General features: G+C 46.0%; 1 protein-coding gene and 1 long non-coding RNA gene across 2 annotated transcripts; one reads left to right on the top strand and one right to left on the bottom strand.

Moving 5' to 3' along the window:
- Nucleotides 1–63,457: 63,457 nt before the first annotated feature.
- LOC135903508 (sulfotransferase ssu-1-like) lies at nucleotides 63,458–128,769 on the top strand. The gene is made up of 3 exons (XM_065433821.1): nucleotides 63,458–63,551; nucleotides 116,398–116,750; nucleotides 128,110–128,769. Exons 2-3 carry the CDS (start codon nucleotides 116,425–116,427, stop codon nucleotides 128,726–128,728), a joined length of 945 nt encoding a protein of 314 aa, XP_065289893.1. The 5' UTR covers nucleotides 63,458–63,551; nucleotides 116,398–116,424; the 3' UTR covers nucleotides 128,729–128,769.
- On the bottom strand, nucleotides 96,139–108,958 carry LOC135903506 (uncharacterized). Its single transcript, XR_011507230.1, has 4 exons — nucleotides 108,599–108,958; nucleotides 106,949–107,035; nucleotides 100,600–100,813; nucleotides 96,139–96,335 (listed from the first exon to the last, which is right to left on the bottom strand). It is a non-coding gene; the product is annotated as an uncharacterized lncRNA (long non-coding RNA).
- Nucleotides 128,770–144,179: the final 15,410 nt, after the last annotated feature.

The raw sequence follows: 144,179 nt of genomic DNA, 5'->3' as shown, positions 1-144,179 counted from the left end.
CTCCGGCCGGAAGCAAGCGTGTCGGTCAAAGTTCATTGCCAAGCACAAGCCCACTTTTTCATGCTTCTACGAGCGAGAAAACGACTGTCTCTTGTCCACTTTGAAGCTGTGAACGGAATCGTCACGACCCACTGTAGCACAAAATAAACAAAACGTTGGTTAGTTGTAGTGACAGTCAATGGAAAGCCTCACGCACTAGAAATAGATGCGATTATGTCGAGCGGTCTCGCCAATTCAAGGTGAGGGCACATAATCTCGTAAACACGACAGCTAGCGCTGTAGGAAGCGTGTATACGAGCGGTGATCATGAATTTGTGCTCAGTAGGCGTCAAAGAAGCCCGTAGGCCATCCACCATTGCAAGCAGACGGAGGTGCACGGACGGCGCGCTGATGGGCTCGTGTTCGCCAAATAAAGCGGGAGACACACGGTCCGATTCGGCGTCCGATCCGGCGTCCGACGCGCCTGAACGGCAGCCGGAATCGAGGTGTTTTGCCGTGCCGAAGCGCCGGATCGGACGTCCGGCGTGCGACAAACCGGGCAAATTTTCATCGTCCGATGTGTCCGACAACCGCACACTCCGCACCGTCGTTTGGCCGCAGCTGATGTGACGTTCTCTGACGTTCCCTCCACGGAGGCGGCGCTGGCAGGCCGGTTTCTCGCCGTCTTTTTTTTCCCTTGCCTGCTGCAGTTTGTTGCCGACACGAAATAGTTACCAGTTCAATAAAGTTATCTCGAACATGTGCTTATGATGCAAAACAGCGCCTAGTACACTAGCACTAAGCTACCGTCGAAATCGGGAGCCGCGACGCGAGGGCCTTTCCGCGGACAAACAGCACACACCGATCTCTATGCACCGACCGTCCGAGCGAGGCTGCTCGCTTCGCTTGCACGTTTGCCCTTCGCAACGACTGCGTCGAGTATTTGATTATGGGCTACCTAAGTGCACAGCGTTAATTGTTTTGGCAAAAATAAGCCCTCTTCATCGAACTCGGGCTGAAACAAGCGCCGTCGGCCGCAGCGTCCGCCTAGCTATGCCTGCCGGCCGTATCGCTGGCTGTTACCGAAGCCGTCAGTGGACAACGCGCCGTCGTGAAGTGTTCTGTCACTTGCAGGGACCTAATGTTATTGACAGTGTTCACGTAAAGCGAAGCAGTGTTGTGCAGAGTTTTTATATTGCGTTTCTCGACGTGAATCTAAACTCAAGCTGGGGAGGGGGGAGGGGGGCTGGATCTGGGCGGAGCTTACGCGCCGCTCGACCGTTCGGATACACGCACGTTGGATCGGACGCCGAATCGTACCGTGTGTCGCCTGCTTAAAGCTCGCTCATGGTTCGGCGTTAGTCCCTGTACATTCTTTATAAATAAGGAAGCCTACCTAGGCACTGTAAACCCAACAATTGGGGCCTAAATGCCTGCCCTCCTCCCAGCTACAGTTTCGTTTGAGCGACAAAGTCTGATTTCGAAGGCCGTGCTTTCGCAAACTGCATGCGACTGAAGCGGTTGCGAATCTTGAAGGCGACATCCGCTTCGTTTTTTTTAATACATATACAGTACATTCTCTGAAACTTCGTATAAAAAGTGCATATTTATACAAAGTTAACACTTTTGGACTCACGAAATTTGTTAAAGTGTCCCTACCGATTGTTGTTAGGAAAACACACGTAATTTTTTCATTTACGACACATTTTTCTAAAAACCGCATAGTGGCGCCACTGCAGTATTCGTTTGGTCGACGTACCACGTTGGTTCTAGTGAATGCAGTAAGGCGGTACTTGAGTTATATTTTAGTAGTGCCTAGACAAAATGTGCTCCTTGTCGTGTGCAGTAACCATCGCAAACCCTCCGGACTCGTGTAACGCCGTTAGTTCGCCGTGTGTTTCGTGCGATCTATCAGTGTCGACAGTGTCTTACTACAGCGCCCGTCCGAGCTGCCTTTGTTCTGCCGAGTTGCCTGCCCGCGCTCTCGTGAAAAGTCTGGTACTGGAGCTTCGAATCGTAGTGTATGGAAGGCTGTTGAAGGTTGTGCTTTTGTGGAGCTGGAGTTCATCGGAAGTTCTACAGTGCTTGCGCCAGAAAGACGTCGGTGCCTCGGTACCTTTGAGACGAAGGAGCGTTGGCCAAGTCTTTTTGAAAGGTAAGCAAGTTTGGCCCTTGCGCGCATTCTTGAACTTATGATTTACGTAATGAACGTTGTGTAACTAGCTAGAGCAAAGCGCTTTCTGATCGTAGGTTGGCCGTCTTGCTGTGCACATTTAGCAAGCAATTTCACGAACTTCCTCTGATGTTACAGCGTACTTGCATTCTGCTGTAAAATATATGCTACCCGCCTTGATTGCTATGCCTGAATGGGCACAAAATTATGAAAACACTGAAAGTTGCTGTTCGTTCGGTAGTTTTCTGGCAAGAAGTTATTCGTTATATATGCATTTCCGCAAGTACAGTACATATTTAATGTATCCGTCGATGTATCATGGGCTTCGCGCGTTGGCACACGATTCCTATGTTTGACGCTTAAGCGGATAGAAGCTTGTATGAAGATTTTTGTATGTATACAGTTTGGTTTGGAGGACCACGTCGCGAGAACCTGTGTATTGTTGATGTTCTTGAGTGTCTTCGCGTATTTGTCTTCTATGTTGTAAACCCGACATAGGCCGATATTACAGTAACGAAGTTTATTTTTAATCCAGACATTTCAGACACCGGCCTTTAAGAAAGACATAGACCAACAAATTCTTACGAACGGGATGCCAGCTCTTGCAATCGTAGGTTATACGGTAGTGCGTAATAAAGTAAGGACTGCGATTTTGTAGCGATACTTACCCCTCGATTCTATACCACTCTTGTCACCCACCGCATACGGCCGGCTGTTCCAGTACGTAGCACGGGCCGGGGCGGCGGTCAGACCACTAACGAATAACGAAAAGGAATAGCATCGCTACAAAATCGCGATCTAGCTTTCAGAATGCTTTTCATGTGCTCAATATTTTTGTTTAATCCAATGCGCCACGTTTTACTGCATATATGAGTTTTGTTTTTGATTGTCCTGGTAGCCTGTTGTTGCCGATTTCGTTCCTTCCTGAAATTTCACTTGTTACAAAATATCAGTGTAACCTCCTTAGATATAACAAAGAGACATTTGTGCAACCAGGCGCAAATTCATGCAGCTGGCTGTATGAGGCTCTCTTTGCAATTCCACATGACACTGGTAAATCACAAATTCCCAGGTTCACAGCACAATAAATTAAACATTTCTTACTTTTGAAGGCTATGCGGATTCTGGAGGCATCCCTGCATCGAGCAGGAACCTGCTGCACTGCTGGAAGCTGGACAGCATGACAATAAAGCACGTGAGCTGTGCGCTTTCTCAAAGGTGCGTACAAAACTGGTGCTGCCTTTCGAGTTGTAGGATACATTTGTGTTATATGCAATCATTTTACTGTATTGCCATTTTCAGGATTTCTAGTGGCTGATCACGAATTTTATGTTTTGGTGGAGTGCCCTCAGTTTAATGAATTTACCTAAAGTAGCCTCCTCTGAGATAAATATAATTGGGTGCTTGAGTAATTATGCCTTATATACTCCATATAGACTATATTAATCTAGCCAAAATGCCTTTTTAAGAACCATGAATTGAGGTTTCGTGCCTTGAATAATGTGCTCTAGAGTGTCTAGAAAATGCGTTGTACCACCTAAAGACATGGTTTACTGAAAAGTGCCTTAAGCAATGCTTTCGCACAAAAGTTGCATCATCAAGAGTTTCAGAGAAGCCTGTGTGGTCGGTATGAAACATGACAAAGACAGACATAGACCAACCAAATACAACATTAAAAGCAATACATTTTGGCTTCCATATGGAAGCCTTGTTCACAATAAGGCTAAAAAAAAGTGGAAGTGCATACTTAATTAAGTAAGTTTTAGCATAAGATGGGCGTGGGCTCCTTGGTTTCAGATAAACGTGTGTCCTGTTGATTGCATCTCCAGGGAATCCGGGTACAGGCATGGCTTCCAATTTCTTTCCTGGCCGATTATGCTAGACACTATCCAGTCACTATTGTGTTTAGTCATTGCTGCATGCTCTGCCAAAGCATTTGATGCCACTCTTTTCTCATCCACATCGTTCTGATGTTGGCGTAGCCATTGCTTAAAGTTGCCCATTGCTCTAATGTAGATAGTATTCATATACACATGTTATGTTTCAAAGGTCAGAATTCATGTCAGTAAAATTTTTGATACGGTTTGTTACTGAGATGGCTACCTCGTTGGTTTAACATGGCTTGTCACTGGGATTGCTCTCTTGTTTGTTTAGCTTCTTGTCGGGCTCTTATGGATTTGATTTTGTGCACAATGAGATGTTACACACACACCTTGCATATATATGAAAAAAAGGTTTACAACAGAGATAACATATATGCATGGGCATATATATGTGTCAATAAAATACTCGAGCCTGATTTCTGCCTACAGAAAAAGAAGTTATTTCTCCTCGAGGGCATGACTGCTTGCAATAATGAACATCCAAGAAAAGGTTTTCTCTAATCCGTATTTTTGATATCTAAATGCTTATGTGGCATGTACAAACTGCTTGCATCAATTTCTCATTGGGATGAGTGGTCTAAATTTTAAATTTGAGTAATAATTGCAATAAATAACTCATTTCACCTGTCTTCTAATGACTAAAATTCTATGCTTCTACCTTGCCAACCCTTTTATGAAATTAGTTTGATGAGGCCCAATATACAGGGCTTTCTAAATTGAAGGTATCAGTACCTATTGAAGACTGTGCTAACTAAGAAAATGCTGCTTGTGTATGTGGTTTATTCATTTCTCAGACAGAAGTTTTACACCCAAGTGCAGTCAGCAAATCGAAAACAATTGCGTCTTGTTCAATAGTTCTCGAGCACTTGTGCGTCACTATAGTCGGATACAAATTTAGAAAAAAGGGGAGGCCCCGCCCAGGTGAATGAAGCGCGACGTCCGATTGCCTCCGCGAATAAAATAGTCCCGCTCAAAAAATCGTGCTTAGGAAACGCGAAATTCCCAGTATAAATAAAGACTTTGATGACTGGTTTAGTGGAGCTCTCATGTGCTACAGCACATGCCAGATCGCAACAGAAAAATAACCCCGTGCCTTCCACAACGCTGCCCGTCGTCTGCTCTTTAGCTTCATTGCAAGTGGCAAAAGTAGAAAGAGCAACTCTGCATGGCATTTGTGCTTGTTTACATGTACACGGCACATTTACTGCTCTTGTTCCGAGCTTCAAATGAAGCAGTTGCTACTGAACAAGTACTTATATAAAACAATGTATTTATCGCAATCATTACAAGCCCAAGATGCTCAGTGTCAGCGAAAGCACCGTGTTAAAGCTGAGGAGGGAGGTCAAAGCTTCGCATATTTTGGTGGCAAACTATCGACGCCCTCACGAAAACGCCCACAAAATGTGGAGAAAAGAAGAAGCAGCACGAAGTAGGACACGTGTGCGCTGAGGTCGTGTGCACGATTTCTTTCACCACAACGAGATACGCACCAGCACCAGCAGCATGCTCAATGATTCTGTACCAACTGATAACTTGAAGGATATCCTGTGCCACTATGGTTAGGCCAACGTGGCTCTCTGTTAATCACAAGTGTATTATGCAAAACCTAATGGCCCAGAAATTGGTAATTCAGGAGGGAGTTGAATTAGCAATTTTTTTTTCTTTGTCGTGGACTTCTCACATTACACTTTGTCACAACGCATTCACTTTAAAGTAACTGTGGAGAATAAGGTGGTTTGGTATTCAGACATGCCTTCTGTGTGTAAACAGTGTTAGATGAGCAATACAAAGATACACCATAGATGCTGACTGGCAACATGAAGGGGTTTGATGGCAGCTACAAATATACATCCTTGTAGTCGTACCTATAGCACCATGTTCAATTTGTCACACAAGCATATGACATCCATCACAACTGCATGCCTAGAAACGGACAAGGGCAACACGCTCAATTCCCTTTTAGTCCACCTAAGCACTACAATTTTTAGGCAACGAAATTGAAATCTGGCTTGTACCCATAAGTACTGCAATACAGTTGTGCAACATGTTTCTCTTGTGTGGAAAACGGGCTGCATATGTTTTCTTTGAGCACAAGGGGGAGTGGTATCAGTTAGAGCCCCTCCATCCACGCGCCACTGCCGCTTTCTTAAGTAGCGGCAACCTTTGTTGTGCGCCGCCTTTTCCTCTCACACCAAATCCGGTTCCAGCATTTCCGGTTTAAAAGTTTCCGGTTCCTGGAGTTGTGCTGTGGGAATTTCCGCTTTGACTGCCGATGGTGAGACGCCCACGCGTGCTTAGCAGAGCTGTGGGAGTCACCATGAGAAGAATGCAAAGGCGACAAGCTGTTGTATTCCGCTGAAGTAGTAATTCGTGGTCGCTGTTTTCTAAATGCACGAAAAACGGCAGTGGTCTCCAAGCGCCCAGGCACTACATTCCACTGTACGTTGTCTCTCGTGGCACAACCCGTCGCAGGTTGACGCGAAACAGCGAACACGATCAGATCGCTGATTGCAATGGGCGGTGGTACTTGGATGGAATCGCATTCACACTTTAAACCGCAGCTGGTGCAATTAAAGCCTCTCCATCGACGCGAAAGTAAACAACGTTAAGAAAAACATAGCGTTACTTCCACTCGGAACAGGAAGGTGCAGCCACGGAAATTCCGCTTGACACCGGAAGCTAAGGGGGTGAGTGGCAGAGGAGCGTGGAGGAAGAGGGTAGGTTGGCGGTACTTAACCTGGTCGGCGGAAACGTGTATGGAGGGGCTTTAGTATCAGTTAATGGCTGTTTTCACATATATGTTTTGTCGTGTGTATTAGCAATCACCATTTTCCTTATCTGAGTGAGGTCATTTTTTAGAAAGTTTGAAAGTTTATAGAACATGTTGCTCATGGTTGTTGCAGTTTTCTTCCTAACTATCCATTCATTGCACTGTGCACCCATGTCTTGGGCAACTAGCTGTTTGAAGGTCAGTATGCTATCGATGGGTCTAATGGTAATCTCTAGTGCCGTCTCATTTGCTTGTTGCAATACTGAAGAGTTTTGTATATTGTGTCACTTGTTTATTTTCACTGTACTTTATTTTCACTACATCTTGAATGTGTTGTGATAGTTTTTCTTTTGCAATGAAAGATATGGTGGACAGTTGCCAACACTAATGTGATAGTATGAATGCTTGCTGTATTTATCACGATGGTTTCATTTCGCTGGGGCACTAATGGTCATTAGCAGCAGATGCTAGCTGCCCTTAAGTGCAATGTTTTTATGTTGCATAGTATTGTTCATGATCCATTGAATGCACTGCACGCGCATGTTGTGGACAACTGCCTGTTTGAAGAAATTGTCTGCATATTCAGTGGGTCTAATGTGAACATCTCTACTACTGACTTAGCTTCACTACATCTTGAATGTGTTGTGATAGTTTTTATTTTGCCGTGACAGATGTGGTGGGCAGCTGCCGGCACTAATGTGATAGTACGAATGCTTGCTGTATTTACCACATGGTTGTTTCATTTCGTCTGAGGCACTAGTGGCCGTTAGCAGCAGATGTCATGTGGCCTTATGTGCAATATTTTTATGTTGCATAGTTTTGTCCATAATCATCCATTGAATGCACTGCAGACCCATGTTCTGGACAACTGCCTGTTTGAAGGAATGATCTGCATATTCAGTGTGTCTAATGTCAACATCTCTAGTACTGCCTCTGTATTTGTGAGTTAGATTTTGTATTGTGTGTCATTTTGTTTTCACTGTGCTTTAGTTTCACTAAATCGTGAATGCGTTGATAGTTTTCCTTTTGCAGTGAGATATATGGTGGGCAGTGGCCAGCACTAATATGATAGTACGAATGCTTGCTGTATTTACCACATGGTTGTTTCATTTTGTCTAGCGTAGTAATGGTCATTAGCAGCAGATGCCATTTGGCCTTAAGTGCAATATTTTTATGTTGCATAGTGATGTTCATACTAATCCATTGAATGCACTGCACACCCATGTTCGGGACAACTGCCTGTTTGAAGGAATGACCTGCATATTCAGTGAGTTTTATGTGAACGTCTCTAGTACTGACTGTATATTTATCAGTTAGATTTTATATTGTATGTTGCTTGTTTTCACTGTACTTTAGTGGGATTGCACATTGAATGTGTTGTGATGTATTTTATTTTGCTATGAGAGATCTAATGGGCAGTTACCAGCCCCCAGTCTGTGTGTTAGTACAAATATTTATTATGCTTATCACAGTATCTTATAAGGCTATAGTTTTGTGATGATTAACTCATGCCTGACTTTTTTATGAGAAACATGTCAGAACTAATAAACAATCCCTCATGCTTGGGATCCATGAAATCGTCTTTGTAATCTTTCAATTGTCTTCGAAATATTTCCACATCACGCCCAAGAAACTCCAGAACGGGCTTGAAAAATTACTCTCGGAAAGAACCGAGAAAACCTGATGAACGAGGTAAAAAAATACTCCGAGATCAGCTCCAACAAACCACAGAATTGGCTTGAAAAATTACTCTCAGGTAGAGCTACGAAACCTTGATAACGAGGTAAGAAAATACCCCGACATCAGTACCAACAAACTCGAGAATAGGCCTAAAAATAACTCCCAGGAATAGCCTAGAAAACTGGATGAATGAGGTAAAAAAATACTCCCACAACAGAACCAAGAAACTCGCAAATGGGCTTGAAAAATAACTCTCAGGAATAGCCTCTAGAACTTCGTGATGGCAGTAAAAATATAGTCCCACTATCGTCCCTAAAAACCTTCCCACAGATTAAAAAATTACTCTCATTTCTACATACAAAAACCTTGGTCAGCATGGTAGTAAATTTTTACCTCGACTGGTACGTAGTAAAAAAAAACCCAGAAACGGGAATGCGATACAGGACGAGCGGTTTACTCCCGTTTCGCGTTATTTTTGTTTAGTGTGTAGTGGCTAGAAGAGCTCAACCCTGACTGCGGTTTAAAGGGACTGGCCATATACGACACGAATGTCGTGTTCCCCGGTGCGCACTGTGCAGACGTTTTGGCCAGGCTGAGGAAGGGCGCGTGAAGATTTATGTGAAGGTTACAGGCTGATCTGCGTAGGACAACGCAGACCTACAAATGGATGAATCGGAAGCTGAAGCTGTTGCCACCAGCAAGACCAGAAAACTCGAACAAGAGTGAACGCCCTTCTTGCCATATTGCCCAACGTAAACAAAGAGAAAGAGGATAACGCTGAGCAAGTTGTACAACCTGCGCTGCTTCCTGCGACGAAAACCAGTGCCTGCAACATTAAAAAAAACATGAAGAGCCAGTCGACGCTTCTGGAGAAATCCGAAGATGTCGACATGAATGATTCGAAGATCGGTGCAGGGAAGAGAACACGCGAGAAAACAGCACCAGCGAACGCGGCCTCAAACGAGCCACCCCCTAAAGCGGCCCAAGGGCGCCGCACAAGCTTCAAGCCAAAGCCCAGCGCGCTGCACGTACTGCACCGCCATATTGTGGGGGCCTCGTAGTCCCCTGGTTCAGTGAAGCCCGGGTCAGCCTCCTTGTTCAGACGCTACACACGCTAAAAGTGGGCGAGGACAAGCTAAGGGGCTGGAACCCCAGTACCATTTTCTGAGGCACTCATGGTGTGGTTGCCCGTGGCCAATGAAGATAGAAAAGCTTCCAGTAAAATTTTCAGCCTCTCACAGAACAAGGCGAGTGCCATGTGACCTGTTTGATCACTGTCATAAATGGCCGTGAAACTTGACGCGCCGCTTAACATAGGCACGTTAAACGCGTGGGGCCTTTCTGCAAGGCGTCGACATTACTAAGTAAGCCGTCTTTTCCTGGAAAATGACCTCGATATCGTAGCAATTAAAGATACCAAAGTCGAAAGCCAAAAACAAACAGATCGCATGGTACAAGCTTCTACTCGACGCTACTATGTATGTGTGTGTCACACAGTAGGCTCGTCGGGAGGGTGTGCCTTGTTACTACGCAGCATCCTGGGAATCGTAGTAGAGACCACGACTGTGTGTTAAACTGGGCGGTTAGTTGTTTGTGGTTTTTTCTTTTCTCTGTGTTTAAATCTGGCGTTCCTCAGGCATCCGTACTTGACCCAATCTTATTCTTAATTTACATTAATGACTTCAGTAACAACCTGACCTCAACAGTTCGATTGTTTGCAGATGACTGCGTTCTTTACAGACAAATTATCACCTCTGAAGACACTAATATTTTACAGGCCGACCTAAACAAAATTTCACTTTGGTGCGAGCAATGGCAAATGGAAATTAATGTTTCTAAAACAAAAACAATGACATTTACCAGAGCCAGTAAAGTTCACTTAAGTTCATATTTTATGAACAGCATATGCATAGACAATGTGTCTACATTAAAATATTTGGGAGTCCATTTAACTTCTATCCTTACATGGAATGATCAAATTGATGAAATAATTTCGAAAGCAAATAAAACATTTGGATTCATTAGGCGAAATTTGTATTTAGCAAATCAGTCAACTAAATTATTAGCTTACACAGCTCTAGTTCGCTCAAAGATTGAATACGCTTCCATAATATGGAATCCAAATCAGACTTACCTAATAAACAAGCTGGAATCTTTACAAAATAAAGCAGCACGCTTCATCACTAAAACATACTCTAGAACATCCAGCATCACGGCTATCAAAGAGTCCCTCCAATTACCGTCTCTAGAAACACGAGGACTGTTAGCACTACTTTCCCACTTCCACAGATTGTATCATACCCCGCCATCCTTTACAGCACCCCATATCAAACCCCCACAAAAGATTTTCGCCCGCCTCGACCATCCCTTTAAAGTGCGTCCCGTGTTTGCGCGTACGAGTCTCCTGCGACTATCACCGCTCTTTCTAGCTATTCATCACTGGAATAAGCTGCCAAAAGAAATTGCTTCTATACGTGATCATGACTAATTTGTAAGTAATTTGAAGCGCAGTTTTACGCATGTTGGGTAAAAGCAGAATTTTATGCCTTTGACGCATTGTAAGTGTATCTACATGCTTTGTACGGAGTGTTGTTGTTGGTTTTTTTTTCAACAATGTATGCAATTCTCTCCTTTTTTTCTTTTTATATTTTCTTGTTGTATTCGGTGATCTTTACCACGTTGTTCTATATTGCCTCCCCCCTCCCCTAATTGTGTTTGAAATATCCTGTTGTTAACCCCCCCCTCCCCCCTATGTAATGCCCATGAGGGCCTTTAGGGTATCTGAATAAAAAAAAGTGGCGGGCAATAGATCTGTATGCGTCTAACAGAGAAACCGAGCGCTGACATTTTTTTTGAAAGCCTTGGATCATTTTTAAATTCTGAACGAATGATTCTAATGCTTGGCGATTTTAACGGTGTGTGCTGCCGCAGATAGAATAACGAAGGAAACAGTATACGATAATAGTGCGATGAAAATAAGCGGGATAGTTTAGGATCACTGCCTAGAAGATAATGGCCATATTGCAGCTGGACGAAAAAGGCCTCAGTTCACTCACTTCCAACGCACGAGCCATGCACGCTAGCACATATTATACGTATCTGCAAATATAATGCCACTGTGCCAAGATTACAACGTAAAACATGTTTCATTCAGTGATGACAGTTTGGCTGTGGTTTCTTTAGGAGCAAATCACAAAAGGTCTTCAATCAGTTGGACACTTTGGAAGTTTAATCATAAGCTTTTGGACAATGATAACTTTGGGAGCAAAGCAAACGAAAGCATAGAAACACTGCTGTGTAAAACGGATAGCTTCATGGCTGAATGGGAACTGTTCAAACAAGAGATAAGATCATTGCAATCGAGAGGGCATGCGCACTACGCCGCAGCGAAATAAACAATGAAAATGTCCTGCGTAGTCAATTAGACTACTTGATGAACGCTGAAAGCACACAACCAGAGGCAATAATGAAATTAAAGAGGTAAAAAACAAACTGGAAGGAATAGATGTCGTAACATATAGGGGAGCCATTGTTTGGGGCTCGTAGCCAAAGACTGTGGTTGTGAGAAACGCCGTCACAGCGCTCACTACTGGATGAGAAAAGCTATGCCGTCAAAAATGAAAGAAAAGAAATACAATACGAGAGCGTTATTACAAAAGACAAACGGATAATTGAACTTGCTTTTGTCGAATACTTAAAAAATATGTTAGGTCATAAAATTGATATTGCAACCGGCTTTAAAATTGAGTACCTTCCCTTAATGCCAAGGTTAGGCGATGGCGTGAAGACGCGCCTTGAAGCAGATATTACCATACAGGAACTTGAAGACGAAATTGATTAGTTATCCGTAGGAAAATGTCGAGGCCCCGGTGGCTTAAGTAGTTGTTTCTACAAAGCTTTTATAGTGGATCTGGCAAAAGCCCTGCATCATGTAATAACTATAATGAAATTATATAAATATAAAAAATATAATGAAATCGCAGTGCTCCTATCTTTCAACTGTTCTCACCTTGTATTAATACCCAAGACAGATGACCCAGTCAAACTCCTATTGCTCTTGTCCTATCGACCTATAAGCTTAAGCAATGTAGATTACAAAATATATATGAAACTACTGGCAAAAAGATTACAAACCATGATCACAGTTTTGGTAGGACCCCACCAAACATGTGGGATCAGGGGACACTCGAGATTTACTAACATTCGTGCTACCAGAAGTGCACTTGAATATTGCGATGACTTCTCAGAACGGGTAGCAATGTTACAGCTTGATCTCGAAAAAGCTTTCGATCGCGTATCACATCAAATTGTTTTTAGTTTTAGTCTTTTGTAGTGTATTAATGTTGGGTTTGTGATTCCAACTGGTAGGAAAATGTGTTACACTCGCAGTTCAGCTAGTATAATTGTAAACAAAAGAGTCAATGAAAGTTTCAAAGTTCAGTGTAGTATTAGGCGAGGGTGTCCATTATCATCATTATTGCTTGCAATTTTTTCTTGAACCTTCCTGCTTAAAGATTCCTAATACTGACACAATGCGCATTTTCAAGTTGCTTGCAAGTGAAGTGAAAATACTGTGTTCTGCTGACGACATTGCAGTCTTCTGTGGCGATAAGGAAAGCGTTAAGGAGACTGTTAAAGAAGCAGAACTTTTTTGCTCGCTCACGGGCAGCATGATAAATTGCAACAAATGTTTAGGCTTCTGGTAAAGGCCTTGGGAAAACACCTCAGATTATTTCGCTAACATAAGATTGACTGTGACACCTGTTAAATGTCTCGGAGTGCCCCTAGAACATTATCGCGACACCATGCAGTACTGCAACTAGAAAAGCAAACGTGTTAGGGAACAAACCGATAAATGTGGAGGGCGAGATTTCTCCATTTTCGCGCGTGCTACAGTTTTCAACGTGTTTTTAGTCGCGAAAGTGTGGTATCTTCTTCAAGTGCTTTGTATGTCTCGTCTTTGCAGTGTTTGTGCGGCATTCAGCATGGGAAAGATGCAGCAAAACCAATTTATTTCGATCAGTCCGTAGCGGGGGAGTAAGATTATGTCATTTACTTCTCAAACAGTTTCTGTCAAGATTTATTTTTTGCGCGACCAAAATAACGGATTTCTGTGAACAATTTTACATTTTGGAATGAATAATGTAATTCCTGAATTAATTGTATCAAATGTCACAAAAAACGGAGTGTGCGCGCCCTTCTTCGTGAGGTCATGTATTTTATAATGCTAAAAGTAAGATTCTCAAAGGAGTACCTAAGTAATTTGCCTAAAAAGCCTTCAGATAAGAATGTGATTGATATTATGTTTCCTGTGCCCACATATCGTGCCATGTATTGCGTAGGCTCGGAAGGAGACGTATTGAAACGTGTTAAAAGAATGGCAGTCCGCTCCACAATTAAGACGTTCTTCTTTCAGTTCTGTACCAATACCTTGCTAGTTAAACCATGGTTGCAAGAGAGAGGACTGTTCGTACCGTGATCAGGTAATTGCCTCATTTGTTCAAAGCCCGAGGCAATCGAACACACTTTCTTAGACTGCAGGAATGCAATATTCTACTGGGATGTCTTGCAGAGAACGCTGAAAAAAGAGCTCCCTATATCATCCTACGGTATCCGCTTTCTCCCAGTTGAAAAAGAAAACGACGTGCCATATGACATCATCATGACGCTGAACCTACACAGCATATGGAAAACATGAATGGCCGTACAAAATGCTGATGTGGACGCCGAACCAGTAAGACAATATTTTATTGAAAGTCTTTCTCACATAAGAGACGTTATAAATCTCAGGCTGAACCACCAGACTTGTTACCTCTACTGGATACACTGGCGACCTAAACTGTTTCTTACACGTGTATTTAGAGAACTATATGTAATGCCTATATAACACTTCGTTTTTTTCTCTCCTTGGTATGGTGAATGTACTGTATCTGCGATAATCCTGCAATAAAGAAAAAAAAGCTGGCTGTGGCAGGTGGACTAGGGGCTCTGAGCACGCAGGTCCGCTGCGGCTCTGCATGTACCGCGGCGGTCACATTAGCGACATGCATAGATCAACACTGTTTCCGCCGTGCAACAGCCAGCCATCCCAGAAGTACGTCGATGGCATGTGACCGCGCGCCCTACGCGTACTGATGCGAAAACGTCAGTGCAGGTCAAACATCTGGATCACGGCCTGAATCCCCACACCCGCTTTTTTTTCCCTTTGCATTTTTTTCTGTTCAAGTTTCTTATTTTTATTCTTTTGCTTGTTTGCCATAGAATGCGTGCTCCCTCTATGCCTGGTGCCATCTTAGAGCCGCCAGATGTTTTGAATACCGTGAACACGCCCGGGATTACTAAAAAAAAAGCAACACACAGGGCTATTCTTACAAAAAAAGAGTATACTTATTAGTGACAGCCTAAAAGACTTCATACGCTGTGCGCTGACAGCTAGACAGTGCAATGTTTTGCAATGTTTAAACCGTACCGTTTACGCGCCGGCTGATACTGCTTGCGGCAACCAAGATGTACGGACGTGTGGATCATGGGCTCCGAAGAAGCGGCTTTTGCGGCCACTGGCCGCGGTAACAGGCTTATCGACGATAACGAGAAAGTGAGCTATCAGTTTGTTTTGCCATCACTGCCCAAGGGATCTGTCGGGAAAAACAGTGCTTTTTGGATGGCGACGTGCGAGCGAGGCCTTATAGGGTCGAAGACTTCTGAGATGCGCTCATCCCTACAGGATTGCTGCAGGACGTCATGACCCTTGCAGCCTACCGGATCAATCATGTGTGGGCCGTCACCTTCTCGAGTTACGAGGCAACAAAAATGATGCTGGCGCTGAAAGAGCTCAACCTGAAGGGGCGCCGCTGCGTAAACGTCGACCCGCAAGACCACCAGGCACGCCTCCGCCGTCATTGGCTGCTGTATTGGGCGGCCGACGAAAATATAAAGGCAGCACTGGCGGCTTTTGGAAAGGTTGTTCAAGTGACGAGAGAACGATGGCAGGTGAGAGGCGTAGACGACATGGACTCAACATCTCGGACCATTCTGTTGAAGTTGAAGAGCGGGATGAAAGCTAATTACATCCCGCACCAAATCCGAGTTTCCGGTGTATTGGCCCTTGTCGTAGTGCTTGGACGGCCGATGCAGTGCCCATGATGCAAGGGTGTCGGACGCGTTCGTCGAGAGTGCAAGGTGCCGCGTTGCGGTTGATGTCGAAGCTTTGACGCTCCGACTATCACTGCGTGCGCACGTATGCTGTAGCTGTGGGGCCACCAGCGAACGAGGTCGTCGCGCATATGACGATGAATTCTGCTGAAACCGAGGACGCTACCAAGGAAGCTGGTGACAAGGAGAGGGCCAACAATGGGGAGTGCACATCGGAGCCAACGAAAGACACGAAATCTATATTTGTTACCCCTGAAAAGAAAGACGGGGCCTCAATGGGTCCCGCAGAAGAACGTGACAAAGACAAGACTGCCTTGTAGTTGATGAAGCCGCTAGCGAGGCAGAAGTTGGGGATCCGCCCCCAAGCATCGACCCTATGGATACGAGCGGCAACGTTACATTCAAGAGGCCGCTACATGCTACCGACGAGAAAACAACTACTAAGAACCACACTGACGGGCTGCCTGCAAAGACAACTATGACGAGAAGGACCAGCTTCAAGCCCTGTCCAAACATTCCTCGGGATAGGAAGCCCGGCGACAAGCCATAGCCCTCTCCGGACCACACCAGACCACCGGGTGGTGTCGGAGTTGTCGGGCGGCCTCACCGCTGTCATCCATTGTAGGAGTTGTAGGTCGTAGGGAGGAACTTGGGAGTAACAAGGCCTACAGTGTTTATTTACATATGTTTACATTAGAGCAAGAGATACATTTGACAGTCTAGCGTGGCTCCCAATTTGAGCACGAAAGACGAAACATGCAGCACATAGAACCATGCACATCGCTTGTCAAGCACGAGCACACAGCTCACGAGCACGATCACAGAACGCATTCTAGCAGCCGAAAACCAGCTGCTTATATACAATCCATCCTCCCTAGTTCCCTAGCTGACGGAAAAAAAAAACGTTCGACCAGGCATCGTAGCCGAGATGCCTTTGAGTGGGAGGGCTTACACACGCACAGGTTTCACTGCCCCCACCAAGGCCAGACGGACTTCGCAGAAGGGCGCGTGAGAAGGTGCCGCCAAGTACCTTCCCTCGGGAACTCCCCCGCTCACGGCAGACCAGGTCGGCAGTGGCGAGTTCAGCAACAATAGTTGATTCGCCGATCACGTTTAGTCATAGCGGTGCCGAGGGGGTGTTCACGCGGCACCTCGAGGTCCCTACGAAACGAGTCACCACAGTGCGTGTTGAAGGCTTCCATGGTGTCCTCGGGGAAGCTCGCCACGCTTGTAGCTGCCGCTGGCTGTGGAAACGTTGCATGTCGGCATCTCTGCAGGCCATTCCCAACAGCTCCTCCATGGACCGGAAAATCTCGACTGGCCAGTGCTGACAACCGCTGGGCAGGGAGAGAATGGCTGGCGAGCTAGAATATGCCTTTGCTCTCTGCAACCCCTGCACACTTGGAATGCCTTCAACCATCTCACAACAACCGGCACAGAAGAATTGATCCCGGCAACACGATACCGCTCAGCGTGCAAACGCCCGGAATCAGCTATTAAGCCACCAGGCTTCCTATCGAAATTTCCATGCAAGCCGCTCAACTGGGAACCCACAATTTTGACCCAAAAAATTTTGTACCGCCAAAGCGAGCGTTCACGTTCCCCCTGAGCTTAACCAGATCTGACTGTGGCTATCGCAGTGGCTACTTATCGCACGTACCCGTGCCACTGCAAGTGGTTAACTAATACGCACACACAAACCATAAGACAACGATAACCTTGACCTTCAGGTTACTCACACACACACACACACACAAAGAAAGCCTATCTACTCATTAATTAACACCTCGCGAAACTAAAGTTTTGTCTAAAACGCATCTTTCAAATTTCGGAACTCTTCAAACAAAGCATAAACCTCATACCTTAAATATTGAAAAAATTCTAGCTTCGAATTGCGAAAATTTTCAAAATTCTCAAAAATAAAACAAAACAACACCTTTCACTTCTAGGAAGCTCCCTTGGCCTCCCGTTTCAAACATTTACATCTGACCCATACTTTTGAGCCGTACTCGAGGTGGTTGCGGTTCGAAAGCTATTCTGACTACCCAGGAACAACAGAAGGACTGACACACTATCAGCTCCTTCAAGACATTATAGTATCCTGCCAATTTGCATCCTAAAATTAAAATTATGGAGTTTTACGTGCCAAAACCACTTTCTGATTATGAGGCACGCCGTAGTGGAGGAGTACAGAAATTTTGACCGCCTGGGGTTCTTTAACGTGCACCTAAATCTATAGGTACACGGGTGTTTTCGCATTTCGCCTCCATCGAAATGCGGCCGCCGTGGCCGGGATTCGATCCCGCGACCTCGTGCCCAGCAGCCTAACACCATAGCCACTGAGCAACCACGGCGGGTAATTTGCATCCTGGCGCCACGCTTTCATCACGAACTCGAGTGACCGCGTTGCAACTGCTTACCACCTGGTGTCGTCCTGCCACCTTTCCCTCTTCGCACTACATGCTGTATATCGAAAAGAATGGCGGAACGACGAGGAACCTAAAGCAGGAGACACGGTACGATTCGGCGTCCGATCCGACGTGCGGCGCCGCATGCTCCGGCATGTGGCATACGATGATTCGGGACACGGTGCGTGCATCCGAAAGATTGAGCGGCGCGTAAGCACCGCCCAGACCCAGCCCTCCAGCTTGACTTCAGAGCCACGTCGAGAAACGCAATATAAACAACTCTGCACAACACTGCGTCGCTTTACGCGAACACTGCCAATAACGTTATGCCCCTGCGAGTGACAGAACACTTCACGACGGCGCGTCGTCCACTGACGACTCCGCTAACAGCCAGCGATAGGGCCAGCTAGGCAGACGCCGCGGCCGACGGCGCTTACGATCCAACCCGAGCTCGTCGAAAAGCGCTTATGTTTGCCAAAACAATTAACACTGTACACATAGGTCGCCCGTAATTAAATACAATTGGTTTACTCGACGCAGTCGTTGCGAAGAGCAAACATGCAAGCGAAGCGAGCAGCCTCGCTCAGACGGTCGGTATGTGCTGTCTGCCCGCGAAATGCCCTCGCGTCACGGCTCCCGATCTCGCCGGTAGCTTAGTCCTTGTGTACTAAACGTTGCTTTGAATAACAGGCACACGTTCGAGATAATTTTACTGAACTTGCAACTATTTCGTGTCGGAAACAAACTGCAGCAGGCAAGGAAAAAAAACGCAGCGAGAAACCAGCCAGCCAGCGCCGCCTCCGTGGAGGAAACGTCACATGCCAGCCGCGCTGTCATAGGCTGCAGCCAGACGACGGTGCGGTTGTCGGACGCGTCGGACGATGAAAATCTGCCCGGTTTGTCGCACGCCGGACGTCCGATCCGGCGCTTCGGCACGGCAAAACACCTCGATTCCGGCTGCCGTTCCGGCGCGTCGGACGCAGGATAGGACACCGAATCGGACCGTGTGTCTGCCGCTTAACTGCCTCGTGCCCTTCATCCGCATCCGCGCAGAACATATTTCTCGGTCACTTTTTGACCACTGGCTCGAACGTGCTTGATGCGCAAACATTGTCAATGACGACGCACCTTTCGTTTCATTGCACTCTGCCTTTTTGCGACTGTCACCGTCTTTGGCTGCGCTACCTTATTTGCCGCTTTCCTATCCTTACGGCGCTTCTTTCTGCGGCGCTTTCTATTTGAATTCCTTTTCATGCCGCCGTCTCGCGCCTCGTGCTGGCCGGTATACATCTTATCGGCTCGGATCGCTCTCCTATCTGCATAGTCTGAGTAATTTGCGTTTAAATCAACTCTCACTTTGCGTCGACTGGCGGACAGCTCAACCGACTCTGGAACAATGCAGCCGTCTTTACTGGACCTATGCAACTCGCACTTCGGCAAACTGCCCTCTACTGCATTGCCCAGCTCACGCTGTAGATCGGCACACAGCTCGTCGGTGTCCACCGCTGTCTCACGCCCACAGCCCGAATGATTCCTAATTAAATCATCCGTCTCTTGCCTACTTAGACTGGCGAAGAGCTGCTCCGATTCCTGAACAATTCAGTTCTCTTCCCTTGAGCTACAGAGCTCGCACTCCTGCGAACTACCCTCAACTGCATCGTCCAGCTGGCACTTTGCTTCAGCTCGCAGACCTAACTCGACATGGGTGCTCGCGTCTGTCGGGTCAGCAGTACTCTGTGTTTCATTAAGGACCTCGCTAACATTACAAGCGACGCACACGCACGGTAACTGTGCCAGTTCATTCGCAGATGGCCAAGATGTGTCTACAGTGCTTCGTTGGCACAGCACCTCGTCGCTCTCACTACGGCCTTTGACGGCCTCTGTTGCCACTAAGGCCTCGTTAGCAGCTAGCACTTTCAGTTCACCTATGAACATGCTGCTAATCTCACCGGGACCACTACTTCTCTCGGCTTTCGACCGAAATCTGCTATCGACTTCCTCACACTTTCGCTGCGTCCAGCCTACAGATTTCTCAAGCCGCTGTGTTGAATTTGTTTGATTTCCTGCTCCAAATCTTGAATCTCATTGTTCAATGCAGCAGCGTACTGCCTCGTTACTTCTCTTAGGCCTTCCTCCTGTGAAATCCCTTTCAGTTTCTGCCAAGCTTCTGTCTGTTATTGCTTCATTTCTTCCTGTTCTTGCCCAGTTGCTTCCAAATCCCGTTTTTTGCTTACAATTCGTTTACCCATTTGTTCGATAAATTTCAGATCATTGTCACTGTGGAGAATGGTTTTACGAATGTCTGATTCCGTCAGGTCCTCCTCTATGTTTATCTCGACCTCTTCACACAACCACATCAGGTCTGCTCTCGTCAAACACAACAGGACCATGGTCGCTACTTAAAGCTTTGGCTCTGCTGTCACACAATACTTCCTGCGATACCTACGCAAATCAGAATACAAGCAAAAGATTCCAGCGAATCAATTCTACACACACAGAGAAATGGAAGCCTGGTAAATCTTACAGCCAAAACGAAACGCTTACCCGCTGAAGCAGCACCATATCACGAGTCCTTCTCCGCCGTATCCAGTCAGTTGCAAGAGGTGCTCAATCCCAAGTCGCCTGCAACTTGATCGGGATACCGGTCCGTCATGATGGCCCAAAGTCCGTGAGCTGCCGTTGCTGTCTACGAGTGTAGGCCGATCTCACCGCTGCCGTTCAGTTGTCGGAGTTGTAGTCGGGTTGTAGGGAGGAACTTGGGAGGAACTTCAGAGGAACTAGGCATACAGGGCTTATTTACCTATATTTACATTGGAAAAAGGTATACATTCGACAATCTAGCCTGACTCCCAAATGGCACACGCAAGATGAAGCATATAGCATGTGAGCATCAAGCTCCAAACACACTGCTTCACGAGCACGAGCACACAGCTCGTCGAGCACGATCACAGAGCACACTCTAGCAGCCGACAAAAAGCTTCTTATAAACAACCCATCCTTCCTAGATCCCTAGGTGAGAGAAAAACGTTCGACCAGTCATCATAGCCGAGCCGCCTTTGTGCGGGAGGGCTTACACACACACGCAAAGGTTTCACTGCCTCCACCAAGGCCAGACGGGCTTCGCAGAACTCGGGGGTTACGTCTTGAAAGGCGCGAGGGAAGATGCCGCCAAATACCTTCCCTCGCGAACTCCCCCGTTCACGGCAGACCAAGTCGGTCGTGGCGAGTTCAATAACAATAGTTGATCCGCCGATCGCATTTAGTCATATCGGCGCCGAGGGGGTGTTGACGCGGCACCTCGAGGTTCCTACGAAACGAGTCACCGAAGTGGGTGTTGAGGGCTTCCATGGTCTTTTCGGGGAAGCTCGCCATGCTTGCAGATGCAGCTGGCTGAGAAAACATTGCATATCGGCATCTCTGCAGGCCGTTCGTAACCACGGTGCCGCAGGCATCTAGCCGATGGCTAGACGTTGGGGTAAGCACCGGGCCCCCGGGCCTTTCTCACTTTCCCGTATTAGCAAGGCAACCACCCCTACGCTTAGCTTAGGCTCGCTAAACGTGAGTGGTCTGGCCGCCAAGCGTAAACAAAGCCAAGTTTATCGAATGATGGTCGACTAAGACCTCGATGTTCTGGCCGTGCAGGAGTCAAAGGTGGAAGGGAAGGAGGAGACCTGGGGCGTGGTGTTAAGGGTTACGTATTTGTATTACACGGTAGTGAGCGATGCTAAAGGAGTATCGGAGGGCATTATTTTATAACTGCCCTGGCTATCTATTGAAATTTACTATTCGTGCCCTTCAGGCAGATTTGTGTATGCTGCCTTTACTGTTGATGATTCGTGGCGTGTTGTGTGCGTATATGCACCCAACGTTTGTGAAGAGCGCAGAATCTTTCTTGAATTATTAAAGACGCACATTTGTCTGAATAGAAAAAATGATTATTCTGGGGGCTTTTAAATGTGTACTAACAGATCGAGATAGAACAGGCCGGAGAACAGATGGCAAAAGCTGTCATGTCCTTACTGAATTATTAACCGAGTGCGACTTAGACGACGTGGCAGACGGCCTGGTTGGAACACGCGAGGTTCAGTATACGCACTTCCAGGGCAATAGTCACATTCGTCTGGACAGAATGTACGTGTGACTAGACGTAATACGCCTAAGGCACAGCTACGGTGTCGTGCCTCTTTCCTTGACCACTCACAGTTTGGTCAAAACATCTGTTGGACACAAAGGAAAATGCAACACATTCACGTGGGAAATATGCAAAATGAATTCCATATTGTTCAAGGATGTGGTTTTTCTAAGCAATGTACAGGATCACTTGAACAAAGTATAAAATAACAACATCGCGCAAGTTACCGAAACGTGGTAAAATTTTAAACAACGAATTAATGTAACTTCATTCGATTGCTCCTGTAAAATAATGTACGAAGACAGAGCTATAGGAAAAGAACTAAGGACGGTGTTGGAAAAAAATACCGACCTTAGAGTGCAGCCAACTGGATGCATGCAAAGATGATTTGCGTAGCAGAAAAGCTAAATTGGAACTATGCGATGAAAAGCAATATCGGGCAGTGATTATACGCGCAATTGCCGTGGCACTGACAGCAGATGAGGCGCCATCTGAACGCGCGTTTGGTCTTGAGAAGAGACATGCACGGGGTAATCACATATATGTACTTGGCGTAGAAAATCACAATATAACCGACTGTGAGGATATCGCACAAGCGTTTCTGCAGCATGTTCAATAACTTTTTGGATCGTGTACTGTTGACGTGGATGCCTTTAGGGCGACGTTTTTGGGATGCATGACGCAACTCAGCGATCAAACGAAGAAATGACTAGACGTACCGATATCAGCACATGAACTTGATAAGGGAATTGATAATTTATAAACAGGAAAATCGCCAGGTCCGGATGGCATTTGTGCCGATTTTTAAAAGCAGTTTAAATTGGACTTGTCGGCTCTGCTCGCTGGCATCTTTAACGAAGCGTATGAAGTAAACGTATTGCCACATTCTATTGGGGAAGCGCACACTCTCCTCATCCCCAAGACAGATGAGCCTGCGCAACTAAAACGTGTAATGTCGTACAGACCAATATCACTTACCAACAATGATTATAAAATATTCATGAAGATAATTGCTAGCAGGTTACAATCAGTAATGAAAGTGTAGCAGGTAGGCACCAAAAATGGGGTGTCAAGGGACGTACCGTTAACACAAACATAAACATAGTGAGATCAATTCTGGAATGTTTTGATGCCTTAAGGTCGCGAACTGCTATTGTCCACCTTCATTTGGGCAAAGCTTTTGACTGTGTTACTCATGTTATTTTGCCATCCTAAAGCGTATAAATGTCGGGTCCATAATTACTGACGAGGGAGACTTCAATTGTGTAAGCATGACTGAAGACAACGTCAAGAACTTACCGATACATGATAAAAGCGCATTTCAACTTTGCGCAATCGTTCAGGAATACCACCTAATTTATTTAGGTGACGTACTGCGAGAAACGCGAGTTAATGCATTTCCAAGGAACAAGCCAGGCCCGACTTGACCGAGTCTATCTGACAGCAAGCCTTTTATCTTTTTGCACAAAATATGCCGTTAAGCATGTATGCTTTAGCGACCATAGCTTAGTAACTTTTATAATAGGCACAATGCTTTAAAAGAGCGTCTTTAATCGGGACCTTTGGAAATTCAATGATAGCCTTCTGCAAGACAAAACCTTCATCGAAGTAATAACGGCAAAAATTAACTAAATGCAGAAAAACGACTTAATCAGCCCTGTCGAGTTGTGGGAGCAGTTTTAGTCTGAAGTTGCGATGAGCGCAATTAAAGAGCTAGTGTCGTGCGCTACATGGCACGACAGAAAGAGACCGAGTTGCAGCGTACTCAAGACTATCTCTTAAATGCGGAAAGCACTGTTCCTCGCCTGCTTGCAAACAAAGTTAAAAAAGTCAAAGGCAACGCGAGAATATAGATACGGAAACATATCTAGGTGCGATGACAAGATCGCGTGCTGAGCAGCTCTGGATGGTCGAAACACCTACCTAGCGAGCGTTAAGCGATGAAAGAAGCCACGCTACTGGAAATGCAATAACAGAGCTGCGCTATCAAGGTGTGCTTTCCACAGACCAAACTATTACTGAGCAAGCGCTTGGGCAACGTTTCAGAAACTTGCTAGGCTGCAAGGCGAATGTGCAAGAGGGCTTTGAGGCAAATTTTCTGAAATCATTGCCACAATTAGAACATGAAGTAAAAACACAGCTTGAAGGACCAATAAGTGTTAGTGAATTGCAAAATGCGATAGATGGCTTGCCTACAGGGAAAGCTCCGGGGCCCGACGTGCTGGGTGAAGCTTTTTATAAATTCTTTAACCATTAAGTGGCAGAAATGCTCCTCAGAGTAATAGAAGACGCTTAGGAATCCAAAAAGATGCTTCCGTCATTTAAAAGAAGCCATGTCGTACTACTACGAAAGACCAAAGTCCCTGTGAAATTGCTGTCAGTCGAAGCTAACGACCGAAAAGTCTAACTAACACTGATTATAAGGTTTTTATGAAAGTTATAGTTAAACGACTTCAGTCCGCAATTACAAACTTGGCTGGTGATTATCATACTTGTGGAATCAAAGGGAGAACCATACTCACGAATATTCATGTCACCAGAAGTATATTGGAACTATGTCACCTAATGCGCAGACGGGTAGCCATGATTTAACTCGACTTCGAAAAAGATTTTGATAAGGTCTCTTGCAGCATTCTTTTCTCCGTCTTAGAACACATCAACATAGGTGTCATCATTTACGATGGAGTAAAAATGACCTACACTCGCGGTTCTTCCAAACCAATTATTATTAAATTTTTACCGAAAGCATTACAGCATACTTCGGTGTAAAACAGGATGCCCTGCCAGTTCAATGCTATTTGCAATTTACCTCGAACCGCTTTGTTTTATTCTAATGATGAATAAAAAGATACGCGGCTTCCGGCTCTTATCACATGAAATAAACATGTTCTCCTATAGTGACGATGTCGCAGTATTTTGCACTGATAAAGAAAACATTCAGGAAGTTATGCATACCGCAAGAACTTCCTCCAGCCTTACAGGAAGTGCGATAAGCTGGCAAAAGTGCTTAGGATTTTGGCATGGTGAATGGCAATCTACGCAAGAAAATTTCGACATTATAAATTTCAGCGAGACACCTGCTACTTACATCGGCGCACCACTTGAACATTATGGCGACATCGCCCAACAGTGAACAGCAGAAATTGAGCGGACAAACGAGCAAACAAGATACTGGGGAGGACGGAATTTCTCAATGTTTGCGCTTGCAACTATGTGTAACTCACTTCTGGTGGCGACAGTGTTCTATATGTTACAAGTATTGTGTATGTCTAGGAGGTGTGTCCGAAAATAGCACATGATCTTCGCAATGTTTGCTTGGGGATCGGGATGCGAAGACACAAGCAGGTTAAACTTATTTCATTCCTTGAATAACGGAGGTCTTGGTTTGTGTAATTTGTTCTTAAGATAAGTATTCTCAAGGTTTATTTTCCTTCGCGACCAAAGGAATGCATTTCCACAGACTGTTGTACACGTCCAACTACACAATGGCTTATCGGAGTTCATTGTTACATCATGTGGAACAGCACAAGTAGTGGTGAAAGGATATATGCGCGAAGTGGTAAGCTCTTTTCGTTTGCTCAAAGCACATTTCTCGCTCGAATATTTGTCTGTTGTCGTCCGGAAGAAATTGTATAAAGACCTCGTGGAAATTTTGTGTCCTGTGCCTATATACCGCTCGACGTAGGCTCTAGGGCCTGAACATAGGACCTCTAGGGCCTCTAGGGCATGGTCTTCAAGCGCATAAAGAGAATGCCTATGAGGCCTTCTACTAAATTTTTCTTCTTTCTTGTGTACAGCGGCATGCTTTCCGTAAAACCATGGCTAAGACAGAAGAGTTAGTTTGTACCATGTAGTATCGATTGCAGTATATGCCATAAACCGGCAACAATAAATCATATATTTCTAGTCTGTGGGGTCTCAGTGTCCTTGTGGGACATCCTACAAAGAACTATACAAAATAATTCCCTCTGACGTCATTCGGTATTCGCTTTCTGCCTTTTGAAAAGGCGGGAGACGTGCCGCGCGGCACAATACTGTTGCTCTACATGCACAGTGTCTGAAAGACAGGAATGGATTTAAGGCATGAAGCTCTTCGACCTCGTCCTGCTCAGGAACATTTCGTGGAAAACATCCTGCACCTACGCGGCACACGTAAAGCCAAAGGGGAGCCATCAGAGCGGCTACCCATATTAGACAGATTGGCAACATTTCGGTTCCTCTAAACGAGCTACATTACCCAAAATGCAGCCGGTGTTTTTACCAATGTACAACTATCTTTTTCCGTGTTTAACTCTAACGAGTGGATTGTTCTACTAAGAGGAAACGTGTTACATATTTTTGTACGTGCGTTGTTTGAAAAACAGACAATAAAGAAAAAGAAACCGGGTCTGGCAGAAGGACAAGGGCCTCTGAGCACGCAACTCAGCTGCGGTTCTGCGTGGACTGCGGCGAGGACATTAGCGACATGCATATAAGATCAAGCTACAAGGATTAGAGGCTATGTTAGAGAGGAGCGGACTGAGCTTCAAACTTTCGTCTGTCAAGCAGGGTTAATAGATTGAACAGTCATTACCAGGACTGATGTACGGGGATGGCGTAGTACTAATGGCTGACAACAAAAAAGATTTGCAGGGATTGATGGAAAGCTGCAGTAAAGAAGGAGACAGGTTAGATTTAAAGTTGAGTGATGAAAAATCGGCAATCATGATCTTTAATCGAAATAAAGGTGGCAAGCGTAGGATACAGGAGCTAGGTTACGCTGGAAGTAGTGGATAAGTACAAATATCGTGGCGGTGTAGATAAACAATGGAGCTGCGTACCTAACGGAACACGAAAGATAGGACTTAACGTAACAGGAATGCAGCTGTGATGAAAAATAGGGCACTGTGGAATTACAATAGGTACGAATTCGTCGTGAGGGATTTGGAAAGGGGTGATGTTTCCTAATATGGCTTTTGGCGATGCGGTCCTGTGCATGGGATCAGAGGTTTGAGAAACGTTGGAAATTACGCAACGCGGGGTAGTTAGGCTTGCTTTAGGAGCACATAGAAATACACCAACTAGAGTGTACAGGGTGTCAGCATGGTCCCCATTTGAGAGCAGAGAAGCTAGCAGAAAAATAGGAGCGATTCAGAGAAGTGGGGGAAAAGCAGCAGGGTTGGAAAGTTTTCTGCTACTTGTACGTGGAGGAAGGCTGACATGAAATGAAGGAAGTGAACCAGAAAATTGTCAAGCAAACATCTGGACAGCAACAGGAGGCCAAACTAGTAATCACCGTTTAAGGACAAGATTTAACAAACAGAGAGGGGTCTGTGGGAAATAGGTATGCAGATGAAATCAGCACAGGCAACATTCAAAACTTTCGCGCAGGAAATTGCCAATGAAAATATCTACAATAATTCTAGGGGAAGATCTTTGTTATTTGAAGTCAGAACGGGAGTATTGAGGACTAAGATGTGCTGAAACAATTATCAAGGGATAGACACGTTATGCGCCGCGTGTTAAGAGGATGAAATGGTTGAAGACCTGATACTTTTTCGTAAAGGGCTTCGCCCTACAGTTCAAAGCAACGGGGCGGATTTTTTAACAGCATTGGGGTTTAGGGGCAGTGCAGAAAAGTGGCAATAACCAAGCTGAGGTTATCTGTTTCATTGCTAAAGTAAAGACAGCAGGGAAATGTAACCGTCCATTAAGTACAATTGCGCACATACTACTTCTCTGCAGGTACACATATTACTAAATTCACGGCTAGGTGGTGTGAGCCGCCGCCCGATTTCAAAGGTTCAGCCATCTATTCATGGTGAAATCATGTGGTGAGATGCGGAATGACGCGATGACGCCTCTAGCAGACCGCGGCTGGCGCCAGCCGAGCCAGCATATAGCTATGCGAGTGTTGCTTACGTAAGTTATTAAACAGTTGTCAATTAACACTTGCGTCTCGTCAGTCTCGTTACATGCTCGGCAGACGACCACGACATGGTGGCAGCAGCGGGATGCCTAACAACGCCGTGAGAAACACACCGTTGAGATGGAAGCCTGAAAACGCCCGCAGCACAGGGGCGCAATGCCCCGAAGAAATTTCGCTACACATGGCTTCGCCTTCAGTGCTTACAACATTGCTCCGCACAAATCCCTCGTTGGCGTAACTTTCTCCTTGCATGGGCGCGGTACGTCGAATAGACTTTCTCGCACCTGCGGTGCTCGTGCTATATCAGTCATGCCAGATTATACCTTTCTCGGGCCTTGCGGCGCTCTGCCTTCAAAATAACTTCACTGATTTTCCCAGGGGAGCAGTAGGGGCAGTAGCACAGACCGGCCCTTCTCTCTTGTAATAGTATCTTCGCTTGTGCCAGGCTTTTCGTATGCTGCTATCTTTGATTTTTTCAAAATATTTCAACTCAAAGTGAACTTAGTTTGAAATTAAAGCGCCGCAAGGCGAAAGAAAGGTATAATCCGGCAAGCATCACGAGCACCGCAGGTGCGAGAAAGTCTATCCGACGTACCGCGCTCGTGCCAGGAGAAGCTTACCAGCGACGAATTTACCACTGCGCTCAACCCGTTCGTAGTTGAATAGCCGAAAAAACGACTTTCGGTGATCCGAGGAGTGGAAATGGTGGCTCACGAGATGTGAGCGCTATCGCAGGACTAAAGAAGCAAGCTGACTAGACTCAGACAAACGCCCTCGTCTATGCCATGGGTCGTGAAGCCGAACACGTCCTAGCTCTTCGACGCCGAGTATCTCGGTTACTACATAGCTAGTACCCGAGCGTTCGTGAAACATCTTGCGCCTCGGTAGAACGTCACACACGAGCGTGCGAAGTTCAAAAGCCGGAAGCACGAAGCGCATGAAGCGCACGAAGCAGTCGAAACATTTGTCACCGAACTATTTAGATGAGCCGAAAACTGTGAGTACGGTGATCAGAGGAATTGACTGATACGTGATAGGCTCGTGGTCGGTCTCATAGATACGCAATTAAGCGTGAAGTTGCAAACTAACGCCGAGAAGCCGCCGTCACCCCTGCTCGCAACTCCAAGAGCAAAGTAAAGTCAAATCAGCAGGCTCAGAAAAACCAGCACGAGCAGACTGCACCCATGTGCAAGGGGTGTGGCTCAACGGCGCACCCACCAACACACTTGTTGTGCCAAGCGAACGGCAAAACATGCAGTGCTTGTGACAAAAAGGGACGTACACTTCGCTGCCGCGTGCTTACCGTCTCCCCGGCTCGCAACTTCAAGGGCAAAGGAAAGTCAAATCAGTAGGCTCAGAAAAACCAGCACGAGCAGACCGCGCCCCCGTGCAAGGGGTGTGGCTCAACGACGCACCCACCAACACAATTTTGTGCCAAACGAACGGCAAAACATGCAGTGCTTGTGACCAAAAGGGACGTACACTTCGCTGCCGTCTGCTTACCGTCTCCCCTGCTTGCAACTCCAAGAGCAAAGGACAGTCAAATCAGTAGGCTCAGAAAAACCAGCACGAGCAGACTGCACCCACGTGCAATGGGTGTGGCTCAACGACGCACCCACCAACACACTTTTTGTCCTAAGCGAACGGCAAAATATGCAGTGCTTGTGACAAAAAGGGACTGTACACTTCGCTGCCGTGTGCTTATCTGCTTACAAAAAGCGTAACAATGGTGCAACAGTCAACGGCTTGCCCACGAAATTCAAGTTGGACACTGGCGCGGATGGAACCACTATACCAACAAGCCTCTGCGATGAAGAAGTTATGGGCAACTTGAAGCAAGCAAAGAAACAGCTGCTTGGACTTGGCAGGACCGAAATAGTAATAATATGACTGTTCAGTGCGAGCCTGTGCTGGAGTGGCCAGTTGTGTCAAGAATAAATTTATGTGATCGACAAACAGAATAGCGCACTTCTTGGACGTCTCGCAATCAAGTACTTTAGATGTCTTACCAAGCATTCTGTAGGTAACACAATCAACCTGCTAAGTCAGCGACCAAGCCAACATTATATACCACTTTCTATACCTGATACCAATACAACATTCTGTACCTGATTTCATGCCTGGGCCTTGTCAAGGCAAAATACAAAATAACGCTTCTCCTATGCGCTATTACGTACCTGAGGTGAGTACCTCTGCCTATGTTGCCCCATCGCAAACGTGAGTTCGAGAGACTAGAGTGCCTGGGTGTCATCATAAATGTTGAAGAGGCCACAAAGTGGTGGGCAGCTATGGCAGTTGCGAAAGAAATGAGCCGAGCCTGAAATCTGCATTGATTTTGAGGAGTTGAAGAACATTCTGTGTGAACGAGTCCTAATCCCACCATCGAAGAATACTTGGCCAAATTCTTTGGAGCTGCATATCTAGCAAGCTCGAGCTTCAATGCCATAAAAACATTAATAAGGACACTGGTACTCACCAACTACTACCCATGCAGTCATCTCACTGTGTCTGTAGATGCATCACCGTACAGTCTTGGGGCAGTCCTGTTACAAGAAACAGCAGGTGTGAGGCATTGGCATCCAGTTTCCTAAGCCTCAAGATCCCTCTCTGACATGGAAACACAATATGCACAAATAGCCTTAGACCTGAAAATGGAAAAATTACAGCAAGCAATGCATCCTCATGGCAACTGGACAGCCAGATCTAATGTACCGTTTATTCTGCTGTTTTACTTGTAATCTGTAGCGAAAGTGAGAATGGTGCCTGCAAGGAAAAACAAAAACAAAAATATTGCCTTCATCAAAAGAAGAAAAACAACCTAACATAAATACAGGCAGTAATGCGATAGTAAGAGGTAATACGTTCTAATTTTTTATCCAGAGCACGATGACACTAAGCATTGGCACCTAGCGTTGTAACACAGCATCTGCGCTATCATTCCATTACACCATGACAGACATTGGAATCACTAATCAAACACCAAAATTAATTTTTCACCTGCTAATTGCCTGCTTAACGTTCCTAAACATCCGGTCTGTAGTGATGACACATGTGGGGAAAATGATTAGCTAAATTATAGTCTCAAAATTAACATGCAATAACATGCTCAGGGACACAACCCAGAGACACAACTAGACGCTCCGAAGCAGGCTATCCCTGCTTAACAGAGATATAGAAGCACACGCACAAGAAATCTGTAACCAACGATGGGAAGCAACATAAACCAATATGGATAATCCGGATTATCCAGAATGTGGACTTTGCTCAGACACCTTTTGAATCCTGAGGAAACTAAAGCTGCGTACAGAGAAATCATAGATAAAATCTTACATGCATATTGCAAAAGAGAAAAAAGCTTTTATCGAGGAGCTAGCGACAACGTTTTTATCTTGGGGTAAGCGAACTCCTCACCCACATTACACAGGCACCAAAAACAGATAATTAGACGAAGAGATTAGCGAAGCGCAACTGAGAGCAGCTCTACAAAAGCTTAACACTACATCCGCGCCGGGAGTAGATGGATTAACAAACAAGACGATCCGACATCTCGATAAAGAATACCTTACCAAGTACATAAACGAATGTCTACAATACAGTACAATACCACAACAACGGAAAACGGCCCAGATAATTCCAATACCTTAACCCGGCATGCGGTTACAGTTGGAGAACCTGAGACCGATATAACTCACGCCCTGTGTGGGCAAACTAATGAAGCACGTTGCCCTAACGAGACTGACCAACCATCTCGAGGACAACGACATTATCCCCCCTACAATGCTGACCTTCCAGAGAAATTTGTCTATACAGGATGCAATGCTCCAAATTAAGCATCAAATTATGGATAACATAAGCCGGACCGCAAAAGCTATCCTAGTATTGGACCTAAATAAAGCTTTTGACAGTGTTAACACGGAACAATATTAAACAGAATAAATGAGCTAGGCCTACACCAGGCAGTATACGACTATATAAGAGGCTTCCTTACTAACAGAAAAGCACACAATAAGAGAGACCTTAACTCCGAAGAACCACAAATCGGAAGCGCAGATACGCTTCAAAGTTCAGTAATATCACCGATGCTCTTTATTCTGGCTCTGATCAGATTACCATCAAAGCAACACGAAATCGATGGCCTCAATCATACCATATACGCAGGCGATATCACCCTCTGGGTGAGCGAAGGCAACGATGGACACGTTGAAAACACGTGACAACGTGCAATAGTAGCAGTTGAACAATGCCCAGCAGGAACCGGACTCGCGTGTTCGGCACAGAAATTTGAGCTCCTCCTTTATATACCATCGCGACGTGGCGAAAACCACGCAACAACGTGAAACGAAACAATGCGGAAATTTACCTAACTACGGTGGATGATACGCCCGTACCCAAGGTTGACAAGATCAGAGTATTGGGACTCAACAGTGAAAGTAACGGCTACAATGGAGAGACCATAACTAAGTTAGTCAAGATAACATCTCAAACCATGCGGCTACTCAAATGAGTGGCCAACAAACACAGAGAAATTAAAGAAGGCAATCTGATTAGACTAGCCCAAGCTTTCGTACAGAGTAAAATAGTATATGTGGCATCGTACCTACGATGGTACCCTTCAGAAAGATACAAATTAGACTGCTGCAGACTACTGCAGCTAGTTCTATACGATACACTGAATGAGCTAATCAAAGAACAACACAAAGCACAGTATGAACGCGTGTCCCAAACTAAAATAGGTTGGCAAATAATGAATCGCCTAGGTATAGTGCATGATACCCTGCATGGCTTCAAAGTAGATATACCCTCACACATCAGAGGCATGATAACCGTCCCTCCAATACCCAAGAATATGCATCCCACCCACTATCAGGGTGGGCGGGAAAGCAGATCATGCGATATACAGCAATTAGTAACAGGAAGGACACTACATTTGTAGACGCAGCTAGATGCAAACAAAAGCGCGCCTACACAGTGTGAAGAACGGCCAGCTGCAGTGCAAGTTTTGCCAGCCAGTTGCAACAGTGGTCGCAACTTTCGTGGAGCACCGCCGCCAACCTCTAGCCATGGTGTGACTAAGACGACTTTGTGTCGGGAACAATACGCGCGTCCGGCACTTTCCGTCGCTTCAGCTAGGATGTGTTTGACGAAGCAGGCTTTGTGCTGAAACCGCCACTGTTACGCTCTAGCCTCGTCGCCGTTGTGACTGAATGAGTTCGGTGGGCCAACTATTGTTACCGAGCTCCCCAACGCAGACCTGATCTGCTATGAGTGGGCGAGCTGCCGCGGGAACGCCGTCGGACACCCCTTCCCACGCGCCGACCAAGACGCAAGACAAAGGCTATCCGGGCGCACCGCGCGGGTCGGCTCCGAGCTTACGAAGCCCCTCTGACGTCGGCTCCGGACCATGCACCTGTGCTTGTGTGTGTGTGTGTGGGTATGTGTGTGTAAGCCGTCCCAGAGAGAAACGGCGTTTTTACGATGACTGGACGAACGTTTCCGCCACCTTGGAATCGGGGGAGGACCGACTGTTTATGAACGGCTGTTGTGCGGATGCTCGATACACTTTCTTAAGCAGTCATGTTAGACTGAGACACTTTCTTAAGCAGTCGTGTTAGACTGACGTACTTTCTCTCGCAGTCATGCTAGACTGATGAACTGCATGTAAATACTGTAAATAAACCCTTATTCCTTGTTCCCGATGAGAAGCAGTCCTTCCCTTCATCAACGTCCTCAGCGTGGTTAAGTTGGACGACGGCATCGGCCAGCTACCTTCGAATTCAGGCCGGACTCCAATGTTGACAACGGGCTACGAGCGATGGGATTGAGCCCTCCATACTGACAACTAGCTGACAGTGGTGAGATAGACTTTGCGACGTGGTGCTGTGTCTGCGGTGAGTGCTTGGTTCTTGCTTTGACTCTCTAGGCTTGATTTTATGGTTGTTCTGCTTAGAACAGTAGGGAAGCTAGAGTTTTGAGTGTTAGCTAGGTTGTGTTTTCCTAGCTGGATTTAGCGAGCCGAACCAAGGCAGTAAAGCAGCAATCATGGAGTTAAGAGCACTGCTGAAAGACGAATTATTGATTGTTGGCGAGGAACTGGGCCTAGATGTACGCAAGTAAATGCTAAAATCGGAATTACTTGAGCAATTTCCTGAACAGGCCAGTGAGGAAGAAATTGAAATGAGGTTTGAACTTTTGAAGAAGAGAGAAGAACGAGAGAGAAAAGAAAGGGAGGAACTCGATAAGGATTGCGAGTTAAGAAAAATGCAATTGGAACTTGGAAGCAAACGTTTGGAGTTGTCTCAAGAAAGTCAAGGGGCTCTGGGACGATCAAGTGAGGCAGAATTATACCGCATGGACAGGCTATTTAAGCCATTTGATTTCAGGACTGACATAGGCTTGTTCCTGTGCAATTTTGAAAGGAATTGCGAAAAGATGAACTTCGGTCCGAGTACATGGCCACAGCGGTTGCTGTCTATGTTGCCATGTGAGACGGCGGAAGTAATCGCCAGACTGAGTGCACAGGATGCATACGATTATGCAAAAGTTAAGGCTAGTCTCCTGAAGAAATACTGCCGTTTAGCCGAAGCTTTTCGGCAAACGTTTAGGAGCAAGGGCAAGAAAGTAGCGAGGGGTATCCGGAGTTTCCATACGGCTTAATGGCCAACCTAGTCGAGTGGCTTAAAGGCCAACCTAGTCGAGAGGACAGCAGAGACATGATCATTGAATGCATGTGTCTAGCGCAGTTTTACAAAACCATCCCCCAAGCTGTGAAACTGTGGGTGCAAGACAGAGGGAATATAAACACTGTGGAAAGAGCGGCTGAATTAGCCGAAGAGTACGCAACCCGTAGAAAGTTGAACGCCGAGGACGGAAATTGGGATTGTCGAAATGGACCGCGGAAACCATTTCCATTCAAAAAGGGTTCGCAGATTAGACGATCGGAGCCTGTAGACGTGGAGGAAAAGCCCGCTGAAAAGAGCAAGGTAAACATAATGGGGAAACCGCTCAAAATGAACAGAAAAGAAAAAATCGAATCTTTTAGGCCGATCCGCTGCTATAAATGCCACAAACTGGGACATATAGCTATAAACTGCGGGAAGCCATGCGTAGTTTTTTCCTACGTAGAGGAAAAAGACGACAATATGGAACTTTTAAGCCCCTATCTTCACGACTTGCAAGTTAATGGCAAACCATGTCGAGTGCTAAGAGACAGTGCCGCCACGATGGACATTGTCCATCTGTCTTACGGGATGGTAGATGACTTCACCGGAGAAGTAGCATGGATCAAGCAGGTTGTAGAATAACACAGCATGTGTCTGCCCATGGCCATACTCAAAATCAGTGGACCATTCGGGGAGCTAGAGACTGAGGCTGCAGTTTCCAAATTTTTGTCACTGCAATACCCGTACATCTTTGCGAATCGATCGAATCAGTTACTGCGTGACAAAGGGCTTAAACTGGGAGAGGGCATATTACAGGCATTGACGCGAGGCCAAGCTGGTAAAATCACGTCGCTTTCAGCTGAACATGCACAAGCTGCTCCAGCGGAAGCAGAAAAGGCGATAACTTCCATACCCGAATCCGAGCTAGGCTCGAGGGATGAAAAATCAGTCGAGGAGAGCCTGCCAGCTGCCCAGCTCAATGAGAGCGTATCACTAGAGTGCCCAAGTTCACGACGGCAGGAAGAGCAAGTTGACGCACTCAGTAGCAAGACAAGGTCGTTATTATCAGCGGCGTCAAAGAATTTTGATCCGCTCTTACGTGTGGATAGAGAGTCATTGGCAGCCGAGCAAGAGAATGATGATAGCTTAGCTAAATTACACCACACAGCCAAAGAAGGCATTGCTAGGCGCAACGTGACGATACATGAGAGAGGAGGATTGTTGTATCGCCACTACAGAGATCGAAAGGGTACGATTTTAGATCACTTAGTCGTACCTACTAAGTATAGGGAGAACCTTTTGAGTCCACTCATGGAAATGGGTGGTCCGGCCCCCTAGGCATAAACAAATCAAAGGAAAGGTTGCTTATGGAATACTACTGGCCTGGCTGTTTCAAAGATGTAGAAAACTTTGTAAGATCATGCGACGCCTGCCAGCGTTCTGGTAAACCAGGAGAGACATGGAAAGCTCCACTGAAGGTAGTCCCCTTAATAACAGAGCTTTTCAGACGACTTGTAATAGACACGGTAGGGCCTCTTCCAAAAACAAAATCAGGCTACAGGTACTTGTTTACCATGCTGTGTCCGGCTACCAAGTTTCCAGAAGCAATCCCTTTGAAAGAGCTCAGCTCCACCGAAGTAGTAGACGCGCTTTTGACAGTGTTTGCGCGAGTTGGGTTTCCAGCCGAAATTCAGGCAGATCAAGGGTCAGTATTCACCAGCGCACTGACTTCCACATTATTGAAAAAGTGCAGGGTAAAGTTAATACACAGTTCTGTGCATCATCCTCAGTCAAACAGTGTAGAGAGAAGGCATTCAGTGCTTAAGCGACTTTTGCATGTGCTCTGTTACGAGCACAAGGAGAACTGGGAGAACTGTCTGCCGGTAACTTTGCATGCTTTGCGAATGGTTCCACATGAAGCGGCAGGGTTCGCGCCTGCAGAACTAGTGTATGGGAGGACACTCCGTTCTCCACTGAGAATGTTGAGGAGATGTGAGAGGAAAGAGGGGAGAGTCCAACAGTGGTTTAATACGTGCTAAATTTGCTGGAACGGCTACGCGCAACCCAAGAACTAGTCGAAAAGAACATGGGAGTAGCTCAAAAGGCACCAAATTCTATTACGACAAAAATGCGAGGCTTCGTACATTTAACGCCGGAGACCCGGTAATGATCCTCAAACCTTCAAGAAAGAACAAGCTTGAAGTTCACTGGGACGGGCACGTTAAAGTGTTGCACAACTTTTTAGATACTAACTATGCTCTGAAAATGCCCGGTCGCAGGAAGGAGGTGAAGATATATGACTGCGATTTGATGAAGCCGTTTAGCTTCTCTAAGTTAATGAATATTGTCCTAAAGGACTTGCAGGAGTTCGCCTTGCCATATCTGGCTGATGCAGCAATTTTTTCGGACAGCTGGGAACAACACAACACCCCCTGGTTGAGGGAAGCCGGCTTAACGATGAAAGCGGAGAAGTGTTGATTTGGTTCTTCACAGGTTACTTATCTGGGCCATGTTGTCGGCCAAGGCACGAGACGGCCAGCCGTGCTGAAAGTAGCTACGATTGGACAATTTTCTCAGCCGCGCACAAAAACAGACCTTAGTTCGTTTTTGCCACTTGTGGGGTACTATCAACAATACATTCTGAATTACTCGCAAATGGCAAATCCATTACCGGACGCCCTGCGAAAGGGGGCGCCGAGTAGCGCACACTGGGATAAGGACAAAGAGAACGCTTTCCAAAGTTTGAAAACGCTATTGCTTTCTCGTCCTGTGCTTCGCGCACGTGACTGCACAGAGGAATTAATAGTCGAATGCGACGCAAGCGACAGAGGTATAAGCGTGGTACTTAGTCAGGAGAGAGGCCTTTGCCCTACAGTGGGCGCAACCAGGCTGATGATGGTGATGATGACTTAGTCAGGTTGGCGACGACAACGAGGAGCATCCTATCCTCTATGCCAGCCGTAAACTAAATGTAAAAGAGGAAGCATACAGCGCCTCAGAGAAGGAATGCGCTTGTTTAGTTTGGGCTGCCCAGAAGTTGTCGTGTTACTTGTACGGAGCGAAGTTCAGCTTCGAGACCGCCCACTGTCCTCTGACGTGGCTCAATCAAATGTCACACAAAAATGGCCGCTTGCTCCAATGGAGTTTCACTCTCAAAGAGTACAACTTCTCCGTTAGATATAAGAAGGGAAAGTTGCATAGCAATGCGGATGGTTCGAGCAGACTAATTTGACTTCTGCGTTTGAGGGTCCCGCCTAAATTTTAGGGTTACTAGTGTTAATTTTGTTAAGCCAAGAAGATTCCCTCTCATTTAGCAGCATCCCCTTCATGATTGCTGAATTTGTCAGCATGAAATTGCTTAAAAAAATGGCATAGCAAAATGCCGTCTTTTTTGTTTCTGCACCTATGTTTTCTTTGAAGCCCAACGGGTCTAAAGTGAGAGCCAATGTACGTCATCTCGGCGCAGAGCCATGTTGTGGGGCTCACTTTGCAGTTGCTTGTCCTTGTTGGATGTTTTGAGGCGGTGTTATTCTTGCACAAGTGGTCGCTGCGAAGGCATCACTCCTTGGCCACCAGCCGTTCTCTTCCTGCCCAGTGGTTATCTGCGCTAGACAGTCGAGATTTTCCGGGCCATGGAGGCGTGGTTAAGAACGGCCAGCTGCAGTGAAAGTTTTGCCGGCCAGTTGCAACAGTGGCCGCAACTTTCCTGGAGCGCCACCGCCAACCTCTAGCCACGGCCCCTTCCACGCGCCGACCAAGACGCAAGACAAAGGCTACCCGGGCGCACTTCGTGGGTCGGCTCCGGGTTCTACGAAGCCCCTCTGACGTCGGCTCCGGACCATGCACCTGTGTGTGTGTGTGTGTGTGTGTGTGTGTGTAATAATAAGAATATTTGGGGTTTTACGTGCCAAAACCACTTTCTGATTATGAGGCACGTCGTAGTGGAGGACTCCGGAAATTTTGACCACCTGGGGTTCTTTAACGTGCACCTAAATCTAAGCACACGGGTGTTTTCGCATTTCGCCCCCATCGAAATGCGGCCGCCGTGGCCAGGATTCGATCCCGCGACCTCGTGCTCAGCAGCCCAACACCGTAGCCACTGAGCAACCACGGCGGGTATGTGTGCGTGTGCGTGTGCGTGCGCGCGCGCGCGCGCGTGTGTGTGTGTGTTTGTGTGTGTGTGTGTGCGTGTGTAAGCCGTCCCGGGGAGAAGCGGCATGATTGCGATGACTGGACGAACGTTTCCGCTACCTTGAAATCGCGGGAGGACCGAGTGTTTATAAATGGCTGTTGTGCGGATGCTCAATACACCTTCTTAAGCAGTCATGTTAGACTGAGACACTTTCTCAAGCAGTGGTGATAGACTGACGTACTTTCTCTCGCAGTCATGCTAGGCTGATGAACTGCATGTAAATAGTGTAAATAAACCATTATTCCTCGTTCCCGATGAGAAGCAGTCCTTCCCTTCATCAACGTCGTCAGCGTAGATAAGTTGGAAGGCGGCATGGGCCAGCTACCTTCGAATCCATGCCGGAAACCAATCTTGACAACGGGTTACGAGCGATGAGATTGAGCCCCCAATTCGGACAACAGCAGTGGGGATAAATTGCGAGGGAAAATGCACGACGAGTGCTACAGTGAGCACGCCACACGTAGGAACCACTGAGAAAATAGCTATGGCATTAGCCATGGCACAAGCGCAAGGAGATGTAATCATCAGTGTTGACCAGATGGCGATACGAAACTTCGCCAACGGTCGAATCTCTACAGAGACCCTACGACTCCTAAAATCAGGTAATAACCCCTACAAAACTGTCCATCTCATCTTGACATCCGCTCACACACAACCAGGCGGTAGCAATGAGGCGGCGCACCACATGGCTCACGAGCTTACGGACCAAGACTCGGTTAGCCCCGCTTCCCCAACTACCAACGAGTGGGAGTGGGAAGATAGAACGACCAGACTTCACGAAATTACACAACACCATAGATTGCAGATGTGCTCATTCCCGCCGCCTCACCCAACATTAAGTAAAATACAGTCTGACGAATGGCTGCAGTTACAAACCAGATCCTATCCGAGTCGAGCTATCATGCACCTAATACACCCAGATTTATACACAACTCACAAGTGCAGACATTGCGACTTTAAAGCCACCCTAGGCCATATCCGATGGGAATGTAAGGGTATAACACACAAAAACATTGGTGCAGCCTCAAACAGCGACAACCTCCGCGCGCGCTGGAGTCTGACTTGCTCTGCTCGGACCTGCAGCACCAACTCTGGGCCGTTCAGCGAGTCTAGAAAGCCGTCAAAGAGCACCATCACTTGGCCGACGCCTAAGCGGGGTCCAGGCCCACCTCACAAAACTGCAGGGCACTCAATAAAGTTATTACAATGAATGAACATGCTTACAGAAAAACCAACGATGAGCATGAAATCTAGATGTTTAGAGCTTTTCTTCTGCATGTTAATCATCTGAATCTGTGAGGAAAGAATAACGAGGGCTAACATTGTTATTCCCTCCCTGTTTGTATATGTACATCAGGTCATAAAATTCCCTATGGTGCTGAACATTTTTAATTATGACATTAGTTGTGCTCTCTACAGCGAAGGCATGACAATGCTCACCAAAATACCTTGTGTCAGGTATGGTGGCAACAACAAACAACGTTAGGTTACTAACTGCAATCAGTGTCGCTTTAGCAAACTCGGGAAGGTCATCATCTGGTACAAGCAAAGGTATGATAGCACCGACACTTAGCGCCCTTCCAGTGACAGTAACGGAATCCTCACAGTGCACATCTGCTGTAGTCGGGCAGAATTCTTGAAGTCTGTCTTTAATGTGGTCAGGTAATGAGTCCCGCTCTAGACTCTTGCTCCCTATGACGGTCAATAATTCTTGAGGTTGTATCAAGGCATACATAGGTTGCATTTGATGTCGGTGACTCAGTGTTGAAGAAATCTCCTTGAGATTGCGTACTTTCCTAGGTAGTGCCTCAAAGAAGTGGTCTTTTGCTTCAAAACGCATGCAGGAAAGTAAGTTTAGAAAGAGGACCATACAAAACTAGAAGGCTGGGGTAATGAGTCAGATAGTGCATCTTTGGAATAATCCTCACATCTGCAAAATATTACTTAAATGCACTGTAGATGTCCTCAATGAGCACCTTCAAGTAAGCAACAGAACCACGATACACCTGTGGTAAAAGAACAATGTCCACTATAGCACGGAGTTCTAGGTATAATTGATACCCAGGATTTCCTTCTGGTAAACTGTCTCCGACAAGCAGAGAGAAAAAAACGAAGAAAGCAGAGCTTTTCAGCAGATGACGCCTTCATGGTTGTTCTTCGAAACACTGCTGCACCTGACGGGGGGGAGGGCAATCGATAGTTTTTGTCCCCTCCTTGAAAAGGAAATTCGGCAAGCGGATCATTCAGCTGGTGTAGAGTTAGAAGCTGATTTGATACAATCTGCTGGATGACATGCTCCCTGACAAATGGGATGGCCCGTTCATAAAGGTCATGCATAACGTCTGGTGGCAACCCTTTGGTCACATCAAAATTATTCAGAGCACTAAGACAGCTTTCACGACGAGCATGCATTTCATTTGTTCTAATAACAAAGTCATCTTTATGTCATTTGTCATTAATTTTTTTTCTGGTTGCCATGCAGTACCGGCAGATAGGGCCAGATGAAAAACATTCGCGAAAACCACCAAGTTGGTGGCTTGATAAGTTGTCCCCACTCGCAAACAAAAGTGAGCCTTTCACAACTTCTCCGTTAAGCTCAATGCCATTTTCTTCTAGTTGCTATAGATCTTTAAGAAGTGGTTCAAGAATTTTATGTAGAGTCAATTTGGTCACAAGGAATGTCCTTGCAAGCATTACAAGGTATTTATTATTCAGCTTTCACTGCGATTGTGGTGGAAGATTTAAGATATTCAAATACCGAGCCAGAAGTTTATGCTCTCTCCGTTTGCTTCCCAGGGGGCTACAGGTTTCAAGGTTATCAAAATAGAGCTGAATGGCAAATTATCAATTTGTGCTGGCATTTTTAAATATGCTGCGCTCCTTAAAGTGGCTGCCATCAGATATGTCTTGCAAGAGGGTTGAACATCATTCTTTGAATTTTCCAAAATGCTTGCGGACCACAGCAACCGCTTTTATAGTTTCTAGGATCGGAACATATTGACAGCACTCATCATGGGAATCTGAACGATACATGGTTTTAGGAGACACAAAAGTAAATGCACTTTTCCAATAGTTATCCCGTCCGGATTTCGTCACAACATGCTCAAACCTTGTAATTTACAGTGAAATAAATGTTGCTTTGAACTCTGTTATGAAGTGGAGCAAATCATTTGCAATTTCATTAGTCGTGCTTTCCGATAATTGTATCCCCTCTTGCCACTTCAACAGCTGAGAGGACTAATTCATTGCACATTGATCACTGGTGTCAAACACCGAAGTATTGCTGCTACATCCCTGTTAAGGCTCTTCATCACTGGACACAATGAAGGAGTCCTCCATTGCACCATGTGCACTGTTGAAGTGTACTAGCTCCACAGGGATCTCACTGGTATTTGTTAGGAACAAATGGTTGTGGTGTTGCCTGGCACGCTTCCAGAAGATACTATACAGTCTGTAAGTCTAGACACAGCCTTCCAGGTTGCAATGCCACTTACTCTCTGCGCCATGCCATGTGTAGCACTGCCGGAAAAGGGCAGCTGAAGAACACGTTCTTTGGTGGCACCGGAGACAAGCATATGCATTCGTCGAGTCCATCTGGAAAAGCAAAGTACATTACTGAGAAAGCAGGTAGAAATACGTAATTATAAGAACTCGACAGAATGCGAAAGCTCCAGTGACACCTGATTATCACCCTTTACAATGGTAAGCATTTTGCAATCGCAGGAAGTTATCATTTGTATTTAATAAATACAAACAGTGCACGACAAACAGCTCATGCATTATGCGTTATGATATGCAGTTGTATTAATACTTCTATGCTGGTTTCATCCATCAATTGGGGATGAACATAGCAGGTGACAGAATGCCTTATGCTAACAGGACAATATGGTTACAGCAAATTAAATTTATGAAGTACTTTTGTGCTTGATAGCGACACACCCAGTCAAAACAAAACCAGTGAGTTCAATGGAATCTTTCAATAGGATGCAATAGGTTGCAATTGGACCCAATGAAGTCATTGTATGAGTAATACCATGACCCCCAAAAATATTTGGTAATAGTAATAGGCATAACCGTAATGTATAACTTAAGTAAAATATCTTTATATTTGGTGTGATCAATGGGCGAGAACCGTTTAGCTTTTTGTGAAGTTAAAAATCTCCCTTGGAACTACCGATTTCTTTTGAACTACTGGCACGATTCGTCAACCGATTTTCGCTTATATTTAAGTGTCTTGCCACTTACACCAGTCTATTCTGAGGATCATTCTTTGTCTGCCGCCCTGACAGCCGTCAACACCTCTGACTTGACTCCTGTGCAGACGTAACAGCTGCTTGATTTGTTGAAAAAAAAAACACGCTACTTCTTTTGACCTCTATTCGTCAATTTTGGGCCAAGCAACCGCTGCAGAACATTGCATTCTGACAGACGACACATCTATCGTGTGGCGCCCCCCATACCGCGTCTTTAGCTGAGCGGAAAATTATTGACAACGTCGCCGACATACTGGCATGGCACATGTAGACCTGACGGGGGTCTCTCACATTGAAGGGATGAACTATGGGTATACATGTCATTGAACAGAGCTGCCACTGTGTGTTCTTGCCTGAGTGGGCTTCGAAATCTTTGTCATATATAAAGGCTAAGGTACATCTGTGGTTGTACATCTGTGGTTGGCTAAGGTACATCTGCGGTTGGTCATTCCACGTAAAGTGTCCTAGACTTGGCAGCTCGATCATTGCAGACTTTCCTGGTTAAGTGGAGCATTTCTGGGCAACATTTTTGACAGAAGAAGTTTTCCTACCTTATCATCTGAAACTTTGTTCGCTTATGTAAAAGTGTGATCAGCAAAAATTGTATGAATTTTCTGTGTAGAGAGCCTGGAAAGCTCTGCCTCTCTATCTAGAAGGGCTTGGCTTAGACGTGTGTTTACTACGATGATTTAAAACTTTATCTGTTCCACTGCTTGTCACATATCCTCATAGCAAAAGAAATCTCTCGCGTCAAGTTTTTTAGAAGACTTGGTCTATTCCTGAACATCACAAAACCTTTCTATGACTGGATGTAAATCACACTTCTTTTTATTCAAATGCTCACATGCACAATAGGTATAAAGTTTTCACAAAAGAAAGGGCGTGTCTATCATTACCGTCGCTACAGTGAACTAGACTGCAGTACATTTTGCCATAACAACAACCATGGTTACAGTATTAGTCCGTTAGTCCAAGAACGCCGATTATGCCAATAAGATAGCACTGTTGGCGCTGGCCGAGCGTTGCCTAATGCAGGTGCATCAGCAGGCCTGCCAGAGGCAAGATGCAGTCAAGGTCAATGCTGCCTGCTCTATTATCGGCATAGCCTATGATAAACTCGTATGCAAGACCGAAATGCAGAAAGAATAGCTTTTTCAAGAGCTTTTACAATCGCTGCACTGACTCACTAGTTGAAACAAAGAATATGCACATACTTCGCGTCGAGATTTGTCTGCACGTTGTATATTTACATGTGTGAGAGTAAATAACTTTCCGAACGTGCCAACGATTTATTACTATCAAGAATTGACACGTGCTCTGTCATATGATTATGCACCTTAAAGACATCTACGATGAGAGGCGCTTTTTGTATCCCTTTCTCTAAGCATTCGCGCGCGCTTTTTCTCGTTGCTTGTAACTTCCCAAGCATGAATGCATGCCAACTCGCAACTTTGGGTACTTGTGGTACAACAATTAGGGACTGAAAAAACGAAGGCGCCCCTCCTTTTGATGTGTGTTTCTTCGTCTTAGTCTCTTTTTTGCGCCACGAGATACTTAACACAATCGCTGCACTGACTCACTAGTTGAAACAAAGAATATGCACATACTTCGCGTCGAGATTTGTCTGCACGTTGTATATTTACATGTGTGAGAGTAAATAACTTTCCGAACGTGCCAACGATTTAATACAATCAAGAATTGACACGTGCTCCAGAGCAATACACGGCGTTTCACATAATTTGAGCCATGCACATGCTACGTAGCTGGACAGAACCACGGTAAAGTTGTTTGCAGTCGCTTGGAGATATATTATTTTATGCATTCCGACTAAGTAGAAAATTGGTCTTAATCAACTTTCCAGTTATATTCGCGTGAAAGGTGTAAGTGAGAAAATTGTAGAGTAACATGAATAACTCCCAATACAGCTTTCTGTTGCTCAATACGCGGTACACAAAAGTGCTCTTCAGAGCGTGACAGATTCCAGCGTATACACGCAAAGTGCCTCGAGCGGCCAGTCGCTCGGCAATTTTGCGTGCACTCGCGAGATTCCTTCAAGCACCCCAAAAAATAGTTTTATGAGTAACAGAAAGCTGTATTGGGAGTTTTTTATGTTGCTCTACAATTGTTTGCATAATAATTGATAAGTTTATTGAGACATTATCTCATTAGGTCCATGAAAAAAATAATCTCAGTATCTGCCAGCGACGTGGCATTTGCATATTCTAATTTGGCTCAAGCTACGTGAAACGTCCTGTGTGTATATATATATATATATATATATATATATATATATATATATATATATATATATATATATATATATATATGAACGAGAAGAAACGAAACCGAGGGGCCCAATTTTCGGTAGTGATATCCTAAAAAGCCAACAAAGCTAGCGTAGGAGAAGAGACATGCACTTATTGGGTCAACTAAATGATAAAACAAATGAAAATAGAAATGGATGACAAAATAACTGCGTATAGTTGTTTGTATTGTACTGAACAAGAACTGAGCAGTAGGCACTGCTTAGAGAAAGACGACGACGACGAGTGGTTGGAACCCTTGTGCCTGTGTTGCCGAAGCTCTGTGTCCTCTCGCTGCGGTGCTCTGCTATCTGAGCGTTTTAGCGATCGAACTATAACGCCTCTTGACATTTGGTGGACGTGCTGGGCCCTTCCCAAACCTGGAACTTCGCAGCCGGACGCTCCCTACCATTTCTGCCATGCCTCAGGACGCCGCGCAGCCCGATCCTACCCTGGCATCGCCTGTCATCTGCTCCGGTGCTCTACGCCAATGAGATCCTCCAGTCTTCAGCGGCAACGACGACCATGACATGGAGGATTGGGTCTCGTCATACGATCGCGTGAGTGCGCCTAACAAATGGGATCACAAAGCTAAACTGACTAACATTATCTATCTTTCTGGAGTCGCTAATCTCTGGTTCCAGAATCACGAATCCAACCTTTCCACCTTGACGGCATTTATCCATTCTTTCAAAGAAGTCTTTGGTTGCCCTGCTGTGCGCAAGCTTCGCGCAAAACAACGCTTGCGTAGTCGCGCTCAGCAAAAGAGTGAAAACTTCACAAGCTACATTGAGGATGTAGTTGACCTTTGCCGGCGCAATAATCCCACCATGCCCGACTCGGAAAAGATCAAGAATGTGATGAAGGACGTAGAGGATGACGCCTTCCAAATGCTCTTGGCGAAACATCCTCAAACGATTGACGAGGTCATTACACTGTGCCAGAGCTACGATGAGCTCCGCAAACAACGCCTTGCTACGCACCGAGCTGCCGCGCCCGACGACACGATTTCGGCTGTAACCGGCACTTCCAGTGCTGCTCCCGCCCACTCTTCGTTCCTCGACCAAACCAAGCAATTCGTTCACGAAGAAGTCGCGCGCCAACTGTCGCTGCTGCCTGCTACCCAGTCGTCTGAGTCCTCTTTGTCCCTGGAACTCCGACGCATCATACACGAACAAGTCAGTGACGCACTACCTCTCGCTAATCAGCCAGCCTCAGCGCCGGTTCCGCTCACATACGCTGCCGTCGTCACCAGCCCAAGACCACCACCTGAAGTTGCCACAGGCGGCTTCTACGCCTCGCCTTCTCCAGCGGCGAACTACTTGCCCAGACGCGGCTTCTGCGCGCCTCCGCAGCCCCTACGCCCAGCTCAAAACAGTTCACCGCTACCTAGGCGCAATGTTGATAATCCGTGGCGTACCCAGGACAACCGGACGATCTGCTTCGCGGGTGGCTTTGCTGGCCACGTGGCACGGTTCTGCCGCCGGCGTGGTTGGTATCCTCCCAATACTGCGAGATGTCAAGGGAATGCTCCTGACTACCAGTCCCGCTATTCGCCACCAGTTGCGCACTTCTCTCCTCCATCTTCTGTTCCCCGAAGCTTCCACCCACGTCGGTCTCCATCTCCCCGTCGACTTTCCCTCTCCCCCATGGTCCGCCGTCCTCCAGCTGTGGAGGAAACTAAAAGGCGCAGTTCCGGAGGCAAGAACTGCGATCGCTTCTAACTGCTCAAGCCCTCGTTTATTCCCTACGAACGTTATTGACGTTTTTGCCGAAGGTGTCGCCGTTCACGCGCTTGTCAACACAGGTGCCGCAGTGTCCATGATTACCGACCAGCTTCGCCGTACGCTCCGAAAAGTCGCGACGCAATTTTCTGTCACTTCGCTACTTACAGCAAGCGCTGCGCCAAGTGAGCCCAAAGAACATGTACCATCCGTGTCGCCATACAAGACAGTTTACACCACATTGAGTTTGTTGTTCTTCCCCGCTACTCTCAAGCCATCATTCTAGGATGGGACATCCCGTCATCTCATCACGCTCTTATTGATTGTGCCCGTGCAGAACTTGCACTGACTCCATTTTGCGCCAGTCCTTCTGAAGATTTGCCTCCACCTTCCGCTCGGGTGTTCGCCGCCACCGACGCTGATATCCCTCCTTTCTCTTCCGCCCTTGTACCCGTTTCCTGTGCTGCTTTCTGCGATTCCACAGTTCTTTTCACGCCATCTCAAATTGCTGCACGCCGTCATCCCTTCTTGCTTCCCTTTACCCTCCCTCCCTTTCGCCAGGGCTCCAGCGCACTTTACGTTTCGAATCCGTTGTCGTGTCCATCAAGCTTACATGATTACGAGTGCCTCGGTTTTGCTGATGAATTCGACACGAGCTCTGTGTACGATGTGCCTGATGACTCGACTCCTCTTCACGTTGACGCCATGGCTCTCCCTGTCTCTGCGCCTGCGCCTGCATGTGACCGAACGTTTGCTCCATTTATTGATCATAACCTCACTCCGAGTCAGCGCACGCAGATCATCGACCTCCTTAACCAAATATGGAACTTCTTTCGACCTCCAAAAACAATGTTTAGGACCTACCTCCACAGTCGTTCGTCACATCGACACCGGCAGCCACGCGCCTCTACGCCAACGTGCACACCGTGTGTCCGCGACGGAGCGCCGTGTAATCGATGAGCACGTAGGAGATATGCTTCGACGCGGCGTGATACAGCCATAACACAGTCCCTGGGCTTCTCCAGTAGTGCTGGTCAAAAAGAAAGGTGGGACTATTCGTTTTTGTGTGGGCTATCGACGTCTAAATAAGATAACCCGGAAAGATGTATACCCTCTTCCCCGTATCGACGACGCACTGGACTGCCTCCAAGGCGCTGAATTCTTTTCGTCTTTAGACTTACGATCCGGTTATTGGCAGGTCCCCGTGGCTGACGCAGACCGCCTGAAAACAGCATTTGTTACGCCTGATGGCTTATACGAATTTACCGTGATGCCCTTTGGCCTCTGTAATGCGCCTGCAACATTTGAAAGAATGATGGATAACATCCTCCGGGGCTTCAAATGGCAGACATGCCTGCGTTATCTCGATGACATTGTCATCTTTTCCCCGGACATTTCTTCTCACGTGTTCCGAATAAAACGGGTGCTCACTTGCCTTGCCGATGCTGGACTCCAGCTCAACCTTAAGAAGTGACGCTTCGCCGCCCGGCAGCTATTCATTCTTGGCCACGTTGTTGCGAAAGATCGTGTGCTCCCTGATCCTACCAAACTTCTAGCCCTTGCCGAATTCCCGCGACCAAAAACTACAAAAGAACTCCGCAGCGTCATCGGATTGTGCTCCTATTTTCCTCGTTTCATCCGCAACTTTGCCACCATAATAGCATATTTGACGCAGCTTCTCGCGGGTAGCCATGACCTCTTGGCCTGGCCGCCAGTTTGCGATGCCGCATTCACGACGCTTCGTCGTCTTCTAACCTCACCCCCCATACTCCGACATTTTGACCCAAGCGCACCGACAGAAATACACACAGATGCCAGTGGCGTCAGCATTGGCACTGTTCTTGCACAACAAAAGACTGGCTCGATGAATACGTTATTGCCTTCGCTAGCCGCGACCTCACGAAAGCGGAAGCAAACTATTCCGTTACAGAAAAAGAATGCCTGGCTATCATTTGGGCCATAACAAAATTTCGTCCTTACATCTACGGCCGCCGGTTCTACGTCATCACGGACCACCATGCACTCTGCTGACTTTCGTCTTTGAAAGATCCCTCAGGCGGCCTCGCTCGATGGGCGCTTCGCCTCCAAGAGTATGATATTCGAGTGCTGTACCGCTATGACCGTAAACATTCGGACGCGCATGCCTTGTCTCGCTCCCCAGTGTCAGGCCAGCCCAATCATCAGAAAGTACAAATATGTCCTCCCTCAGCGCCACGGATATGCTTTCGGACCAGCAGAAGGATCCATGGATTGTTGCTATGCTGGCTTTTCTGTCAGACCCATCAGGGCCCTCTACTGGCCGTGCATTGCTACGCCAGCACACCACTTTGCTGTTCGTGACGGCCTCCTATACCACCGTAACTACTTCTCGGATGGGCGCAAATAGTTACTCGTGGTTCCTCGGCATCTACGTTTTGATATATGTGCAGCGTATCACGATGATCCGCAATGCGCACATGCAGGAGTACTCAAAACATACGCGCGCCTGCGAATTCGTTATTACTGGTGCGGGATGTACCGATTCATCTGCCAATATGTCAGCTCCTGCCACGCTTGCCAACGCCGCATGAATACCCCTCATGCCTTAGCTGCTCCACTGCAACCATTGCCTTGTCTATGATGGGCCTTTGACAGGGTCGGAGTTGATCTTTATGGGCCCCTTCCGTGTACTTCAGATGGCAACCGCTGGGTGATAGTGGCGATTGACCATCTTGCACGCTACGTCGAAACTTCGCCTCTGCCGAACGCATTTGCGCGGGATGTTGCCTGGTTCCTTCTGCGTAACATCATACTTCGCCATGGAGTCCGCAGAGAGTTGCTGAGTGACAGAGGCCGCGTCTGTCTGTGTGATGTTATAGAAGCCCTGTTCAAGGAATGCAACGTAGTTGACCGTACCTCTACTGTATACCACCCGCAAACCAATGGCATGACTGAGCGCTTTAACCGCACTCTTGGCGATATGTTAGCCATGTATGTCGCATCTGACTAAACCAATTGGGACCGAATTCTGCCCTTCGTGACGTACGCTTATAATACCGCCACACAGACCACTACAGGATTTTACCCGTTCTTTCTTCTTTACGGACGCGAGCCTTCCTGCACAATGGACACCATCCTTCCGTATCGCCCTGACACAACAGAGGTTACTACCATGTCCGAGGCTGCTGCACACGCGGAAGAGTGCCGAAAGCTCGCCCGCATATTTATTTGGGAAGATCAGCAGCGACAGAAGCACCTTCGGGATATTCCCTCTTCTCCGGCACCCTATGCCCCTGACTCACTAGTCTGGCTTTGGGTTCCCGCTACCATCCCTGGATTTTCACCCAAGCTTGTGTCCAAGTACCAGGGCACCTACCATGTCGTCAGTCAAACGTCTCCTGTGAACTATTTGTTGGTACCCCTTGAGCCGCCTTCCAATAAACGCCGCCGAGGGCGCGAAATCGTGCACGTTCAGCGGCTGAAGCCATACTTCGACCTACCTGTGCTATCTTGCCCGTAGGTCGCTGAGAAGGCTCCTCTTCCCCGGTCAGGCACTTGTACTGAAGAAGAACTGAGCAGTAGGCACTGCTTAGAGAAAGAAAACGATGACGAGTGGTTGGAAGCCTTGTGCCTGTGTTGCCGAAGCTCTGCGTCCTATTGCTGCGGTGCTCTGCTATCTTAGCGTTTTAGCAATCGAACTATAACGTTTCTCGACACTATATATATCTTTGTTGGCTTATGATATGACTAATAAAAAGTGGGCCCCAGGTTTGCTTTCTTCCTGTTCGTATATAATTGCTACTTCAATGCTCTGTATTTTCTGCGCCACCTACTTTACGAAGGTGCTCTCCTGAGCCTTCTGGTGCATGACGCATCACCGCACTAAAGCAAATGCAACATGCAACATGCAACATGATGTTACACTATTTGCATGCCCTTATTCATTCGCGATTGATAAAACACGTGCCACTCAGATGCACGTTGTAAGTAGCCACACTCTTTGTAGTTCTTGGATAATTTTGTGTGTAGCTATTACATGGATAAAAATATCAATAGGAAACTGCGTCATCAGTTTAGGAAAAAAGTATTAAGACGTTGGAATGTAACAGCATGAATCTATACCATGTGTAATATGTTTCTATTCTTACTCCTTTGGTCTGTGAGCAGGCCGCACTGGTAGGCATTCGAAGGGCTGTAATAGTGTGTGTGCACCCAAGAAACAGTGCTCTTTATAATTAAAATGCCTTGCTCAGCTCCAGGTCCACGACAACAATCTGGATGACTGCATTGACCTGGAGGCAGATGCCATAATTCCTTCCAAGGTGAAGATCAAGATTGCAAGAAAAACAGCGCCTCACACAGATGTGAGTGCTTTCTTTTTAAATAAAAGTCAAGCAGCCACCAGGGAATTGTCTTTAGAGCATGCTTCTCGTTTAATTGTTTGAGTCTCCTCAGTGGGGCAAACATTGAAAAAATTGACGCAGAGTTAAAAGTGCAGCCTTCATTTCATGCAGCGCATGGCGTTGCTCGTGGAAGAGTTCAGGCAGCAACCTTTAACTACGTGCCGGAAAGCTGTTGATCCAATTCACCCATTTCCTATGGCCCTGTAAGGCAAAAAGGGAAAGGGCCCTTCATCAGGTCAGGGCAATGCAAGAACACAAGCCGGGTGTCTATATCACACACTTATTTTGTTTGTGAAGTATCAAACCACTGCATGCTGCAAAAAACAGCTAAAACTTGAATTTAAAGCTTGTGCGCCCTTCCTTTGAAGGGAGCGCCACTTTTTGCCAGAGAATGAAAATCAGAGGCACTGCCTGCAGTGTTGCTGCCTATGACACGTGACTTTGGTGAATCACATAATGCAGAAACTGCAAAAAATGTAATTGTAAGCGCGGCGCACTGCGAAAACAGAAGAGAAAAATTAACAATAGAGGACGTGACACTCGTAATGGAAACATGACATCTTCTTAACTTAGTTGTCAGAGGAGACAGAGAAGGAAGGTACATTTGGTAGAGGCACTGAAATTCAAGGGAGTCAGGATGCGGAGCTGCTAATTCTCAATTTTCACCTGATGCAGTAGCAGATTTAGATTTAGGTATCAGGTTCAACTGATCCCTAGTGTGTTCCTCTTACCTATGGCACATAGAATTTGGCTGACTCTGCAGACTTGCTAGCGTGTCATGCTGCTTGGTATTAGTAGTGTTCGCTATTTTGCTGGAATTAGCTGGTGCACCTTGCATATAAAAGGGAAAATATTATTTTGGGACAAGTCAGGTTTTAAAGCTATTTCAAATACCTTGCTGCTACAGCTCACGTGTAACTATAATTTCGAAGGGCTGTAATTATTATTACCAGCACCTCAAGTGGCCTTGTTGCAATAGGCATGATGTTATTTATTTCAAGCACAGCTTAGTGAAGTGACAATAATTCTTTCGCTGAGGACCTCTGTTAATGTACAAATGAGAAACAGTTGCTGCAGGAAAGCATGATTGCTATGCAGTGCACGAGCCCGGACACCAGCTACTCAAATGCATCCGGCAATGCTGGCCCCACTAATGAGCTTCTTGGTCTCAAGTAGAAGTATGTAATTCATAGAAAAGGCGAAGAAAGGCCATTTGTCATTCACTGCAGCTAAAAGCAGTTACTATTTTGTGAACTTAACAATAGCAGTAATTTTCAGTCATGCCTGCTCCATCATGCAGGTGCATGTGCCACTTCAAAAGCAGTTCGACTATTTAGACTTCAAATTGCCATCATTCGGCCCATACGAAGAGGCCCTACAGTGGAAAGAGCCCGTGGGGGGACCGGTGAGGCGAGCAATCATTAACGGCCTTTTTGAAGCGTGTGTCGAGATAGTATGGTAAGCAGTGCTTTTGCATTCACCTAATGTCTGGTCCCATGTTATGTCAACATCCATAGAATTTGGCCTCCAGCCCCACCTGCTAACGACCACAGTGATATCAATCACGCTTGTGCCTAATGTTGATGACTGGTGGACTTTTTATTGTACAATTCTTACTTCGAAGCACCTGGTGCCAAATAATTTCTTTATAGTTCTTACTGGTATTCATCTGGGGCGACAGAATTGGGCAATAAACCAGTTGTACCACTAAATAAAAAATAATTTCACTAGGTTAATGCTGATAGAAAGCGCAGCTATTTATGGTGGTAAACCTTTTGTGGTAAGCCTCTCACAGTGCTGCTAAGACTGCTTTCATAGTACTGCTGCCTTCTTTTTTTCATGAAACAAGAGAAAACAGGCTGCCATCATAACACTGTCGTTAGAGCCCTCATCTTCGGTGTCAAGGCAGGCAGTTTGAATCATAGTACTAATGCCTCACGTCTATTTCTCTTTCTTTCCTGTTTCAAGTCTTTTTTTTTTGCTTTTTCAGAAGCGGCACATTACAGCCAATAGTTTAATTTCTCGTGCAGTGTCTTAGTGTTGCATCGAGACTTGAGAAGTTATGTTTATAAACTGGAAGACCTGCTGATCTTAGTATTGTGTGATATTGCAGACACGTATACTCCCTATTAGGCACAGTTCTGACAGCTATAGCATCCACATTATTTAACCTCAGGATAGTTTTCAAACAATTCTCCGCAAGCTTCTAGTGGTTTTGGTTGTACTGGCACTTTCCACAGCTTCCTCCAGGTTCTTCTTTCCTTTCTTTAGTTTTAAGATATGTCGTAAACGAAGAATATATAAATGATGTTTTTCATACTCATAAGAAGTACTAAACTTCTTTGTATATGCTGTGCAGTAGTAAAAAAATATTCAACTGGTTCTTACTAGATCCAATGATTTATTAGCAGGATCCCAGCTGCAACGACTGGTATACCAGGTGGAACTGCTTACTTAGTGCAGGGAATCGGGTAAAAAACCAGTTGAACTGGTGAGCGGTCTAAATCTGAGTGCCCAACACATATTGCAATACCACCCGTCTCAAGGCCCATTGCAAAGTGCAGTAATCGCGTAGCCGAACAAGCTCTAGGCAACTACAGTGAAAATATTTTTGACATTGCAATGGACACAAGGCGCAATATTTTTGACATTGCAGTCCACAGCACAAGTGACTGAGAGGCTGTGGAGCACAGTTGTATGCTCACAATATTGTTGTAGACCAGGCTATCAGGAAATCAACTGAAAATTTATTTAACTGGCAGAGTGAACTGAAGCACACAGAATGCAACAGGCCAACTACTCAGCACGTTACAACTTTGTTAAATGCTGGGTGTTCTAGCGAACACTTTAAAAAAAATTTAAACGTTGCTGGGGCACATAGCACAATTCAAGTTCATGAGCGGGTCTACTAAGAGGTGGATATTACTTGCACAAAAAATTGAAATTCATAATGGACTAATTACCACTATTCATTAATTAACTACTTTCTTAACAAAATAACGTTTTATGCATTAATGCACAAAAGTACTTGGAACGTCCATACATTTTAACACAAATTTCGGGAAACAATATCTCGAAACTAGTGTCATCCTGAGAACTCGTTCTAAGTGAATCCGCCTTGCGAACTCCACGGCTAGAACTTGTAAATTCCAATATGGGGCATAATGTAACTAGTTTAAAAACCTAATTAGTGCACTTTCGTTTAGTCGATTAAGCATTTCAATTTTTTTTGCCTGCCCGCCTCTTCGAGTAGACCACCTCTGAACTAGAATTGTGCTATCTTCCACAGGCAACCTTTTAATGTGTTTGTAAGCGTTCACTGAAACACGTTATATACTGCTTGCAGTAGCATTCCAATAGCAAGAAAAAATTGCTGAGCCCAGATAAACAGAAGCACTTATTCTCAGGCTAGTTGGTTCACAACTGAAAAGCAAAATAACTTTACAAAACCCCCACGCAAGAAGGAACATATAAAGTGCCACTGATGTGCTTACTGATGTCTTTCACTGCGTTAATGAAACGTGAAAGACATCCGGCGTAGTCATTAAAAATGCGCCAACCTAGCTTCTTTGGCGCTTGCTAAAGCAGAAATTTAGTTTCTGGATTTATATTTGGGTGGCTGTATTGTACATTGCCTAGTCCAAGTGCTGCTATGTGGGCGTATATCTTGTAGGAATGTGTTAATGATACTGCAGGCAGCTGCATATTCATGAGGCTATATTGCTGTGCATAAAATAATTTGTAGGGTGGTACCTTCTTGGTGCCACGTATTCTTACACCACAATGGAATATCACAAATAACTTTTGCTTCGGCAAAGTGACTTGCAGGCAGTATAGTCTGACTACCTTAAAAGGTTATAATGTAAATGCCGAAGAGTAGTAATTGAACAAGACAGATAGCACCTTCAGTCACGAATTAGAGTAGCAGGAATTGCTTGTGCAAATTAATTATTGGTTGCAAGCATTACTAGAAAGAAAAAAAATCGCAATTGCTACAGAAACGTCCCCTGTCGCACCTCCCGGAAAACACTGTAGTGCCCTCTCCAAAGCGATCTTCGGTAGCGATAGATTTTTCTCAATACAATGGAGGCACCTGAAGTAAGAAAAACATTCAATTTAACTAAAGCGTAATTTTTATGATCTATTCCTTGCCATAACTGCACAGATATTGCAAAAACAAGTCGTGTCTACAAATTGTATACAGTGACTGAAGGGGATACGTTGCATGCCCTTAATAGAGGTGTAGTGGCACCGGCAACCTGCACTTTTATAAACAGCTCACTGCATTGCCTATATATGTGTGCATGTGTGTATGTGCAAATGTTTGCATTCATGGATGTAGGAAACAAGTTGCGTGGGGTTTTCATGACTTCCTTTAAAATGTAACCTTTTGTCTCACATGTGTCTTTCTTTTTTTTTCGCTTGGACATAGAGTGGTTTGTAGGTTGGCCTATGTTGGCCTATTTCTTTCAACCATTTAAAATATACCTAGAAATAATAATTGTGTTAATTGGCTTTTTGAGGATTCTTTACAACTTTTGGTGCTTTTCTGACATGTTTTCATGCAGTACTGATAATACAAACATATTGATACATCTCTTCTAAATAGGTATCCTTATAAGGAGCTTTATAACACTGCTGCGGAGCAACTAATTCAAAAATATCCGCACTTGCGTGACAATGTGAGGAAAGGCAGTGGTATGGTGAGTAAAATTTTTCCCACCTTTCCCTTCCCATTTTAGTACATAGGTGCCACATTGAGGACTTATGCAGTGGTTTTGACAGCTGGATTGATGTGGTATGGCAGAGCTCATTGCAGGGTCTTACAATCAGGCAACGGCAACAAGAAGGACGATGCGCAGTTTATTTTTAAAAAATGCAATGAAGTTATGAGGACAGGCATTAATGATTCAGGGTTTATGAAACTTGGAAGCCTAATTCAGAAACCTTGAGTATTGTGTAACTTCACTCAGGCACCTCAAATAGCTGAGTCTTTTTATGTAATATGCAACAAGCTCAGATTTCCAGGAAATAGAATATATCCAAATTTGGGAAACTCATGTTACAACATTCAAATCTCTGATGGTGTGCTGATACCATACAGCACTAAAAGCTTCATGGAGTTATCAGTGCTATGTATCCTCTGTGCACTTACAAAAGTAAAAGAAGGAAGATCCGACAGAACGAAATGGTAGAAACAGAACTAGTATAGAACGACAGAAAGCTGAGCTAGTTGCTAAGCATTCATTATGCAAAAATTGAGGCGTGTTGTCCACTTATATTGTGTCGTCTCTGCACGCCTCATTTTTTTGCATAACAGAACTAGTACTTAAAATGATTTTTTTATTCACAGTAACATTATTATTTGTTTAGAAAACATACCGGATGTTTCAGTGAACACTCCAAAGATTTTTATGGTTGCCTGTGGCAAATAGCACATTTCTACTTCCTGAGCCGGTCTATTTAAAGAGGCCGATATTACTTGCACAAAAAATTGAAATGCATAATCTACTTACTAAAAAATACATTAAATTTTAACTAATTACCTCATGACCCATATTGCAGTTTTCAAATTCTAGCCATGGAATTCGCAAGGCGGATTCACTTGGAAATGATTCTCAGGATGGCACCACTTTTGAGATATTGATGTCCAAACTTTGCATAGAAATGCATTGGCATTCGAGTTACTTTCCTGCTTTAATGCATGTAAGGACGTTTCGTGAGGAGAGTAACTGGAATGCCGATGCGTTTCTCTGCAATGTTCGGGAAATATTGAAAGTGGTGTCATCCTGTGAATTCGTTCCAAATGGATGCGCCTTGCGTACTCTACGGGTAAATTTGTAAATTGTAGTACACGCCACAAGGTAATTAGTTCAAAAACGTAATTAGTGAATGTATGCTAATTAGTCGAATTTGTCCGGTGGAGCGCCCACCAACGGTGGATGGATGGATACAACTTTCTTGTACGTCCGGCAAGATTTAACGCGACCCGGGCTCAGGTCTCCCATGGAGGAACGTCAAGGCCCTGCCTCAACGCCGCCTCACGGGCTTGCTGGACTGCCCACGTCTGGATTCCGAGGTCTGAGCTGCGCAGAGCGGCGGCCCACCTCGACGACAGGGTCTCCGGAGTAACTGCCATCCCTCCTATAACTACATTGCACTCCCACAGCATGTGTTTGAGTGTTGCTGGTCCTTCCTGGCACAATTTGCACGTGTCGTCCTGATGCTTATCTGGGAAGATGCGTTTGAGACGGAATGGATTAGGGAACGTGTTTGTCTGGAGTTGTCGCCAGGCGACGGCCTGCCTCCTGTTCAATTTGGGACTCGGCGGGGGGTATATCCTTCTGGCGTTCAAATATGCACTGGTGATGTCGTTGTATCTTGTGAGCCTGTCCCGTTCTGCTCGAGAAGCGTTCGCTATCGTGCGAGAGGCGTTTCCCTGTTCGGCGCGGCGGGTCATGTCTCGCGCCGTCCGGTGCGCCGTCTCGTTTAGGTTCGGGAGCACGTCGCCTTCCGTGGTGACGTGCGCGGGGAACCATATGATCCTCGAGCTCGCGGTTTTGGATCTGCCCGCTTTGGCCAGAATGGACATGGCTTCCTTGGAAATTCGACCTTTGGCATAATTCTTTACTGCCGTTTGCGAGTCACTTAGTACGACTTCGCATTCCTGTTCTGTGAGGGCTAGCGCAATCGCTACTTCCTCCGCTATTTCTGAGTGTTTGGTGTATACACTACATGTGGTTCTGATTTTTGATTCTGCGTCTATGACTACGGCGGCGTATGTTTGGCCGTTCGCATATTCGGCTGCGTCGACAAAGCGCGCGTTTCTGTCCCTGCCGAATGAACGGAGCAGAGCCTCGGCTCTTGCCTTTCGTCTACCTCGGTTGTAATCGGGGTGCACGTTTCTTGGGATGGTTGCCACCGTAATGGTCTCTCTGATTTTGTTGGGGATTTGCGTTTTCTGGCCGTGCAGGTTGTGGTACGTTATGCCGAGCGTGTTCATAATGTGTCTTCCCGTCGTGGTGGTCGACAGGCGTTCGAGCTGCGAGATGCGTTGTGCTTCGGTTATTTCTTCTATGGTGTTGTATATGCCCAGCTGAGTCAGGAGCTCGGTGCTCGTCGATTCCGGTAGGCCCAGGGCTATCTTGTACGTTTTCCTTATGAGCGTGTTAATCTTGTTCTTTTCCGCGACGTACCAGTTGTGGTAGGCGGCTACATAGGCGATGTGGCTGACAACGAATGAGTGGATCAGTCGAATGACGTTGTCTTCCTTCATGCCCGCGTGTCTATTGGTTATTCTCTTTATGAGTCTCGTGGCGCTGATGACTTTGCCTTCGATCTTCCTCACGGCTTCACCGTTAGCTCCGTTGGCCTGAATGATCATTCCGAGGATTTTGATCTTGTTCACTTTGGGGATTGCGTTTCCGTCTTGGGTGTACAGGCGGATTTCCTCGTACTCCCGGGGTCCTGTGTAGCTCTTTGGTGGCATGCCTCTGCGCGTGGGCCGGTAAAGGAGTAGTTCGGACTTGCTTGGGGAGCATTTGAGGCCCGTTCCTTGGAGGTACTCTTCCACTTTGTTAATGGCCGTTTGTAGTGCGTGTTCAATTTGCCCATCACTGCCGCGGTCTGCCCATATCGTTATATCGTCTGCATATATAGCGTGGTGGATTCCTTCGATTTCGCGTAGTTTGCTGGGGAGACCCAGCATGACTAAGTTGAAAAGGAGCGGAGATATAACTGAGCCCTGGGGGGTACCTGCACTTCCCTGGGCTCGTTCTTCGGACTCGAGGTCGCCAACCGTAAGGGTGGCTTTGCGATCGTTCAGAAAGTCCCTCACGTAGTTGTAGGACCTTTCCCCCAGGTTCAGATTAGACACTTGTTTAAGGATCGACTCGTGAGCGACGTTGTCGAATGCTTTCTCCAGGTCTAGTCCTAGGATGGCTCTGGTGTTTCTTGTCTTGTCGTCAAGGATCTGGTTCTTTAGTTGTAACATGACGTCCTGCGTGGACAGGCGGGATCGGAAGCCTATCATGGTGTGGGGGTAGGCTTCCGTCTCTTCTAGATGGCTGTTGATACGGTTCAGGAAGGCGTGTTCCAAGACCTTACCCACGCACGACGTGAGAGAGATTGGGCGTAGGTTCTCCAAACTCAACGGCTTTCCGTGCTTGGGTATGAGGATAGCCTTGGACCTCTTCCACTGCTCCGGGATGCGGCCTTCTCTCCAGCACTTGTTCATATAGCCCGTGAGTTTGGTAACAGATTTGTCGTCCAGGTTTTTGAGCGTTTTGTTGTTAACCCTGTCCGGTCCTGGGGCTGACTTGCTGTTGAGTCCTTGGAGTGCCGTTCTGATTTCCGCCTCACTGAAGTCTTCATCTAACTTGGGACTAGGACTGCCAGTGTACCGGCCGTGCTCGACCATCGGTCGTTGCGGGAGGTATTTGTCGCAGAGTTTCATGACGATTTGCTTCTCGCTCGCCGCCCCTTTTTCTTTGTGCAGAAGTCTCTGCATGTCGGCTCTTTGCTTGGATTTGCACTGGGTTTCACCCAGTAGGTGCCTCAGCAGTCGCCACGTATTTCCGTTGTGGAGTTGGCCATCCGCGGCATTGCAGACTTCGTCCCACTGTTGCTTGCTCAAGGTGTTGCAGTGCTCTTCGATTTGTTTGTTTAAGTCGGCTATCTTTTTTCTCAGCTTTCGATTGAACCGCTGGCCTTGCCATCGGGTTTTTATGGATTTCTTGGCTTCCCAGAGGTGGACGAGGCGACTGTCCATCTTCTCCGTCAGGAAATCGGGAGTGATGGTTTGCGTGGCCTCCCCGACATCCCTGGTCAAGTCTGCGATCCATCTGTCAATGTCACCGATTGGCTCGTCGTCTTGCCTGATATCCCGGTGCTTGCGGAACTTGTCCCAGTCTGTCCATTTGAAGCTTTTGACTGGGAGGGTGGTTCCCGCTCGGGGGATCGTGATCTCGATGATCATGTGGTCGCTACCTAGGTCTTCTAGGGTGTTTCTCCAGGTAGCCCTCTCGATGTTTTTGACCATTGTTAAGTCCGGTGTGGTATCTCTTGCAGCCGAATTGCCCATACGCGTTGGGGCGCTGGAATCCGTGATGAGCGTGTATCCCAAATCTTGCGAGTCCTGCCATAACTGTTTGCCCTTGGTTGTGGTGTGGCCGTATCCCCAGGCATGGCACGGCGCGTTGAAATCCCCACCCACTATTAGCGGGTTCAGGCCGGCGAGCTCGGCTGCCTTTTTGAGCAGGGAGAGAAAACGCTGCCGTCTTTTGGATGGGCTACTGTATATGTTCAATATGAAGATGCTATTCCTTTGCGTTCTCTTAGGAATAATTTCTATCATTATATGCTCGGCCTGCGGGCCTGTAATCTCATGGTCAATGGGTACTAGACCCTTTCTGATTAGTGTGGCAATGCCCCTATCGTTTTGGAATTTAGGGACGAGGGCGTGGTAGCCCGGGATGTTGGCCGACGCGCCCACGGTTTCTTGAAGCATTATCACATCGGGTTTGGGTTGGATGTTTCTTACGTATTGTTGTAGGACAGGTTCTTTCCCGGCTATACCTCTGCAGTTCCACTGCCAGACCAATAACTCTTTATCGTGTCTGGCCATCCTGGAGTCTTGAAGAAGAAGCTGTTGAAAAACTGGAGCGGTGCACGGGGGGCGGTGCCACCATGGGAACGTCTGAGATTACGGGATTTATATTATGAGTTCCCATGTTTGGCTGTGGTGATTGCGACAGAGACGGTGCCCACATCGCACATTCTTCGAGCTTGACCACCCTGGTTGTGAGGCCGGATATGGCGGAAGACAGATTGCCGATAGCACTTTGTAGTTCGGTAAGCATGGCTTTTATTTCCGATCTAGCCTGTTCGGCGCGGCTGGTGTCTTGGCTTTGTACGGCTCGCTTTTTCGCGGGTGGGGTTGCTTTGTCCGGTTCCTCGCCATTGTTGCTCGGAGCAGGAGTACTGACGGGAGTGGGTATGAGGATTTGCGCGGGAGGCGCGACCTTTCTCAGTTCGCGTACCTCTTGGGTTAGCTGTTGTACAAGGCTCTTGAGCATGGCGTTCTCACGTTTTATTTCTGCAATTATCTCATTGTCTATGTTCTTTGTGACTTGCGGTTCTGAAGCAGTTACTCCGTATACCCCGCGCCTTGGCGCACCCTTGACCGCGTCTGCCCAGCTCACCTTTTCTGGGAGGGCCTGGATGGATCTGGACCTGGCTCGGCCCGGTCCTGGGGTGCGACTGCGAGCTCTGCTCCTCGACTGGCTGTGCTGGCGGGAACGAGGGGTCCCGGTAGCCGACGTCGATCTGGACCTGGCCCGGCCTCTGGATCTGGATCTTGGCTTTTGCAGGGCGGGGGCTTGATCTTCTCCGGATTCCTTGACCGCCCCGAGTTCTGCTTCCGCTTCGGCTCTTTTCCTTTCCCATCTTCGTTTCTTAACTATATACGGGGTCTTGAATTTTGCTCGGCAGGATTTGTCTGCCGTAGGGTGTTTCCCTCCGCATAAGTGGCAGTTTGGCGTGCACTGGTGATTGGGGTCTGGGTTCTTGGCACCGCAGCCCCTGCAGATCTTGTCCTGGGGATTTGGGCAGACGTCCATACAGTGCCCCAGTCTACCGCATTGGTGACAGATGTCGACCTGCTTCCTGTACAGCGAACAGCGAAGCAGAGTGCCTCCATACCTGACGAGAGTGGGCACTTTTAGGCCTTCGAAGGCGATGATGACTGTGGTCGTGTTGCTAAGACGCTTGGCTGCCAGGGCTGTCGGGTTCCTGTCGTTCACGATCTTGGAGTTAATTGTCCTGGAGTCTTCTTCGAGTGGTATGCCTCGGATGACCCCCTTGGCCGTATGATCGGGCGCCGTTTTATAGGCGTTGACTTCGTATTGGCGGTCGCCGATCCTGATGACCTCGAGCTTCCTGTATTTTTCTGCGTTGGTGCTGCTGGGTGTGCTGATAACGACGATATTTTGGTGGGTGTTGGGGCAGACGGTGTCTTCGCTGGCGTCTTGATCGGACACTCCTGCAGCCCGGTATATAGCTGACGCAATCCTGACTGCGCCAATCGTTGCGGTGTTGAGGCCGCCCTTGGGTCTAACGACGATCTTGATGTCGTTCCTCGGGAGAGCCGGCATTCTGCTGGCCTTGAGTATTTGTTGTTTTACGTTCCGTGAGCGTCGTGGCGTTTGGCGACCGTCTCCCTCGCCGGTGCGGGAGTAGGCTTCGTCCTTAGGTCTATCCCGCGATGAGCTGGGGCCGGACCGGCTTTTGGAGCCGATCATGCACCAGCCGGCATCTTCACCGAATTCCTCAGGAGACATCTCCTGTCCGTCGATCTGGACCTCCATGCTTGGCGAAAAGTGATTCTTAGGGCTTGGGTATTGTTAGGCCTGGCGGGTGGTAGCTCGCCTAGGCTTGCCTCCAGGCGTGCCCAGCGTCTGAACGCGGCGTCGGCGTTGCTCGGGCGGAAGTGCTTTCTAAAGTAGCCAAACAACGTTTCCCACCTTGAAACTTGATACCAGCACGCTCCTGGCAGCTTGCTGCATTCGAAAATTGCTGAGCTAGAAAAATAGCGTTCTGGCTCGCAGTCACTTCGTCGTCGTCGCCCACCAACGTGCTGAGTTTTACTGCTCACTTCTAGGGTTTGCTTCTCCGATCGCGAACTGCCCACCTGTTTACCTTGCGGCCTGCTAGCTTGGTGGCCGGCTGATCAAGGAGCGAGTAACGGACAGCGTACGGCGCAACAACTAAGCCACGAGTGTGGGCGGTCCGCGATAACATCGTCGCTGATGACTGACGGGAGCGGTGACGTCAGGAGCCTGGACGGTGCCAACACCTATAAAACGAAGGACCAACCGGTGTTGTAGCGCAGTCCGGTGGAGCGTCGACCAACGTGCTGCCTTTCCTTTGCTGCATCTTTGCTGCTTACTTCTAGGTAAGAGGTGCCTACTTGGTGGGCTCAGTCGTTTTTTTATTTTTTTGCTCCACTGGATTGCACTCCTGTCTCGAACCATTTCCCCGCGGGAACGTAGAAAGTGTTCAAAGTTGTTCGAAGAAGATCAAGAGAGTATATGTTGTTCCTAATGCAAGAAAGTATACCACGTGGGCAAATATTCGGAATGACTAAAAAGGCTTTCAATAACATTGGACCACGCAAAATCGACGGCTGGATGTTTGATAGTTGTAGAAAGCAGAAATCAGAGGAAGAAACGTCAGAAACCAGTGACGCGGAACGCAGAGGGGAGGGAAGGGAGGAAAGAAAAATCAAATGAGTCATGCTACAAAACTTATTGAGGAGATTAGCCAAAAGATGGTGGCAGTCTTGGGCCGAATAGAAGAGATGGAAAAAAAGGTAGACAGACAGTGTACGGCAACAGGAAAAGAAAAATCTATGGAACTGCTGTCGCATAAGTATGACGAAATTATGGCCACCACCATAAGGCAAGAAACGGATATTGCAGAATTAAAGATAGCGTCAGCAGAGCTGACGTGACAGATGGCAGAAAAAGACAATGAAATTGCGAGGCTAAAGGATAACGTCGAGAGTGCTGAACAGTACTTGAGGCGGAAAAACATCGACGTACAGGTGCTCCCAGTATAATTCGGAACGCAACACACGCGGCCGCTCGCCGGCGGAGCGCACCCGTGGAAGAAGTAGTACCATAGTCTGCGCGTGCGCGGTCCCCCTAGCTAGCAAGGTTGCCTCCCTAGTGCATCTAGTTTGTGTTGCGTTGCTCCGAAACGGTAGCCCTAGGTGCCCCTTAACGTTTTGTCTAGGGGGGTTGGGCCGGTGGTGTCTGTGGCAAGCTGTGTCTGCGCATGCACTCGCGTTGGAGCATAAGCGCTCGTGTCTGCATGTTCGCGTGCTTGGGCACCTTATTTTTTTCATTTTTCGGGTGGGCCGTATTTATCATTTGCTAACAATATTTATGGTAGGTGAGCGTGACTAGCGCTGGCAAAGGGCGGCGTTTTCGTCTGATGCCACCGTGATGATATCGGCGGCTCGATTGATAAAGGGATACGAACGTATTTAAACAACGACAGTTACGCGAATTCCGCCCTATTCCAATCGAGGCAACATGCCGAAAAGAGTGCCGATAAATGTGCGGAGAAATATAATTAAGCTCAGTTCACAAGCTATACCTCAACGGGAGATATGCCGCCTCACAGGAAAGTCTACAAGTGCGGTCAATCTAAGCATACAGGGATGAAGATGGCCGACTCAAAGATGCAGCACGATCGGGACGACACCGATCCACCTCGGAAGTGTCCGATCTTATTGTTGCTGCAGCCGTTGCTGATCCTTTTCAGAGCGCCCGTAAGATCAAGACAGCCCTCAACCTGCAAGCCAGTGAGGAAACAATTAGAAGGCGCATGCGAGAGGCTGGTCTTCGTGGATTTGCCGCGGCACAAAGGCCACACCTTACGGAGCACCAAAAATGGCGCCGCCTTTAGTTTTGCAGGGCATATGAACGCTGGACGACTGCAGAATGGAAGGAAGTGATATTTTCGGATGAATCGACATTTTCATCCAGATGGGATCAAGAGCGCCGCGTATGGAGACCATATAACTGCAGGAATTTTCATTTTCTTTCTTATATTTTAAGCACAAATTCTTCGGACGCGCAAAACGTATTTCATCTGAAAAGACCATTATCTATTCCCTTCTTTACGTGTATAGATACGAGCCTGGGTGTGTTTACGCGATCTACAGCAGTGGCCGCTGTACTGTCAACGTTTGGGGAGCAATTAGCAAAGAGGCCCTCGCTCCGCAAATCCGACTGTCCCCATCGTTCACAGCTGAAGCTTACTGCGAAATTCTGGACTACCACCTAGTGCCATACGCTCTGGACGGGCCATATAAAGATGGCTGGTACTTGTTCCAACAAGACCTGAGCCCGGTGCGCACCGCCAGAGCTGTGAAAAAACTTCTTCAAGAACGTGGTGTTCGCGTTCTTGACTGGCCTCGGAAAGGCGCAGAATTCAATGTTATGGAGAACGTGTGGGGCTTGATGAAGGAAAGCTTATCAAAGCTGAATCTGGGAGGGGCCAGTGCCGACGAGCTCTGGCTCGCCATAACGCGCGAGTGGAAGCGCCTTGGTGAGAGGAGGGACTTCGTCGATGCACTCTACTAGTCAATTCCACGCCGCGTACATGCTGCGTTTCGTGTGGATGGCGCATTCGCGAGATATTGATAGCGCAACATGCCGATCGCTTTAGACGTAACAGATACGTTTCGAATCTTTTTTTTTTACTCTAGAAAAAATAAATCCCGTGTTCTTCCTGTTATTTAGATTTACTATGTTCTCCTTACTATTTTTGTTTTGAATTCAGCTCACACAGCCTACCCTTGCTTATCAATGTGTATTTCCTCTGAGCAAAATAAATTAGTGCGAGAATGAGTATCTTCGCCAACAAACGCCGACTCGCTATCAATACGTAAGGATACTCGCTACCAATGGTCCAGATTCCGTGATTGATTGTCCCACAATATATACTTACTAGAGTTGTGAAGATTTCATTAGAGTGCCCTTTGCATGAAGTGACTTCCTGTGCGTGAAATTGACATGGATGAACGTGCCGCGTTATTTCATTTTATGAACTTTTTTATTGCCACTATCGCAGACACACCCGTTAAGAGGGGTCATGTAATAGTGGAAATTGAGAAATTGTCCTCGTATTACGAACCTAGTAGTAACACGGATAGGAAAATATTTTGCTAAGAGATAATACTTCGCAGGACAGGCTAACATGGCGGAAAAATAAGGCAGCGTTGCCGTTGTACCCAAGCCGCCTCACTAGCACGTATTCACGCAAAGAATTGCTATGTCCCAGACGGGACGCAGACCATGGCGAGAATATGCTGCAAGGAATGCCGGAGCCTTTATTTGTAGATTACGGTGCATGCATGCTGTGCTACAGACATTCATTCGCCCAGCCCCCATTGCACAATGCTAAAGGGCACCTAGCGCTACCTTCTTGGAGCAAGGCAACGCCAACCTAGATGCACTAAGGAGCGACACTTGCTCGCTAGGGAGACCGCGCATGCGCAAATCTTGCCTGTATTTATCCGCCGGCGCGCTCCGCCGACGAGCAGCTCCATGTCCAGCGTTCCCAATTATTCTGGGAGCACCTGTACATGGCATTTCGTACAAATGGAGCGAAGATATGTATAAGGTTGTAGCGGGGCGTAGTGCCAAGCTGGAAATACAGACATTCGAACGTCACTCACTGAAGGCCATTCACAGGCTAAAAGAGAAGAAAGATAAGATACCCCCATTGTCAGATTTAAGGGATTGGCAGATCGTGACCTGTAGATTTCGAAAAAATGCGCACTCCGATCTCATGACATATACATAAACGAACACGTGACACGAGTGCAAAACAAGTTGTTTTGGCTGAGCAGACAGAGGGGCAGACAACAGGGCTGTAAATTTGTCTGGATGCGCAATTGCAGAATTTTCGCGAAGCGCAACGAAGGAAGTCCTGCTGTGATCATTGCAACAGAAAACGATTTGCAAAAAAATATCCTAATGGCAGAGTTCACGTTTTTTCTGAGGGGTATTCTCGTATAAATCGGTTCATTAAGGAAGAACAGTTAAAGCAGGAGCTCAGTTTATTACATATAAACATACGAAGCATAAAGAAAAACTGGGACCAGTTATGTGCTTATGTAAACACTCGGCAGACAAGAGAAGAAGTAATCGTCTTGAGAGATGTTCATCTCGAAGCAACTCGACAAACCTTTTACAGCCTTGCTGGGTACTCTCGTTACGCTTGGTGTCGAGAAAACAGAAAAGGAGGAGGGATGGTCGTGTTTGTTAGAGATACGTGGTTGTCATATGAAATTCAGGTATCCATAGAAAACGCAGAAATGGTGGTTGTCTCTCTTAGCAAGATGGATACAAATTACATTGTATGTGCAATATACAGACCACCTAGCACAAACATTATTTTACTCCTCGAAGAACTAACCTTACTCCTAAAAAATATATGAATCAGAAGGATTTTATTTTAGCGGGAGATCTAAATATAGAATAATGCTAAACTCAGACGGTAGTTAGAGACTACTTAGACCTACTGGCTGAATTTGGTTTAGTTTACTTTATTAATAACTGTACAAGAGAGGAATTTTTAGGTTCCAAGATAACTACATCATGCATCGACCACATAATTGTCCGCATAGCAAACAAACACTGTTCATCAGGAGTCATTAAATTGAAACTTGCAGACCACTACTTTGTGGTACGAGTAACCATGAAAGAAACTTCTAGCCACGAAGCAAATGTGAACATCAGACTTAGAATCAGGAACAGTTTAGACAACAGGAGTATAGACAAAGCTATTCAGAACACACACTGGAATTCTGCGTTACCTCTGGATCACATGAGGCTATGTAATAAATTTCCCGAAATGTTCCACCTCATATACGAGACGTCATCCAATTCTATCAGAATAAAGCAAAGAAAACCGGACAACAATTCGATAACGCAGGTTATCATGGAGTTGTGTTCCTTAAAGAATAAAGCTTGGCAGAAATGTAAAAAAGTACCCTGCAAGTGCCGCACTTAGGCAGGAATTTCGCATATTGAGAAATCTTGTAACAGCCAAAACGCGACAGGCAAAAAGAAGATACCTGTCCGAGCAGTTTGCGCTAAACAGGAATGATGGAAGAAAGACATGGAAATTGGCAAACGGTTTAATGGGCCGCGTCAAACAGGCTGCGATTGAGAAGGTCATCGACAAAAACTTTCCAAAGGAACAAACACAGTCATTGTGCGAACTGTTTAACGAGACTTTCCTTCACACTAGATAAGCTGCGCATTGCTCATGGTACGAGTCGTCTCGAACATAAGCCAATACTTTCATGCGCACAGAAAGCGTACCTTACTGAAATAACAGAAGCTGAGCTATGGAATATAATAGGTAGAATGAAGATGTTCAAACCACCAGGTTTTGATAACATTCGCGTTCGAAATCTGTACAACAACCTTAACAAACTAAAATGTGTGATTCTCCAATTACTAAACGCAATATTAGTAACCGGAATGATGTCCAAGGAATTGAATATTTCGATAGTGAGACCTGTGTACAAAAGGGGAAAGAAAAGTGACTGCACGAACTATAGACCAATTTTTATTATACATGCCCGGGCTCATATTTTGGAAAAACACGTGACATCCGTTATGCAGTCTTTTTGCGATAAATGTTCATTAAACAACCCACCACAATATCGGTTGACAAAGGACCGGGACACAACTAAACTCTTAGAAGAATTATCGGATTACGTAAACACCGCAATAGAAAGCAATCGCATTAGGCCACCATTGTTTTGAGACCTATCAAAGGCATTTGATACTATTGATCACGCCTTGTTGTTCCAAAAGCTGGGCAACTTAGGTTTCAGGGGGACATTTCATCAATTCCTGTAGGGATATTTCACAGACAGATCACAGTGCGTCAGAATTGAAAATAGTGAATTTAAAGCAATAAAATTTGGTGTTCCGCAAGAAAGTACTCTAGCCCCATTACTATAATATCTACGTCTCTGAACTGGATTTTTTTGAATTTAGGATCAAGAACCTTCCAATATGCAGATGACACAGCATTAGCACTAGAACTGATCCAGATCTTGGGCGCAAAGTGTTTCAACAGGATGCGTGCAGGGTAATAGACTGGCTGACGCAAAAGTCAATATATATAAATCGTCGAAAAACAAAGCTTATCTGTTTTAGAAGCCCACACAAGCGAATGCTCCCAAGACAGTCTCTCTTTTTACATAACTGACATTGCACTTCGTGCACATGTATTGCAATACCATTTGAACATGCATTCAGGTATTTCGGAATAATATTTGAAGAACATATAACATGGAATGATCATGTGCAGTATATATGTAGCAGGCTTAGAGCTGGGGGGGTCTGCGATGATGTGCAACCTAAGAGGTAAAACTTCTATGTACTTGAGCCGCACCATGTACCTGGCGCTGGCTGAATCTGTTATAACCTACGACATTACATTGTATGGAACTTGTTCTGATCACAAAATGGAAGCCATCAACCGCATAATTAAAACAACAGTAAACAGTGTAACCTACGGAACTACGATGCAACAGGCTGACAAGGAGGAACAATACAATAGGCTTGGCATACTGGAAATGCGTGAACTATTTTATTACACTGTGCTCTCGCGCCATTACTATACAAAGGATTTCAATATACTTGTCAAGAAAAATGTTGCCCTAAGAAAAACAGAAATATACACTAAGCCACAATGTTTTACACATTAAGGGAAGAAAATAAGACGATATACATGCCACAGATATTTAATGAACTTGGAGAAGCACTTGGAAATTTGAAAACTAAAGGATATATGACAAAATCAATAAGGAAATGGTGCTCATCTTTGCAGATAAATTACTGATGCCCTCTTGCATGTAGAAGATTGCTTTCCTGGGATGTTCTGTGAGTTGTGATATGGCTCATTGTCAAGCCATAATGATGTATTTGATATATTTATTTACGTAGTTTTAATTTCGCTCGAGTTGTACCCAATATATCTCTATAATTTTGTATAGTATGCGTAGTATGTACTAGAATGCCTTACTTCATTGCTTTGTGGTGCACATTCGATGATTCACTGCGCTACCTGAACAACCAACAAGCACGCTGTGCTTAGGTTGGACAGGAAATTAAAACCTATGTACAAAATGAAGATGAATGAAATTTCGATTTGATTTGATGCATATTGGGTACTAGTCGCTAACACACACAGGAGACAAGGGACGAGAGGGGAGAGAGAGCCACTTACAACGGCTTTATTCGGAGGCACACCACACACTTGTATAGCCGTCTTAGACGCAAGGAACACAATAAGATCAAGATTGATGTGGAAGCTAGCTGGTTAAACGTTTCTTTTCAGTCATATAAAAAGATAATGATGGGTCGCTGACACACATGCTTCCTCCTTTCTTTCCGATAAAGAACGCTTCAATTACTTCCAGATCTTTTTATGCGAAGCATATTACGAGAGCTCAACCCAGCTCCTCAGGCGCGGCGGTGTCGCCTTCAATACCACGTGACACCGTGACGTCACGACAGAGGAGAAGTGGCTTTGGCTCAACTTTTGCAAGATGGACTGGGTGGGAATCGAACCAGGGTCTCCGGAGTGTGAGACGGAGACGCTACCACTGAGCCACGGGTACGATGCTTCAAAGCGGTACAAAAGCGCCTCTAGTGAATGCGGTGTTGCCTTAGAAACGAGCTGTTTCTAAATTAGGCTCATGCGTGCGTCGCTTGCTCAGGCGCACATTTCGATGCCGCGCCGAACGCTGCGTTGTTCGACGCTCACCGCGTCCAATGCGGGGCGCGTAGTCGCTGCGCCGTAGCGGGTCAGCGTTCCACTCTTGAAGGTGAAGCAGAGTGACGCATGAGTTGTTTCTTCGTCTAGCAGAACCAAATATAGCCAAGCAACAGCAGTTCACCAGGCTAAACAGTGGTTCAACAACTAAAATAAAGGCTAGTATGCTTCGCATCCTGGGCTTAGCCTTACCTAAGCCACAGCCATTTTTTTATCTTTACTCTTTCCTAGAATACGCACCCCTCCAAAACGTGGCTCACAAGAGCGTGACGGGCAGGACCTAATGTGCTTGGTACGTTTGGCCCTTCTTTGTCTTGCTCTACATTTCTTTCATGCTCCATAATTCGGTCGTTCACGCAGCGCTCAGTTTTCCCTATGTAGGAGCGGCCGCATGAGAGGGAGATTCCGTACACGAGACCTTCGGCTCACTCCATAAACGGTCGCCCATGATTGGTGCCGCATCCATTTTTATCTTCACGTATTCTTTCGATACCAGAACAAAGGCTTCCTAGCTTTTGGGGGGCTGAAAACACAAGCGGTACCCCCTGTCTGCTAGCAACCTTCTTTAAATTGTGGGCCATCTTGTGTACATAAGGCACCACCACAGGCCTCACCACCTCATCTCGAAGGGGATCTTCCTCAGCTCTCATAGCCGCACTCATTTTGTGTACTAGGCTTTCAGTGACTGCCATCACAATCGAATCAGCGAATCGAGCGAAAGACAGCCAGGAAAATTGCTTCTGGAAGCTAAACTGCATCCTGTGAGGGCATGATTTTCCGAGGGCGGATTTCAGGCATAGTGAAGCAATCCCCCCTTTAACGTCGTATGAGCGGAGTCTTATGGCAGCAGCCCTTTTTTTGCACGAGGGGCATATACCCAACAAATCTGATCCGCACAAAACTCAATTTTCATATGTAGAAACTGTAGGCAGTTACCCTCAGACACTTCAACGGTGAATTGGTAAGTTGCTCGCTACTCCGAGTGAACTTCAGGGCAGGCTGAAGACGCATTATCATCAGCAGTGGTCTTGTGCGCGTTTGGATTTAGTCATTTTCTTGTGTGAATAATTATTGCGGTCCGCGCGACCTGTCTCGAAAACGCCGTGTTGCAGCGCCTGGAGCCTGGTGAGATGCATCAAAGGTTTTATTCTTTCAGCCGTTCGCACTTCGTAGTAAGTGCCTCTTTTGACACATATAACATTTTATATGTACATATATGTCACGGCCGCCCTGTAGCACGTTGTATTGATGCAGAGGACAGTTTCCACCTTCAGCAGACAGTTTCCTAATTGCCTATAACGCGCGTGCTCTATTCGGGCAGTGGTCGCAGCGTTTCGGCAGAAGCGGTGGGGACACCGCTTCTGGAGGTTAGAAAGAACTCGCGGCCGACGCCAGCAGCGTATGGCAGAGGGTTGGGAGAAGAAGTCGATATCGCTACCTAAAGAGAAACAGAAAATCTCTTGACTTTAGCTAGCGCTGACGCAGTGTACGAAACCAATCAACGACAGCCTTGACATCCTTTACTCGCAGTTCCTCTACAGAAGGGGGAGGGGGGCAGCACATGAGAGAAAGAAGGCGCCTTAGGTAGGCAGGGAAACTAAACGTACGGTACAAAATATTTCTGTTGATTCTGAAAAAATTGCGCAGTTTCACCCAAAAGGCGAAGCACCGGTTGGGATAGCAAATTAGTGGATATCTGTGCGAAGTAAGGATAGTAGTTTTAGCTGCCGTAGGAACTTAAAAACCTTCACTTACTAACTCAATTATCAATGACGTAAAGACTAAGCATGCCTGATCGAGGACGTAGGAAGAAACAGACACGCAAAGACAGCGCTCGGTTTTGTGTGTCTACTTTTTTCTGCCTCTGTGTTCAGTCACGCTAATACGTTCTATCATAGATTCAAACTAACTAGCCCTCCAACGTTTTTACACTAAATTGACCAGCACAGTCTCATGCGCTCACAAGTAAACATAAACAGATCTCCCCCGACAAGCGCGGCAAAATCGCTCGCAAAATGCTGGAGTGAGGAATCGCGGCAGCAGCAAGGAAATTGACCTTTGCGTATCTCTCGGTTCAAGTAGAACGAATCGTCGAAAGCAGAGCGCATACGCAGCCATCGGCATGAAGCGCAGTCTGCAAATATTGCAGATCGCTCTCAATATGAAGCCCGTGCGGACACACGCTTTGGCCTTGTCGCAGATTGCTTTCAAGACACACGAGTGCCGACAACGCGTCCCTACGGCGTCCACCAATCACGTGCCCAGCGCCGTAGTAGACGCCGCGGTTGTGTCCACTTCGCATGGAGTGGTGGGTTCGACTCACCCTGGCAGCTGCCCGTGAAGAACATCCCTCGTCCTTCATCTGACCGCCCTGCCTGTGCGCGGCAGGAGAGGGCGCACCCCTGGCCTGTGTTCCTCGCTCACGCACCTGAGATTGAACAACGCTAGCCAGCTCGCCCTCACGCCCCGTCACTAGCATACACAGCACATGCCGCGCGACGACGATTTTTCTATCGCCCTTAGACTTTACACAGAACCTCACGGCGACGCGGACGGTAGAAATGCCCCTGGAGTGTCCATATAATTGCTATCGTAATAAAATAAACATGCACATTTGTCAAGCGGAAGACGCAAAGCCACATTAAAGCACCCTAAGGCCTAAGCTCACCTATGGTAGTGATCGCACGTCAAAACACTGTTGTGCCGGCCACGGTAGCTTTGCGGCTTTGACATTGTTTGAGGTCGTGAGTTCAGTCCAGACTATCGTAGCCACACTTCGACGGGAGTGAATTACACAAATGCTGGGTCTCTTATATTTAGGAACACGTTAAAGAACACCATCATATCCAAAATAATCTGGAGTCCACCGCTACGCCGGGCCTCATAGTCCGATTGTGGTTTTGGAACGCACCGTCCCGTAATTCAATTAAAGCTTAACACTTGTGCCACAATGCAATGTGTCATGTGAGGCAATGATAATGCTCAACCCTCTCGGAGATTAGGAACAATGGTGCACGATAATGCCAGATGCTAAACGTCTCCCTGTGTGTTCTCTGTATTAAGCAGACAAACAGCAGTGGTGCATATAAGGTAATGTTTATTATGAACTCACCATTCTCGTACTGTACTAAATGCTAAAGAAATTACATATTCGCAGTCAACATCACCTCTAAGTAGTGTAAATCAACGCAAACACCACGGAAAGCTTCGCTTACATCGATTCCCACAGAGCGTGGGATGCCCATAGTTTTGCTTATGTATTACAATAAATAACTTCGATTCCCTGATGCTTGATTGCATATAATCGATTGTATTCCGCTATAGGCTCATAAACACAAAGTCAGCTTGTTTTTTACTTGGTGCTAGTTGTATACCTTAAGCTAAGTTCACAGTACATCTATCTGTATTGACCAGTATGATTCAAGCACCTACTGCATGTTTCTTGTCGTAAATCGCAACGCTGCAGTAACTAAAGAAAGGTTTCTAACTTTGCTGATTATGTTGACTGTCGGCTCCTGGGTCTCACGATAGAGTGACAGGGTCCATTGTCACCAGCCGATGGAGGGAGTTGTGGTGGCACCGTGGGAGAGCAATGCGAATGGTTTGGTATTTCAGAAGCAGGACATTTGCGGTTGCCATAAACGCCGAATTTTCTGGTGTGAACCTTCCATAACAATTGCCATGAACACTCCGCTTTCCGCAGTGTAGAGACTTAACGAGGGACTATGGCCGCTGCTGCATGCGGTCGGGTACCTATTAAGAATTGGCATCTCAATGCAGCGTGGCGTATCGCACCAAGTCTAAACGTGTTGGCTGAGGGGTGACCCTTTGATGTGTGCTAGCCGAACGTTAGTGAAAGTAGTGACAAGAGGAGTACGGTGCATTCGCGCTACTTTCATTTGAATTAGTGATATGGTCAGAACGCGCTACCAGCGAGAATGCTGAGGGCGCTCTTGAAGCTGAGAACGAATAGTTATGTGCGCCGATTTGTGTGCTGTCTTGTATTCGGCCGAACTGATTGTACATAGCTGGTAAGCGCACTTCACCTTACTCCGGTGATGCACCGGAAAGATTTATCGACGCAGTGTTTTTCCTGAAATTTCTCCAAGTATCAATGTTAGATTTAGTGGCCTGTATTTCCTTGGTCTCCCGTGCATAACAAATTAACTCAAAGTAGGACCACATGTCAGCAATTAGGCGCAGCCTTCACGCTTTCGCAATTTATGAAGCTGCCATAGAAGTTATATCAGCAACTTGGTCAAGATTTATAGATACTGTGGGTCTTAGCTATCACGAGAACACAGTTATAAGGAAGGACAGACTATTCTACGCGAATAAGACAGCGCTGACATTTTAGAGCCTTGTTGAGATACCACGGATCCCATTCGTCCCTGGCATTCAATTAAGCATTTTTGTTATAAATTTAAGGTTACATACATGGCCACAATTAGTACCTGACCGGGGTAGTTGGAGAAGTATGGGAGAGGCCTTTGCCCTGCAGTGGCCGTAACTAGGCTGATGATGATGATATATTCATAAACATTTTAACTCTCAGCTTAACTGTTGTTCTAATCGTGAAGCGTCAGTGATGTTCCTGACATAAATAGTTAGAAACATCAAAAATTAGCTGTTTTGAATAAGCTGAAAATAGCGTCTTTACTTTTCTCGGCGAAAACACAAAACTCACGAGACATGACAAATACTAGCCACCAACCACGATTAGCGAGAAAGCGAGCTGTTCCGACACTGCGAGGCTGAGTGGCGTCCAAAACAGCAGGCATGTTCATTCAACGCCGCTATATCAGCTGTGCGCAGTAACGGGGCATTGTGATAGAAAAATGATTCGTTTTGCTGAGGTACGATCTCAAGCGTAGGTCCGTAGTCAGATGGTATTTTTCATATTTCTCGCGCTTTATCTCTCTACAGGGAAAGGTAAACATGCGATATAACGCGTGCTGGAGACATATTATACTGACATTTCTTACGATTCTTTACAAACACATGTTTAAAATTTTTACAATTAAAAAAAGTTCGCATGTTAGCTAACTTTACATAACTAATTGTATACAAAGGAACAAACATCACTGGTTCTTTCTTAATAATATTATAGATTATATAGACTTTGCATGATGCTCCGACTATAATCCCTTTCCTTTTAACGGTTGGCGTATGATAGGTGGGATACCTTTTAGGTATGTGTGCATATTGTCACGTGGTGGTGACGTTAAGAACACAGTAGCAATACTGTGAACGATAAAACTAACTTTTATTGAGCGAACCTGTGCCCACAAAACAGGCTGCACTTATAGCACAACGATAGCGGCGAACACGGTCGGCGATCGTCGAAAGTCTGACCAGCGGGTCAAGCGCGTCGGCTTTTATCGATCAGTCGTGGAATGTTCCAGATTAACCGATGGGACCCGCGTGCCTTCCACAAAGTTCTACACTATTCGCGTCGCGCATACATGCAATCAGATTACACAAGTTGCGGTGAAAGACAGTGGAGGGAACCATCGGTAACATTCCAGAAACTTCTTTTACATGCACGCGCGTCCTGCGCTGCCCGATAACATTTGTTAGGCGGCCAAACGTCGTCGTCCCATAAAGATAAGTACACGTATCATTACCCCCCTCTTAAAAAGCATAGACCCGATGCTGCAAACAAACGAAAGTAATAAATAGGCACTCGTAGAAAAGAAAACAACAAAATAAGGGAAGTTCGTTACCTTCCGTAAAACGGTTTAAGACGCACCACGTGGATAACTTCAGGTCGTGCGTGGCGCCGCTGTGAATGTGAAATGCCCTCTGGCACGACCTCATAGTTCAGTGCGCCAATGCGTCGGATGACCTTGTAGGGTCCGAAATAGCGTCGCAGTAGTTTCTCACTCAGTCCTCGTCGGCGTATCGGGGTCCATACCCAAACACGGTCACCGGGCTGGTACTCGATGAAGCGTCGTCGGAGGTTGTATTGTCGGCTGTCGGTACGCTGCTGCTTTTGGATACGTAGACGGGCGAGTTGTCGGGCATCTTCGGCGTGCTGGAGATAGGTAGCGACGTCAAGATTCTCTTTGTCAGTGACGTGTGGCAACATGGCGTCCAGCGTCGTCGTCGGGTTCCTGCCGTAAACCAACTTGAACGGCGTGATCTGTGTTGTTTCTTGCACCGTCGTGTTGTAAGCGAATGTTACGTACGGCAGGACGGCATCCCAGGTCTTGTGTTCGACGTCGACGTACATCGCTAGCATGTCGGCGAGGGTCTTATTCCGCCGTTCCGTAAGACCATTCGTCTGCGGGTGGTAGGCCGTTGTCCTCATGTGCCTTGTCTGACTGTAGTTGAGAATGGCTTGAGTGAGCTCCGCTGTAAAGGCCGTTCCTCTGTCGGTGATGAGGACTTCTGGGGCGCCATGTCGCAGCAGGATGTTTTCGACAAAGAATTTCGCCACTTCGGCTGCGCTACCTTTCGGCAGTGGTTTAGTTTCAGCGAAGCGGGTGAGGTAGTCCGTCGCCACGACGATCCACTTATTTCCGCTTGTTGACGTCGGAAAGGGTCCCAGCAAGTCCATCCCGATCTGCTGGAATGGTCGGCAAGGAGGCTCAATTGGCTGCAGTAATCCGGCTGGCCTTGTCGGTGGTTTCTTGCGTCGCTGACAGTCTCGGCATGTTCTGATATAACGGGCGACGTCAGCGGTCAGGTGCGGCCAATAATACTTTTCTTGTATCCTCGATAGTGTCCGGGAAAATCCTAGGTGTCCAGCGGTCGGATCGTCATGTAGGGCGTGCAATACTTCTGGACGAAGTCCTGACGGGACAACAAGAAGGTAGTTGGCGCGGACTGGTGAAAAGTACTTCTTCACGAGCAGATTGTTTTGAAGCGTGAAGGAAGATAATCCGTGCTTAAATGCCTTGGGGACAACGTCGGTGTGCCCTTCCAAATATTCGACGAGGCCTTTTACCTCCGCGTCTGCCCGTTGCTGTGCAGCGAAGTCTTCCACGCTTATCATTCCAAGGAAGGCGTCGTCATTCTCGTCGTCTGGCGGTGGCTGGTCAATGGGGGCGCGCGATAGGCAATCGGCATCGGAGTGTTTTCGTCCGGACTTGTAGGTGACAGTGATGTCATGTTCTTGTAGTCTGAGGCTCCATCGCGCTAGTCGTCCTGAAGGATCCTTTATATTCGCTAGCCAACACAACGCGTGATGGTCACTGACGACTTCGAATGGCTTGCCATTAAGATAAGGGCGAAATTCAGCTGTAGCCCAAACGATGGCAAGGCATTCCTTTTCCTTCGTAGAATAGTTGCCTTCCGCTTTTGACAGCGACCGGCTAGCGTAAGCTATCGCCTGTTCGACTCCGTTTCTCCTCTGGACTAGAACGGCACCGAGGCCTAGGCAACTGGCGTCAGCATGGATTTCTGTATCGGCGTACTCGTCGAAGTGCGCAAGTACCCGCGGCGACTGCATGCGTCGTTTGAGTTCTTCAAATGCGTCGGCCTGCGGCATTTCCCACTCGAACTCAACATCACATTTAGTTAGACGTGTCAGCGGCTCGAGATGCGTGAAAAGTCGTTGACAAAGCGCCTGTAGTAGGCACACATGCCAAGGAATCTACGCACTGCCTTCTTGTCGGTGGGCTGCGGGAACTGTGCAATTACAGCTGTCTTTTGCGCGTCTGGACGGACACCAGATGTGCTCTCTACGTGGCCTAGGAACAGAAGCTCATCGTAAGCGAAGCGGCATTTTTCCGGCTTCAGAGTAAGCCCTGACGACTTGATGGCTTCTAGTACTGTCGCAAGCCGCTTGAGGTGATCGTCGAAATTTCCGGCGAAGACGACGACGTCATCCAAGTAAACGAGACAGGTCTGCCACTTCAATCCTGCTATTACCGTGACCATGACGCGCTGGAACGTTGCAGGCGCCGAGCACAGTCCGAATGGCATAACCTTGAACTCGCAGAGGCCGTCTGGCGTGATGAAGGCGGTCTTTTCGCGATCCCTTTCGTCGACTTCTATTTGCCAGTAGCCAGACTTGAGGTCCATCGATGAGAAGTATTTAGCATTGCAGAGCCGATCCAATGCGTCGTCTATCCGTGGGAGGGGGTATACGTCTTTCCTCGTGAATTTGTTCAATCGACGATAATCGACGTAGAAACTTAGGGTTCCGCCCTTTATCTTAACTAAAACTACTGGAGAGGCCCACGGGCTTCTCGACGGCTGGATGATGTCGTCGCGCAGCATTTCGTCGACTTGGTGTCTTAGACCTTCGCGTTCTCGCGTCGAAACTCTGTAAGGGCTCTGGCGGAGTGGTCGAGCGCACTCTTCGGTTATTATGCGATGCTTTGCGACTGGGGTTTGTCGAATCCTCGATGACCTCGAAAAGCAGTCTTTGTATCGTCGAAGCAGACTTCTGAGCTGTTGCTTCTTAATCACGGGGAGACTTGGATTTATGTCGAAGTCTGGCTCGGGAACTACGGTTGTCGGGGTAGATGCGACAGAATCCGAGAGGACAAACGCATCGCTGGTTTCCTGAATTTCCTCGATGTATACGATTGTCATGCCCTTGTTGATTTACTTGAACTCCTGGCTGAAGTTTGTCAGCAACACCTTCGTGTTTCCTCCGTGCAGTCGAGCGATCCCCCTTGCGACGAAAATTTCACGGTCGAGCAGTAGACGTTGGTCGCCTTCGATGACGCCTTCTACGTCAGCGGGTGTTTCGCTGCCGACCGAAATGACAATGCTGGAGCGAGGCGGGATTCTCACTTGATCTTCGAGCACCCTCAAGGCGTGGTGACTACGAGGGCTCTCCGGCGGTATCGCTTGATCTTCCGACAGCGTTATTGACTTGACTTCAGGTTGATGATTGCGCCGTGTTGGTTCAGGAAGTCCATGCCGAGAATGACGTCTCGTGAACACTGTTGGAGGATAACGAAGGTGGCAGGATAAGTCCGGTCATGAACGGTAATTCTTGCCCTGCATACTCCAGTCGGCGTAATGAGGTGTCCTCCAGGGGTTCGAATTTGAGGGCCTTCCCATGCAGTTTTAACTTTCTTCAAATGGGCGGCGATGTCTCCACTCATTACGGAGTAATCGGCCCCTGTGTCCACTAAGGCGGTAACTGCGTGGCCGTCGAGAAGCACGTCGAGGTCGGTGGTTCTTTGTCTGGCATTGCAGTTACGTCTTGGCGTCGGATCACGGCTGCGTCGTGTTGAACTAAAGCTGGAACGGTGCGTCGTCAAGTCGTCTTTCGTCGGTGTAGTCTTGGCTTCCTGACTTCGTCGGGACAGCGGCGTGTCGTTATTATTTCGTGGAGATGATCTCTTCGTCGTCTTCGTTGGCGGCGGAGGATCTTCGTCAGTTCGACGAACAGCAACCGCACCTCCATCCGTTGCTGCTTTTAGTTTTCCGGATATGGGCTCGCAGAGCAGCCCCGCGCTGGGCCCGTGTATGGTCGGCGCTGCGGTGACAGGTAGCGGCCTGGTGACGGCGAACGGGATGGTCGTCGAGGGCTCCATTGAGTGGCGGCGAGGTAGTCGGCGATATCGCGAGGTCGTTCGCCAATTTGTGGTCGCGGCACGTTAACGGCGAACCCTCGGAGTCCCATATCCCTGTATGGGCAATGGCGGTAGATGTGCCCGGCTTCTCCGCAGTGATAGCAAAGCGGACGGTGGTCGGGGGCGCGCCAAATGTCAGTCTCTCTTGGAACGCCGCGTGAGGGGACGGCTTGGCGTGCTGGCGGCGGGGGTGGTGGTGGACGACGGAACTGTGTCGTCACTGGGCCCTGGCCTGGACGCGGAGGGGGTACGTGACGGCGGGCTACAGTGGCGTATGTCATCGCTTGCGGCTGAGGTTGCCGTAATTCAGGGGCTACTCCGAGTTGTTGTTGGACCTCCTCACGTATGGCGTTGGCAATCGACGCCACTTGAGGCTGTGATGAGGGGAACAGCTTTTGCAGCTCCTCCCGCACGACCACTCGGATAGTCTCGCGCAGGTCGTCGGTGGCCAGTGACTGAACTCCGGCGTAGTTTGTCGAGTTTGAGCGGTGGTTGAATTGCCGGTTCCGCATTTCCAGTGTCTTCTCGATGCTGGTGGCTTCGCGAAGAAACTCCTCGACGGTCTGCGGTGGGCTCCGTACCATTCCGGCGAAACGTTCCTCCTTTACACCCCGCATCAGTAGGCGGACTTTCTTCTCCTCGGACATTTCCGGGTCGGCGTGGCGGAATAGGCGGCTCATTTCTTCGGTAAAAATCACTGTGGTCTCATTTGGTAGTTGCACCCGGGTTTCTAATAGCGCTTGGGCTCGGGAGCTGTTCCGAAGTGGAAGCCGCTTCGGAACAGCTCCCAGGTCGTCAAGGTAGCTTCTCGGTTCTCGAACCACGTCCTGGCATTGTCTTCCAATGCGAAGAAGTCATGTCGCAGTTTTTCGTCGCTGCTCCATTTGTTAAAAACAGCGACCATCTCGTATGTCTCAAGCCAGCTTTCTGGGTCCTCGAACGTTGAACCACGGAACGTCGGAGGCTCCCTGGGCTGCTGCAGCACGATGGGGGATGCTGGGGCTGCCATTGGGGTGGACATGGTGGCGATCTTCCTGGTCGTCTAAGGCAAAAGTCCCTGCTCCGGGGGCAGTTGTTGAAGACGGCGGCTTGCTCGATGGTCCGGGACTACGTTGGTGTTGTCTTTGCGTTCCGGGCTTGGATCTCGGCTTGCCGGGGGCGTCCGGTACATGAACCAAAAGCACCTCCACCAGATGTCACGTGGTGGTGACGTTAAGAACACAGTAGCAATACTGTGAACGATAAAACTAAATTTTTTGGGGCGAACCTGTGCCCACAAAGCAGGTTACACTTATAGCACAACGATAGCGGCGAACACGGTCGGCGATCGTCGAAAATCTGACCAGCGGGTCAAGCGTGTCGCCTTTTATAGATCAGTCGTGAAATGTTCCAGATTAACAGATGGGACCCACGTGCCTTCCACAAAGTTGTACACTATTCGCGCCGCGCATACATGCAATGAGATTACACAAGTTGCGGTGAAAGACAGTGGAGGGAACCATCGATAACATTCCAGAAACTTCTTTTACATGCAGGCGCGTCCTGCGCTGCACGATAACATTTGTAAGGCGGCCAAACGTGGTCGCCCGATAAAGATATTTACACGTATCAATATGCAGGGTGTCTCAGCTAACTTGGACCAAGATTTTGAAAAAAACTTTGCGTTCTTCAGAACCGAAATTTCGTGGAAGTTGTTAGCGTGTATCTAAACTTACAGTGCAATTCTTTGCTCGTCTTTCTTGAGTAATTAACCAAGATAAATTATTTAGCTTAATAAATATAGCTTGAAAGATTCCGGCTTCAATACGAAAGTTCTGAAGCTTTACAAATGTTGCCCAACCTAGGTACTTCCAATGAGATGGACTTAGCATGGCTGTTTTTATTCGTGAAAAACAAAAGCCCGCGGAGTTTTAAAAATACCACGTGACAGCGCGCTCTGTGCGTCCGAATGCGACGCGATTACAGCGCTCTCATGAGTGATGCCTAAACACATCGCCATCGCTGCGCCCTTCCTTCAGTTACAAGAAAGGGATGGAAACTTTGCTAGGCTCTCACATTACCGGCAGCGGCTGGCGACGGCGCTTCGAAAAATCGCTTCATCAGCAGCCGCTTGTGCGTGCCGCCGAAGAACGCGCCGTCATCAGCCGTTTATTCCGATATGACGATATGACCGGGCGACAAGAGGAAAGCTGTCAAGGTATACCGAAATGGGCAATGTGTGGGAAGACATAGCGCGAACGCAATTATGAGGAGTTGCTTGATGCTAAAGCAGCTAGCTTCAAAGAGGCGCGGTAGAGAAAGGGGACCATAAGTGAAGAAGCTGAAGCAGACATTTTGGCTTTCATGACTGCGAAAGCTCATTCCAGCGCCCGTGATTTGAGTGGTGAGGTTGGCATTTCAAAGTCTTCAGTCTCAAGAGCTCTTAGGAAGGCAGAAATCAATCCGTATCACCTCCAACTGCATCAAAAGCTGCAAGAAGTAAATTTTTAATGGCGGCTTGATTTCTCATATTGAAAGAAAGAAATGCAGCGAATAAATCTCTACAGCCGTTATCCATGAAAAGAGCCATCTGTGTGAAACTTTTGCATGACGTGGTAAAGGCACGTAAGTAATATGAAATTACAAATTACCTGCCCACAAGGAATAGACAGGAAGCTAAAAAGCAACCTTCCGTGTCAGTTTACAACTCTTCCTTTGCGACAACCAGCGTGATTCGCACGGCGTTAGGATGCTTGTTATAATGCGTGTGTGCTCGTTGGGGTCTTGCTTTCAAATTCGAACTTATGTGCTTGCCATTTTTCCTGCGCACGCATACTGCTAGCGTGAGAGTGAAATTCTTACCGCAGAAACTGAAGCCGCGCTGTTTTTTAACTGCCTCCCAAATCCACTGGCGTTCATCCCAGAACCAAGCGCAACGCGAAGCTGTGTCGTGGGCAGCAGAAAAGGCGCGAAACGAGCGTTGTGTTTTTATAATTACACTTGGGAGCGCTGTAATCGTCGCGCATTCGAGTGCGCAAAGCGTGCTGTCACGTGGTATTTTTTAAACTCCACGGGCTTTTGTTTTTCGCGAATAAAAATGGTCACGCTAAGTCTACCTTTTGGCAGTGCCTGGGTTGGGCAATATTTGTGGGTCTCCACAACTTTCCTAGAGGCGCCTGAACATTTCAAGCTATATTTAAAAAGTTAAGTTATTTCGGCCAACTACTCAAAAAGAAACGAGCAAGGAGATGCTACTGTAAGTCTAGATAAACGCTTACAACCTCCACGTGATCTTTGTTCTGAAGAACGCATAACTTGTTTTCAAAAGCTTGGTCCAAGTTAGCTGGGACACCCTGTATACGATTGGCAGCGCTCACATTTATTGCTCACCACTCATAACGAGGTCAAAGAAGACGCAGTGAACAGCTTTTCTCGCCTACCCTATTAGTTTACTATATATATATTTTGAGGTTATTTCTTGAGTGAACTTTACGTTCTGTATGCCTCTGTATTGAAGAGACGTGCTGTAGCCAGCAGTAGTAGGTGCTCGCGACACAAGCTGGAAGTTTATCTATTTCTTTTATTCTACAATGAAAGGACAATTACCCGAGAGCACACATGTGGATCGCGCCTCAATTGAGAGCCTACCCGGGCGCTATGACAAACGGCCGCTGGTTAAGTGGGGGTCACGCTTTAATCTACGGCTCAAGCAACTAGTCTTCTTTTGTTTCTTTATTCCTGTCCGCTTTGCCTGTGATTGAGCTAGACAGAACAGGGTGCGGGAGGAGAGAAACGATGCCAAGGAAGCACAGGCCCGCGTCATTGCAGCCTGCCCTCAACAGCGGATGTACTGAAATGCACAGTGAAGGCAATATTGGCTCAGGCCTACAATGTTCATACGTTGGATTTCTGCACCGATACAATGCTACTAATGAAGTGCGACACTATTATAAATTATGAGGTTTCACCTGCATGAACATTACTATTAATGCATTGGCGTATGGCGTGATGTCTTTCCTATAGACTGCCTTGAACAAAAGCTTCATTTATTTCAAAATCAGTTTACCTCACTGTTAGTGAGTATTATGTGCAGTCGTGAATCATGTCTCAGTCTGAATTTCACTGGTCAAACTAGAGTATTGTGCCGAATTCAAGAATTATCACTAAATGCTGACACGGGATGGCGCAATACCGATTGACCTGAGGAAAATGAACTTGCTCCAGCAGGCACCGCAGCGGAAGATGCCGTCTCCGCATTCCTTCCTTGTGCTTGCGGCAAGATGCCCAGCATCAACCACAATCCTCCCCAGTTCACACTCGCAAGCTCCTCCACCCCCAACACTCTATACAGCATACAGTGCTTGGACTTCACATGGACCCTCATGGCGACGCCGACAAGAGTCGGTATATCTGCTATTGTAATAAAAAATATCCCTTGCGCGTAAACCTCTTCTAAATCGATCATGAAGTTCTTCTTGTAAAACGTTTTTTCACCTACTTCAGAAACTTGCACCGCTAATTCATTGCTTTCACTGCTTTTTTATGATGTTCCCGACGTTAACCAGCTTCGTCTGTACGAGCTCGTCTTATCCTTATGATCTTTGCTTTTGTAGACTTTCTGTATGGCTCAAGTCAGGTGCGTCTTGCTCCTTTAAACGAGCGGTTTGATTAGTCACATTGCGATTTCCTGTGTACATACCGCATGTTTTCCTTGCGAAGAATAGTGGCAAGAACCTTTTCAAGGTGTTAACAAACCGCTTTTAGTTCTTGTCCCCACGTTCACTTTAAACGAATGCATGGGAAATAAACACAAATTGATTGATCGATTTACTGGTTGGCTGACGGACCGATTGATTGATTTTCCGTTGCCTTCTTGTTAGTGCCATTTACTACTGATTTTTGCAATGAAACATTTTCAAGGGTAAATTAGGATCCCTCAGGTTTCTCTGTTGCGAGATCTGGTTCAGTCAAGAGTACGTCTTTTTTCTCGCTGAAGTGTTTGCCAATGAAAGCTCATCTAATACAACGCGCCAACTCCTTAGATGTTGTCATCGCCTTTATCGCTTCTGGCGCTTGCACGACTTCAATTATTCTTCCTAGTGCCCAGAAATGGTTTGCAGAATCTTTTAGTGCAATGTTCACTCTTTTTCGCAAATGTCAAGTACCCACCGTTGACTTCTACATTTAATTTGTTTTTGAACAAATTGCTTCACCATCGTTTTATTTCTCAGTACTTGTTCCACCTGAAGGTTACATATTCTATGTGTAATCTCAACGTTTTGGCTTCTATTTCATCTCTAGATGCATCCTTTCGCTCTTTCATAGCTGGAGAATTCCACCTAAAGTATCAGACAGCTCAGATTTTCCTTAAAAAAGCAATGCCTACTTACTCCAGTGTTGAACGAGAGAAGGGGAACGGAGCTGGTAAATATGTGTTATTTGTTTATTTATTTATTTCACGACGCCTTACACGCCCCATGAAGAGCATTGATTAAGGTGGTCATGAAAACATGAAAGTTGTACACTTGAATACCACAAATATCAGAAAACGTAAGCGCTACAAAACAGGGTTCCAAATGCAGTGATACACAGCACATATACTTTGTTCGGCACATTGCTCACGATAACATGACAGATTTTGAGGGCGGAAACTGAATGTTCCGGAGTCGCGTAATTTATCCTTATCCATTCGCATGGCGATGCTCTAAGGGAGGTAGTTATTTTACAAGCGGATGGCTCGTGGCGAAGCCGACAAATTAAATCAATCCGTCTTTCCATAGATACGGCTGAAATAAAACTCATTATTCAGACGTCGTGGTATGCAACTTGTGCGTTCCGGCAGCAAAGATGATGGCCTTACTTGATAAACCTAATGTGACGGAGCAATCAAAAGTGGTGGCAGTCAGGAGAAGGCGATTTGACAGTGTGGAGTTGGAATCGGTCTCGATAGCCGTCTTGTTTACACATTGTTGTCAATATTGTACATACATTTTTATATGTGACTTTTGTAACATGACAAATTCGTGGAGGTGCGGGGTACCTACGAGAAACAACAACGGAGCTGCGCAGTGGTCCTCACATTGCAGTAGACAACATGACGAACAAAGCAGGACCCGACATGGCGCTACCCACATCAACGCCTACAACCCAGACTGTTGTGCTGGCTCAGCCACGGGGTCCAGGAACGTTCTACGGAACCAATCGTCTCGACGTAGAAGACTGCATCGCCACATATGAGCGTATACATGCCCACAACAAATGGGATCCGACGATTATGCTAGCTAGCTTTGTCTTCCAGTTACAAGGCACGGCGAAGGTGTGGTATCAAAACCACGAGTAAGAGCTTAATGACTGGGGCATGTGCTAACAGAATCTGACGGACTTGGTCGGCAGTACAACCGGGCGAAAGATCACTGCTAAAAAGGAACCAAGGATCCGCGCCCAGACGTCCACAGAATCATGTCTCTGACATTGCGGACGTGTTGGCTCTGTGCCATAAGGCCGACAGCGGTAAGGGTGAGCAGGACAAGGTTGGGCATGTGTTGAAGGAGATCGCTGACAATGCTTTCAACCGGCTGATACGCAAAAATGGTGAAATCGTACAGGACATCATAGAGAAGTGTCAACGCTTTGAACACGCCAAGAGCCACCACATCTCAACGCTGTTAGCACGCCTGCCGAAAACAGCTCCGCGATTTTTTACCTTTACGGCCACCCTTTAGCCCAGACATTCGTGGTCGCACATCGTATTTACACCAGAGACGCCAATATGGTATGCCGCTGTCCGTAGCGTGTTTCACATGCTGAACAACAAATGATACAACGATAAGTCAATGACTAAACACCATCTTGCAGTCTTCCGGCATCCCCTGTTGTCCTTCTCATGAAGGACGGCAGTTGGCGCTTATGTGCGGATTAGAGACACCTACAAAATCACAGGCAAGAATATCTATACCTTGCCTCGTAATAATGATGCAGGTTATTGACACATCTCGGTAGAGAACATGGACCATGAGAGAACTGCTTTGATATCACTTGACGGCCTCTACTAACTGAAGGTTATGCGGTTCTGCCTTTGAAACAACCCGGCAACCTTCGAAAGCATGATGGACTCCTTACTTTGCGGCTATAAATGCCCCACATGTCTGAGTTATCTGGACGATGTCGTTGAGACGGCATCGTCTTGAGACGTCCTTAAGACGCGACCATGCACTGAAAGTCCGCGAGTTTCCTGTCAGGGGTGAAGTCTTTACGTATTCTTTTTTTTGTTCGATTCATAAAAAATTGGAATGCTCTTTCACCTAACATTGTTAAAATTGAAAACAATGATGCGTTTTTTCGCGCTTCGTGTATGTTATCACTGGTTTCTTCCTTTAAAATGTAATCCCCCTTGCTGTAATGCCCGCGCAGGCAATGCAGGTATGTAATAAATAAATAAATAAATAAATAAATAAATAAATAAATAAAAAATAAATAAATAAATAAATAGTCTTTTCACCAACTTTCATGGGTCATTTAACGCGTCTATCGGCTATTCTTGCTGTTTTCGGACGCACTGGCCGGCGTTTAAACTCATCCACGTGCACTTTTGAACGTCGTCAAGTTGCCTTTTAAATCACCCTTTTACTTCCTGCTTGGCCGTCGCCCTTCTTTGTCCATTGACCCACTGCTTCCCCCACACGGCACGCCACATTTCCGGCTCCCGTCTCACTCAACCTCAAGCCGCGCAGGAGGTCTGGTACGACAGCCGACATCAGGACGTTCATTTTCCAACCTGCCTCCGTAGTCCCACTAGATACACCATGTCACCGCATCAGCTTGTCTGAAAAGCTGCTCCCGCGCTACGCAGCGCCCTACAAGATATTGCGTCGGCTAGGCGATGTGAACTACGAGGCCACTCCGCTGGACTTGCGTGTCGCCATTGACGTTGTGCATGTGTCCCGGCTGAAGCCTTGGTTTGCCGCGAGTTCACCTCCTTATAGTCAGTGCCGAGAGGGTTCCTTTACAGCCTGGGATTATGCTACGCAGTAACCAAGAGTGACGCCAGTAAGAAGACGATGTGTAGAGGTGGAATTGGTCTCGACAGCCATTTTGTTCACGCATCATTGTCTATGTTGTAAATATTGTAAATACATCTTTGTGTGTAACTTCTGCAACTAAACAATATTTATCTAACAAGACCAGCAATGCCACGTCGCACCGACTACTGAGTGATTGAAGCAGAGCAGTGGGTCAGGTTGCAGCCACGCTGGTACTTTGTTTAATCACTGCTCACTCTTTGTGCGATGCCTCACCTCTTGTGATGACCACAACCTCTGGGAAGTCACATGGCCTGGATTAGCTTCGTCTGACCTTGCTCCGTCGTTTCTGGCCAGGCACTTGAATTCCATCGAGTGCGTGCTCTGGGACTACCATATCACTGCAATAATAGATAGTTCCGGCGTTTCCCTCTTCAAACTTCTACATATATATTTTCACGGCAATTTGCCACTTGATCAGCAAATTAGCAACAACTGCCGGTCTGAGATGACAGCCACCAAGACTATAGATGTCCTCCGCATCGACCTATTATTCAGGGGGCCAGGTTGCAGCAACACCAGTACGATGTTTAATGCGCTGCTTACTATTCTTGCAGGTACGTTACTACTCCAACTATGTATGTATCCGATTTGATTATGTGTTCTTGCTGCTGCTTCCTTAGCCATATAGTATTATGTGCTGGCGTTTGCACATTTTATATTGCGCAAGTCGTCTTATCCTAAGTGATGATGTGGAAATGAGTTCGGAGCCCCAGTCAGTCAGCGAGTACCATTGCAAGCAAACAGTCTGGTCTAAACCTGGCGCCAGGAGTGCCACTGGCTCCAACTCCGCTCTCGATGAGGCTGCTAATGCCTCCTATATGTCATGGCAATCATGTTCTTGCATCCCTTTTCTGAACTACTGATTGGGCAAATTAGGTTGGCTCGGGACATTGCTGACAGCGTCATATGAAGAGACAGTCGCTTGCCGTTGTGGTGCTTTGGAGTCGTTTGTGGGTGTATTCGAATGCTCGCCTAATGACTCTAGTTCAATTTCTCAATTATGTGCACCAAGGAACTTCTTATCTTCGAAGTCTGAAGTATATTTACAACATATGTACATTGGTGTATACAATGGACATATGTATACAAGCGGTCGGGATGGAAGGATAAAAGATTCTGAATGGCACCCTGGCGGGCGCAACCTCTCCGTTAACAAGAGGCAGCGGCATGGCAACACATTTCTTGTACATACTTGTGGCATGGTTAATATATATATATATATATATATATATATATATATATATATATATCACAAGCAGAAGTGCCCACTTTCGAGCGGTAAAGAAAACTGTGCAAGTGAGCAACTAAAAAAAACGCATTTCCAGAAATGCTTGCAGTAATGGGGTCTTGAATATATGAAGTATTTACTAGACAATTTATTTCAAAGTAACTTACAAGCCCCAAAGGGATCAATGAGTAATGGGGGCGTCGTTGCACAAATGACAACAGAAAAGCGATACATGTCCGAGCTAAACCTGTTTACAGTGATAACATGCTTTCAAAACATTGTTATAAATAAAAACGTTAAATCAATATAAATTGTGGTCAGGAAAGAAATGAAAATTACAGTTCATGGTAACATAAAAAGCGCCTGATCAATCATGCAAAATAACGTACGTAGCGCGAGCACATAAAGCAAACAATATTGAAACAAATTGAAACATAGAAAGAAGAGAGAGAGAGACATGGCACATACATGACACGTATTATGTGACATGACATATGTACAAATGAATACATTTGTTATGATGAAAACTACGAGTTCAGTAGCCGCCTTACTTTATCATTGCTCATTTACGCAAAAGTGCTGTTAGGAAGCAAATTCCATAACGAAATTGCTCTTGGTAGAGCCGGGAAGTTGAATGCGTTAGTGTTGCTATAAATGCGAGTGAGGCTTAAATCATTATAAAGTTGTCGTAATGTGCAAGACGCCTGTTCTAGTGGCAAGTTTGATGGCTTCATTTGGTGAACATATCTATGGAGCAAGAACAGGAGTGCTATGTCACGCCGGCTACTTAGTGATTGAAACAAAAGGTCATTTTATTTGAGTAATGCTTGACTGGTAATTCTAACTGTGGGAAATGAATCGACCAACTCGGTCATGGACGGCTTCTAACGTGCCGATTACGTATTGATGGTAGGGCGACCATATAGCGAACGGGAACTCAAGCTGGTTGCGTACAAATGATAGGAATGCTATATTTACGGATGTTAGATGGGCAGTTAGGCAAGTTGCCACGAATATACCCAAGAGATATGGATGCGTTTGCGCATATGGTTGTGATCTGAAATGCCCAGGAAAGACTCAGTGTAAGAATAACGCCTAGGTATTTATATACTAATGCCTGAAATACTATATTTCTTTTACTTAAATGATATTGCGCGACAAGAAAGGACACTGACGTGAGAGAAGACGACACACCAAGCACAAGCTTTAAACTCAGTTGAAAGCTTGCGATTGGCGTGTCGTCTTCTCTCACGTTACAAACTTGCCCGGAATGTTGCTCTCACTATATTTCTATTCATAAAGTATGAAAAACTATATTTTGAGGTTTTCCCCATGAATATTATTAGTTTGCATTTAGATGAGTCAAATTTAATTTGCCATTTTCACACCATTTGGTAACGAAATGAAGGTCTTCATGAAGAAGGCGATGATAATCAAGGCTGCGAATTGGTCGATATATTATGCAATTATCGGCAAAAATGCGCATGCAAGATGAGATGTTATTGGACAGATCATTGATGTAGACAAGAAAAAGCAAGGTTTTTAGTACGCTGTCCTGCTGAAGACCGGAACTGACATTTGCAAAACGTAAGATTATTAACGACTGTCAATTGCGGACGATTTGTTGGAAAGTGACGGATCCAGGAGAGCGTTAAGTAGTCTAATTGGAGAAAGGATAATTTGGAAATTAAGTGGCAGTGAGCTACATGGTCGAAGGCTTTGGAGGAGTCGACAAAAAGGCGATCTCTTTGAAGGCTATGGTTCATGTGAAATGAAGTCTGGAGTGAATTCAAACAACTGCATCTCACATGACAAACCTTTCCGAAACCGATGTTGGTTCATAAAGAAAAACATTATTTTATTTCAGAGGATGATATATGTGTGATGCAGTGATATGTTCAAGTATTTTGCAGCAAATACTTGTCAACGATATTGTACTATAGTTTTGTGGGGAATGCTTGCTTTCACTTTTGTGTACTCGTATCACTTTTGCAATTTCCCAGTTTAAGGGAAGCTGGCTTGATGATATAAACTGGCGGAAAACAAGACATGAAAAGTTGCTAGATAGTGTGACTGTATACTTAAAGTTTTCGAGTTAATGTTATCGTCATCTGAAGAACTAGTCAACTTGAGGTTATATTTATGAAATCTGTTATACCATCGTATCTTACATCGATGGACTGCATGTACTGGTAATCTAAATCTGTTACTTGCGTCAAATTTGAATGGCCTTTTTTCGTGGACATGGATTGAAAAATGCATTAAAGACGACTGGGAATTATTTGTCATTCTTCGGCGCATGATTATCATCAATTAGTAAAATATGATGCCAGGCATTATTAGGTGCAATCACCGGCCAGAATTTTGGGTGTCGGTTTTGAGTAGTGAAGGTAGATCTTGAGAGCGGTATTATTTTTAAGCCTTTGTTAAAGATGAGGCGTAATTTTTCAAAAAATGTGCTATGTTTATCCCATAACGCGGGCGAGCTTGTACGCCTTGCAGTGGTGTATAGCCCTTTTTTCCCCTTGTTTCTTAGCCTTTGAAGATACTTCGTGCAGAGAGGGTTCTGTGTCTCGCCTGTTGTTTTCATTAGAGGGACATACGTTTGCACTACAGCACACAACTTTTCTTTAGACAGAATCAAATTTTCGTTGACTGACCGAACAAAAAACGAAGCTAAAACGGTGCCATAAACAAATGTCTCAAGTTCTTTGTTAATTTTGTCATTGTCTTCCCTGTTGTAATCATGGTTGGTTTTGTTTGAGACGCCTGTCTGTATTTATCCGTAATGAATCTGGCAGTATGCACGTGGCACCTCGAGTTATGTATATCCTGGAAGGCTCAGGGCTTAGGTTGTTTCTGGATAACCTTACATGCAAATCTGATCCTATATTGTGGGTTAGGTACGCGATAGTGGTATTGAAATCAGTAAATTAGCTGTATGGGCCGATTTGACCATGCGTCAATGGTAATGTTACGATATTGAAGATGGGTTAGAAGGCAGCAGACATCAGCCAATCTAAGGGTTCAGGACGTGTTTACTGTTGCAGTGACAAATGCTTACAGCGAGACAATTATCTCCTTCTTCTTGCCTGTAGTTTTTCCTCAGATAATTCTTCCTCACACAAAACGTGAGAGGGGTCGAGAATCTAGCTTTTAGACAGTTTTGGTTCAGGATTGCGCTTGACAAAGTGTATTCTATTATTTGGAATAAGCAGTTGAAAGATAAAACCACATGAAATAATACCTAAACAAAATTAATAAAATCATTAGGTTATTACTGTTTAGATACATAGGTTGCAACAATAACCTTGCTATGTAGGCAGCTTTACACTGTGTGACAGTGTAATGCTTCTTGTTGCATTCCAAATACATGCATTCTCATACTCCCTGCAATAAAGAATATCTGATTTATCTAGGCGAAATGTGCGGCTTTGTAGAACCTTGCGTTCGCAGGGGTTTAAGCAAAAACTGCAGATATATTTTTTTTCTGTCAATACAGATTTTGATATAAAATACTTTTTGGGGAACGTAATGATGCGTGGCTCGATCATTATTCTTGTGGGTGTGGTCGTCGTTATTGTAACGTTGCCTTGTGGTCACTGCAAAAGGTACCTAAAAGTTCCGTAAAAGTACCATTATTACTATGTTGATTGTTCAATATTCCAACGTCTAATCATCTACCTGTGGGAGGTGCCGGGGGCGTGAGTGTATTGTTTACGACTGTTCGGCACTTTTGCTAGTGCGCAGTGATACGGAAGAAAGACAGTCATTCGCGAATTTTTTTTCATTTGGGACTTTGAAATAAATAAAAAGAACAATAAAATAAATAAGGAAAGTTAATCAGCTGAGTCCGTGCGTACACAGATGAGCGCACGATAAAAAACAGCTTGAAGCATTCCCGTGCTGAGAGGCATACAGTTCCGTCATCACGGCACTATGGAGTCCCCCTCCTTGAATCGGCTGCGAGGGTGACATGTCCAGGCCCCATCTAGCACGGTTATCGGAAGGCACGCACCGCTCAGCATCACAAGTGGCAGCGTGGACACGACAGGTCCAGCAGCCACCGCTGTGCCAGACTGGAACGCTCCTTGGCACAGCTTTGGTGCGGCAGCTCATGACATGGTGGCCCTCGGGTCAGCCAGCGTGTCGAACAGTGGCACCTGGAGCCCTGACACGTCGGCGACCCTCGTCCACGCTCACGTCCGCGGACATTCGCACCTCGCCACGGACGTCTCGCCCGACAGGACCTCGATCACCCCAGGAGCTTGTAACTGGCGCCCGCCTGGTTCAAACACTGCCAGACCACGCCTTGTGAAGCCGCTTTTGTGCACCTGTTCCCTTCCTTGATGGAGCTTGGGCGTCCGCTCCGATGTTCTCGCGGCGCTTATATATGACAGTGACATTTGGGAGCACAACTAAATGGGCAGTTGCTTCCCATGAGTTCCTAAATTCATGCCTTTTTTTTTGCGAAAGAGTGCCTAACCCGTTCTGCTTAAACAGTTCCTCCTTTCTCTTCTTGTTCTATAGTTTGTCTCAAATCCCCATTTTGTTACTCTGAGACAAGACGTATTTCACACCTCACCGCACGAACGAAATCAAGCCCTTGTTTGATCGAAATATATTTTTATGTCCTTTTTCAGCGCTGATACACCCACTACTTGACGGCTTCCAATTGGGTGAAGCATTTATTATTCATGTAGCTACCACGCCGCGCAGCTTTACGACGTCGTTGTACGCAATGTCGATGCTTTCGACGTTGTTTTCTAGTACCTACCGCAGCTTTCAATTGGGATATGTTGTTTTTTCCTCTGCAGAAGTGCTACATATCTATCGAGCGGTTTGGCCAAGAATAGAGCAGTTCGCATAAATCGAGTAATTCATTCTGGAAGAAATTAACAATATTACTAGAAAAAGACCACATGCAATGGTGTTCGCTAAGAAATGATGACGATGCTGCATTGAATCAAAAATGTTGTAATATAAGAAGCACAATATTAGTTTCTAGGGAAAGAAGGCGGTGAGAGACTTGAGCGAAGTCTTGCATTGGGCTGCAAACATTCTTTGTTAAGTGCCTCAACTTGAAAGACCCAAAGAAAGCGTAATGGTAACAAGCATCTTGAGGTTAAGATTATTTATATGGACCTCGAGAAAGCTTCATCCTTGTCAGGAAACAGACCGGCAGGTGAGATGAGTGTGGCCAAATGTTTCCAGTTTGCTGCAATGTATGTAAAAAAAACAGGAAACATGGTGCCAAACCAGACGTGCGCAAGTAAAAAAAATGTGCGGGTACGCTTCCCGTGTGAGGGTGTACGTTATTGCCATTCATGCATATTTTGTGCCGTCAACGCTGTTTTCATGAGCATGACGATGAAGAAGTGAGCATGAACACACTGCCATCTTAACTAGAACAATTTCTGTGCTATGGCGACGTTGTTGTCCTGGTCCCCTACAGCACCGCAAGCACTCATAGAGGCAAACGCTCACAGACGCAAACACAGTCGGAGTCTGTGCTGAGCTCATTAGCCTGGTGTATTTTCTCGTCATTCATGTATGTGACGAATCATGAAAAAAAAATTCCCTATTACCCCTACATTTCATCCAGTTCTAAAAGGCAATCAGCGGTGCATCACAATATTTATTTACCTTAATAGGGACTATATTCTTTATAGAGGAGCCGCACGATTGACAGCCACAGTGAGCCATTTCTCTCGATAAGGTCAGTCTTCTGAGAATAAGCGCGCAAGTAGAGGTGGTCGACACATTAGATCTCGTGTCGAAAAGGCTTTCGCTAAAGGATGCTTCTGTTTCTTTTTTTTTTGGCCCTATCTCGTTTCATTTTAGGTTCCACTATTTGGGATGATGTACTTCTTGTAGGCGTATGTTGGCCCAACTGCAGTTTCAGTAAAGTTTACCCTAATTTGCTTGCAATATTCGTGCGCAATGCAGAAAACCCTATTGAAAATTTGCCCGATGCTGGGCATAGTGGAATCCATCATCCATCATCATGGTGGATTATGGTGATGGGTGGTATGCCGGGTGACGGGTGGCACGGTGGGTGCTGGGCATGGTGGTTACTGGGCACGGCGGTTGCTGGGCGGCACGGTGGGTGATGGGTGGCACGGTGGGCACTTGGTTGGATATCATCGTGGGCGCAGCACGTCAAAGGGAAGTTGTGTGATGAATTGAAGGAGCAGCCATTGCTATGCGGAAGCTCATGACGGGCTATCTTTATGTGATGTTGAGTCTTGTGAAGTGTACAGTCTGTATATACATGTTGCCAAGATGCGGCTATTTTCATGCCATAACGAATCAATCTGTAAAGCACCATACTACGTAGCATATCATCACACTTTATTGAAAATGCATCACTGGACTTGTACTGTATTTACTTTTCCACTCGCTTGCCCTGGCGTCCCGCTTGTGTAAAAGAAAGCTCCAAAGGTGCTTTCGCAGGGAAGCAAGGTGGTTCTCCGGATGTGGTGTAGGTGGCATCATTGGATGGTCACTTATATATTTCTCCAGGCAGTCTAAAAGGAGAGTGCAATAAATATATAAGTAAATTGTTTTTCCAATGATTTCGAGCAATAAGTGAATGAAGAAAATCTGCTCTAATCACTTCAAAAAAAGTTTCAGATAACAAAATGCAGCAAATGTCACACACAAACATGCTACCCAGGGCGCAAGCCAGCACAGGTTTATTTGCAGTGAGAATGCATACACATGCATCACATGGTTTTGCAGATTTACATGGAATTTTTGTATGTTTTTTGCCAAAGCCACGCCTCTTCTCATCTGGAGGTTGGCTTAACTGCAAAATTTAGACACATGGGAGCTGTACTCAAAGCCTTATGGGGTGGATATTTGGCTTCTGATTTTACATAATTTGTCTGCTCTTCGACCACCCAAATTCCTGTCAAATTCGGAGAGCCACAATTTGGCAAAATTTTAGGATGCTTTGCGTAGAACAAGATCAGCTGTGCAGATCAGAGCGTACATGCGAATAATGTACGAGGTGCTTTCTTTGTGTAGCAGTTCTTTCCTCATTCTTATACTTAATTAAAATGAGATCACTGAAAGTATGCCGAAAGTGCTGATAGGCCATGTCTTACAAACTTCAATAATCAGAACATCTAAAATCAAGAAAGTGGCTGACAGATGGAATAGTACACTGTGGTATGAAGGTTATAAACACGGATGAGGTGCCTCAGAAAGGGTGGCCAACGTTTCGATAGGAGCTATCTTTGTCAAAAGTGGCCTGGTCAGCCTTGGCATGTTAGTTTTAAAGGACTAGTAGGGTGACGTCACGTGCAGTTGTTGTCAGTGGCAGCTGGTTGTAAAGGGAGAGACTTTAAGGAGAATGAGTGCTGTCGTCTGACGTCTGTAAGCATGATTCCTAAGACGAGGGCACAAGACCGTGAGAATAGGAAGGCGGCGAGAAAAGAAACGAAAGAAAAGGAGAAAAAAAAGAGATGCCAAGAGGCAAAAAAAAGAAAGACAAGAAAAAGAAGGGCATGGGAGTGTGTTAAGGAAGTGAGGGGTGAGGGAGCATTCAGGAGTGTCATTGGCGGCATGTTTCTGCCGTTTTAGAACTGGTCAGGCGGTCAGTGTGCGAGTAACAAAAAAGACCCCAAAAGACATCAGTTGAAAGAATGACTTGAGTAGCGTAGCAGCAACGCGTCGGGTAATGTTGAAGAAATTAAGATGGCGACAAGGAGTCTGGGATGCAATGCATGTGGTAGCTGGCAGGCAGAAGCATGATGTTTTAGGGATGTCAGCCTCAGTAGCTCAACGCAGGTGTCGTCACAGTGGTATATAGAGCTGGTGATACCCTGTGTGACTGATGCGCAGAAAAAGGTATCCTGTCATCTGGGATTTTGGATTGTGGTGGTGAGGGTGTTAAAAAAATATGATAGAAAACAGACAAAAGGGAGGAACTGAAAGTGGAATAACAAATAGGAGGGTTACATGAGCAAAAGCGGGCGGAGGCAGGTGTACATGGGAAAAGGGGTCATACAGTTGATATAAACATTAAAACATGAAATAATATAATAAAATGAGTAGTAAGCAGGTAAAAATTAGAAACGGTGGAATAGGTTGAGGTTAAGAATTAAGTTTAGCTGGTGGCACAATGTGTTTTGTGCCTTGGTTGATGACATGAGGCTTTCCGATTTAAGTTACAGCTTTAAAGTTTTTAAATATTCTAAGTTGCTATGTGTTAAATTGATTTCCATTGGATGTAGGCATTTAAACTTGTGTATGAGGTATGATTCCATATATTTCCTCTAGCGAGGTGAGCGGAAATTTGTAGTCTATAGAGCCTTGCTTTGTCACATATGACATGTTCATTGAAGTGGCTGGCTACTGCTTTAGGTAAATTGTTTTGTATCTGCGCGATGACCGTTCAGTCTTTTATGAATTTTTTGTCCTGTCTCACCTATGTATTATTCGCTACAAGTGGCACATTCTAGGCAGTAGACTAGATTGCTTGATGTGCAGATGAAACTCGAAATTACCTTGTTTGAGTAATTTGATGCTGTACTTATTACTGTAGTAGTAGATTAAATATGTTTGCATGTAGAGCACCCGGGCGGCCACAGGGACTGGTTCCTAACTTCGTTGTTGTTTTTAGTTTGGCACGTACAAGAATATCCTTAATATTAAGTGTTGCATCTCAAGAATACTCTGGGCAGGGCGGGAAAAATCTTGTTTCTGGTTGCTGGTGAGAATTGGGTAGTATTTATTGAGGATTTTGTTCATCTTTGGGAGTGTGTTTGAGAATTTAGTAGTAAGAGGCGCTGTTCTTGTGACCCTAGGGTGGGGCTTGAGCACCTCGGCTCAGTCAAGTTTGGTTGCATCGGTGCAGGCTTTCTGAAGGGCACTCTTTGGTGGTTCCCGTTTGATAGGGTTTCTTTAAGGTGATCAAATCTATCTATGTAGTCTTGGTGTTTAACACACATGTGACGTAGCCATGTGCTTGGCCTTTAAAGATGCCTTCTTTGCAATGTGGCTTGATGGTGGCTTGTATATTCTAGGTACTGTTGTTTGTCAAAAGGTTTCCATACAGCATTGTCATTAGTGTCCCAGTGTCAATGTATATTGCTGTGTCCAGAAAGTTTATGCGCTCCATTGAAGATATTGATGCGAATTTTATTGTTGGGTGAAAAGAATTTAGAAATCCTACATATTTATCTAGGCTGTCTTGACCATGTCACCATATTATGAATATGTCGTCTATGTATCGTAGGTATGTGTGAGGCCTGTCAGTGCAGCGCAGTAGGAAGTCTGTAGAATCCCCATAAATAAGTTCGCATAAATATGTTTTCCCATGTACATCTGCTTCCGCCCGCTTTTGCTCATGCCACCCTCTTATTTGTTATTCCAGTTTCAGTTCACCCCCATATTTGTCTGTTCTTTACTATATTTTTTCGAAACACCCTCACCAACACACTCCAAAGTCCCAGGCGCCAGGATACCTTCTTCGGTGCCTCAGCCACACAGGGTATCGCCACTTCTGTGTACCGCTGTGACGACACGTACGTTGAGCTACTGGGACTAACGTCCCTAGAAAGACCATGCCGCTGACTTCCAGCTACCCTATGCACTGCATTCCGGACTCCTTGCTGCCATCTTAACTCCTTCTAAATTATCCGACGCATTGCTGCTATGCTACTCAAGTCATTCTTTCAACTAATGTCTTTTCGGGTTATTTTTGTTATTCGAGCACTGACCGCCTCACCGGCTCCTTTAAAGCCACAAGAACATGCGGCCAAAGACACCTCTGAATGCTCCCTAACCTCTTGCTTCCCCAACACCTTCCTTTGCCCTTCTTTTTCCTTTCTTGTTCTTTCTTTCCCTCTTGGTGTCTCTTTTTTTCTCCTTTTCTCCCCGCCTTCCCACTCCCACTAGTGTTCCTACGTCTTAAGAATCATGCTTACAGACATCAGGTGACTGCGCTCATTCTCCTTCAAGTCTCTCCCTTTACAACGAGCTCTCCCGACAACTGCATGTGATGTCACTCCACTAACACTTTAAAACTAACATGCCGAGGATGACGAGGCAGCCTTTGAGAAGATAGGTCTTCCTAACGAAACATTGGCTACCCTTTCTGAGGCACTTTATCCCTGTTTATAACTTTTACATCCCAATAATGAGAATAGTGTTTTGAAATTGCATGGCTGTGAACGCTGCAGATTGTAAAGCAGCACATCAGGTGACCACAGTCAACACTTAGGAAGGCAGTGGTTTAAAAAGCTTCTTTTAGACCATACAATTTGCCAAGCTGTGTCGGAACCCAATTTTCTTGAGAAGCATTATTTCAAAAAAGTGAAATGAAAGCTGATGCGTGAAAAGCTACAATAACGCATGCCAAGTCTACATTAGAAATTCCAAAGACAATGAGGTGCTTAAATGTTCACTTCTGTTAAGACAACGAGCAGCAGGTGAATGCAAGCTATCAAGGTCCTGTCAAAATTAACCGCTCGTGTAGCCACCCGACTTTCTTGATTGTTTTTAATTGAAACTGATTATGGGGGAAACTTTGTGGGCGGTTTTCGCCGGAAACCCATATCCCGAAATTATCTTGTGGTGCTTTTCATACCCACAGAGACATTTAAATTGTGTGTCGAGACACAGTGCATATACAGCAGAAGAAAAAGATATAATATATAGGCACTTGCCTCATTCTTGCTTTGGCATTTCTTGTCGCTCTGTATACATCATGTAATGCTAACTCATTCAGATAACTTGTATATATGCAGTTATGTTTCTTAAATGAGGTGACTGTTGACTTACTCTTCAAAGCAGCCACTTTCTCTGGTGTTGCCGGAAGCTTCCCAGATGCGCGGCACATTGTTCGGCAGGCCTGTCCAGTCAGGCTGCTTTCACCTGCTTGCACTGGTGTCCACAGGTGCCATGCCACCTCTAATGGGCACTTTCCGTCGGAAGCAGACTTGAATATGTAATGCCACTTGTTGAGTGGCATCACAAATCCCACACCAATCTGTACCTGCAATAGATATGAAGTGTTTTTTCCTGAGCAGTATTCTTAACACTAAAACGCACTTGTATACAACAATATGATATAGGTTAATTAGGTCCGTCAATTTCTGATGCAACTCTATAATTTACAATTTCTGCCCCTCGAGCAAGTTTTAAAAAAACTGGGGTTAAACCCAACCTCACCAAGAAATTCATTTTTGTGTAAAGGATTAAACTAATCAAATTTTTCCATTTTAAGGGCAGCAAACACTCATATTTCGTACAGTCTAACCTTGCAATAATGAAATTAACAGAGAAAGCGAAACAATTGATTAAAATAGGCGCACCGCCATGCAGAGAACAGTGCAAGAACGAGTGACGTCAAGGCCTCCAAGATTGCAGTGTCACACGGAGAACAGTGCAGCACATGTTACCTAGAGACCTACGCGCGCCAGTCTCCAAAATCCACCACCATCACAAACTACATGGCCTTGTTCTAAAGAACACTGGAGACATGCCTTGAAAGTATGATTACCCTTGCATGGTTGAAAACAAGTGAATTCCCTTGTGGGCTCTGAAAACCACTCGCACCACTCACTCATCTCAGCAGTTATATTTTCGTCATGACTAAACTGCAGCGACGAATGCGCCAAGTCCCGTCACAACTTCAAACTTCAGAACTCGGTGTGCACGCTCCTTTTACTGCGACCAGGTTTGAAATGTTTGTTGTAACAGTACAGCGCTAGTACAGCGGCAGCGGAATTCTCTTTAGGGACAATTGCACCTTCTACATCTTTTTGTAGGTTTTTGCGCAATATGTGCATTCCTGCTTTTTGTCATTAAGCCCTTCAGTTGATGTCTAGCGCCCGTTCAGACTGTGTCTCTTTGTGTGTGTGTGTGTGTGCCCTTGCACTTGTCATGATGTTCAAGTTCAGCTACCACCAACTAGAACTAACTTTTGCATTTATCAGAAGTACATATTAGCACGCTTTATAAAAAGCCAAAGGATTAGCAATATGCTGACCGGAAATAAGAAATGGTAAGAATATTCTGGCTGAAAACAATATTTCATGTTTATCAAGACTGACGGGCAAGTAATTAAGAAAGTTGGTGTACGTTAATGTTTACCTTTTGAGTGACACAAGGGACAGAAAGAAGACAACTAGACACAAAAGCTACCAATTCAACATTAATTTTGATGCAAAAATTAAAGATAATATTTATACTGCGTGTGCCCTTCCAGTGCACAAGCGATCTTTTAAGACAAAGGGCACAAGTTGCAATACAAATGTACAAAATCATGATAAACAGTACTTGCATAAAAATAGAACAAATAAGCACAGAGTGATCACTATTCTGTCATTTATAGAGTATTCCTCTTTGTAATGCAATCATAATGAGCACTGGCTGACAGATGTCCCTCTTTTTTAAATGGTATGCCTCAGTGATATTGTTGATCAATCGGTTGCCTTAAGTAAACAAAAGAGATGAACAATCTAAATCTGGCGTACATCACCAGTTGTGTCAATGCATTGTCAAGTGGGATGAGCATGCTTGTCCCTTGAGTGAATAATGGTGCTGTCCTGGGCACATGCTTATACACCGGCCAGTCTGCCCCATGTACAAGACCATCCATTCTTAGTACGAAGATGGTGCAGAGTGGCCGAACTCCGCGGATTGCCAGCGCGCATGGCATGGCTGTGCAACGGAGCTAAGCGGCGCAGGCGCACAGGGGCTTAGAGGTGGGACTTCATGTCATGTGTCATCCGCTAAAGCATGGCGTGCTCCCGCACTTTAGCAGATGACACGAAGCTCCACATCCCCCCTGCGCCATGCACGCTGGCACTCCGCGGGGCGTGGTCACGCTGAGTCGTGTTCATGCCAAGAGTTGACGACCCCGTACATTTGACCAAACATACACATGAACAGAGGCATAGACTACACTACTAATGACGGACACAAGACATTTAGTGGTAATTTACACAAATCTCCCTTGCCTGGACGCCTTTCTCAATGCGTTTGTGGAATGCTATGCACACATATTTCGAGCGAAAAAATAAAGTAGGTAGGTATGCAGCACAATCCACAAGTGAACTGAGAAAAGCGAGCAGGCAAGCGAGGTACGCTTGGTTAAACATACCACGAAATATGTCTAGTGCGTGTTAGGGGCAGTGTAGTGCATTCTAATGTTAGGAAGCTGACAGGCCAGGAACTAAATATGTGCCAAAGAAATCACCACATTTTACTGAGAAGACCGGCATGCTCGTCTGACTTGGCCGTGCATTGCCGCGATAGGGCTTGAGGCCAGATTAAATTAGTTCATCTATTTCCACCCACGGTGAAAAATTGACAAGAGAAATCAGAGAGGCATACCACAAGACGTCTGAGCAAGCCCCCATTATGAATGCATAAAAAAAGGCGTCCTTTCTAGATTACAAGGGATAGAAATTAGTCTGACTATTCACCTTTTTTTACGCAAATACTGTTTATTGTGATTTTTCACCTTTTTATTACAACTCACATTTTCCTTCTGAAGGAACTTGTGCACAATATAAGCACACATTCAGTGTTATTTTTATTCCTTCTATCAAAATATACAGCCATCACTGGTCATGTTTTATGGTCTCCCTTCCTTCACTGTGTAAATTTTGTCCTCAAGAGTTATATGAACTCACTGGCAAACTCAAAAAGACACTACAAATTTCACCTAGAGGATACGGCTGGTTCTCAGAAAATGCACAAATACGGCGACAGGTGTCTGTTGGCACACTGTAGCAATAATGGGTGGAAGCTACCTTTGACATTGCTGCAATACATCAGTTGTCACATGGCTACAACCCTTAAGAAACAACAGAAATGTAAGTGCACAGCAAAAACAAGCAGGTTCATCAACCACAAGTTTGACTTCAGCAGCCAGAACATAGGCAGTTTCATATAGCTAAAGCATTAGCTAATATGTGGAAAATACATGCACAAGCACCCTTAGCTTGAAATACCTGCATACCAAATAAAACCATGAGTTGCAGTGCATATGATGCTTGTTCATGACACTAGTATTTTGTGAAAAATACTTTTTGGATTACGTACAATGCTTTCAATTCATTTGCCCAGTAATCAAAGGCTTTTGACAGCATTACACTTTGTACTTGCTAGTTGAAAATATTCTCACCTGAACAGCACCAAGCAGAATAAATAGAAAACTGCCCACTGTGCTAACCTAATATGTGGAGAGACCCAAAGTAATAGAATTATTTCTGGACAGCTGTAGACTTAGAGCTTGTTGGCTGATAATCACTATTAAAATTACACCATTGCCAAGCAGATGTTCTGTGTGGTGCTGTTGAAATCAAGTTCACTTGATGAGCAACATAGCAATAAACAGCCAATGCTTTAGCAATAGCGAGCAGGCAATCTTGCATGTGCAAAACTGCATGCTTATTTAACGATAGTGCATCAATAGACTGAACTATCTACCAACTATGTGGTCTATGCAGTATAGACAAAGTCGAAAACGATGCAACTGGACACAGACTCTACCACAATGCCTACTTGCATGAATGGGTATAGCTTAAGAAGAATATAAAAAAATGTAGAGAAAGACAGCAAGCTTACTAGAAAACTCCTCACTGCTGTAGTACTTACAGCACAGTGAATACTGGCCTTCATGTACCATTTAAAGAAATTCAAGCTCGTGTCCATTGTTCTGGGAACTTGAGAAATAATTGTGAAATTAATGGAGATGGTTGGGCTAGTTGGCGTTGACACAGCTCCTGTGACATAGTTACTAGCACAAACAAGGTGTATGGAATAAAGGTCGGACTAGCCAAAGCGGTAGACTTCAACTGACAAGCTTTATTCAGAAGAAACACGCAAACAGGCCACCACATGCTCAGTTAATGTGGAGACAGATGCATAAACGAATGTGCCACATAGGGGATAACGAAATGCACATAAAGGCTGATAAGCATCCACAAGAAGCCATTACAAAGCATTCACCAGATTTTTCTGAAGACACAACACTTATTTATCAGCTGGTACCAGTGATGGAGTGCTTATGCATTCATCAGCAGCTTTGGAAATGCAAAACACCCCAAACATTTCCCTATATAACTGCCTGGCAAACTGACTGAGCACTGGTGTGTTATGAAAACATGGGGAGCACTTATGGGTACTTTAACAGTGATCAGCCAAGTAGCCAGTGCCTGTGAGAGCATTTACAGCGTTCCGGTACTCCCCAAGCCACTCATTCAGGCACCTGTTTGTTCAATATACCGCTTTCCACAGGGAAGTGCAATGTAGTATACCACCACTACATTTCAGTTAACAAAGCAGGTGACATGCTCCTTAGTGCATGTACCTTGACGCCCGGCAATGTTTACCAACTGGCATATTCTTGTGAGCGTTAGCGGTGCTGAAAAAATGCCTACACCAAACTTGTTCGCCACCTTTCTTCTAGGTGGTGGGACACCCTGTGTACGTATGGCAGCGCTGCACGGCTGCCACTGGGACATGCGTTACTGCACGTCCAGTGGGCAATGTGGTAGTGCCAATGACTTTCTTGTTGTGGTGGCTTTGCTGTTAAAAACATTGTGGGTGTTTTCGAACAGTGTTCAGTAGGACTCAAGTTCACACATGAGTTGCCAGAAGATGATCGCCTGCAATCATTCGATATTCGTATAATTTTAAATCATACTTTCCTTTATTATATATACTCTCTTAGGAAAAAGAAGCCCTTGCTCGACTACCGTTTGGCATACTCCATGTTAAAGGATGCATAGCTCCTATCTGCCCGAGAGCTGTTCTGGTTAAATCTTGTGCACCAGGTTTCCTGCAGCGCTCAGCAACAAGCGGGCCATTTATGTAGGGCCGGGTATCTCGATAACACCTTGGTGTCAATTAGTGGGAGCCTCATTAAAGAGGTAAAAACAGATCTGGCAGCTGCTCGGTGCAATAACGCACGTCCCAGTAGGCGCCCTGTGGCTGTGCCATCTGTACATGGGGTGTCCCACCACCTAAACAACGTGGCAAACCCGTGCAGTGTAGGTGTTTTCTTCAGCGCCACTAGAGCTCGCAAGAATGTGCAGGTTGGTAAGCAACGCCGGGAATCAGGGTACATGCACTAAGGAGCACGTCATCCACTTTTTTAACTGCAATGTGGGGGTGGTATACAAGATTTCATTTCCCTGTAGAAAGTGCTGTATTGGACAAAAGGGCAGGTTCTTGAATGAGAGGCTTAGGGAGCACCGGAACGCTGTAAACGCTCTAGCAGGCACTGCCCGTTTGGCTGACCACTGCCGAAGATGTGCTCGTAAATGCTACCTGTGTTTTCAAAACAAGCAAGTGCTCAGACGGTTTGGCAGGCAGTTAGATAAGGAAATATTTGGTGTTTGGCATTTCAAAGGCTGTTGATGAATGTGTAAGCACCACTGGAACTCACTGATAAAGGAGTGTTTGTTGTACCTTGAGAAGAACCTGCTGAATGCTTTGTAATGGCTTGTTGTGGTGGGCAGTATTGGCTTTGTTGTGCATTTGGTTTCCTCCCATGTGGCACATTTATTTATGCATCTGTCTGCAGATATTTTTGAGCATAAGGTGGGGCCTCATTGCGTGTTTTCTGAATAAAGCTTGTAAGTTGAAGTCTAGTGCACTGTCTTGTCCAACTTTTTTCAATTAGTCTTGTTCGTGCAAGTAACCCTCACAATAATTGTAATACCAACGTTAAACAATGGCAAGCATGCTGCATGCTTAGATCTGTGACATATTTGGCCCATTACATTTTTAATCCTTACGTGTGGAGAAACTGCACAAGCATGTAGCCTAAACGAAAAAAAAAGTGGATATAAAAGGTATAACACAGGAAAGTTTCAAATCAATAAAACAAAATAACAAGAAGTACATATAATGTGTACTAAGCAAAATAAAATGTAACGCGCAGCGAAGTGATTGATGCAAGAAGAAAAAATATACCTCAAGACATGTTAGGTCTAGTTTTAAAGTGAACAAGGTAATGTGTACATAATGTCTGCAAACACAAATAAGCAGCAAGTTGAATAAAGTTGAGCAGATATTTAGCCTATTTAGTAAGCACTGCTGAATGTCCATAAACTTATTGACGAGTGATACCGAGATCCCACTTTTACAAACACATACACTTCAGTCATACCTGACCAGACCATCCGATTACACACAGTGCTGCTGCAGCCATAGCTCCTCCCTGACGTGGGCACTGTTGTTGGTCACGGCCTTGCCACTGCAAGATAGGTCATCTGTGTTAACTTATAGCAGTGGCACTTTGAAGAAGTCATTGTGAACACATGCAAGGAGCACAGAAAAAGTCACAAAAACAATGTTTGCACCACTGCAGGGTGGGAACAGAGCACAAGGCCAAAGTTACTGATGAATATTGTGATAATAGGGACCTCTTCATGACAATAAAATTTTTAAGACCTACAGCTACAGTACATTACAAACAAATGTTTGTTTACGTAACAATTCATTTTTTTCGATCAGTTAAGCAGCTTTCCCTTGTCATCTCTAGTTGTGTCAAAACACCTTGTCTCAAAACGTAAGCTGTAGTAGTAGCAAGCCGTAATTGCTTAAAATTTTTTGCCCGAACCCTATGAGGGAGAGTTTGTGCGCGACGGCGACGCGCGACGGCTTTGAGCGAGAAAACGGGCCGTCGCGCGAACATATCGCTCGTTCTTCGTCGCCTGGTTCTGGAAATCTAGAATTCGTCGCTCGTCGCCCAGAAGTGCTATGAGCTAACAGAGAATAGCGCGAAGCCGGAACTGGACGTACGTACATCAGTCGAGTACTAGCGCTTGTTGCACGGAACAAGCAAACGACTATTTTGATACGTGCAAGGTTAAGAACCTACTGCAAGACTTTAAAGAAATGTTTTACGCTGCTCCTTTGAGTAAAACACAGCAAACTAAATTAATAAAGCACACTTTTGGCGCATATTTGCTGCCCTCATACCGGCAACACCGGGGAGACGGCTCTCAATGTCGTCGCTCGCATAGGGTACGACTTGTACGGAACGAGCTAGCGCGACAGCCATCTACATCGCGTCTCTGTCGCGCGCAAGACCGCTCGCATGGGGTACGACTTGTAGGGAACGAGCGAGCGAGCGCGACAGCCATCTACATCGCGTCTCTGTCGCGCGCAAGACCGCTCGCATGGGGTACGACTTGTAGGGAACGAGCGAGCGAGCGCGACAGCCATCTACATCGCGTGTCTGTCGCGCGCAAGACCGCTCGCATGGGGTACGACTTGTAGGGAACGAGCGAGCGAGCGCGACAGCCATCTACATCGCGTCTCTGTCGCGCGCAAGACCGCTCGCATGGGGTACGACTTGTAGGGAACGAGCGAGCGCGACAGCCATCTACATCGCGTCGCTGTCGCGCGAAATATCACTTGCATGGTGTTTATACATTTTTCCAATAACTGCTCACAAACCAACAACCGCGTAAACAGACATTATTTACAACCTCGAAGCATAAGTAAGTGAGGAAACGTCATTGCAGTAAGAATAGGTAAAGAGGCAGATGAGTCTTTATTATCCAACTTCAGCAGAAAAGTGGCAGCTCGCGCAAATGAGGACTGTTGCCGAACCTAATCCCTCTCACCGGAAGGAAGCGCTCACCAAGACTTTAAATTTAGCATTAAGCCAATAAACTTGCGCAAGCAAATTATGTCAACCAACGCTCAGCAAGCATCGGCACAGTCAATGTCGTCGTGGGAGTTCGATTTCTTGCGCCCGCAAGGCGCTCCAGGCACACACGAGAAGCAAGCACAGCATGCGTGTACTCACCTTTTAAATGGTACGATGCGGTCGAAAAGCGCCCTCCAAGTTGCCGGAGCTGCAAAGTTATTCCCGCATACGTGCAGTTGCGTAGTGGACGACCTGCGGAACGCTAATAATGCGCATCATTTCTTTGCGGCGTCCACCGAACTCTCCACAACCACCACGGACAAAGGAAACGCACTCCATGGCATGAAAATCGTTGGTCCACGTTTGCCTGGCGCACCACGCATACCGCGAGTTTGCAGCGAGACACAAGCTATCTTCTGGCACTTTTGTGCACGCGAATTAAGTCACAATTCATTGCACCAAACGCAAAAACACGATCAAACAAACACATCGTAGCAACTCGTACGACCGATAGCACATGTAAACAAGGGAACAAGACTGGTGGATGGATACTATGAGCAACGACTTTGAAATGGGGTGGTGGGTGGCGCTACCTGTGAGCTAGGGAGTTTGGTTGGCCTCCGCGATGACTAAAATAATAACCAGCGCACACTCGCTTTGTGCCTTGTTGCACCCAACTGCATATAAATGTTGCAATACATAAACAACCATCGCACAGTTTATATTATCCGCTATACTTTAGCGCAGAAAGAAATTCTATGACGTATTTTCGATTTCCAGGAGCTTTCGCCGCATGCAGGCAGTAAAAAGATGGCCTTCGAGATTCGCGTATGCCATTCTTAGGAAGCCTTCTCTGGGCTGTAATTTGAAGAAATATGTATAAAAAGGTTTAGTAAAAAAGAAAAAAAAAACGGTGTGGAAAGCGAGGGGGTGGAGCCCCTAGCCCAGAACTCCACTGGCTTGTGCGGTCCGCCGTGCCTGGTCGAGGCTGGCGAGCCAAGTCTTTGCTCCCTTCCGGAAAGTTTGCCGCCTACTTTCAGCTGTTTTGAAGCCCATCCATGCCCACCCACGACGCCTTGCGCTACTGCCTGTGCATTGACCCGTGCTACCTGCGCCGTCACTTCGTTTTAAACGACTTAATTTAATTGTTGCTTTCGTCACCCTCTACTGTAGCATTAGAAATTGTTGACATGATCTCGGAGGTACACGTCCAGTGTGCGATGTTTCCGTGCGCGTTGTAACTTATTCTGTCAGAAAGCATCAAATCTACGAGGATTAAGCGCTCGTGTGGCGCGGGTTACACCCGTGTCATACGCATTGCTTTCGTGTTGGTGTGGTGAATGTGTGCGTATTGCGCTCCTGTCGTCCATGCCTTCTGTATTTATCGTGCAGCCCACGAATATTCCTGGAAAAAACCGCATGTCTCTGCCGCGTGAATGTGTCCTATGTGGTGGGTGCCAGAAATGTGCTGCGGTGTACAATATGTTCGCAGCCAAGTGCTACCGTGCATTCCAGCGAATAGACGCGGCTGCTTATGCACGGTTTTATTCAGTGTTTCTTCATTAGCTTTGTGATTTACTTGCGTCTGCGATAGAATCCACAAGGTACCCCAGTTGAAAAAGACAACAGGAATTCATGTCGCAACTAGACAAATTTCTCTTGTACGACAGAAGTTCCTCACGTTTCCGTAGTTGACAGACATTCCTGACGTTACGACATAAAGTCTGATGTCGCAACAGAAGCATTCTGTCGCGAAGACCAAGATCTCTGAAGTCGCAACAGAAACGTTCTGTCGGGACAACAAGAGTTCTGAAGCCGGAACAACAGCTTTCTATCATGACAGCGACTCTGACATTACGACAGCAATTCTGACGTCGCAACAGAAACATCCGGTCGCGACGGCCAAGAGTTCTGAAGTCGCAACAGAAGCGCTTTCCGTCGCTGCCCCTTAAAATTGTTTGTCAGTTTCGCATCGGTGGTGTGCACTGTACTTTTCTCTTGCGCGGTATTCAACCGTGCTTCTCTCAAGCCGGCAATGCTAATAGCACCGACACCGGTATTAAAGTCGACGTGGCCAATTGTTATAATTGTGCCGTGACGACGCGGCACCTACCCGCCTCCTCAAAATCGGCCGCTGATCAAAATCATACCATCTGCGGGAATGGCTGCGTATCCGTTTTGTTTTATTTAGTAAGATGTGGCACACAAGCCTGTGGACTTACATGTGCGGTTACACTGTCACATTAGTTAATTTCCCAGAATTATTGCACAAGCTTATGCGAAGCGGAAAAGAAGTTTTCGGTTGTTTCACAAAGTTGCGTGAAAACCTGTCTCGCTCGAGTCTCATTAATCTGGTACAGCGCTGCCGTGAGAAGCCAGTATGCTGTCAGAATGAAGACTCATCCACGAGTGTTTATGTAGCTATTTTGCGTTGAGCACACGAATTATGTGCGCGCTTAAAAGTGTAAAGAGCGAGAGACAACTGTCGAAATTAGCAGTAACAACCCTAACAATGTCCCCGGTCACCGTTGTCTATTTCCGAATTTCTTATTCAATATGCATATCGTACAGCAAAAGCGATGTTCTGTCACTCCACGATGTACTACCTGTCGATGGTAACAACACTTGTGCTCTTCTAGAGATGCGGCAGCTGACGCGGTGGAGGGAACCCGCATCTTGGCTTTTAAAATACAAATGTAAACACAACGCAGACAGCGGTTTTTACGGTTGACATATCCAAAATGTACTTCGAAAGGTGATGGCGCCGTGGTGCAGTGGTAAGATGCTAAGCTCGTGATCCTAAGGTCCCAAGTTCGAATCCCGGTTGAGGAAGTAATTTTTATACTTTTATTTTTTTTCTACTAAGAAATTTACTTTTTCCTTAAAGAGGTCTCTCAATTTTTAATTAAATATTCATCAGGTTGTGTTTTCAAAGTGGGACATGAGGTCACATTGTGACTAATTTTGTCTTTGCCTTCTTCAATAAGTTCCCTGTTCCTGATTCACAGTAAAATGCCTCTAGTGTGGTTGAAATATCATAGCAATCAAGCTGTAGAAATCGTACTATAAAGCAAAATTTTTCTTCACTATGTGTTGCATGAACCACCGAGTACACCCACCATTCACCCAGCATGCACACCATTTACCCACCATTTACATTTCACCCAGTACGTACATGCAGTATTCACCCAGCACATCCATCATTCACCCACCATTCCCACAGTTCACCCAGTATGTACCCACCATCCTCCCAGCACGCCCACCATTCACGCAGCCCGCCCACCATTCAGACAGGTCACCCAGTATGTATCCCACCAATACATCCCACCATCTACCACTGTACCCACCATCCACCCATTATACCCACGATGAATTCCACCATCACCACCATGTTTTCCATCATGCCCAGCACATTTTACATCATGCCCAGCATAAAATTCATGATGGGCAATGCTGGGATTTTCAATAGGGAAATTATTCTGATTCTAGCTTACGATAACATTCAAAGTTGATGCGGTTAAGGTCCCGGCACTGTAGCCAGATACCGTGTTCCTGAAGACATGTTCGGTTAGAAGATAGAGTTGTCATTCTGGGTTTCCCATATTTCAGGTATATACGGTGGACCCTGATACTTGGATTGGCCGTATATTGCCATGACTATTATGGGCTAAGGTTGGCCATGACCGCGATGGCTTGACGACATTAAGACGATGGTTCAATTACAAAGAAGTAATGGCGTCGTATAGTGACGTAGGTGGTATGGCGACGACGACATGGCGACATGGCGACAATCGGATGAACATTCAGAGATGATTACTCTTGTATAACGAAGCAGCGCGACAACAAGGACATGAGGATAATAGGATGACAGCCAGTGAATGGGAGTGGGACGATGACTGTATGACGACGATGGTGTGGCAACTACGGCGTGCATGACGACTACGGCAACTACAACGAATACATGACAACGACGCTGGCGTAGCAATGGTGGCCTAATTACGACTGCTTGATGACAGTATTATTACGATGCAATCAAGAAGTAATGACGATGAAGTACAACGACAGCATGACGACGGCATTATAATAGATTCAAGATGGCTGTTTGACGACAATGGCATAGCAACGATTACACGGTAAAAAGCGGATGACATTGCTGGAATGATGAGATCTAACGACAAGGACGACATCACGACCTCATGAACTTACCGAATGCCTCAATCTAGTAAACACGTGTGAGTCCGCGTACGAGGCATATGTAGAGATTGTTTGCTATCGCACCTGTACCATTATCCGCAGTTGTCTCTCTGTCTCAATTTTCGTCCTATGCATAATTTCGCCTACCCAGAGTGCCAAGCACTAGGTAAAGCTCCACCAGCCGACCACTTTCCCTTATTTACGGTAAAATGCTCTCTCTTTCTCTCAATGTGGCTAAAGTCGCCATATATGACTGATTTGTATTAGAATGAAAAGCTGCACGTTCGCACATTGGTTAGCCCGCCTGAGCGTGGAATTCAAAGGACGGATCCCGGAACTCGCTGATTTGACCTTGACACATTGTATATATGCTTTTCTCGTACACGTGTACACCGCAAATACCGAAATTATTTCAGATTGTGTGAGGCAATTTTTCGCTATGCTCCGAGTATAAGCCAATTAAGCATGTTGTGCAAAGGCTGAGTATTGTCGCCCCATTGCCAACCCAGGATTCCCAAACCAGAATGGTGCGCGGAGAGCCTAGGTAGATTTTCACTGGCCATCAGCAGTAGATAGTGTCAGTAGACAGTCCTAACAGAGCTCCTGCATATGGACATACATAGGAAGCTATCATTTTGCTGTTTTCAACGCTATTGTAACCTTCTTTTGGCTATTCCGAAACAGTTTTCAATGCGCAATGCGCAGAGAATTTAGATGAAGGCTGCAGTACTGCAGAGCTATATGAGGCCAATGCCATGTTCCACCTGTTTGAAAAGTACCGCAAGAAAATTTGCGTTTTTCCACACCTGCTTCATTCCTATGCATGACACTCTACACAAGTCACATTATTGCCAGATATTTTCAGGGCTCTGTGCCACGTCGTTATGAATACTCTCTCACGAGGCCACAAGAAAAAATACTTTGTAGCTTACTACTTGCGTTCCCGTATTTGTGCAGCAGTACCGCGCAGCGACCTATTCCCAAAAGTCTACAGAGATCTCAATTGCATGTTATTGGCGTTTTACCGCAGGATCATACCGCCCTGAACTGTTAAACCTACTCCGGTGAAGTGCAATGTAGGATTATCTTTATTGCAAGATATATTTTGTTCTCCACATGTAAGAGTACTAAAGCATGTACAGTTCTCGGACGTAGTATAGAAATTTTCCCCTTTCATTTAAAATAAGAACACAAAAGCGATAAGTTTGCTTCAGCTGTTGTTTTAGTTCATTGCCACCCACATCCGCTAGTACATGTCATCAGGAAACAAAGCAAAGGCAGCCGAGGTTTCGTTTCCGTTTCGCAGCTGCGCGTGGTGGATGTGCCTAGTCAGACCTGTCGCCCAGAAATTCAGTGTGTTTCGCTCGCAGCAACCTCAGAGCTGAGTCTATATACAAGCGCGCCAGGTAAGTGGAAGCGCCTAGCCTATCGCAAACTTTAATTTTATTTTACCGCGACCCACAGGAGAGCTATCACGTGCCCAGAGATCTTTAATTGAACGCAGCAGCTCAAGATTAAATGAATGCTAAAATTTGTTCAAACTAGAAGCGACAAACACGGGACATGTGTGCTTTCACGACGGAAGCTCCTTGAGAATATAATCACATAACGCGAAGAGTGTACGTTTTGTACAGCCGTAGCAACATTGGGCGATTTATATGAAAGCGACATATTGCAGCGCCACCTAAAAGCGATCATGCATACGAAGAAAATAGTGCCCACGATCTATTATCTTCTCTGTTGAGCGAAGCTAACGCTGCCCATCTAGCTACAGTAACCGAAACTAACGCTTGATGGGTATGTGATAACAGCCCGAAATAGTAGGGGCTCGAGCTGTTATAAAAACTGAGTCTTTAAGCTACCTTCCGCTGAGAGTGTACCACTGTGCACCACCGTTTTCACTTATCCACAGCTGACCGTAGTGGGCTGAAGTTGCCTAATGCGAGTATTGTAAATTTCCAATGTGAACCGAATTGTCTTGCTGTGTGATTCACATTAGATTCGAGAATGAGCTTTTCCGAACTCGTCGGATATTTTCTCCTCTTTAAATGTATCGCACACCAGCACTCGCTGTAGTCTCGTGAAGGATAGATCCAATGACTGTTGTGAATGATTTAGATGCGGATAACCACAAACATTTTGCAGAGGTACCAATTCTTCTGCTAAAGTACTTCCAGATATTGCATATCTGGAAATATGCAATAGCGTGCCTTCCAGTAAGTTCTGCGCAATTGACATCGCGAATACATGCAATCAGAATACTCAAGGTTCGGAGACAACAGAGAGTGGGTAGAACCATCGACAGCACTTCAGAAACTTCCGATACATGCATGCACGTCCTGCGGTGAGTGATAATATCTGTTAGACGGTGAAAAGCACTAAACAGCAAAAGATAAGCAAGTTCACATGTCAATATTACCTTCATCATCATTTCTTCACTGACTAAGTTTAGAAATACATTCAATATCTTGTATGTAGTGCAAAACCGAATCACTGCTCACGTACAAACGGACGCTAGTGGCACGCAAAAGCCGATCACCGCAGAGAGAGTCGTCTGGCCTTTAACGATTTCGCTACTGTGCACTCTCTGCAAGAAGCCCCGTGTACCGATTCATTTCATTGGTTCAAGCAAACATGCGCAAGCAAAAAGTCAATAAATGTACCATGCAACATTTCTATTTCTCTAGTATCTGTTGTAAAAAAAACAGTATTTTCAAAAACCCAAAAAAAGGCACGAATCATCTGCGCAACTGCAGTACTAACAAAGCCTTCGCTGCAGAGGCTTCAAATTCTGAAGTTAGCTTAGACGCTGAGTTCTTTTCACTGAAACAGAGTAATACCACCACTTTGACGAATGGGCGTCTAACTAGTCCTCTACGCAGTCTTCACCCAAGATCTTGGTTCTCTATCGAGTTCTTCGCCAATCACATGATGATTGGTTAGAGCATATGAGTTATCTCTTTCTCAGCTTTCGAGTCACAGGAGTTCCTGAAATAAACTTGGAGAAGTGACAAGCGACAAGCTGTGACACCTTTGAGCAGCTGAAGATGTGCATCATTTGTTGAGAGGTTGAAGCAGATAATTCTCCTGAATCGTAGCGTCCCCTATACAATGGTGAAATTTTCGCGTTATACTTACCAGTCACCTAATTGTATGTAAATGCATTAAACTCAGCGATATCTCAAATGTGGAGTAATATCTTTTAATTAGGAACTTTCTGCTAGCACCGCACGGATGGTTAGTAGGTGAAGTTCTAATTCATACTGTCGTGACCCCCCGTTATGTCGTTGCAATCGATGAACATATCTCTCCTGCACAAGAACGTACTGCTCTTCAAAGTGGGTTTATTTGTTAAAACACTATTTTTTTTGGCGTCAGCTGTCGCGCAATTGAGAGAAAATGCATACAGTGAAGGCGAACTAATGCGTGCGCGCTAAAGACGAACTTTGGTTTGCAAGACCTAGCACGGATGAATTCAGCTTCTCCTCCATGCGAGCAGTGTGCACTTCCACAGATAGAGTGGCTTGTTTTTCGTATGAAAAATGGCTCAAAACGTTGAAGTAAAGCGATTGGTACCACTCCATAGGCAGGCGCGATCGAATTTGGACTCAAGTGCGAAGTCTTTCAGTTTTGCTTTATTTCCCGGTGATGGTACTGAAATGCGCGCTCTGAAAACTATAGTGTAGGAAATAGAAGTCATAATCACTGTGCGATTTTGGTCACAGTGATGTGGGTAACGCATTTTCATTTTTTTTTCATTTCAGCGACTGAACGCGTTTTCCCCAGCAAAAATGTTGCGCAACATGTGCAAGACAGTCGACGGCTTCCTCGTCAATGACTTCCTCCACGACGACAACGTGCGATCGGCTCTTACCTACAGTGCCAGGCCAGACGATATCTTCGTGGTGAGCTACCCTAAGTGCGGGACAACTTGGACGCAGTACATCGCTTTCTGCGTACTCAACAAGGGCCAGCCACCCGATGACTACACAGATTTCATGCTGCGCTCCCCGTTCCTCGAACTCATGGGCGCTGAGTCGGCACATCGTATGCGACGGCCGGGTGCTATCAAGACGCACTTCCCATTCGACAGGCAGCCCTATCACCCGCAAAGCAAGTAAGAACCATGTTCATGTTTTTTGAAGTCCTTTGAGTACTAGGCGCTGATGGGCTCGCGCGCACGCATCCTCGCATCATAGGGCTTTCTTTCCTTTCTCCGTCTAACAAAACAATCAATCTTTTTTCGTCGTTGATTGTTGTCACTGTGGTGAAAATCCTCATTCCTGTGGTCAGAAATAATCTATTGAATTATTGTCAACAAAACATCTCACCAATGATTTGAGTACTTACAATTTGCTCCAGAGGGCTTCAGAGCCTGTGTCGAAGAAATGTGGCGTTTAGCATTTAACTACTAAGCTTTTGTCTTAAACTTTATCAACCTGGTCTCTTCCCACAGCATGGGGTAGCCAACCAGACGCTTTCCGCTTAGTGTTGCCGCCTCTGTGTCGTAGAAACGTGGCGTTTAGTGCTGCTAACACTAATTCTTAAATTTTGTCAATAGGGTCTCTATCAACAGCTTGGTGTAACCGACCAGACGCTTTCCGGTTAATGATGTCACCTAAATCATTTTTTTCGTGTTAGTGTCAACATTCGCCGACAACTTTTATTTAAATGTAATTTCATCAACTGAGCTTTACTGTTTTTCTTCAACACTGTCTTATATATTATTTACGCTTAATACCAGCTGATAATTTCTGCTATTACGTACTGTACTAATTTGAGCTACCTTCTACAAAAGTTCACGGAAAAGTTCACGGAAAAAGTTCGGCTCATGTATCCTCGTTTTAAGGGCAGCCACTGGGCGTTATGTCTGGACAGCAACTGTTGATACTCAGTGATAAGTTAGTGCTCCATCAAAAAAAAGTGGTCAACAAAAACTGTTTTTCTCAAGATAATTGCATTTAGAGTGGGCACATCTAACTTACTATCTCTAAAAATGTCCTTTTCGCTAGGCCAATGTTCCCAGGACACTATTATGTAACGACTCCAAGAACAACTAGTCATACGGTCGACATTCCATGTTTATCCTTTCTTCTTCCTCGACTCCTAAACGTCATCCGCTCACGTCATCTTTCTCATCATCCCTACACAAACTGGTTTCCTTGTTCACCCCTCCTGGGGTGATAGCGGAGAACATTGCTTATGGCCGCGAATTCTAGCTGTCCGGTATTGAGGTACCCAGTAGTCTTAAGCACAACCTGTTGTGTCGATGTATGCGCGATTTTAAAAGGCCAAGTGTTCTTGTATCGCTGACGGGTAGCGCCTTCCGTAGAAGGACAAGGTCGTTCAGTCAAGCGTGAAATCGGTGCCGTTGGGGTCACTTGGCAAATTGCAACTTCATCGCTTTTCGGTATCTAGTTTCCTCCTCGTTGGTCTTATGGCAGTCAGACAGGCGCATATTGTCTTTCATTCCAAGTTCTTTGTGAGCTGGCAGCATCAGCACTTTACCAAAACAGCAAAAATGAGGGCTACAACTAAGACTAGCAGTGTTCGTCCAGTTGTGGTACGCCACAGCGGCTTCTAGACAGCACTTCCACGCTCCTTTAAACATTGGGTACGTAAAAATGAACTGCCTAAGGCCAGGATGCCTCGCTCGGTCATTCCATTTGACTACGGATGATATGTAGGACAACGTCGCAGCGCAACACCCCGGCTATCTGTCCACTGCTGAAGTTTATTGCTTAGGAATGCGGGTGTATTGTCTGATATCACAACTTTCAGCTGTAAAAACATTGTGCAATCATGAAGGGTCATAACGCTGTTAGCGTCTTCTCCTCCAGCGCAGGCTGCTACCTTTTAAAAAGTGCACTGAAATGATTGCTTGCGAAATCCAGGACCCTTCTTCAGTTCTGCAAAGTCTACGTGCAAACCTTCAAAAGGTTTATCGGAATTAAATAGCGAAACTAGTTCACTGGGTCGCGGCCAGTAGTTGTCCTTCTTTACTTGGCGCAAGTGACACGTCTCAACGTAGTGTTCGATGTTCTTTTTCATATTTTTCCATATGAACCTATGAATAAATTTACTATAAGTCCGCCAAAAGCCGCCATAACCACCAGATACAGGGCTGTCATAATATAAGTGAAGTATTTTCGGTATCAGCGTCTCTACATGGTACAGTGAACCTTGCATCCTCGAAGTGCAGGGGCTCATTCCCTTCCCATAATTTTGTCAAGTTGACCATTCCATGTGGAACCTCGACTGCCAATCGAGACAAGGCATCTGCTTCTTTAGGATGACTACCTGCACGGTGAAAGACCTGAAAGCCATATTGCAGAAGTATATTGACCCAATGGGCCAGTTTCCCGGCGGGCTCTGACTTAGATAAAACATGGCTTAGTGCTGTGTGATTACAGTACAATTTAAACTTCCGTCCACCGATCAATCAACACAGAGCCAATAAAACGGCTAGTGCCTCTTTCTCAGTTAGAAATCATGGGGTTTAACGTGCGAAAACCACTTCCTGATTATGAGACACACTGTAGTGAATTGCATTTCGCCCCCACCGAAATGCAGCCGCCATGGCCGGGACTCAATCCCGCGACCTCGTGCTCAGCAGCCCAACACCTTAGCCACTGAGCAGCCACGGCGGGTTTAATGTAGAGGAGTAGTGTCCTCTAACTCGGAGATGCTGATTTGGACAACACTTCAATTCTCTTAGGTATAGAACTTCCTCTGAAGCAAATTTGATGCGTCTGTGTTAATCTCAAAATAATAATTACAGTTTGGCACTGTAAGAACAGGGTCCGAGGATATACGTTGTACTAGTTCTTGATAAGTCGTTTCGCATTCTTCGGTCCAGACAAAAGGTGCAACATTCTTTGTGAGCTCCGTCACGCACTTGGTTACCTTGGCAAAATCTTGAGTAAAGCTCCTGCAGTGGCTAGCGAGTCCAAGGAACACTCTGAAGGAGCGAATATGGTGGGACTTTTTAAGCTTCGTGATCCTTTGGACGGACTCCTGTTTGGTGCTCTTGGTAGATCCGTCGAACACTCTTCCAACAAAAACTACCTGTGACTTACAGAACTCGCTTTTCTTTTTATTTAACTTGAGATCCGCGCCACTGAGCGCTCGCAAAACTTTCGCCAGATGTTCGGAGTGTTCCTCTTCTGACCGTGAGCACATTAGGATACACTATATGTAAACGTTTTAGAAGAGACCTAAGTATGGCTTGAAAACACCGGTAATCATATTCTAAAACCAGGCTGGAGAACGTTTCCATCCAATCTGGAGTCTGTTGTGTACACAATCATCAAACGATGTGATGAATGCTGAGAACTTCTTCGTCTCTACTCGCAAAGGCACTCGCCAGACGCCCTTGCAAAAGTCAAGACGAGAAAAAACCTTGCAGCCTCCCGTCTCATTTAATATATCGTCCATATGTGGCATAGGAAATAGGAAAAAGTCGGTCTGCTTGCTTATCTGCCTGTAGTCGGTGCAAGGAGAAAATTTTCGGTCTTCTTTAGGCGCAATCGTCATAGAAGAAGCAAAAGAATATGTGGAGGGGCGTATGCCACCAGCGTCAAGCATTTTCTGTAGATTTTCTTTCAGTGAAACCTTGTTATCTCTCGACATATTATAGACGCTCCTCTTCACTACTGTCGTATCTGAAAGTTTGATTGGGACTTAAAACTTTGACGTTGCTCTTGGGAAGCCACCGACAAAAAGTGGCTCTGGGTACATCCGAGTGACGTCTTTTCCTGCGGTGGGCTTGGGAGGATTTTCATACAGGACAGTGAAGGACGGTAACCGGCGATCGTCTTGCTTTGTGACTTGGCCCTCCCATTACAAGTACAAACCGAGTTCTTCCATTACCAGACGGAAAAAAAACCTCTTGGTGCTTCACATCGCTAAGAACTAAGGCTTTTGCGGGAGTGCTCTTGCCCTGGCACATAGTGAGCACATCTGCCCATTCATTGTGCACTTGTTTGTTTCGAGCATATCCATAGACAATTAGCGGATAATCTGTGGTTATATTTAGTTCTGGGATCTCCTTCTGGTTTACCACAGTGACTGACGCTCTGCTGTGCACAAGTGCCTTCCTATCCTTTCCATTGATTTGTGCGGGAACATCTATCTGCTTGGCACGATCAGTGAGGAAAATGGTTTCCTGCGGAGGTAGCGAGAGGTTGTCAGGCATCATTAAATATTGTTTTTCTTCATTTTAGAAAATGCTTCCACAAGTGATCTACATTTGCCACCTCCCTTCCAAAAACTGTCTTCTTAAAACCCCGGTACGAGAGACATTTCATTGACATTAACTTGTGTCGCCGCATGCTGTCACTCTTGAATAAATTGAACCGTAATTCGCAGTAGGTCTTCTAGTATTTGCGGTGCCTCAAGTTGAACTTGATGCGGTATTCGTCTAGGAAGTCCGAGTAAGATGTGGGGCACGAGCGATGAGTCTCACAGTGCAGAATTTGTTGCATGCAATAGCCTTCACTCTTCAAAGAAATAGTTATGAACAGGGCCAGAAACGTACTTGAAACCTATTCCCTTGTCGCAACTCTCGAGCCTACTTACAGATAATGTCGTCTAAACGCTTTTCCTCCAGTCCGCCCAAGTACATCTTGCCTATTCGCTCACTCGGATCTAATACCACGTCTTTGCGGCGCCTCCGAGGTGCAACCAAATGTTCATAACCTTGTGAGCAGCACCCCAGCGATTATGGTCACATACGTATTCATAGAAAGCAATCCAAGCCTGAGCATGCTTTGTCAATGACTCGTCGAATATGTCCTGTTTAATAAATTCCATTGATGTCCTCGCAGACCATGGGAGGTCCGTTTGCCTTATAAGTGCCAACAGCTGTAGTTGGCATAGGCTGTTTTTTTCCAGCAAATCAGTCACTTCTCGCAAAATATATTTCGTTCTGGAAACACCCTTGGCCTAGGAATCTCACTCTGCCATTGTGATTCCAGTTTTCGGCACGTTCGCGTCGCGATGCTTCCTATTATTATGCGCGGTCGCTACTTCATGTTCGTAGTCGTTGAGAGTACTCATCGCCGCTTCCTAGCCGAAAGCAAGTATGGACGTTGGAAAAGAAACAAAGTTCACGCTAACAGGCCGTTAAGCAGCTGCACACCACCCATATCGGTGGCCGTGGCGTTGATATATTGCTACGGCACAATATGTGCGATCACGAAAGGCCAGCAGTCTGAAGACGACGACGACGATTTAGAAGCTAGCGCGGGCTGTTGCCTCTTGGCCAAGCGCAGCGTATTTTCCTTGTAAATATATTTGTACATAGCCTGTCGTCTGTGTCTTCCTACGTAACATATTTGGTGGAGGTGGACGTTCCCTGTACCTCGTCACGGAGCTTCGCAGTGGACGGTACGTCGAGCCTACCTTCATGGCTCCCGGCGACGCCAACCCGACTCCACCGGCTCCGACACCTCCTGCCACTTCGACGACCTACATCACCCTCTCCGCTCCCCGTGATCCTGGCGTATTCTCGGCAAAAGATGGGGAAGACGTCGAGGACTGGATCAGCCTTTACGAACACGTCAGCCGCAATAACCGGTGGGACCCAACTATCATGCTCGCCAACGTCGTATTTTACCTCGGTGGCACACCTCGAGTTTGGTATCGGACGCACGAAGATGAGCTGACCAGTTGGGATTCGCTTAAGCAAAAGCTTCGAGACTTGTTCTGGAACCCCTACGGTCACCAACTTGCTGCGCAGAAGGCGCTTTCCGGTCGTGTGCAGACGTCAACGGAGCCCTACGTCACGTACATTCAGGACGTTTTGGCTCTGTGCCGCAAAGTTGACACCCACATGACTGAGTCAGACAAGGTTTCCCACATCCTCAAAGGCATTGCCGATGACGCCTTCAACTTGCTCGTTTGGAACAACGTAGCCACGGTGGATGCTGTTATAAAAGAGTGCCGCCGCCTGGAACTCGCCAAAAGCCGACGTATTGACCAGCAGTTTGCCCGTCTGCCCAACACCCCAGCGACATCTTCCTGTGCCGACGCTCCTCGTCCCAGCAACACTGCCGATGTTACCAGGATCGTCCGGCGTGAGATCGAGGCCGCCTATCCGGCTGCCTTCGACTCCAGTCCCACCACCGCATCTGCAGTCATGGTCTCACTGATCCAGGCAGTTGTCCGCCAGGAGTTTGACAACATGGGTCTTCACACCATCTGCTCGGCCCATCGCCCTGATACCCGCCCGGCTTCTTCGATTTCGCCCCGTCCCGCATCTTCTTACCCACCACGTTTCCGCAACCCATCTGAATGGCGCACTGCTGACGACAGGCCTATTTGTTTCCACTGCCATCGCATCGGGCACATTTCTCGGCACTGTCGTAGTCGCTGGAGTTCCCCGATCCGGTCTACTTATACTGCCTACTCTCGCCCCTCAGGTGGCCCTTCTCGTCCCTATGCCGCACGCTCCAATAATGCCGCCACTGATTCTCCTGCAACGAACCGCCCCTATTCTCGTTCGCCTTCGCCCCAACGACGACAATCTCGCTCTCCCCAGCCGCGTCACTCCTATTCGCCGACTCCCTTCGGACGCCGCTCCCAGCCGGAAAACTAGACGATGCAGCGCCTCGAGGTGACGCTGCATTGCCCCCTACGCCGCCAAATCCTCTACTGACTTTGCCCACTCATCTGAACCTTCTTGACGTGCAAGTCGACGGTGTTTCTGTGTCTGCTCTCATAGACACTGGGGCGCATTTGTCCGTAATGAGCGCTGACCTTCGTAACCGGCTCAGAAAAATTATCACGCCCGCCATGACGCCTGTTGTCCGTGTCGCCAATGGCGGAACAGCCCCGTCATTGGTATGTGTACCGCCCGCGTCTCCTTCGCCGATCGCTCAACAATCGTGCTATTCAGTCATCGCCCACTGTCCCCACGACATCATCGTCGGCTTAGACTTCCTCTCCGCACATTCTGCTCTCATCGATTGTTTCGCCAGTACTCTCCGCCTTGACCTGCCTGTTCTGGATCCTGCTGAACCACACCCCAGTCGCCTCAGTTCCGCCGACTTCGTTCGCTTGCCACCTTCGGCACTGACCTACGTTGACCTAGTGTCATACCCACCAGTCCCCGCCGGTCACTACATATATATATATATATATAAATGATTTATTTATTTCGAAAATTACATTAATCGCGGCTCCTATGCCCGACGTCCTCCTTACACACGGGATCACAGTACCCCATACAGTTTTATCTATTACGGCGTATTGCGTCTGCCTGCCAGTGGTCAACTTTGCCTTGACGACTCAAGTGCTGCCACGTGGGACGTCTTTGGCCCAGCTTTGTTCATTCGAGGATCACTCAGTAGCATCCATTGCAGTAGACGACACTTCATCCGATACTCCTCTCCCATCGCAGTCGACAAATTGTACCATCGCTGACTTACGGAAAATGATTGCCCCCGACTTGCCCTCCGAGCACACTCGTGAACTCTACCGCGTTCTGTTTTCCTACCACGATATTTTTGACTTTACCGATCGTCCTTTAGCCCAAACTACAGCTGTCAAACATCGCATTAATACCGGCGATGCCCCTCCCATTCATCGCCGCCCGTATCGAGTGTCACCAGCTGAGCGTCAAGTTATTCACGCAGACGTTCGCAAAATGCTTGCCAAGAACATTATTGAATCGTCATGTAGTCCTTGGGCGTCCCCGGTTGTGCTGGTAAAAAAGAAGGATGGCTCATGGCGCTTTTGCGTGGATTATCGGCACCTTAACAGGGTTACCAAAAAGGACGTGTATCCCCTACCTCGGATTGATGACGCCCTTGCCTGCCTCCACGGTGCTCGCTATTTCTCCTCTATTGACCTTCGCTCCGGCTATTGGCAGATTGCCGTGGACGATCTCGACCGCGAGAAGACTGCCTTTGTAACACCCGACGGTCTTTATCAATTCAAGGTGATGCCGTTCGGCCTATGTAACGCTCCTGCCACTTTTGAACGCATGATGGACTCCCTTCTTCACGGTTTCAAATGGTCCACGTGCTTGTGCTACTTGGACGACATTATCGTATTCTCCCCAACGTTCGCTACGCACCTCGAGCGCCTCTCAGCAGTCCTGGACGTTTTTCGGCGAGCCGGTCTGCAACTCAACGCATCGAAGTGCCAATTCGGCCGTCGCCAGATTACCGTCCTTGGACATCTCGTTGACGCGAACGGAGTGCAACCGGACCCAGGCAAGATCCATGCTGTTACGCACTTCCCTGTTCCGAAGTGTGTCAAGGATGTGCGCAGCTTCATCGGCCTTTGTTCGTACTTCCGCCGTTTCGTGAGGAATTTCGCCGCCATAGCACGACCACTAACCGACCTTTTGAAAAAAGGCGCTCCTTTCCAGTGGGGCGATAACGAGGCCTCTGCATTCTCTCATCTAATCGGCATTCTCACAACGCCTCCCGTTCTGGCCCATTTCGATCCTTCTGCGCCTACCGAAGTCCGTACTGATGCCAGCGGTCACGGAATTGGAGCAGTACTGGCACAACGCCAGCGCGGCCACGACCGTGTTATCGCTTACGCCAGCAGGCTCCTCTCACCCGCGGAGCGCAACTATTCCATCACTGAGCGTGAGTGTCTGCCCCTAGTTTGGGTGGTTGCGAAATTCCGCCCATACTTATATGGCCGATCCTTTTCCGTTGTCACAGACCATCACGCGCTTTGTTGGTTATGCTCATTGAAAGACCCTTCAGGAAGACTTGGTCGCTGGGCCTTACGCCTCCAAGAATATTCGTTCTCTGTCACCTACAAATCTGGCCGACTCCACAAGGACGCTGACTGGCTGTCTCGCTACCCGGTAGACGAGCCTTACGACGCCGACAGTAGTACCGCCGACGGCATTTTCTCTGTGTCTGCCTTCGCTAACATCGCCGATGAGCAGTACCGAGACCTATCGCTGCGAGTACTCATCGAGCGTCTGCGCTCTACACCTACCGACGCATCCGTTCGCCGATATGTCCTCCAGGGCGGCATTCTGTACCGAAGGAGCTTCCTCCCTGATGGCCCTGATCTTCTTGTTGTCGTGCCACAACATCTACGACAGACTGTGCTCTTTGAGATGCATGACGCCCCCACTGCAGGACATCTTGGGGTAACCCGCACGTACGACCGCGTCCGCCGCCGCTTCTATTGGCCTGGTCTCGCTCGCTCCGTTCGACGCTATGTTGCTGCCTGTGATCCCTGCCAGCGTCGGAAGACACCTCAGGTGCTACCTGCCGGTCATCTCCAGCCGATCACCGTCCCTGTGGAACCGTTCTTTCGTGTTGGATTAGACCTGCTCGTTCCCTTTCCCACGTCATCCTCTGGGAACAAATGGGTAGCGGTCGCGACTGATTACGCCACCCGATACGCTATCACTCGGGCTCTCCCTACCAGCTGCGCCACTGACGTCGCGGACTTTCTCTTGCGTGACATTATCTTGCTTCATGGCGCCCCGCGACAGCTGCTTACTGACCGTGGTCGAAACTTCCTCTCGAAAGTTATCGCTGACATTGTGCGTTCCTGCTCCATTCAACACAAACTGACTACTTCATACCATCCTCAAACCAATGGCCTGACAGAGCGGTTAAACCGTACTCTTACCGATATGCTGGCCAATTACGTCTCCAAGGACCACCACGACTGGGACATTGCCCTTCCTTACGTAACATTTGCGTACAATTCTTCTCGGCACGACACCGCCGGATTTTCTCCCTTTTATCTACTGTACGGTCGCGAACCTACCTTGCCCCTAGACACGGCACTTCCTCCTGCTGCGGTCTCAACAAGCGAGTATGCGCGCGATGCCATCGCCCTCGCCGACCATGCACGCCAGCTTGCCCGTGCTCGATTTACGGCCTCACAGACCACTCAGCAGTGTCAGTACAACGCCCGCCATCGTGACGTACAGTTTTCACCTCGTGCGCTCGTGCTCCTGTGGTCGCCCTCTCGTCACGTCGGACTTTCAGAGAAGCTTCTTTCGCGATACATAGGGCCCTACCGCGTGCTGCGCCAGGTGACGCCTGTGACTTACGAAATTGCTCCTGTGGGCTCAAGCTCGTCCTCTCCTGTGGCATCTAGTGATGTCGTACACGTCAGTAGGCTCAAGGCCTACTACACTGCTTCCGAGTCCGATCTTTAGTCGCTCCGGGACGGCGCTTTTGCCGCCGGGGGTAGTGCTACGGCACAATATGTGCGATCACGAAAGGCCAGCAGTGTGAAGACGACGACGATGATTTAGAAGCTAGCGCGGGCTGTTGCCTCTTGGCCAAGCGCAGCGTATTTTCCTTCTAAATATATTTGTACATAGCCTGTCGTCTGTGTCTTCCTACGTAACAATATAATGTCCTTAGGAAATTGTAGTAGCCTATTAGGCAATTAATACAGCATCATGAGGGAGACTGCGCCAACTTTGTAACCACGCCGAGAATAACTAGTCATGCTGTTGGCGTTACATGTTTAATCTCTGTTCTTTCTCGACTCCTCAAGACCGTCCGCTCGCGTCATCTTTCTCTTCAACCTCACATTTTACAGCGGAATTATGGACAGGTATGGGTTATGCTAATTCTCAGAAAGTGGCTTTACGACGTCATTCTTCACGCACGTTTGATTTCATAATTGCTGGGTGCATTCACTTTTTGTCACTAATGATCAGCAATCGTGATTGGCTCCTCTGACACCGTCCTGAGCGAACGTCCACGTGAAATATAAGGAGCCAGCTCATTGCGACAAAGTTAACATAAAAATTATTCCGATGTACATATACTTACATCATATGCTGAACAATTAGCGATGCGAATGACACCGAAGATGTGTCTTATGCTTCACCAATAAGAATGAGCGACGTAGCTGTGATGCGCAGCTCGAGTTGCGCAATGCGCAATGTGTGGGACATGACAAGGCGTATTGCTCTCCTTGCTTTTGTCACAAGCATCGCCTAGTTTATACCAATGTTTAATATTTGGATGCGTCTTTGAAGTTTTGCTAGATGAGTGACCGTCGGTATTTCATTGATAGCATTTCGGCACAAGCAAACATGCGCGCCTAGTAGACCTCACAGGCCGTGCCCTTAAGGGTACTTGACTTTTCTGGGGGTATTGGCACCACGTTGGTGCGATAGTTTGTTTCGATAACAAGTCAACCCATGCGACCTATATCAACGAGCACACTGCTTTTTCTATTGGATGATTAAGTCACCATGACTGAAACGGGTACCACAAGTGCTGTTACAATTGCAGTCACCGGACCAAGACATTGCGGGAACGTGTTCACACAAGAGTGCTGCATAAATTATTATTTCATTGCTACGTGACAGGTATTTTTCTGCCCAATAAACAATACAACTGCCCATATCCTAACTTAGTAAGAAGGCTGATTATGCGAAATAGGATGCATACATTCAAAGTATAAGCTGCTCTCCCGGTGTGGGCAGCCATACCTTTAACTTTATGATTTTTCTGCAGGTATATATACGTCGCTCGGAATCCCTATGACTGCTGTGTTTCCTACTTCCACCATGTCCGTGACTCGCCTGTCTACAACTATACAGAGGCAACGTTTGATGAGTTTGTCGACGTCTTTGTCGAAGGAAAGGTTAGCTGTGGCGACTACTTTGACCACGTCACATCGTGGTACGAGCACAGGAATGACGACAATGTACTGCTCATCACCTACGAGAAGCTCAAGGAAGACACTGCGGGGGCAGTGTTGGAAATCGCCGACTTCCTGGGTAACCAGTACGTTGAACAGCTGCGCCGCGACGCTGCACTTTTCGCTAAAATCACCAATATGGTGAGCGCCACCAGCATGCGCCAAGCATTCAGCTCAGGCATCAAGGCCATCATACCGAACCTCCTTAGCCTGCCACCCGAGAGAGCTCTCAAGTCCGTCGAAGTGTACAGGAGCGTATTGAGCAAGAAGCGCATGTCGACCGCCAAGAGTGAATTCATCCGAAGAGGCGTTGTCGGTGACTGGAAGAACTATTTCAAGCAGAAGCACATTGAAAAGATGAAAAATTGGATTGCATTTAAAACGCACAGCACTGACCTAATGAAGCTATGGGAAAACGCTGGATTACCGTGAGTGGCCTCTTGTGAATAAAAGAAATTGCACTTTTGTGTGAACTATTTGTAATTAAAATATGCCGCTGTAGGTTGACACCCTATCTATTGCTCCTATAGTAAATGTCCAAAGGGATCATATACTTTCCCCGTCTTGCCTCTACTTTCGATGAGTCACAGTATAGCTGTTAATGTAAAGCTTGCATATTTACCTACACCAGCACAAAGTGGCACATAACTTAGTTTTTTAGCTATGCATTGAAAATTTACTGAAAAAGATGGCGTACAAAGCACTACTGATACGCGGAGGAAAATAGGGCTCATAATCAATTAAGGAAATCTAGGAAGGCAATAAAGGTAGTTTCAATCTAGGAAGGCATGATCGCAGCTGAAGTGTCTATTGGCCAACCACTTGTATTATACGAGATATTTGTGTAGAATAAATATAACCATTTCCATTGTTATATACTGTAACTATTATTGAATTTGGTAATGTGTTGTTTCATCATTTGTATGCCAGTTCCCCTCATATAGGTGAGGCTGGGCGCCATTTTATGGTCGCGAGGCCATGCTCTTGCTTTACGGTGAGGAATAATGTAGGTGCCCATCTACAGCATGGAATTTGCAGTGTGTCTTTCATAGTTGCATAGCATTCTTTCTTCACTCAAGAAAGCAGGGGAATAAGCGCCATTTCCGGCAGTTACTTGAAGCCCTGCAAGAAATCTAGGAGAGCAGAAGATTGCCTTCATCGCTGAAAATGAAGTATTGTTTTATAGAGAAGCTTTCAGCCTCATGTTTGTCGGTATTTTTTGGTGTCCATAGCCGTGGGGCGAAAATGTGAGCCGATCTCGGAGGTTGTGCAATACCGGATCCATGTGCGGTGGTGGTTAAGCACTCAATCAATCAACCATATAATCAATCAATTAATCAATCACTAAATCAATAAATCAATCATTCAATCAGTCAAATACTCAATCAATCAATGAATCAGCAATCAATAGAAAAACTTTATTCCATCCACAAATCTGTTCTTTTGTGGCAGACGAGGGCTCGAAAAAAAGTTTATTTATCCACTTGAGAAGCTTGAAGCGCCCGTTTACATGGCGTTTACAGCTAAAGCGTGGAAATAAAAAAATGCGTGTACACGTTGTACAATGATAATTCCCTAAGGCATTCATGACAACAAATTCATCTATGCTTTATGCAATTTTAACGCTGAAATAAATTTTTCGAGAATCTGGAATAAAATTGTACATAATGTGTTGCTTCCACACAAAATAAATTCATGAAGTCGAGGTTTTCACGGAAGCCCGTCTGGTCAGGAGGCATCATGAAGAAGGGTAAAAAGGACACCGACCACTGAATGAATACCAGAAAAGACGTTTGGGCTCCCCTGACGGGAGCCTTGTTCACAATGTATCTCGGTGATGACTGGTTGGCCGTACGCCCGGCGAAGGTTAATGAAGTTGAGGTTTTGACGGAAGCCCGTCTGGTCGGGAGGCATCATGAAGAAGGGTAAAAAGAAGGACACCGACCACTCAATGAATACAAGAATAGACGTTTCGGCTTCCCTGACGGGAGCCTTGTTCACCATGTGTATTCATTGAGTGGTTGGTGTCCTTCTTTTTACCCTTCTTCAAAAGAAATTAATCAATCTTCCCCAACAGAAATGCCTCGATTTGACAGTTCCCAGTTGTGTCTAATTTCATTTCGTATTGATGAAGTTCGTTTAACCGCTTTTGAAGCGTGTGACGAAGCATTTGTTTATAGGGTATTTTCCAGATGTGATCAGTGCGTGAATTATAAGGCCTTGTGAGTGGTGTCAACTCTGGAAGTGTACGTAAAGCCCATCTGAATCGTATTTATAATTTCTGGCTAGATTGAAAGGGTAGAAGTTGTGCATAGTTACCAGATTGTATTGTATACATAAAGGTTTTGTGTGCGCAGTTTTTCCACATATGCAATGTGACGAAGTGCTTTCTTTTGTAATATAAGCAGCTGGTTGAGGTTCATTAACGTGGTTGTGCCCCACACTAGACAGCAATAATTTAAATGTGAAAAATTGTGTGGTTCAAATATGAAGTTTGACAGCTGCTGGTAAGTGGAATTTGAATTCGCCAGAATCCCTACTGCCTTCGCAATCTGCTTAGCAACATGCTTAACATGGGTTTCCCAAGAAAGATGCTTTTTGAAAACTGCACTAAGTGACTTTACTGAGTCACCAATTTCTATACATGAATTCCCTAACATTAGATTCAAATTGGGTGCTGTAGGGGACTGTTGGGGTGTAAAGATAATAGACTTTGCTTTAGCTATGCTGATTTTAAGCGAAATTATTATGCTCCACATGTGTATATCGCGGAGAGTTTCATTATTATTACTTTGAAGATTTTCGTAATGATGACTGCAAAAAAAATTGTTGTATCATCTGCATAAGTTACACAGGTATACTCTGCGCCATGGTTACCTTGTGTATTGTCATTTATGTAGAACTAAATAGAAGCGTTCCAAGTATGCTCCCTTGGGGGACACCTGAGGTAAGTGCTTTGCACGGAGATGTTTAGCACATTACAACCTATGTTGCAGGTAGGATGTTATAAGCGCGAGCGGTGCGCTTCGAATTCCAAATAATTCAAGTTTTTTTAGTCAGTGTTAAGTGCTTTAGACGGTCGAACGTCTTCGAGAAGTCGATATATATACCAGCTATCAGGCGCGTTTCGTCGAATGCTTTTAGAATGATTTCTTGTTGCATGACAAGGCCAAGTTCTGCAGATCCGCCTTTTCTGAATCCGAATTGAGTGGAGCTAATGAAATTGTTTTGTTGGCAAACCCAATTCTTCTAGCGCACATCATTTTTTCAAAACCTTTGGAGAACACTGGCATCATAAATACCGGCCTGCAATATGATAAGTTGTTTTTTCTCCGCCTTTTAATATCGTAATAACTGTTGCTCTTTCCATTTTCTTCGGAGAAACACCTGTCGAGAGAGCTAGATTATAAATATGTATTAGCTGTGGCAGTATTGGATGTCAAGAACATACTTTACTGGCCTGATTTGAATGTTGTCAATATCACACATTAAGCTGTTCTTAAGAGATTTGTACATGTTATTTATTTCACTCTCGGTTGTGGGATTTATATATATGCTCGTAACATTTCTCGAGGTCCCATGTACAGCTTGCGGACAATGAGAGCTGGTGACTAGATTTATGAAGTAGTGAATAAAATGTTCCACTGATTTAACTCCTTGTTTAAGTTAATTGTTAAGCGTCATTTCACGAACCTCTGCAATTTTTAGTACCCGATTTAGCAGTTCATTATTTTCCTTCTCATTAAGTCCAATTTCAGTTTTCTCCCGATATTGAAGTAACTGCAGAGATATTTTCGCTTCGTATTGCGTAATAAGGCATTAGTTTTGTTTCTGTGTGTGCCAAATACGTCCTAGTCATCAGTGTTTTGCCATAAGTCACTCAGCTAAGCGATGCGCGAAGTGCATACACTCTTTAGAATCACGCATTCAACCTAAAGATAACTATTTGTTTCAATAAAGAACAAGCACAAAACAAGCATGCGAACTACATAATTGATAAGACACTCGCCGCATACCTTTGCCGGTAAAGATTACCTTTTTGCTAGCTGCCGCGGTGACGGCACCTTGGGACGTGGGGAGTGACGCCACCAACCTTTCGTATGTAAAACAACTAGCCCGACAACTGATTTCATTGGTGTTTCAATGCCGTTAAGGGTAGGCGACTCATAGTTATGATTCATGAGGAACAGGGTGAATACGAGAAGCAAAGGGAATAAGAAACGCCAGTACGACCAGCGGTGGGGTGCTGTAAAAATTACCATTACTCCCATTATCATCATTCCCCTGAATTATCAATATGACCATTACTCTAAAGCAAACAGCACACCACACACATTTCAGCAGTTGCAGTGGTTGTTTGCAAGAGCTTCGCTGGACATCTAATTTCGAAGGACCATGATGGCGAGTCATTTTTTTTTACTGTACCCACAGGGGCGTGCGATGTTGAAGTTCCGGGGCCCTACCGTGAGTTGGGGCCATGTATCACGAACATTAGGTTAGTTCCCAGGAAGAAACAGTTTTCTGGCATCCTCATGGAGCACCTCTCTCCACATTAGGCTTCCCAGCAATCATACTCAACTACCACACAGGAGGTGGATGTGATTATTTTTCGAAAGGGTATGCAAAAGCTTCGTTGTACGATCCAATTGGTGTGCGTAAAATAATACCAGGTGGTCAAAATTATTTACGAAGCCTGCACTGCAATAAGATTAGTTAAGCAAGATTACGTCAATATTTAATAATAATAATAATATTTGTGGTTTTACGTGCCAAAACCACTTTCTGATTATGAGGCACGCCGTAGTGGAGGACTCCGGAAATTTTGACCACCTGGGGTTCTTTAACGTGCACCTAAATCTAAGCACACGGGTGTTTTCGCATTTCGCCCCCATCGAAATGCGGCCGCCGTGGCCGGGATTCGATCCCGCGACCTCGTGCTCAGCAGCCTAACACCATAGCCACTGAGCAACCACGGCGGGTTACGTCAATATTTACCAAGGTTCGATAAAAACACGCACTCCGTAGTTAAATGAAACCATTTCGGCACTGAATTGCATATGAGCATATAGGCACCGGTGGAGCCTGACGGGAGCTGGGGTGGGAAGGGTGCCTCAGGTGCCAGGCTTTTCACCTGCGGCACGCTATCACTTTTGCGGCCACCGTAAAAAGCATCCAGCGAGCCTCTTCGCCGACCCCGTTCCCTGTATGGCATACACACATGTTCGCGACAATGTGGGGCACATGTTAGATGATCGTAGTCACTTGCTTTCTATCCGTCACATGGCATTTTATGACCGTAATATTCCGGTTTATTTTCTGTTTTCCTTAAAGCTACTCTGCACGCATGTACTAATCTTCAGTAATATTCAACCTCGTAAATTTGTGCATCGTACAATTTTCGCACCATCCTTCGACCTTGAGGACAACTTACACAAATTAGTGGCTAGCTGCATGCAGCAACCATACTTTAAATATTGCCCACGCGAAAAATTGCTGGCCAAATGGCCAAAATTTTACAAAATAATTACCTACGGCGCTTTCTGTAATAAGCTTGCTATTGATATAAGTATAAATTCCCTGAAGAAGGTAATTTTCATCACTGAAGCAAGCGTATTAAATTTTCCTTGCGTTTACTGGGTGATCTCCCTATTAATAAGAAACACGTCTACAAGTCAAGACAATTGACGCTCATTTTGAGGACCCTGAGTATTTAATGTTCACATAGGACAGAGTCGATACGATGAACTGTTCCTCCTGGGCTGAAGTAGAAGACAGCGATGCAAAGGTTGTTTGCCTGCAAGTAGCAACATATAACATTGGGTTGTTTATTTCGAAGCAGGGGTAATACACATATTTTGGATCAAATGCTTCAGTTACATATTCATACATTGCAATATGTTTTAGCATGATCAAAATGACCATGGATCTCTAGTGTGGCGCGTGGATAGGTGTTCCTTTTTTACAAACAAACTTCGCCGTATTGTCTATGACATTTCTTATTTTTCATTCGTCTCCAATATAGTACTTAGCTTGGACGCTTGCGTCCAGCCGTTATAGCTGCCTATGGCCCCGCGAATAAGAAAACGTCATTATGTAAGTGTGTGCATAGCTACAAAGTACCATACCAAGATGGTTTTTGTGACACTTTGGACAATATAGCCAGCAGAAGCATTCTTGGTGCAGTGCGCATGACCGTCGAGCTGAGTCTGATACCCAGCGTGTGCCATATACCCTGAGCAGGCATGTTTGTTAGCTGAATACTATACTCAAAATGTTGTGTTTTATGTACTTTTCAAAGTAATTTTGTATTTTTAAATGATTTCACAACTTCGTGTACCCACAGTGAGATGTCGTGCACAGATGAACGGTCCCGCAGGTTCCATTTGTCTCATGACCATTCGCGCCTGCACACTTAAGAGCGAACAAAAAGTGCGGCTCTCAATTTTCACAAGACAAAAGTAAACGAACCTACGTTGCCTTTCCCGCAGTGGTCTTGCAGCATGAGTGGTTTGCATTAGAATAAGAACGGAGAATGTTGCAGCCGTTCATCAATCCAAGCATGAACTATGTTATAGCAAAGCGGCATATAAGAAAATAATTGATATTACGATGTAGACTAAATTCCTCTTGAAATCTCCATAGACTTAGAAGTCGGATTGTCCTACCAATGGATATAACGAAGTAGATTCATCTTCAAAACAAGAAAAGGAAAATATCCGACCATTGCGTGCCAATTACATGGTTTTCCGCAAGCTTCAGCATTCCTTCGCCGCAGCGGTTCAAATCCCTGCGTCCCGGCAACGAATACGTCACAGAGCAACACTGGTCTCGCTCATTCACGCATGGAGCTGCGCGCCTGCACGGAAGCAGCAGTTCACTATGGCACTTCTCCACACACCTCTCTCTTTCTCTTGAGCGTGCCTGGCTACGCGAGCGGCACTACACTGCGTGCCTACGCGCGGTGGTGCGAAAGGTTAGCGCATGTATTTCTGCGCGGCGAAACACAGGCAGGTGAAATTTGGGTTACGCGCAAGCCTGTATGAGTCACGCCAGGCTGCGGGACTACCTGACGTGGTACTAAATACAACATATTCACTTCTATTTATAACTGAGGTTGAGCTGCGCGAATAAAACAAGGACACGACGAAACAAATATACCAGACAAGCGCTTCTATATTCCTCTACGCAGCTGTGCAAGCTGCCGCAAGAAGGCCGGCCCTCAGCGCAATATCGCAAGTCATGCCCCACGCCGCGCAATCACTTCTTCAGCTCCCTATGGCACACCGCACGGGCTGACAGCTGGACCTCTGATGTTGCATGGGCATCGGTGCAATATAGGAGGCCATAAGCCAGCTGAGCCAAGCCGGCGCAGCGAAGTTCGCTTGTCTCCTCGGTCACAAAGCGGATCGCTGCTTTTGCTTCGTGTACCTCGCGATGCTGGACCGTGAAGAGCCAAGTGAAAAGCGTCAGATGCTAAGAGGCGTATTGAACAGGCCGAAGATTATTTTGTTGTTTTATTCAAACTTCATCGCATGCGTTGCCGCGCAGCGGTTCCGCAGGCCGCAAAGCCATATTCTTATATTCATGTTTACAATTGTGCAGCCCGTTGGGCATATACTGCAGTAAATCAACATTATTGATATATGGAAAACAAATATAGCGAATTATTTAGGCTCCCTTTCAACATTCTAATAATGAGTTCGAATGTATATCGGCAACACTGAACTGAATCGCACCACTGCAGTGATGTACAACAAGGTCCAAGAAACAGCGCATTGTGAATGACGTACGTGTAGTGCATAGTGTATAGTTACTCCTTTTGCAGATTTTTGTTTTAATGTATGTACCACTTAACGTTTGATGATGTAGTATAAGTGTTTGGTTACTTATTGTGTATTTTAAGAAAAAAACAGGGAGCAGTCTGCAAGATGATAACGTTGAAAACAAGCTCCTACTGCCAGCCAGTAAAGTTTCTTTATAAAACGCGGCTGTTTTACTTTCGTATACACTATAGAACAATGCAATCTTGTACTTTATAATAACGAATATATTTTAAGAGTAAATAGTGTTACATTTCTAGTGTATTTCCGAATTCTTACTGAAATACGTTTTTGCGTGATATTCAGCAACTTCTGTATGTTTCCTGAGTATTGACACGGGTAATTATTTATCCATTTTTCAGTGACTGCAGTTTATCCTCTAGCAACATTAAAGATATCGCTCAGCGCAAGAGGTGTCTGCATAATTTAGAACTTAGGCCAGTGTTATCGTTCATTCGATATGTCGGGTATGTCCTCGCGGTAGCTTGTAAAATTAGATTGCATGCGCGACATGAATTGTGGATCAGTTTCTCGAAACGACGCGGGCACCTGTGATTACTCTGAAGCCCTCGCCGACTCATGTATAAAAGCCGGCGCGCTTGACCCCCTGATCAGATTCCGACGATCGCCGACTTTCTTCACCGCTATCATGGCGCTCGGATAGTAACTTCCTTTTATTGGTATACGTACGTCAAAGACTCATTTAGACAAGCTGTTAGAGTTTCACTGCTGTGTTCTTCCCCGGCACTACTAAGTGCATTATCTTGTACAACTTTGCCAGCTATGTAATATGTATCTCTCCGATGTATACACGTGGTTGGTTTTAAGCATGAAAAAGATGCTTTTAGCTCCAGTTATTGGCGACCTTCGAGTGACTTTGAGCTAAAAGGGAGACCCGTTATGCGGGTAAGTTGCGAGAACAAAACAAGATCATTCGGGCAATCAGTCGAAACTGATAAAAATGCGGTCTCTGGCCTCCAACCCTTTGAAAACGACTGCATTACATTGGCTAGTTACTGACCTAACAAGTTACAAAAAGTATTGCTTCCGAGTTCCTCCGAATGCTTGTTCACAATATAATTCAAGGTGTAACTTCTGGTTCTATGAAGTTTTATTTGTCATTTACAGTAGCGACGTTCCAAAGGCAGATACAGGGCACCATACGCTTGATCGGTAACTTTTTGGCGATGGGACAAGGTTGCCTGTCAAACGCCAGTGGTCGGTGAGTTCCGCGACTCGATAGATGGCGCCACGCTGCGTGACCAAGCCGGCAGTGTCTGGCGCCCTGCGGATAGCTGTTTCGTCAAAAGGACAACTGCTATGAGGTTCAGTTCAAAACGGCTTCGTGTGCTGTGGTGTGGTGTGGTTGGGTATGCCGTTGTGAACATTCCCTATAGCCATTTCGAGAGTGTGGCTAGTGTCATCTCCAACCAACCTGATTTGCCGGTAGCCATTGCATGCTTACATCTAATCTCGATTAAGGTAGGGCGATATTCTTCTATAGAAGCCGGATATTTCCTATTCAACTCAGCAGGTCTACTGTCGTGAAAATTGGACGGCGCTACAGCATTGTTAGGATGAAGATGTGCCTTGAAGTCAAGAATTAATTACCTTGGTCATCGTCATTTCAGTGTAGACAAGTTGTTAAGATGGTGAGTTAAGGTATCAACACAACCCTCAGTGCGACCTTCCAGGATGTCAGATATAACGAATTGCACGTATTTGTGAATCAACAATTACGCGTTGAAAAAGCCTCAGCTTGATCAAATTCCAAACAAAATGTGGTATTTCTTTTCAGGTGATCGGTGAGACGGTTAGTGAATTCCGCAAGTATCTTGATAGAGTGTCGAAATTATAAACACGGCCACAAGAAAGCGTGAACATCAGAGGGTGAAGGGAGAGCAGCAAACTCGGTGACAGTGAGAAACTTGTACACGGTCAGACAACATACCGGAAGCGACAGACAAGTCGCCGAATACTCCTTTCGATGGCGGTCCAAATGACATTGGGCTAAAGCTAGCTGTACGCTGGTTCGACGAAAGACACCCAGAATCACGGAAAGCAGTTTGACGTGGCTCTTAAACATGTCCTGAAAACAATAACGAGAACCTAACATGTATGCTGACTATTTAAATCGAAGAAGGGAGGCCGCGTTAAAATGTGGCAGGGGCGCCACAGAGTGCGAAAGCCACGACTTCAAACTGATTAAGTCCATATGTTATTTCATTCCAGTTCATTTTAACCATGACAAGGATGGTCTTCTCGCAATCATTTTTATAGTTATTTGTCAACAGGCAGAATATATATCTATCAAAAGGAAAGTGGTGCCACGTTTTAAGGTGGTAGGTGGTAGATGATGCACATCTGTTTTGATAATCATGTTCGGATGACAATCACGGGCGCGGAAACTCCAAGTATCCTTCCTCTCTTCAACTAGAATGACGGGTGATGCCCAAAGACTGCAAGATGACTCACTGACGTCTTTGGAGCCCATTTTATTCACCTCTGTTTGTGTGATATAATGTCAACCTGGTGAAGTATGGGGGGACCTTTAGAGAATAGGATGAGCGTCACCAGTGTAGATTGGAGGGGCGACTTTAGTTCAACCCAGCGAGGATTGATAAAAGCAATTAAGAGTTGGTTCACCATTGATGAGCGATGGAGTGCGCCGGTGTAGGTAGGCCACACTTTGTTATGGTAGAAACCGTGAAGTCTTTCGAAATAGACAACAGGGTGAGCGATAAACCTTGAGAAAAATTTGCACAGGCAGCCCACACTCCAGAAGGGGAAGCAACGGAAGTTAGCTGGCTACGGTAGTAAGTGCGCTGGGACGTGCTATGTGGCCCATCAGGGGAACGTGGGAAAGAGCGGATATCATGTATTGATACGGCCTAGACGAAGAAAAGACATGTGAACGTAAGCTGCAGCATTATGTTCAAGATGAACATATACAACGCAAGGAAGTGTTAATGGCCGCTTTGATGCAGTAATGAGGCTCGAGGCGGAGTGCAATGATTCTTCGTATTCTTCGTATTTAGAATGCAGAGGCACATACACACACATTAGTTGAAGCTTAAGTAACTTGTCCAAATGTCAGTTGTCAAAATTTTGTTAGCCATTTGATGAGCGCAGAATGCTCTGTAAATGTGTTTGTCCGAAGAATCAATTCCTCAGTGCACTGGGTGAGTATATCAAAGAGAACTGATGTCGGGCAACCAGTGCCTACAGCACGGACTCCACATATTTCATTCACCGCTGAAATGCGATATTTGAGTACTCGGATCGCAGGTAACTTGGCATGACTCAGTACTTTCCGCAGTAGGGTCCGATGGTCTAAGGGCGTTACGCACACTTCAGCTGCAGTAGTAATAAAATGTCTAGCCTGACGCCCATCAACCCAAGCTTCAGTTAGTTTGCGCCAAGGCGTAAGGGTCAACAAAGCTATTTCCGTCCGATTTAACAATCCAACGTTGGAACGGTGGGGACAGGGAGCATCGAAATTGATTCCGACTAGACTGGTGGCACTGTGGTGAGAGCAGACGGCTGTTGCTGTTCCTCCGAGTGACAGGTTTGCAGTTAAACGGCTTAGCAAGAGGAACCAGCTGATTTGGTTCCACTTTTAAGCGGCGGCCGCCTCATGACTGAGATGAAAGGTAACCTCCCGCATCCGCGGCATTAGCGGGAGACGTGGCCTCGGCAGGATCGCATGCCGTACATAGGTCTGTCGTCCGGTGTTCACTACTGACTTGGGTTCTTGTAACGACGTTAGAAACGTTGTCTGGGTGCAGCTGCATCAGAGAGTGCAGTGGTATAGGCATGGGACGCGGACCAATGGCAGACTGTATTGGCGGACGACGACTCCAATGAGCAGGTAATGTGCTCATATACTATGAGAGCTTGGAGCCATGGCCTAGAGTTAATGGACCACAGAAAGTTGACATGAAGGAGCCCGAATGGCGAGACTCGAAACGAAATAGTCTTTATACTCTGCGCTAACCCTGGCATCATACAAGACGTGGACGTGCTCGGCAAGGTTCGCTGCAGTGACCGTAGGATGGTAAGAAATCGTATTAGCCTATACTTGAGGAGGGAATGGAAGAAGCTGGTACATGAGAAGCCGATCAATGACACGGCGGTAAGAAGGAAAATAGAGGAATTCCGGACCAAGCTACAGAACAGGTACTCGGCTTTAACTCAGGAAGAGAACCTTAGTGCGGAAGATATGAACGATAATCTTATGGGCATCATTAAGTAGTGTGCGATGGAAGTCGGCGGTAACTCCGTTAGGCAGGATATCAGGAACCTATCGCAGGAAATGAAAGATCTGATCAAGAAACGCCAATGTATGAAAGCCTCTACCACTACCGCTAGAATAGAACTGGCAGAACTTTCCAAGTTAATAAACAAGCGTAAGATAGCTGAAGTAAGGAAGTATAATATGTATAGAATTGAACATGCTCTCCGGAACGGAGGAAGCCTAAAAGCAGTGAAGAAGAAACTAGGAATAGGCAAGAATCAGATGTATGCGTCAAGAGACAAATCTGGAAGCATCATTACTAACATGGATGAGATCGTTCATGTGGCTGAGGATATCTATAGACATTTATTCAGGACCAGCGGCCCCAACGACCATAATGGAAGAGAGAATAGTCTAGGGGAACTTTAAATTCCACAAGTAGCGCCAGAAGAAGTAAAGAAAGGCTTAGGAGCTATGCAAAGGGAGAACGCAGCTGGGGAGGATCAGGTAACAGCAGATTTGTTGAAGGATAGTGGGCAGGTTGTTCTAGAAAAGCTGGTCACCCTGTATACGCAATGCCTCAGGACTTTGAGCCTACCGTAATCCTGGAAGAACGTTAACATAATCCTAATCCATAAGAAACCGGACGCCAAAAACTTCAAAAATATTAGACCGATCAGCTTACTGTCCGTTGCCTACACAGTATTTACTAAGGTAATCGCAAATAGAATCAGTAACACCTTAGACTTCTGTCAACCAAAGGACCAGGAAGGATCCCGTAAAGACTGCTCAACAATATACCATTTTCACAATATCAATCAGGCGATAGAGAAATGTGCGAAATATAACCAACCCTTATATATAGCAATACTTCATTACGAGAAATCGTTTGATTCAGTCGAAACCTCAGTAGTCATGGAAGCATTACGGAATCAGGGTGTAGACGAATCATATGTAAAAATAGTGAAAGATATCTATACCGGCTCCACAGCCACCGTAGCGCTCCATGAAACAAGCAACAGAATCCCAGTAAACAAAGGCGTCAGGCAGGGACATACGATCTCTGCAATGCTATTTACAGCCTGTTTACTGGAGGTATTCAGAGACCTGGATTCAGAAGAATTGGGGACAAGTGTTAATAGAATATACCTTAGTAATTTGCAATTCGCTGATGACATTGCCTTGTTTAGTAACTCAGGGGATCAATTACAATGCATGCTCACTGACCTGGAGAGGCAAAGCAGAAGGGTGGGTCTAAAAATTAATCTGCAGAAAACTAAAGTAATGTTTAACAGTCTCGGAAGAGAGCAGCAGTTCCGGATATGTAGCGAGGCACTCGAAGTGGTAAGGGAATACATCTACTTTGGACAGGTAGGGACCACCGATCCAGATCATGAGACTGAAACAATCCGAAGAATAAGAATGGGCTGGGGTGCGTTTGGCAGGCATTCTCAGATCATTAACAGCAGATTGCCATTATCCCTCAAAAGAAAAGTGTATAAAAGCTGTGTCTTACCACTAGTCACCTACAGGGCAGAAACCTTTTTTTATTTCTTCATATTGTCAACCCTCTGCTGAGGGTTCTTACAGGGAGGGTTTAAATACAGGCAGATCATATATACAGGTGCATCAAGCGGCAGCGAAATCACAAAAATACATGTTTAACAATTTTGCAAATTCGCAAACATCACTGGCTTCTGCCACAAAACTTGGTATTGCGTTCCAGAGTTCAATCACGGCAGGGTAAAAAGAAAAGCGGAACACATCACTGTGAGCTAAGCATGGACGTAAAACATATTGATGATTAACACGAACGCTTCGTTTTCCTAGAAGCTGCACATGCTCATCTTTGTTCATTTTTAAATGTCCATGTAGTATTCTGTGAAACACTTTCAGACGATTTTTTAGGCTTCGTACTTCTAGTGTTTCCAGTTCACAAGACTGCAACATCAGTGTAACGGAATCTAAACGGCCGCACTTTGAGCATATGAAGCGCGCGGCACGACGTTGAACTTTTTCTAACTTTGTAGTCATTTCTTTCTGATGAGGGCTCCAGATGACTGAGGTGTATTCAAGTAAAGGTCTAACAAAAGTTTTATAAGCTATCAGCTTTACATCTCGCGAAGCTTGACCAAGTTTTTGCCTTAAGAAACCTACTCTCTGATTCGCCTTCGAGCACACATTTTCTATGTGCGTATGCCCTGTCAGATTATGCGTAACTGTAACACCTAGATATTTAAACTGGTTAGCACGAACTAACAAATTACCATCGATGTAATAGTTAAAAGGCAGAACGTTTACTTTCTTAGTCATATGTGTGTATGTTGATTTAATGTAGTTTATATTCATACCCCATAATTTACACCATCGGCTGAAATTTTCTACACAGCGACTAATTCTGAGTTGATCCTGAACATTGGTTACGGTAGAACAAATTAGGCAATCATCTGCAAAAAGCTTCATTTTTACCGGTTCTTCAATAACAGAAGAGATATCGTTTATATATATAAGAAATAACACTGGGCCCAAGACTGACCCCTGAGGAACGCCTGAAAGCACTTGGAGTGGACTCGACAGGCTGCCATCTAAACTTACAGCCTGTTTACGATCACTTAAATATTCTTTTATCCATAGCACTAATTTTTCATCGATACCTATTTCTCTGAGTTTAAAGATCAGCTTGTTATGCGAAACCTTATCGAAGGCTTTCGCAAAATCTATACAAATGACGTTAATCTGGTGCTTCTCATCTAAGGCGGCAGCGAGATCATGAACTACTTGAATTCATTGTGTAATGGTAGATAGTCCAGTACGGAAGCCATGCTGGTATGAGTAAAGTAAACTATTCACTTCTAGAAATTGTAAAATATGTTTTGCGATGATGTGTTCCAGAATTTTACACCTGATACATGTGAGTGAAATAGGACGGTAATTATTTACAAGTTTGCGATCACCGCCTTTGTGCACTGGTATAACTACGGCCCTGCGCTAGTCTGTGGGTAGAGAATGCGTATGTAATGATTTCGCGAAAATTACTGTTAAGTAGTGTGACATCCATTCAGCATAGCGTTTGAGAAATTCAGGACAAATTCTGTCAGGTCCACTAGATTTTTTTCCATCTAAACTCAGCAGCAATTGGAACACCTCTTCTTGTTTGATTTCTCGATTTCCCATTGGGTAACGTATTATATATGGCAAATGCATGCTCGTCTGTATTCACGTTTGTATTATTAGAAAATACAGATTGAAAGAAGTAATTAAAGTGTTCGGCAACGTTCGCAGACTTTGTTCACTTTATGTTGTCCTTTACGATTTCTTCAATTTTATCTTTCCTACTGCTAAGATATCTCCAGAATTTTTGTGAACTTTTTAGGAACCCTGTCAGTGTTTGTTCAAAGAATTGCTTTTTGGATAATGTCAGAGTATGCCTCAACTCTGCGCGAAGTCTCGGTATTTCGTCCGAACCCTTTTTCTTTTTACGCAGTCGCTTTAATTTTCTTTTCATGTGAATGACGCCGCGGTTAATCCAAGGTCGGCGTTGTTCAGTCTTTTTTTTTTCGAGTTGGCACAAATAGGTCCACACAATGGTCTACTATATCCTTAAATTCATTCCAAAATTCATCTACAGTTTTTTTCCTTTGCATGGTGCTCAAATTGGCCAAACGAGAATTCCAAAAAATCTAATAATGAATTGTCACCAGCACGTTTGTAGTCCTTTACCGTAATTATAGGGGAGCATTTCTTACGGGACACACGGCTAGTAGCCATATTCACTACAATCATTCTGTGATCGCAAATACCGTCTTCAATTCTCAACAAATGATGT

Source organism: Dermacentor albipictus, chromosome 7 (assembly GCF_038994185.2).
Source record: "Dermacentor albipictus isolate Rhodes 1998 colony chromosome 7, USDA_Dalb.pri_finalv2, whole genome shotgun sequence".
NCBI classification, from domain to species: Eukaryota; Metazoa; Arthropoda; class Arachnida; order Ixodida; family Ixodidae; genus Dermacentor; species Dermacentor albipictus.
Note: the sequence above shows the minus strand (reverse complement) of the source record. Positions and strands in the feature narration are given on the sequence as shown.

Coding starts and splice junctions, on each gene's coding strand:
- LOC135903508 (XM_065433821.1), top strand. CDS start 116,425: ATGTTGCGCAACATGTGCAAGACAGTCGACGGCTTCCTCGTCAATGAC. Junction 116,751..128,109: donor CCCTATCACCCGCAAAGCAA/GTAAGAACCATG, acceptor ATTTTTCTGCAG/GTATATATACGTCGCTCGGA.